Source organism: Zosterops lateralis (genome assembly GCF_965231275.1).
Source record: "Zosterops lateralis genome assembly, chromosome: 2".
NCBI lineage: Eukaryota > Metazoa > Chordata > Aves > Passeriformes > Zosteropidae > Zosterops > Zosterops lateralis.
The window spans coordinates 18,054,960-18,199,138 of NC_139763.1; the positions used below are offsets into that span (position 1 = coordinate 18,054,960).

At 40.9% G+C, this 144,179-nt stretch overlaps 4 protein-coding genes across 7 annotated transcripts; all 4 read left to right on the plus strand.

The window, feature by feature from the left end:
• The first annotated feature begins 2,593 nt into the window (after positions 1 to 2,593).
• Positions 2,594 to 33,643, plus strand: VEGFD (vascular endothelial growth factor D). The gene is made up of 7 exons (XM_083855781.1): positions 2,594 to 3,656; positions 20,718 to 20,928; positions 24,920 to 25,110; positions 27,485 to 27,633; positions 28,909 to 29,006; positions 31,380 to 31,575; positions 32,984 to 33,643. Exons 1-7 carry the CDS (start codon positions 3,567 to 3,569, stop codon positions 33,108 to 33,110), a joined length of 1,062 nt encoding a protein of 353 aa, XP_083711907.1. The 5' UTR covers positions 2,594 to 3,566; the 3' UTR covers positions 33,111 to 33,643.
• Positions 33,644 to 45,346: 11,703 nt separating this feature from the next.
• Positions 45,347 to 53,161, plus strand: PIGA (phosphatidylinositol glycan anchor biosynthesis class A; the record flags this gene model as incomplete). Its single annotated transcript, XM_083854432.1, is given in 6 exon segments — positions 45,347 to 45,361; positions 45,363 to 46,035; positions 46,589 to 46,721; positions 47,788 to 47,920; positions 49,107 to 49,313; positions 50,922 to 53,161. Coding segments are annotated over 6 exon segments (1,425 nt in total). The 3' UTR covers positions 51,186 to 53,161.
• A 4,718-nt stretch (positions 53,162 to 57,879) lies between these two features.
• ASB11 (ankyrin repeat and SOCS box containing 11) lies at positions 57,880 to 75,716 on the plus strand. Of its 4 annotated transcripts, none has more exons than XM_083883705.1 (7): positions 57,880 to 58,061; positions 61,046 to 61,125; positions 64,030 to 64,137; positions 65,651 to 65,801; positions 66,009 to 66,143; positions 67,073 to 67,264; positions 70,832 to 75,716. In XM_083883705.1, exons 1-7 carry the CDS (start codon positions 57,884 to 57,886, stop codon positions 70,954 to 70,956), a joined length of 969 nt encoding a protein of 322 aa, XP_083739831.1. In that variant the 5' UTR covers positions 57,880 to 57,883; the 3' UTR covers positions 70,957 to 75,716. The 4 variants fall into 4 exon arrangements, with proteins under 4 accessions (XP_083739831.1, XP_083739834.1, XP_083739832.1 ...); XM_083883706.1 differs by lacking the exon at positions 57,880 to 58,061 and adding an exon at positions 59,290 to 59,413 and having other exon boundaries at positions 65,588 to 65,801; XM_083883707.1 differs by lacking the exon at positions 57,880 to 58,061 and adding an exon at positions 59,290 to 59,413.
• A 9,825-nt stretch (positions 75,717 to 85,541) lies between these two features.
• On the plus strand, positions 85,542 to 101,756 carry ASB9 (ankyrin repeat and SOCS box containing 9). The gene is made up of 8 exons (XM_083854668.1): positions 85,542 to 85,895; positions 90,473 to 90,552; positions 91,707 to 91,814; positions 92,738 to 92,888; positions 93,468 to 93,602; positions 94,982 to 95,173; positions 98,296 to 98,462; positions 99,648 to 101,756. The coding sequence occupies exons 1-7, from the start codon at positions 85,802 to 85,804 to the stop codon at positions 98,418 to 98,420; spliced, it is 885 nt and encodes a 294-aa protein (XP_083710794.1). The 5' UTR covers positions 85,542 to 85,801; the 3' UTR covers positions 98,421 to 98,462; positions 99,648 to 101,756.
• The last annotated feature ends 42,423 nt before the right edge of the window (positions 101,757 to 144,179 follow it).

Sequence of the window (144,179 nt, forward strand, 5' to 3'; positions counted from 1 at the left end):
TAAACTGTACTTGGTCTGCATATTCTATCATAAAAGTATCAAGAAATTATGATTAATCCATTCATTTATCAAGTTCCGGGTCATTTATATGTTCTATTCCATCACAAAAACAGAGAATAGGAATCAGTGATTCAGGGTTTCTGTGCAATGTATGTGAGACTATTACTTTGGAAGAAAGACTCATAGTTCAAATATTATTGAAAAAATCATACATAATGCTTGTAGATAAATAGATTTAATCTGTATTGTTCATCCATTTCAGACATCAGTGTTGATCAATATTAGGAACAGATTTAACTAAACAGAATTTTAAGGTCTTCTTGCAAATAGCTGACTCGTTACCACAATATTAATATATTAGCTGCTTACCCAAAAGTGGCATATGTTTCAAATTTCAGTTCATTATGCAGTATTTAGCATTGCTCATGTCTGTGGAGCTGATTATTCAGTCACAAAAGTAATTTAAATAGTCAAATAAATTTTATTTAAGCTCCTTTTTAGACAGTGTTAAATTTTAAAAGAAGGACAAACAGCAAACCTTGCACAGAACTGAGCAGGTGGTTCTACAACGGCTAACTGGGATAAAAGAAGAAACTAGTGTGTGTGTTTTTGTTAACTTATGCTCATAAATTAAATGAAAACAGAGGTGTCTGGCCAGACAGCAACTCTGTTCACTGCTGTTGCAGGCAGTCTGCAATATAATCTCACCATACTTCTGAGATTTGAGCTCCAACACAAAAGTATTTAAATTGTTCTCAAACACCAGGCAGGAAAAATCCTAAGAAAGTTGTGTAAGGAGCACAGCTGAGGTGGTGCTGAAGGAAGAACTGATTCTTATCTGGAACTGAGGAGAGAGACAAGAACTATAGGGAATGGGATGAGCACAGTGATACAGATGGTGAAAAAGGTTTCCCAGAAATTCATTATCTGAGTTGTTATGTTGTCCTATCAGCTAGTTTCTCTTGTTTTGTCTTTGCTTTCACTAACAGCTTTGAACCAGCTTTAGAGTCCTCTGCAGTTAACAAGAGGGTTTTTTTCTTTATTTGCTAGTCTTTGTGTCTGAGTTCTAAGGGGGAGACTACCTTCTTTTTTGTGTTCTGTCTGCAGCATATAACTTGCTTTTGTATAAACGAGCTTGATTCAGTGCCTGAGGGTCACTGCAGCCTTCCTGCCAAAAAGCCCCCTGAAGCCAGAGGTGGGTGACCTTTTCTGATGAATGGTTTGCTTTGAGAAGGACACAGGCCTGATCTTTCCAAATGTATTTGTAATTCAGAGCTGAATTTGGTAAGTAACAGCTCTGAACTACAACATAGAGAAAATACTACTGAGGTGTTTCCCTCTAACATTTCCAAACCAAACAGCCTTAATTTTCTAATGCTACACTGCTTAGAGTCCCTTAAGGGCAGTTTGTGGGCATTTGGCACCAGCCCTACCAGGAACAGAGCAGCTCATCCCTGAACTGTGCTGGAGACAGGCTGTGCAAGAATCCCTCTCACCAGGCTTTAAGGCATGAGGGCAAATATTGCTTCTTGATTCTCCTGTGGTTCTGCATCTGTGCTCCAAATGATCCCATAAATGAGAGGTGAGTATGGCCAGACAGTCCCTCCAGTTAACTACAGGTCGATGGAAAGTTATTTTCATGTAGTCCTGAGCCTACAGAGGTTATTTTTGGTTTGATCCCTTGCTCGGAAGCTGCGCATCCGAGGCTGAGGCATATCCATTTCTTTTAGCAGGCTTTCAGCTCCTGCAAGGAGATGGATATTAGTATCAGAAGCAAAATAGAGACATTAAATGAGGTCAAGGTGACCGTACATAGGCATTAGATAACACAGTAATTTAAAATGAAGAATGAAATAGTTTAAAGAATTTGAATTATAACCTACAGTACAGACACAGGATGACCCTTGTAAGATGGGGTGTGCAAAATTGTGTTAACATCTCTGGCAGCTGTGTGCAGGGGAGGTATGAGGGGGAGCAGCAGGTACACTGGCAAAGTAGCTTTTCACTATCATTTCTAAGAGGTGAAATTCCTGCTGTCCTTGTACTAACCAGTGTGGGGTGGGTGGGGGAGGAAGCAAAAAAAGAGAAATAAATTGCTTTCAAAAAACAAGTGGGAAAAAACAAAGCTAAAAAACAATAGAGTTATATATATTTTTAAAAATCTAATGACAGTTAACAGACAACAGCTGGAAAGACTAGATTAAAATAATTTTCTTCCTATGGTCAACTTGTGGTCAATACTGAAGAAGAAATTATTCAACCTAAGGTTAGGTAGAGAAGTGTAACTTGTATTTAAGACAGCACTTGTTTGGACATCAAAGATAGGAAACCAGGACTCTGGAGTACTATCTACTTGACTATTTAATGTTAGCAACTGTGGAGTCTGATTCTGCAAACACTAAAACATGTGAGAGTGCAACTGTTCTCCTGAACACAATATATATGAGTGCAGCAATATAGATTTAACATGTGTAATTATCAGAGTCTTTGTCCCTGCTATAATTTTAAATGATAGATCTCTAGTTTTAAATCCATGTTTGAAACTGCAGAAATATACAGAGAAAATACATACTTGGAGCAGAAATGCTGGTTTTATTTTGTTGCAATAAAAAGAGATTTTGTCCTTTTATATCTGTAGCTTCATGAGCTTTCTTTTAAAAAATCAAAATCTTGCCTGTTGTCAAAGACAGTTCTTAACTTTGCTTTTTAAAATTTAGTCAGAAATCCTTATGACACATAAGATAGAGCACATGAAAGAAAGTTAGTCTTTCTCTTTTCTTTTCCCTCCCTCTTTTTTTTTTTTTTTTTTTTTTTTTTTTTTTTTTTTTTTTTTCCAGAGAAGTAACATAAAATATGTGTGTGGTGTAAGAGCGTGTGCTGAAGTTTCATGTTTCAGGTAATCTTCTTTAAAATAATGGGAGTCTAGATTGCATCAGTTAGTTTAAAAACTGCTATGCTATTGGTAGGAAGAAAATGGGATTTGAGCCAAAATTTGCCTGTGTTACTGCCAAAGTCTGTATCAGATTTAAGACACATGCTTCTGCAAGCTTCCATGAAGGTTGTGAAAAAAGTTTTCATACAGAGTTGGATTACAGCTCTCGGCTCAAAACACTGGCCATTACACTCACATCTTAAAAGCCTGCTGTAACACAGAGCACAGAATCCAGCAGGTTTCTTACATTTTCTGGACCACAGATGGATTTTGTATTTCTCTTTGTGTCTTGATGGAAGATATATTAACTTCATTAACTGGAATCCATACCTGATCACTTGTGAGTGTGTATGTGTATACATACAGATATATATCTACTTAAAACCTTATCATGATTTTATTTCAAGTGTATCTAAGATCTACTCTAAGAAATTGCATTCACTAGAGGAACTTACAATTGTTTTGAGCAGCAAAGAGACAGATATTTACTCTCAGATGTTGGAATCCTTTGTGAGTTTATGAGAGAAATTCTGGAAGCTTTTCTGTGTTGGTGGTAGAGAAATGCCTTTTGCAACAGACACTTCCAGCTGTACAACAACGACTGCGTAGTAACCTGTGGATTTTAAACATCAGAATGTACAAACCGTGGGCAACTGTGAATATTTTCATAGTTTCTTTTCTACATCTGCTGCAAGGATCTGACTATGAGAATGCATCTGTGAAGGTAAGTGAACTTTATTTACTGTGATTCTTAACAATTCAAATTTCTACAGTGCAAGGTAGTGGGTTTCTTGCTGTTTCAGTAATGGATTATTGTTTTTTTTTCTTTGGTGATGGTTTAGTTGCAGAAATGTTTAGCAGCCATAGAGGAAAATGAATCTACAAGGAATTTAAATCCATATTCTCTGCTTAATATGTTATTACTTTTTTTACTAGTTATTAAGTACTTGTTCTATACTTTGTTCTTGAGTTAAAATTTTAGTTTCAGTCATGCAAAGTAATAGAAAAATCTGAAAAAGAAGCACGAGTCAGAGTATTTAGAATATTTGGTAAATAAACATTTTTATTCAGGTATTTATGACTGCAGGAATTAGTATGCTGGCGTTGAAATTTTCCCTGTAAGAACACGTGTTCATCAGTTGTTCACTTGTTTGCCAGATATCAAAGAAACAGTTTTCTCTTCCTTCATTAGAAAAAAATTATATAGGATTTTAAAATAAACAGCAACTAGTAATAGTAGAGAACATTGCCTGGAAATTAACTTTTCTTCTTAATATAGTATATGAAATTTACTATATTCAAAATTTAAGCTGAAGCCTCGCCATAAGAGCAGGATTTTTCAGATCTGACTTTGAGACAATGTGAGAACATCCAGGACAATCATTTAGAAAAATCAGAACAAAAAACTGGAACAAGTTTCTACATGTGCAGTCTGTCCAAAAATGATTAATTCAGTGTGTGGTCCAGAACAAATTATTTGTTTTTCACTAGCAGAGCAAAACAAGCTAATATTTTGTTTTCACTACAGAAAACCTGCTTGCAAGCAATGACCACACACTAGTCTGTGAGCCTGCTGCATGCTGATCTGTGCTTTAGAAAAGAAATGCTAAGTTGTGTGCCTAATTGCAGACTGTTGTTGCCAGCCCAATAAGTCAGCCGTGGTGAGCAATGTGTGCCTCAGGATGACTGACGCCTGCTGACTGTTCACAGCCTTTTAATTTACAACCTCAGCAATCAATACTTTGAAGGCATTAGGACCAGAGTAATAAGCCTTGTTTAATACATTAACTTTGTGCACTGTATGACAAATCACCGGTTTTGTACTTGTAGGAATCACTGTTTAAATCAGAACGTGCTTTCTAATACAAAATAGTAACAGAATTTTATAATTGGCAGGGGTGAAAATTCTAGCCACATGTGGGACATAAGTTTATGCAGCACAATCATAAAACTACTAGACAGCCCTTTAATTATAAACTTTGAATCCATATCCACTTTGCCTAGAGTAAGTACAATAGCTCTTCTTGCTAGCTTATTCTGGCTTACAGTTCATTCACTGTGATAGGATTGTCCATCCAACATAGGTACAGTTGTGATTATTTTCACTGAAATTTGGTTACCACTGTCAAGCAGCCAGCTTAGCCACAGGCTGCTGTTCTTGAAACAACTCACTGAGAATTTCCAAGACTATCCTAAAGGAATCTTATAGGTCACACTCAAAAAGGTGTCACACTCAAATGCATTGGCTGCTGATTGCCAAAAGGAAAAGACTGGCTTTCTGCTTATTCTGGCTCTTTTGGTACAGACAGGGGTTTTTGGCTAAATTGTTCATTTATCTTTTAACATTTTACATACAGTGTTAGCTTTCTGCGTTGTTTTCTCCTGTATGACCCGTGGGCTTCTGTGTGTATACATATGTGGAAATACACCACAAAATGTCCTTCATCTTATAGTGTTGGATGGCACACAAAGTTATGACTATATTTTACCATTTGCACCTCAAATTGAATTTGCAGTACACTGAAATGATGTGTTGCATTCACCTACCCTACCTTATTTTTTTAAAAATGTTTTAAGCTCAACAGCAGCATTACCTGGATAAAACCCACAAGGTCAGAATGCAGGTAATATATGCAGCTAATGAGACCTAGGAAGGGTTAAGCACCAGCAACCTGCTCTGCCCCCTGTTATATGAATCCAAGTTAGGTGAGCTCTGCCTGGGACACCTGAAATTTTAAAACTGTTTATGCTTTAAACCATCAGGTGGCATCAGTGTGGTATCATGCAATAGAGTTTCTTGGGGGCTAAGGGTTTAAATACTCTCTTTTTCCCCTTGAAATATCCTGATTAAAGTATGAATGTTAAAAAGCTTATGTACAAACTGCCGTGATCCAGCATCTCCGTGGCAGTTGGCTTTTTCCTAACCCTTCAAGAACTCCATCCTTTTCTGAGCACATGAATCCCTTTTCCCCACCATGTAAACGTATTCCTTACCTGTCTTCCTTCCTCTCTCCATTCCCAACCTGTTCTACTCCCAGCACTTGCCCTGTGTTCCCTTGCCTCCAGGACTCATGGACTAAGTTTTCCAATTGGTCTCTTGTTTGTGCTATCCAAGTACTACTCTCCTTCCCACTTGCTTCCTCCTGGATGGGGACATCCTTCTTCTCTTACAGACCCCCAGAAGTTTTGTCCAAGTTCCTCAGAGACAGCCCTAATGGACACTTTTGTTTTCCAGTCATATCTGACCATGGTTCCTCCATTCCCTTTTTTCATCCATAGCTTCTTTCTTTGTTCCTGTGGTTTTAACCACCCCAACTTTCCTTTTCCTGACCCATTTCCTGTTCTGATCTCCAAAGATGATCTCAGCCTCCTTGGCTAGGTCTTGCCCTCCTCCACGAGTATTCATCTCCTGCCCCTCCCAGAGGCAAATCCAGCAGCTTCCTGTCCCTGGATGCCAGACCCCTGTGGCCTGAGGGGGAAGAAGGGCAAGTCCTGTGCTCTCAGCCCCATAGGCTGGACCTGCACCCATGGGTGGCCTGCACCCATGTCCTGCTCTGCTCCTGAATGGACTGCAACCAGCACAGGACCTGACTGCTGCAAAGCCCTGGGAGGGCTATGCTGCTGTTCTACTCTTTCACATCTGGGTGGATTTTTTTAAAGATAGCAGTAGACACATCTGAGGTAAAAAAAAAAAAAAAAAAAAAAAAAAAAAAAAGGGGATTCCTCATGTGTCAAAAATTCTCATCTGTGATTCACGGTAGGGAAACAGAAAAAAATTTTTGCATGGATAAAGGAGGAGCTTCATCCTCCACTGTGGTGCAACCACAGAGAGAGCAAAAAAATATTAAAATAATTTTGAGGCAGACATCTGGTATGGAAAGTTTCAGCCTGAACATTGAATATCTGGCAGTCAGAAAACCACCTGGAGCACAGGCTCATAGTGGGAAGCAGCGAGCAGCCTGAGACAGGGGCAGCACAGCCACACAGGTATCCAACAGGGCTTGGCTCCAGAGCTGAACTGATGTCAAGTTTGGCCCTTGCCCTCCAGTGGCTTGGTTCAGGTTGCCAACCTAACATATGAAGTCCTCATGGAAGAATTAGATTTCCATGTGGGTTTTCTGAAGATTGAGAATTATTTTTTTAAGGTTTTATTCATCAGGAAATGCTTTAAAAATTCCTTATTGAAGTTCTTGTCCCAACAGTCTCTTACGTTTTGGAACTCCTCAGCTAGAGAACCGCAAATTTTACTGTCTCTCTTTTTGTCTCTCCCCATCAAATTTTTCCTCTCCTAGAGCAGCAACAGACATAAACTACTTTTTCCAGAATTTTAAAATTAGATGTGAAGAGCTATGTCCTATATTCACCAGAGCTGAGGTAAATTTTTTTGCCAAGAAAAGCCAACAATCCATCAGAGCTGCTTCTGCCTTCCAACACTAAAACTGCATCTCTAATGAGGCTGCAAGTTTTGATCTTGGAGAATGAAAATCTCATTGTTTTCCTCCTCAATTCTGCTGCTTCACATTATAAATAAAGTGTTGGGGGAAAGGCAAGAGAAAGGAACAAGTGGTTACTTCCAAGTTAAATAGACTCAGAGCCTTTTCCTTCTGCAGAGGTGTTCTTCCCATGTTGAACCCTCCTTTGGTTTTGTTAGAAAGAAACAGTGGATAGGCCTGAGGAGTGTCTCTGAACTATAAAGCTGCTTTCTGATCAAAAGACCAAGGGGTTAGGTGGGCTTAGCTGGGGGGTAAACATGGCTACTCTCTGTTACATGCACTCCTTTTCCACAGCTAAATCTTTTTTACTTCTGCACTAAATATTGTTAAAGCCTTGTGTGGTGATTCTTGCTCAAACAGATCTTCTTAATCTCCTCCTGTCACTGTGAACTGCACAGAGTGGGAAGCCACTTTCCAAATACAGCTGGTACAGTCCTTGTCCACTGGTGAGAGGGAAGCAGCACTTCCCCATTCTCCTGAGGCCCTGGACCACCTAATTGGAGAATGCTTTGCCCTTGGGAAGACAAAGAAATACTGAAGAGCCATCACACCATGGGCGGAAGAAATCTCTTTACATCTCCTTTCCGAGAGCCAGCTGCAGTCTGTCTGTCTGTACAACTGAAACAGAGCTCTGTGAGGAAACCTGAGCAGCAGAGCTGGCTCTAAGATTTTGTCTCTGTAATTATAAGTGACACTATTTTCAGATAGATCTACACAGCTTTCTAAAATCTGCTTGCAAATGTGGTTTGGTTTCTAGAAAAGTTAGATTCTAACAAATCTTCCATGTCATGGGATCTCTTCCTCAAAGGCAACTCCTGAAATTACAGCAGACTGCCCAACTGCTAGAAAAAGCAACTTGAAGTGTCACTGGGAACAATTCCTCTGTTTAAACTAGGCTTTTCATCCTCAAATCCAGCTTCCTTTCAAAGTTAGGAAACACTTCTAAACAAATATTATGAGATTGTGGTTTTCAGAAGCATTTGATTCTCCCAGTTTTGTCTGCTGCTTTTGATTCTCTGTGATTACCATCTCTGATAGGCACGATGAGCCAAAAATGTGTGAAAATATACTCACAGCATTCCTGCAGAAATGATTGCGTTTTTCCTTCAGAAGTGAGAAGCTGTCAGAGAAGTTGCAAGGAAAGACAATTTGTTCTGACTTATCTGCTACTGTCTTGACAAGGTGCACTGGAAGCAAACAGAACAATCCTGTATTGTTATCATGCCACACAGCATCTGTCCTTGGCTCTTATCAGTTTGGAAAGGCAACTACTAACACGCTGCTACTTTATCGAGAACAGTTCTGGCTCATGAGAAATAGCAAAAAAATCCCTCCCAGCTGCTGATCCATTCCAGTTCATCTCAGCTAGGATTTTAATGTCTGAGGATAGAGCAGAGCTTGGAAAAGTACACCAGGCTGTGTAGGTTAATCGCTTGCAGCTTTAGAGAAATCCAGTTATCAGCTGTTTGAAATTAAGCACTAATTAAACTTTGCCATCAGTTGTAGCTCCCATCTAAAAGTCTGTGAAACCAAAGAGAGGCAAGAAGGCAGGTTCAGAGGGCAGAGAGCCATCCTTTTGGTAATCAGTGGTCTGTAAGCAACCAAAACAAGCCATCAAGCTCAGGCTCAGCAAGTGCTTCTTGTTTCTGTTTTCTGCAGCTTGTGAAACAGCCTGTGGTGCTTTCTCCCCACAGGCATTTGGGTTGTTTACAACCAATGGTGTGGTGATATCAATATAGGCCCCCACAGGAGGCAAGCAGAGAAAAGATCTGCCTGAAAACAGGAAAAATGGTGCAAATTCTGGCTTGTGAGACCTCTGCCATGGTGTCTGCAGTTTTTGTTTTGATCAACACTGCTGCTATTCCAGACAAAGTGTACTTGTGTTTTATCTCCTGTGGACACTATACTGGCATTTGGGAAAAATAAATAAGGTACAGTTGTTGTAGGTGGTAACTCATTTATTCTTATTCCTACAAAAGTAAAACTTGTATAATACTTCTCGTAGTTATCACACAGTGGGATTCTTTTAAGCCTTTCTCTCAGGGCAAGTAAGTCCAGTTACAAAACTGGTCTGTGCCCTTTCTTGGACTTGGCTTTGAGACCATATTGCTGAGGGGGAAAAATGACCTGAGCTATACTGCTGCAGAGAAGTAAATCTGATATGGTAACTTTCCTACAGAAACACTTATCCCTGAGAATTTTCTTATTCCTCTCACTATGTGCCGTTCCCTTATCTACTTCTCCACCTGCTTCCTACCTCCCCAGCATGCTTTGCAAATCATGGTACATCTTGCTGGGATTTGAGGAATGGAAACAAAATGCTGAGTGCCCCCAATACAGCTGCACAGACCCCTTTTCCCATGGGAAAAACAAGCAATTTTTTTTTTTTTTTTTTTTTTTTAGCATCTTGGCAAAAGAGTGAAAAATGGGCTTCTGTACCAATGAATAGAAGAAAGAATGCACAGGCTATTTTAGTTTTCTTGCATTAAGAAAAATTCAGCTTCCTTCCTTTGTGAAGGATGTATTTTTTTATATATTTTTTGCCCAAATGTGATTTAACCACTCAGCTGGTGGTAGGACGCCATCTAGGGTCCTTCTATTTCTACAAAGTCATACTGAGCACAAACAACGTGGAGTTGGACTCCCGGGATTTGGCAATCCCACGTAGGCACCACAGGAATGGGTTTAGAAAGGGGTGACCGAACTTTCGTGATGTGAGGATGGGTTTTCCTGAGCCACGCTTTCATGGGAAGCAGCCTGTGTTGGGCTTGACAGTTCACAGTCACCAACTGCAGTGTGGTCACTGTGTGAGTGCAGCTGGGGAGAGAATTCTATTTGAGTCACGGTGAATTGCAAAAAAAGTTGCATCATGTTACTATATCATATGTCACTTTGCACACAGAGAATGTGTCACAAAGACAGGCAAAACTTTTCACTTTAATTAGCAGTGTGACTCAGAAACCATGTTAGGATACTTTTCTGAATTGCTAGGGAAATATTACTCAAGAAAAACTACAATTCCAGGAAAATGTGTGCATGTGATTGGGGTAACATAAGTTCATTCAGTGTTGGCAATGACTTTGCTTTGTGAGTGACATTTTGAAACCCAGCTGTCCAATTGGCTAGTCATACTTCCAAAACATTTATTAAAGTGTCTTGGGGAAAACCCAAAACCCAATGAAGGCACAAACTCAGGACCCTTCATCACATTAAAAAATACTTTCAAATATTAAAAGAATACATAGTCATCTGGTTTCATGCAGGTCTTTCTTACTGAGCCATTCCAAACTCACTCTCCAAACCCCAGTGACTTCCAAAGAATGGACAAATATCAAGAGACAATGACTACAGCCTGGACATGCTCTTTGTAAACATATTTAAATGCTATTTTTGATGTGTTCACCCTGTCATAGTGTTGGGCCAGCACCTAACCTGGTGTACAGGGAAGTGATAATGTTCTAGCTGAGCTCTGTATTGAGCAGCACTTCTGCCTCAACACATTGCAGCAATGCAAGAACATATGAAGAAGTATATAAGCAGAAGCTCAGAAAATGTACTGAAAGACTCCCAAAGTTGTCAGTAGAATTTAGGATATATCAGTGAGTAACCACACTGGACATTTACGACAAATCACCTGTGTTTTTTCACTTACCAAATGAATGTACTTTGCATGATCGCTGTAGGAGGGACCTAAATGTAAACTCTCAATGTAATTGACTAGGCTTGAACAGGAAGAAAGTCCATACCTTAGCAGGCCAACACTTTTCTTTCATCTACCACTCCAGCTTTTCCATCATTGCTGCAAACTGATGCCTAGTGGATGTTGTTTCCTTCAAAATCACAATTGGAGGATGTTTCCCATGAGAGCCAAAAGACCTGGCTGTGGGAAGGAGCATGCATTCAATGAGAGTTGTAGCTGATACACAAAATGTTTGCTGGCTGAAAAAAGGTGCCTCATTTTGTTATAAAGACCTAACTGGCTAAAAGTATATAGTTCCCAGAGGTATTTTGATAAAATATTATCAGTCTCTGCCTTGGACGTGAAAAATTATATGAAATATTTTGACATTCATGCTTCCACAAAACCATGTCCAATTCTGATGTTTTCAGTTATTTGCTTTCACTATTTTGGCTTATTCAAGAGAGAATACAGCAACCAAAATGTCTCCTCTCCAAGGATTTTTATAATGTAAGCATGCTACTAAAGTGCAAGAAGTCTGATTTGTTTGCTGTAGCACCACAAAAGATCTATTCTAGTTCAAAAGGCCATTCAAAATATAAAACATCTGTTCTCTTGAAGTCACAGAGAAGTTAATATGATTTACTTGTGAAAACATATCATCTTCAGCTAAAGTAAAAGCTGTTTTATCACCACCTTGACCACCAAGTTTAGAAAATGGGTAATTTGGTCTCCTTTTTTAGTGGAAGTTAAACTTGAGACCAATAAGACAGACTCTAAAGCAGGAATGTCTGGAGGAAGCTTTTTAGCACACTGAACATGAGGTGGAGCAGTCCAGAGCTTCCTTCTCCTCTGGTTTTGTGTCTCAATCAATGTACTGACAAGGTTTAGTGAAAGAGGCCCCAAACATCACACACGTATCAGTGAGAAATGTGACAGTCTGAGGTCAGTGTCTCCCTGTCAGCACTCTGCCACCTCATACAACACCTGGCCAGACTATTCGTTTGACCATTTTCTGTTCCTTCTTTCTGTGCTCTGGCAGCTCTACACTGCTCTTCTTACAGGCCAGGGCTCTGCAGTTTCTCTTCCAGCAGCCATGGCACACAGGACTTCAGGAGGGAGTGCTGTGATTACACAGTCACCCTTTCTTGACAGGATGCACAGCCAAGGCCAAAACTTTCTAACTCTCAAGGCAGACTGCAGAGAGGTTTTGCACAAACTGTGGGCAAGGGAAGCAAAATTTTCCTGTGCCTGTTCTCCAGTCCTTGAGCTTTTTCAGGGGGAAAAAAAAAATCTGTACCTTTGCACGTTTTTTGCAATATACTTGGACAATATAGCTGTATGCTTTCAATACAGCTCTTATTTGGGAAAACACCCTTTTAAAAAATGACAGCTGGAAATTTGTCTACTTGTCCCCACTATAAACAGAATGCCCCTTCAGGTTATTAATGCTGTACCTGTGATAATCAAATGAATTTTCAGTCTGGACAAGGCGTTCACTGAGAGAGATGAAACATTTTTAGAAGAGATTTGAGTATTTGTTTACAACATTTTGAAGGTGAAGTACTGCACTGTCCTGAAATTTCATCTGTGCTTCTGACAAAGACTGTGATAGCCACTTAAAGATCCCATGACAAGCCCATCATGTTTCAGAGAACAATTTTAGTAGGAAGTCAAAATATCTAATTGTTTTGTCTCTCTGTGATCATGTTCACTATAATAAAAAATAGCTTATTTGTGCTCTAATAATGTACAATGATGCTTCCAGAGGGAATACAGTCAGGGATGCAACTTCATATATCAGAAGTTCATAGCTGACAGAGAATCAAAAATATGATTTTACTGGAGCTGTTGAAAAGTAAATGCTTTTTCTCTCCTCAGAAATGAAATACAGTGTGATGATAAAATTACTGCATGCTAATATGTGTCAGACATGTGGCAGGGTTAGATGCCTCATGATAGATATTTATGGGGTGATGCAGTTGCTTGTTGATAGGGCAGTAAGTCACTCTTCCAAGCCTCATGTTTTCAAGCTGCAGAAGATTCTCTCACTGTTTTATTACCTGTTATGCAACACCCCAAGGATACAAGATGCTGCATTATAGACAATATTTGTTATGACAAAATTTGGCAATGCTTGAGCCCCTGCTACCTAAAAATCATGGCCTGTCACTCTGAGAAATATCTTCTGTTTCCTTGGTACTCCCTTTGGATGAATGCCTTCCTCTCTTTTCTCGTATCTTTTGCTTTGGCTGTAGGCACCAAGTTAGGTATCATCTCTTAATTTCATGTTTTTACCTGACTCCAAACTGACAGGAGATACAATCATGCTAAAAATACTACTAATAATGATGAAAACCCTCAAAAGAATTCTTACTGCAAAAACTCCACACAAGCTTGTTATTCTTACCAGGAAAACGTAGTTCTCTGTGTTGGAGTCATAATGGCAGGAGCTGCTTCATTTCCCTGCCAAGAGAGAACCAAACTTTTCCATGGGAACTCCCTTGCAGTTCCTTGGCCACATCGGCTCACAGTCTGTGTGCTGTGAGCCAGAGCTGGCTGGGCCACTGCACCGTGGCTTTGAGGCAGGGGATGGAGTGCTTTCTTCTGCCAGTGCTGGCCTTCAGCCAGTCCCAGCTCCTTCTGACCCTGGTGCAGTTACACTTCCTGGGTGGTTATATTTGTGTACCTCATAAATTGCTTGTTCTTTAAATTAGGAGAGGTTATTTAATCTCATTTGACTACTCTCAGTTGAGAGGGATTCAGGTGCCCTCACTACAGCTAAGCTATGATCTACCAATTCATCCTTCAGAATCAGTGGAGAGGAAGAGGCATTTTGGAGGCACAGTTAATTCAACAGGCTTTAGAATGGGATGAATGTTCACCTAGTGGCCCTATTTTTCTCCATTGTCCATGAGAGGCATCTCAGATAAATAGTTCTTATTCATTCAGGTGAATAGAATCATAGAATCTGATTATTTTTTATTTTTGATAATTGTGGGGTTGCAGGGAGCTGTAGGCACTCTATCTCCACAAGATGAGCCTGCAACTATAATCAGTTTATACACTGTGGTAAAATCACCTTGTGGAACCCATCGTGGAAGAGAAAATGAGTTGTTTTCAGGTGTAGCACACACAGAAGCAAAATTCCTTGGTACTTTCTTGTGGTGATGAATCATCTGCCTAGTATTTAAACTGGTTTGAATCTAGTTCTGAGATTAGCCTTCAGGCAGCACTGGAACAGGGGGAATTCACCTTCTGGTTGCATCAGGTCCTTGCCTTCTACATAACTTTCCTTGAACTGAATGCAGTTTCTGCAGCTGCTTAAAGCACACAAGGCTGACATAAAGGTACAAAATGCCCTCACGTGCTGCCAGTACTCTTTGTGTTCAGGAGCCCTCATTTTGAGACAAAACTTCCACCCCACAGATTGGTTAATTATGAAAGCTTTAGTCTGACCTTATCTTAAGCCTGTTTGGCCAAGTTTGTGATAGAATGGCATTAAGAGAATCATCACTGTGCTATGCAGCTACAATCTGCTTTTGCTGGCAAGATAAATCTGTTACCCTCTTTCTACTGCTTAGCTGTTGAGAGAACGGATCATAAAACAGTGCAAGGTTATCAAGAGGTTCCTTAATCATTTGTTCTGGCCTCAGACACAATAGTAATGTTGAAAATTTCCATTGGTATTTATGCAGAACTTGCCATGATAGTGTCTGTGGCCCTAACTCAGAAAAACATTCCTTATCAGAAGAATTCTTACTCTTGTTTAGCTTTAAGCAGAGGTTTATGTCCTACTGTAGAGAAAGACTGCGAGGCTGGGGCTTAAGGAAAGTAATCATATATATAAAGCTTTCAGGACGTATTTCCTGGGTCTGTGAGTGTGCTTGAGTACAGAATGAAATGCAGACAGGTTGAGTAAAATATATTTAAATCAGTTTTGATTTTTGCCTTCTCATGCTCAAAAAATATTACTCATCTGCATCACATATTTTTATGCTATAGTCCTCAAGTAAATGTAGGACCTTGGCAGGCCTTTTTTTTTAAGCTGTTGTTCAAAATACCTCCAGGAGATCTCAAAACACAGCATCAATGCTGCTGAAAATACCAAGAAAAGAAAGAGTTATGCAAAGGAGGGTTCTGCTGGCTTTCTTAGACATAATTCTGATTTATTTTTCCTAAGCAGGAAATCTAGGAGCTTGTCAAGGATGGAGGAAAGGTGCAAAGTTGCAGAGCTGCAGTCCCTGATAGGGTATGGCCAATACTAATAGTCAAGAAAGAGCCCAGTGCAGACTGTCTGTGGGATTGTGCCTCTGTGTGACATGATGGATAAAGCTAAACATTGGACTAGCATAAATCAGTGGGGAAATGAACTGTCCCTGATTTTAGTCAGTGTCCAAGGCAGGAAAGGCCACTAGATGTATCACTGCTTTTTCTCTTGTTACTTTCCAATGCTGACTACTTTTAGGGTTTTTCTGGCATCTAAAATCACTAGGAAAAAGACAGATAGCCCATTATGGTTTCTTTTGGAAGGACAAAAGCTGTAATTATCCAAAAATCACAATTCTAACTCGCGTTATCATTTCCTGATGATTGTTCATAGCCAAAATAGAGGAAAACAGATATTCCTCTTTCAATTGAAGAATAATTTTGGAACATATGAGAGGTCACTGTTTTGAAAAACATGCAACTTCAGTTAATTATGAATCTGGTTTTTATCTTGGGGTATGGGATCCATTTTTAGATAAGGTACTTAGAAAAATGACATTAAGAGCAGCAGCAAGCTGAGGAGATAAGAATGAACTACTTAAACCTGCTACATTGATATTTGTTATGCATAAATCCTACTCAAACACTTCTCACAGGGAATAACAACTCTTTAGTGGACTATGGGGTGTACATTGATAGTACTGAAAGTTTAGGACATTTGGAGGTTTCCAGTGGTATGTCTACACCAGTAATTTTTTTCATTTTGGGAGCATGGAAATGACATTGCCATGGTCCTTTCCCAATGACTCCTTGTCTGATTTGTTTTTCTCTCAAGTCTTAATGAATATTTTAAGTTTTCTGCAGCCAGAGTTGATGATTTTGCTCCCTATGTGTGCCATGCTAAGTGCAGTGAAGTTTTGCTCCTTGTCTTGGTTGCAACCATTACAACCAACAACTTCCACAATGGTGACAGCTCACCTCAACTGACTACTAAAATCTGTGTCAATGCAAAGGAAAGTTGGATGGGGGCATGAAAGGGAAAAAAATAAATGTTCCTCTGGACCAGGAGGCTGAGCAGCTCAGCCTGAGATAGGTTTCACTAGACTCCCACCTAGCAGTATATGGGGAAAGAAGGGTAGATAAATAACATAAAAGCACAGTGGGACCCAAACAGTTCAAGATGTTGAGAGCAGAGTGGAGAATGGGAAGGGAACCTGGAAGGAAGGAACATGAGAATCAGAGAAAGACTGAAAAGGGGAAGTAGGGATATCTGAAAAGTGGGAAACAGCATGTGCAGATAGCTACAGTCAGGGGAAGGAGACAGTCAATGGTTCTGTTCCTCTTTTGCTTTATGGATCTCTCAGAAATGTCAGTGAAATGTCAGTCTGACATCTATGTATCTTTGGTCTGTGGCTGAGTGAAGAGCTCCCCTCCTGTTCAAATGCTAGTTTTGACTGCTTTCCACTTGCTATCAAGGTGAGAAGACATAAAGGCCAAAATCATATGGCAGATAAGTTTGGGACTCTGTTGAATCTAACACCCTCCTCCAGCTTCACATTTTGAAAGATTTATTCACATTTCTGTCCAAAGCTGCACTCTTCTAAGTAGGTCTTTTCAGTCAGCCAGAGTATGTCTATATCTAAACAGAGCTTGAATTTAAACAGCAGTATATGAAAGAAGTCTCTGGACCTGTATGGTTCCCTGTGGCACTTCGTCCATTATAGTCTGAGACCATAAGAGGTTCTGTGTTTTTATTTGGTGCTGTCCTTTTCAAACTAGTATGACCAGAAGTGAATGCCTTGGAAAGATTTCACGACAGTGCTCTATTTGGTGCAGTTGTACAGTAGGGAGGGGGTTGCCAGCAGAAGCAGTTCAGGCTGTAGGGCTTTGTCCTGCTGATGGAGCTGATGCACCTTGTACACTTCTTTTTTAAAGCTTTTACTTTAGAACAGTTTTTTGTTGTGGGCATCCATCTCTATGGTCAAAGTGTATTACGATGAGGATGTCCTTCTGGTTGCTTAACTGTCTGCTGTGTGCTCTAGCAAGCATTTAGAACAATGTTTTAGATAAGAGCATTGTAGTAGTCTGAAACAAATCAAAATAAACACATAAGGAGCTTTTCACTGTTCCTGTTTTGACACTTTGCCAGATTTAAACAAAATTCAGTGCTTCTCTTCTGATGTCTTATACCTCAGATAGCTGTGTTATGTTTGACCAAAAATCTACCATACAGGTATCTCTTGTGATCTGGTGAGCCTGGCCTTGCTGGTCACCCAGCAAAAAGACTTTCAGTGTGATTTCAAATTAATCATGCTCTAACAGTGTCTATATTTCTCTGTCTTTGCTACAGAAGGAGCTCAGGGCAACCAGCTCACAAACAAAATAGATGTCCCCACTGTAAATTCCTCTAACTATTTGAGATGCAGACCCGCGTTAAACACCAGCAGTGCCTGCAGCTCACCATCTGGCCTAGTGTCAGCAATGCTCAGAGGCAAAGACTATACTTTATCTCAGTGCTGTTGTTACAGGAAAGGACACTGGAAAATCCTGTACTGGATAGGGAATCCTGTGAAGAAGTAAGAAGTTAAAAAGTCAGCTGTGAAATCTGTTCCCTCTAGGAAGAAGTCAAATATAAGAAGCAGTACAATTATTCTTGTGTTATTGTGGTAGGCAACAGGTAATCCCACCAAGCTGCAGAGCTCAGATGGGTGTCAGGAAACATGGTGAGAGAAGGGGCAGATTCCCTTCAGGGTTGAGTAGCTTAGGCAATGTTGAGCAGAGTTGGATCCAACACAGCAGTGCTAACTCTGTGTGAGTTTTGGATGATCATGGTTAGGCTAATTAGGATACATTTCTGATAACAATTCTACAATGAGCACCGCTCCTTCCATTTCCTTTGACCATACTCTCCAATTTCCAAAGTATGAAAAGCAGTAAGAGAAGGAACAACCTGAGTACATAAGCAGGTTTTTTAGTACCACTATTATGCATCAATATCAGAGGTGTTTTTTTAATTGTCAGAATTGAAATCCTATTGAAGATACATTTTTGGTATAGAAATGACCTCAACTAATGACCCTTCTACACAATAGTACTTGTGATGGCACAAAGTTTCATTTCAGTGTATTGTGTCCACAGTAAGGAATTTGTATATCTTTAAAAATTCCTTAAAACAGTAAAAATTCTTGCTTTAGATAAAATCAGTGATCTTTGCTTACTGTGAGGAGGCATTGCTACTTTTTCTGTATTCTTTCATTTAAGGTTTAAAGCTTATTTTGCTCATATAATAATCAGGGCTTGGTTAAGTGATGAACACAGTGGTGGCGTTGGGTTGATGGTTGGACTTGATCTTAGAGGTCTATTCCAACAGTAACAATTCTATGATTCTATGGCTAATAAGACCTTTTGATACAGGAATAAGAGAAACTGAGAAGCTAGTCCTCCCAAACTGCTGACTGTTACAAGAAGTGCAGGGATATATCTTCTAAGTTCCAGAAAGCTATCATCTCATTTTACAGGTTCTCTGTAAATTCAGTCTCATTTAGAAGTCTTGGATGCTGATTCAGCTAGAACATATTTTGTACCGCAAAGAGAGAGAGGAAAAAAGTTAATGCTTAGCAGAGTTCAGTTTTGATATCTTTGGTCCCATTACCATGCCAGTGCTAGTCCTACACTCACATGTTTTGCAAGGCCAAGGAGACAGTTTGTGAATGGGAGTGAACATACGCTGTGGTTCTTAGAACAAATAAGTCTTGACGCATTGACCTCAGGCTGAATTTCAGCTTTCCTGGATCAGCAAAATTCTGGGTATCTTGTTTGTAAAACTGTCTAGAAATTCAGTTATTGGTGCTAAGTATTCACATTCCTTCTGAGCTATTTGTTCATAAGTGTTGAGATGGGGTTTCCAGTTTTTACCACATATGAAATGCATGAGAAATCATTCACCTATGAAGAAGCCATCTCTATAATGAAATATGGCAGCTTGCTAGAGCACAATATAATGTTCTGTACCAGCATAAAAGGAGAGCAGACAACTTTTTCTGAGTTAACTACTTAAGGAATTTTAGGCCAGTGGAAGGTAATTACCCAAAAATTAACTTGGCCCATGTGTACAGGCTAACATCTGTATTGTTGCAAAATAAATGCCACAGATGTCTTTATAACACGTAACAGATGCACTCAGTGCTTGGATTTCAGATCTCATCTAAAAATCTTCCTGTTCTAGGTGGCCTTTTCCCTCACCCCTTCCCCAGCCCTCTACAGAGCACTGACTTGCTACTGGTTGCCTGCTGTCTGCTACACACCTCAGCACAGCCTCTTGTACTACAGCTTTGCTTTAAAGATCTGGAATTTTATTTATGACAGCTGGCACTGCAGCCCTTTGTTTCCAAGTAAAAAAATACAGTTCACTGTATGACCAGGGAGTACAGCTGAAAGAGCACCAGCCCAGTGTGACACAGACATTTACAAAGATAACCTCTTACTTGTGCTGGAGACAATGTTTTCAGCAGATCTAGTGAGTCAGTGGAAATAAATACTCAGTGCCTTGATAAAGGCACAAACACAGATGTCAGAAAGCAGCAGCCAAAGAAAGCAGTATTGTTACAGGATACTGTGCAATATTAAGTGTTAAACAGCTATTTTTAAAGTGAACATTAACTTCAAACTGATGGTAGAGGTCCTTTGTAGGGAGTTTTCTTCAGTGGAAGCAGAGTGGTCATGAACATCACACAGGTAGAAAATGCAGTGACTGTGCTAATGCTGCTGCACAGCCACAGCTCTGAGTCTGGACATGGGCAGGACCCAAGTGTAGTCACAATGGGAGATGCCAGATGTATCCTGCACTTTGCAGCATGTTGAATGATGTGCTTGCCTGCCATATGGATGTGTCCTCATGCTTAGTGCAGCTTCCAGCTTTATCAGCTGATCCTGCAGTGATGTCTCTTGGCTGGAACCAGAGTTTTGGTACCCAAGGAGGCTTGTTGCAGAGGCACATGGGCTGGGCTCACCAGCTGAACTGATTCAGGTTACCTATAGGATTATCTGGGATCCACTCTGGCACCACTGGCCAGCTCAGGCACAGCAGTGATGTGATCAGTATCTACCAGGTTCCCTGGAGACCAGGGACACAATCAAGTCTGCATTTGTCAAATAATTCTGAAGGCTGTGATGAAGAAGGTGAAGAAGTGGTATCTCCCCTTCCCAGTCTATGTAGGCACAAATCCTGCAGGTAAGTCTGGTGCTGGGGACTCTCAAAGCCTGGGATATCTCTGTGTGCTGCTGTTGTCCCAGATACTCTCAGATGTCCTCAGTAATGTGCTGCCTTTTGGTACAAGTGCTCCATGTGCTGCACTGGGGACAGGCTGTAAAGTACTGGCTCTCTGACATCCCCCTTTCCTTCCAGAGGACATCTCTGTCAGCATTGGAGAGGTCAGAACAGCAAATTAGGAGAGCATCCAGCCTGGAAGAGCTGCTTCACATCACTCACTCTGAGGACTGGAAGCTGTGGAAATGCAGGCTAAAGCTCAAGAGCCTGGCCAACTTAGACTCCCGCTCTGCGTCACATCGCTCCACCAGATTTGCTGCTGCTTTCTATGATATTGACACACTCAAAGGTAGGTGCAGGTTTGTGGCCAAGTCTAATCTCAGCTTCAAGACCCCTCCCTGATTCTTGTGCAGTAAACTGTGAAGTAAGTAAGGGGTTTCCAAGAATATACCCATACTAGAAACAACAGGGCATTACTGAAAAATGACTTTGTATGAGAAAGTGTCAGACAACAGCCTGAGTACACCTCCCTGTTTTGTGGCCAAATCAGGTTTATTTTCTCTGCATACTCTCTAAAGGGAAGGTGTACTGTTCAGGAATTTGTCAGTGTACAAAAGAAAGAGAAGTCAGTGTACAAAAACCAGGCCAGAATGACTGGCTGAGGGGCTGGACAGCAACATTTAGCTACATCTCAGAACGTGCTTGCAGGCAGGAATGAATAGACTTTACTGCAGGCATAGAAATTCCATTTTTATTAGGTGTGCTCTGATACAAGACACTGCACCAGCAGCAGTATCTGTGTGGGAATCAAGAGAAAGAAGGTGTTGTCCTAACCTTGATCTGTTTGAGGAAGTTTCTCCAGAGAAAAGTAGACCTTGAGGCAACCAACCAGCAACTAAAAGTGGAGGATCACAACCTACCCCCTCCATCTGGTGCAAGTATGAATATTGTTTCTTGTAGCTGGGATGTTCAAGAGGCATTACATATTCATGGATGTAAAACAAAGGATCAGTTACTATATTTTGGTCCAGCAAATGGACATCCTGCAGCAAAGCTAAACTGTAGTCTAATGAAGGACAGGCTGAGATAATCTCATTGTTGTCTTTATCCTGATGTGATATTATCGTATCACTTTCCTTTTGGGAAATCAGATATTGCTGATCCTGTTCCAATACCACTTTTACAACAACCCTAGCCACATTCGCACACCATTGCTCAGCTAAATTATCTCTGAGCAAAGGCCTTAAATTGCTTCTCTGAGCCAGAATACAGAGATGTGTATACAAGTGCCTGTCTGAAGAGGGCTTTCATATCACAAGCATGGCTTTACGTTTTTCACAGAAATTTTGTACAGAAAAAAAGTTAAAACAAATACACACATGAAGAACAATTAAGACAGCTTTTAATAGTGATAAACATTTTGCTTACATACCCTTATAATTCTACATAAGAATCACCAGAAACATCCATAGCGTAATTAGGAGTACCCAGAGCTGTAATCATTTTCTCACTGCTGCTCATTTAGTGAACACCAACATTTCTGCAAAACTAAAACATCCCTTTTGTCAAAACAGTATGACAACAGGGGATGTTATTAAATGTTACTGAGGCAGGGAACTTTAAAATGGGCATTTTTCAGTGGCAGGATAATGTAACTCAATATTTATAATGTAAATAATGTTCACATAATAAGGTCACTGCGCCATTTAGTGTGCTGTGACTACTTTGAGATGGTCCCAGGGCTGGAGCACCTCTCCTATGAAGTCAGGCTAAAAGAGTTGGGGCAGTTCTGCCTGGAGAAGAGAAGGCTCCATGGAGATCTAATTGCAGCCTCCCAGTACCTAAGAGGGAGCTGCAAGAGAGCTGGAGAGGGACTTTTCTCAAGGACATGTAGTGAATGTAAAAGAGGGTAAGTTTCGATTAGATATTAGGAAGACACTGGAACAGGTTGCCCAGAGATGCTGGGGATGACCCATCCCTGGAAATGTTCGAGGCCAGGCTGGATTGAATACTAAGCATCCTGGTCTAAAGGAAGGTGTTCCTGCCCACAGCAGTGGGGTTGGAATTAGATGATCTTTAAAGTCCCTTCCAAAAAAAACTGTTTTCTGTTTCTATTTTACTGTGGTCATATAGATGCAGTTGTCTGCTGGGAACGGCTATTAGGTTGCTTCCTATTTTCCCTTTGAAAGTCTAACTTTAGATGCAGAGATGTCAGCTTTCTCATTAAAAGTCAAGTTGCTGAAATTCAAGTTGGAAAAAAGTCCGTTAGGCTATCTTCTCCATTCTTCCATTCAAAGTGGAATTATCCCAAGACAGAAAGTACTTTTGTTCTAATATATTAATATGTTCAAGGTACTAAAGCTCCTTTAAAAAAAACCACAAGTCCATAAACATGCATTTCTTTCCCACACCCTTTCCAATCATTAAACAGTGACCTTTCTGCCAAGGGCATCTCTTTTGTTTTAATAAAATGTTTTGATGAGAAGGCTGGGTCAAGATTTATCATTGTTTCACTAGAGTATCTTCCACAGCACTCCAAACTCCTTCAGGGAAAATTCAGGACTTTGTTCCTCCTTTCTAAAGCTTTGACAGTGAATTCACTGGATGTGACACTGGATGTGTCACTTCATCTAACCACAGTCTCCCCTGAGCTGCTCAGTCACTCAGGACTTTCAAGCTGGAGACTGTATCACAGACAAACTTCTCAGAAACTGCTCGGTACTTGGTCACAGAAATGACCAGGGTGACCATAGGGCTTCTGGACAAGATGTGACACCCACTTGCTTGGCAGCCAGTTCCTTTAACAGCCCTTTTCCTAAAGAAGTGGTTAATAAAGTGAGGATGTGTGTAGATGGAAAGGTCATCGCTGCTTATGCTTATTGAAGTGACATCTGAAGGGATTACATGCACATACTTTAATTGGCAAAGAGTTTGGCAAACACTTTATTTTCTATTTTAATGTTAGGATTAGATTGCTGTTTTGATAGAACTAACGTTACTCTAGAAAATTCTCTTAATTTTAATGATTATTCTTCTCTTAATTTATGCCTTTTTTTCACAATTCAGACATCAAACTCTTATTTCCTGTACTCTGTGCATGACTGAAAAATGGGGCAAATCAACCCTGTTGAAGGACTTTGCACGAATAAACAAAATATACAACATCAGTTGAAGAAAAAGTTAAAAATAACAAAAGGAAAGCCAGGAATGAGAAAAATAGAATTTCATCTGAAGGCGAGGTATAGCATGTAGGTTAAAAGTATCCAGAATTTCTTCTTTCTCAGAACTTCACTGTAAATATAGGCACTGCTTTTACAATATTTGGGAGGTGGACTGCACTGGAAGAGAGAGCGTTTTTTTTAAATAGTATAAAAGTTGCTTTTCATCTTTCATATGCCTGATATAGGGGGTAAAGAGAAAAAATGTTTTTCATGATTTTAAAAAGAACTTAAAGCATAAGCACTAATGACTCATGAACAATTCCATAACTTGAATCAAGTAAGCAAAAGGCAAAAAACGGAGAGCCACCTCTTGACAAAACTCAGGACTGTATTATGTATATTATGCAAATGTCACTGTTTTCTCTGGTTCAGACAGTTAATTCGTTATTCCTTCTCACAGTCAGAATTTGACAAATCAGCCAAGCCTAGTCTACTGGCCTACTGCTCTACAGCAGTTCAGAATTTGAAAGATGCCACGGTGTTTTGAGTAGATGACTCACACTTGAATTCATATTCCTGTTATTCAGCATTGAACCCCCTGATGGTACTGAGGTGTGAGACTGTTTGTCTTGGATTCCTCTGGGCATTTTGGAAACGTGCTCTCTGGCTGACATCCACCAGGAGCACTCATACCCTCTGACCAGAATCTGGTAATCATTAATGTGCTTTTGCACTAAGGCCTGGGCTCTGCTGAGTCCATGGTGGGGTACGCTAACAGAGGATAAAATGAGAAATAAGGAAGGCTACCCTGGAGCAAAGGGGAACAGGGCATGGGGCAGCTTTGTCAGACACTGTGGAGCTGGGGACTCTCAGCTAAGGGAAATCAGTGCAGCTCTACCTGACCTGCTGGAATTAACAGAGATTTTGGTCATTTGCATTGAAAGCTAAAGGCAGATAAATGCAAAAACCTCTCTGACAGTGCAGCTGGTGTAAGTTACTGGGATAATTTTGCACTCAGGCTCCCTCTGGTCCTTAGATTGATCCAAATAAGTGCAAATTGATCCAAGTAAGTGCAAATGGCCTGCCAGCACTTCATTTTTATTTATATAATACTTCTGCTTTGCTAATCAAGAGGCTTAACTTTGCCATGATTGTTCATAAAAATGGTGTTTTCTCCAGTCATAGATGAAGAATGGCAAAAGACTCAGTGTGTGCCAAGAGAAACCTGTGTGGAAGTTGCCAAAGAGCTGGGTACAACAACCAACAAATTTTTCAAGCCTCCTTGTGTGAACGTGTTCAGATGTGGAGGCTGCTGCAATGAGGAGAGTCTCAGCTGCATGAATACAAGTACAACTTACGTGTCGAAAACGGTAAATGAGGCTGTTCATCTGTTTTCTTTTTACCCTGGCTCACCAAAAAGGGAGGGGAAGGAGGATGTTTGGTTTCTGAGATCCTGTTATGAAAGATCTGTCTGCACTATCATAACAAACAGAAGAATGAATTTTTTATCCCTGTGGAGTGAATGCAGGAGTGTGCAATAGCATTTTACATTCGTGTTGCATTATTAAAAATTGTTTATATAAGTGTAGAGATGGAAAATCAGTCCCTGAGAAAGTGTCTGCAATCTCATGATGACCAGAACTTTGAGCCTTCTTTAATACATTGTTTCTTGGACAAGGGACCCCTTGAGACCATTGTCTCCTAGGAATCCTCTGTATCCAAGGTTTAATCCTGGGAAATTTTGGTATATTGGGCCACTGCATTTCAACATTATCATCCACGCCAAGAAGGCTGGTTAATAATTTTAGATGTGCAATTTTGCAAGCCAAAAAAGGAGACGTATTCATCAGGAGAGACCAGATGCTCTTAATTAGCATGCCTCAGGTTCTGAATGTCCCAAATTACACACCTCTTGGGGAAGGTATAAACCAGTAGGCTTCAATTACTAAATAGGCACAACAGGCAATACCCAAATTTTAATGACCAGTCACAAAAACTGAGCACAGAGTAGCCAGACAGCTTCTTTCTCTAGACTCCCACTATAGGGTATGTACAGAGATATCTTGCTCCAGTGGGTGACTGAGCAGAGCTCCAAGTTTAGCTCTTTCAATCCCCTCTGTGGATGAAACCATCCATTGTTCATTAGCAATCTGGTCTAGTGGGTGTCACCCCTGTCCATGGGAGGGGGTAAGGGGTTGGAACTGATCTTTAAGGTCCCTTCCAACCAAGCCTTTCTATGATTCTATGATTCATATCCACAGATGAAGCACAGGAGACTGGTCCTCTTTGATGAAACTTCACCTTGTGCATTCCTATTTCACTTGGCGTAATAAATGAAATTCTACTTATGAAAAAGACTTTTCTTTGAATCATAATAAAGATCAAGGGCAGTTGTTTCAAAAAGAAAATTGAAGCCCTTATGGGGAACAGGTCCAATTCACTTCTGTATTTATTTTGTGTTTGTTGGAATGCAATTCCACTGTGTCTGGTTGTACTGGAATATAGCTGGAGTAAAATAAATCAGGGCTTGTCCTTCTTGCGTCAATGCTCATTAATTGCTTTCATTCCACACCAGAAGGAGAAAGCTGTTATGAGCTGTTGACCACACACAAGAGACATCTGATCAGCTCAGGGAGCTAGGTTAGGCTAAGAAGTATTTATTTATTTATGTGTTTTTTGTGCAGCAGTTCATAAGTTTGTTGAAAAACTGCAGTTTTGCGGAGTGTAACATTCCTTTATCATCCTTCAAAATAAGCACTCCCTCAAAAGTTCCCAGCTAAGTTCCATTTCTGGATGCGCCACCATCAGTCCAGATTTATTCATCTGATGGAATTGTTCTCATATTAGTGAGAGGATTTTTTTTCCCTTGGTATAATATATCAACTGGAGGATACTGATGCCACCTAAAGTCTGCTTAGGAATACTCAGTCCCAGTGGGTGCAGCTTTAAGCCAAGACATGCTGGCACACCAAGACGTGCCCAATGCTTTGGTTTCCATGGGAAGGAAGCTGGTTTGAGGGAAAGAAGGAGTGTGGATCACTACAACAGCTCCTACATATAGCTGCCCAAGGAACCAGAGCCTCCACAGGCCTACTCAAAGATCACTCTTGATAATTTGGATGCATGGAAAGCAGGCTGCTTTGTTTCTTAAGCTCCTGCTATAGTCAATGGAGAAATATTTCCAGGATGATTCCCTGCAGAAACCCAGCTGAATGAACTTTCCTCTTTTTAGTCCTGCTTCTTCTCTCTCTGAGGAGGCTGTGGGGGCTAAGTTAGGTCCCTAAAGATGTGATCCCTTTGATTATACCCAATCACTGTGATTATTCCCATGGTCAGTGGAGTTGCTGTCCCTGTCAGTGGTAGAGACTCAAATGATGGTACAACCAAGAATAAAGTTCTCAACACCTACCTCTTTCCCATTTGAACCTAGCATCCAAAGGAGGTTTTTGTGTTTGCTTGCAAATAATTTTAAGTAGGCTTGGGTGTTTAATAGCTGTAATATAGCACTAGGATGCTCTTTTTGGCAAGTTCCTGCCTTGGTGGGCATTGCTTACTCTTCAAAACCCTCATTGCCTTTTTACTTATTTATATTTATGGTAACTATCTCTAGATAAGAGCAAGTGTGGGAAAAAATGTGGAAAAGAATATGAGATTTTAATTTAAAATAGTAATTATTATTATTTAATTACTCACTATTAATAGTTAATTATTAACTGTAAAATAAATGTAACTTGTCCCATCTAGCTCTTTGAGATCTCAGTTCCCTTGACAAGTGTTCCTGAGCCTGTGCCCATCAAAATTGCCAATCACACGGCCTGTAAGTGCACATCAAATACCCAGCGCCCCCAGTACACCATCATACGAAGGTCTGTCCAGTACCCAGAAGAAGATGGGTAAGTTTCCTCATTTACAAACATCTACATGATGAAACAATTTTGTCCTGATTTGCACGTTACAATTCTCCTTCTTTTATCCCAACCATTTTTCCGAATAACTTGGGTATCACTTAGGCTTAGAAAGTTCCCCCAAAGCATGTGAACTTTAAATGAATGGTCATCAGAATCCAATGAACTGTAGTCCAGTTTAGCAGCATCTGGAGTCACTAAGATATTTAGGTTCTTCACTCAAAGTGCTCATATTGGCACTATGCTCCACTGGAGCTATTTGAGAACGTGTGCATAGATGCTTTCAGCCTGACACAGCAACTCTGCTCGTGCATTATTTAGCCAGGGCACAGTGAATTCTGTGCTCAAGCTAAAGCCCTCTGTCATACTTTATGGCATGTTGGGTCAGAATTGATGTGAATCTTGGCTTTTCGCTTTTTGATCCAGTCTTTGTTTGCATCTGTCAGGCTCATGGATGGGAGAAAAGTGACCTTACATTTCACTCCAAAATAGGACATAAAATACTAGTACTTCTGGTGAGAAAAGGCTACATAAATTAAACAAAGACTCTAGAAACTCAAATAGCTTGAGTGACTCACTGGAAGTCAGCTCAAAAGTCTCTGTCAAGCTCTGCATTTGGCTTGTCCCCATCACTGCCCTTCAGCTGGACATGAGGTGGGGAGAGGTGTCACTTCAGCAAAGCCATTCCAGCCCTCCCTCAGCCTGCTGGCCACTCCGAATCCTCTTTCTTGACAAACACAGAAGAACCTCAGTCTTTCTTCAGTTTGTGAGCTCCTCTCCCAGAGCAAAGGGCCTGAAAGTCAATCTGTCCCTCTGACAGTGAAATAGTGCATCCATAAGCATCCATGAGCATCCATCCCTGTGCATCCATGAGCATGGGCAAATTAAACTGGAACTAAACCTTCTGGCAGCAAGGCAAAATTGAGTAAAGTTACACAACATGAATACTGAAGGACAAAGACCACCCTGTCTGGGATAAAGCTGTCTTATACAAAAGTGGAGCTGCAAAACTGTAGTTTTTCCTAAGACTGTAATCTGAAATAACTGCTGAAGCTGCTTCCTGTGTTGCTGGGAGCCAGAGCTCAGCCCTGTCACCCAGACCCCATTCTTTCTGTTTGCAGCAGTAATGCACACGGGTGCCAAGCCATCACCATGGTACAGGTGGCAGACCCAGCACACCAGCAGCTCATTTTGTCAAATTACAACTCTGATGGCCCTAATTATTTTTTTTTTAATTCCTATCTCAATTTCCTTTTCTTCTAGATGCCCATTTACCAACAAATTTTGCCATAATGGATGGATCTGGGATAGTGACAAATGTGAATGTGTTATAGACACACAGCACTCCAACAGACGAGAAGGTAAAGATGGAATGACGAAGAGACACTTTTGCATACTATCTCCAAGCTCTTTGTCTGTCATTCTGGTCTTCTCACTTTTTTTTCTTCACTGAGAGAGTTAATATTTTTATTCCACATCCCTAGATAGACTTGGATTATGGTGTGGAAACTTAACTGAAAATAAACACACATGTGAGCTTCCCAATCTCATGGTTTTTTTTCTTGGATTTCTCTCTATATTAGCAACCTGAGTAGGACATAGGAAAGCATTTATAAGATTTCGTGAAGTAGGGACACTGTACAAATTTTTATTTCACATGAACCTTAAATTGTATGATGGGCATTAGGGAAGCTTCTTAAATGTAGAAAAACATGCCCTAGAATACATTGCAGGTATATGGGGCAGGTAATAACTTTTTTTAAAATTTGATTTTTAGTTATTGAGAAAAGAATAAGGAATAAGATAGACAAAACCAGTCCTGGATATTAGCTGTAGTCCGTGGAAAAAATATATAATCTTTCAAAATATTTGAGTACTTCTAATGATAATTTTAAGGAATATTTATGTATACTTCTTCAGATCTGTGAAAGCAAATGGAAGAGGATAAAATTTGTAGAAGAATAGTAACTGCCTTTCTTCCTCTGCTTCTCCTGTAAAGTTTTAATTTGTCAAAGAAAATTGCAGGAAATATTCTGGGTGGTAACTGTGTAAGTCTAAACATACTTACTAGCAATAAATATTAAGAGAAATTAAATTTTCTCCAAGTCCTGTGTAAGGCTTTTAAAAATTGTCTTTCTCAGGAAATTGTATTGGTCAAAATAACACCATCATAGCACTAGAGGAAACAGACAGAGAAGGAAACCTTGCCTTTGTGCTTTAAGCTACATTCAGAAAGAGAAAGAATAAACCATTCAAGACAACAATAAATCAATCTGGCAAGCAATTCCTAGACGAGCAAACCAAACTAAAGCTAAATAACCTCATAAACTGGTCTATTGATTACAGTCTCCTAATGTTAATAAGCAAGAAATAATTTTGCATAGTGGTTTCTGTTGGATCTTTTCTCACTCTGGATAAGATCTTCTGACCACCAGGTTAGGCAGTCAAATACAAGTTAGACTTTTCAGTCCAGAAAGGATTAGTACTCTGTATTTCAGACTGAGTCCTAAGGACTGAGAATAGCCAGAGCTCTATTAACTCAGAGTCTTTTGTAAAGTCAGCTTGGAGCATTAAAATCTATGGCTTGTTGAATTATGGCCTTTGTTGACATAGACTCAATACTTCCTCAGAAAAAATATCATTCTCTGAAGTACATTGTGTTTGGCAACTGGCTGGGACAAAATAACTTAAAATCTGTCTTTGAGGTTGAAACAAAGTGAGATGGAAACACTCTACACCCCTTCACACATGCCAAGCTTTATCACCCCAAGGAAAAGGTTTGTCTTCCAAGAATTTTGGGCAAACTCCCTCCTCCCTTTCAATAGAACTTAGGTTTTATTCTGTCAAAATACTGGTTTTTCAGCATTGAGTAAATAATAATGAAAATTTCTTTCAAGTAATGTGCAAGCCTTTTCTGGCCACTGAGATCAGGGATCAGATGGCAGGTGGTGCAGAGGTGCAGGTTACATTTCACATTCCATAGGTTATATCAGAGAGCTAATTGTAAAGCTACAGGAAATTACCTTCCCAATGACACCTTATATGCCATGACCTTTAACCAGGGATGTGCTGCTTGCATTTTAATAAAGTTTTCACAGAATGTGTTCCCTTTTTGCCAGGATTAGCTTCATATTGTACTCCAGATGTTCATTTTCAGGGAAGACATTAGACAGCAAGTTCCCTTGGCTGTTTTGGCTTTTTTTCTGAAACAAAATATTTTCTTTCATCTTTGACAAGTATGAATGTGCTCCTTGTTGAAGTGCTAGGCCAGCTTGCCCCCTAGTAGACATAGCATTACTCCTTATAAATTTCTGCAGTGACTGTGTAGTGAAGTACATGTACACATGTGCTGGATGTGGTAGTTTGCATGAATGTGCCTTTCTGTCACAGGTATAGACTAAATCCTTTTTCAGATTATCTTTTTAAAACTTACTGTCCAGTAAATATTTGTGCATTCTAAAACACAGCGCTAGGCTCTTGCAGTATATATCCCCCAAATTTTTTTATGCTAAGTTCAACCCACAAGAAATAGCAGTATTAGAATAAAGTGAAATAATCAGCTCCATCCTCTCGAGTCCTTTTCTGCACAGGAAGTTGCAACAGAAATTGTGAAGTCTAGAATCTATAAGAAAGTATATGTGTGAGTCCTAATGAATAGAGAACATAAAGAGTCTCTCCAAAAGCAGGATTTAGTCATGTAAGCTTGCTGCTAAAATATGTATATGCTATTGCAGGACTCCCTTCTCTTGCTGAGCTGGCTATGTGTGGACAACATATGGATTTTGATGAAGAAAATTGTGAATGCATCTGTAGACATAAGTGTCCCACAGATTTCTTTCAAAGTAAAGAGAACTGCAGCTGCTATTTGTGTAGGGAGAACCAGGAGAGCTGTGCTCTAAAACACAAGATATTTCATGCTGAAACCTGCAGGTAAGTGATCCCTGCTATTCAGTGTCTACACTGCAAGAGCTAAATTAGAGGTGCAAGTGCTTAATTGGCTGGGAGGTCCACTTGGTATTAATATTATTATTATTAATTATTAATAATAATAATTATGGAGAGTATATTTACAATACTTACTGTATAAAAGGAATCTATGGTTTATTTATATTTTAAGAGATCTGAACAACGCTACTATTCAACTGTCAATACTAACTACTCTTTTTTTTTTTTCTAATCTTTAGGGAATGATGATTAAAACTGTACTACAACTGATAATAGTTTTTGCAATGAGATACTGAGTCATGTAGATAGGCAGAAACCACAGCTGTTCTCTGCACCAGCTGAAGGCAATCTCATGGATGGTTAGGGCAAGGGCTCCCTAAATTTGCACACAGAGCACACAGCACATTCCTTATCCAGTTTGTCCTCAGAGCAAGTAATTTTCTAAACTTAATGCAATTTTGTACACATATAAATCTACTCAACCAGCTCTGACTCCACTGAAAAGCAGGAAAATTGTTCTGGGGCTACTATACTCCAAGAATTTCCCTAATCTGTTTGTATTATTAGTTTTGAGGTTTCTGTGTCAAATCAGATAGAAAATGCCCTCTTAAAACACCTGTTTTAATGGATTAGTTAATTTTTTTAAATTTTTAGAAAGCTTTAGTCTCATGTAGAAACCCAGGAACATGCAGTAGCTTAGTCTTATAGAAGGATAGCCAACATCCAGTTTTACTTTGGCAAAGCTGTAGCTCATTGAGTGGTCACCCACAGGGTCCACTCTCAGTGGCTTCCTAGGTTCATTTGCAGGGAAGATGCTGTGGAATAATTAATATTTGATTCTTCAGATTTAGCTTTGAAAACAAGGACAAACACAAAATAGTTGGCAAGTATAAAAATAGTATAAAACAATCAGCAGAGCCAAAAATGAGCATGAAAAATTGGTTATTTATATGTTTCAGACAGGTAGGAGAGGAGCAATGTAATCATTTGTTTGGCTTCTAGAAATTCCTATAATCTGGACACAGGACCTTAATGCCAGACCTGCATGTGCAGTATTTCTGGAGGAGCAAAGCTGAATTATGAAGTGACATTAAGCTACTTTGCAGGGTCCAAGGGCAGCACTATGCAGTGCTGAGCCTCAGGACTTCACTGGTCTCAAGAAAGGAAAACACCACTTAAATTGTGTATCTGGACAAATGGATCACTGCAAGACTTGTTGCTGCAGACAAAAATTGTGAGGCAGCAAATTCTCATTTCCCTGTGTTGTAGGATGTCAACACTTACCCAAAGAGTGTGTAGGGAGCAATGATGAAAAACTTGAGGAATATGACAGTGAAGAATTTTCATATTAAAATGCTTTTCTCTTTTGTGTTCTTTCTCCTTTATCAAATAGTTGTGAAGACAGATGTCCATCCCAACCCAGAACATGCCCAACTGCCAAACCAGTGTGTTCCAGGCATTGTCGTTGTCCAAAGGAGAAGAGAGGTTCTCATGGGTCCCAAAGCAGAGAAACTCCTTGACTGAGCTTTCCCTATTCTTCGAAAATCCACTGCTTCGCAAAGTAGCTGTCACTGACTTTCAAACAATAGCAAACGTGAACATCTTCCACATTAGTAGCAGAAGAATTAATCCAGTCTGCATTTATTTATTAGAGTAATTACTAATTGCAAGTGAATCCTCTGGGACATTGGTAATTGTTCTCTAAGAGGTAACAACAGCTGATGAATTTCTGGCTGCATGGAAGAAAGACTGGAAAGTATCAGTTCAATGTTACGTGATGGAAGATGAAACTGTGTATTGGAAATAGAGTCACAGTCTCCAGCCAGTCGTTCAGAAATTGAGACTTGATAATCTTAGCCTCTGAATCCTTAGCTAATGCAGCTCCTGGGTAAAACTTTCTTCAGAAATTCAGTGTACAGAATAGGTTCTAATAGGTTCAGCACTGAGTTATTTGATCTACTGTCCAGCTTTGATTATCATTTTGTGTTTATTGTTCAACTACTGTCAGATGTGCCATATTTAAGTGTATATAAGAAAATAAATACATCAGTTATTCGAGTGGATTTGATTTTTCTCTGTTATTTTAAAATTCTGCCCAACAAAAAGAAAAGAAGAAAAACCCCAAAGCCATTTTCAAGTACAGTTTTCTTACATTTGTTCCACAGGCACTGGCTTCTGCCCAAACCCAGGTCGAAACAAGGTCACTTGACCCAACAGTTTCAGTAAAAAAGAAGCATTTTTCCCATGTCTGCCTGACAGCATGTGTGATTTATTTGTTCCTGGTGTAGTGTGTTAATCTTCCTAAGGCGATAACAGCACACTCATACTAAAACTCTTCAGTGTTTTTTTGGAAAAGCACCGTTCACTAGAAGATGGTTTTCCTTTTAGCCTACCATGCAATGAAAATATCTCCTTTGCACTCAAATTCCTCTCCCCAGTGTGAGGCCTGAGTAACAGTGCTTTAACCAGATCAGGTAAAAGGGCAGTATTTTTTTCTAAGCCACTGAAGTCTGGTGTGAACTAGTCCAGAGAAAATATTATGAGCAATAATCCTGAACTGGAAGTGATATTCTTGAATATGTATGATTTTTTTTCCCAGTTGCTGAATTTTCCAATTCTACATTGCACTGTGCACAGAGGGAATAGAGTATATGAAACAAATGCTACAGAGACGGAACGTTTGACACAACATAGGGAACAGGAAATGGATTTCTGATGTGCAACTAAGATTTTTTTTATAATTCATATAAGATAAATAGATTGCTTTAAAACTGGAGCTGAATCCTGTAAGACTGGTTGAATGGCTGGACAAAGCACCAAACAATTTCCTTTAAGTCTCAGAAAGGCATTTAGGATTTGATCCTGAGTGCTGTGTTTCCTAAGCCAGCTGGGACCTAGGTCTGTGCAAAAATACCTGCAAGATGTTTGTGCTACCAGTTCTGTGAGCTGGCCTGGGATCCTCTGACCTGTGAGCACCCTGGGTGGAGCCCCTGCAGCAGGGTTTCCTCCTGGGCTGCATTGGGCTCCTGCTTGTGGGTGGTCCTCAAGAGGGAAGGACCTGCCACCACCATGAACTCTGCTTGGACAAAAAGGGGGAAGGCGATCCAAGTGCAACACCCAGTGAAGCAGCCTGGCAGCATAAGCATACTCTTACATCTCTCCTGCTCCTCCAAGAGGCTTTAAATTCAAACACCTGTGTGGTGGTGAGGTCCCTGAGCTGCACAGGGGGTCCATAAAAGGAGTGAGCTTCCCCATCACTTCTCCTCTATCTCATCTGGGTGGACCCTGACTAAATGGCTGTGTTGCTGATAAGCTACACCTGTGGCACACTCCTCAGAAAGCCCGGGAGCTGCAGAGGTAAACCTGACACTTAACAGAGATATATGGAGTAAAAATACACCTTTATGCAAAACTACACAAAAGTATTCATAAAGCTAAATTCTATGGAAAGAAATCAAGCTTTTACATTTCCTAGCTTATCATGGAGTTTAGCAACTGGAATGCTGTGGTAATTACATCTGTGTCTTGTCAGTGTTGGTCTGTAGAGGCTTCCTTGAATTTCTGTCCTGACCAGTGAATATATTTACTTAATTTTTCAAAACTGAACGCTCTTGCCAGAGAGACAAGTAAGTCTGCTTCAACCCCAGAAGGCTCTTAGATAAAGCAGACACTGAGGGGCTGAAAACCATGTTCCCAAGCTTTTCTCACAGAGATAGAGAGGGATTTGAACAGGAACCACCTAACCTCCAGGAGATTACAGTGGCCATTAGAATACCTAAGCTGGAAAGGTACCATCACTGACCACCACTGTGAACCCTGCTCTGAGCTTTTCACATTTTCCAATTCCACTGAAAAAGAGATTTGTGTCTGGATGCCCAATGCAGGACTAAAGATCCCAGTGGAATGGAGTGAGATGGGATCTTCCTATATCCATAGGCTTCTTTCAGTCTGAGCATCTAGGTGAATTTAACCTTTAACCTCAAAATTTTGCTCTTAAATCCTGTGGATCACTTTGTTAAACACTTAGGCAAATATTTTTGATAGTGTTGTGGTTTAACCCCAGCTGGTAACTAAGTATCCCAAAACTCACTTGCCCTCTGACCACCCTAGTGGGGAGATTTGGAATGAAAAAGTAAACCTCACGGGCTGAGGTAAGAAGAATTTGCTAACTGAAAATTAAATATAACAGCTACAACAACAATAATAATAATAATACTACAACTAGTAGTAGTTGTAATGGAAAGGAGAGAGAGGAATAAAACCCAAGAAACACAAATGATGTACAACATAATTGCTCACCATCCACTGACCAATGCCCAGTGGTGATGGGACTGCCCTTCCCTAACTCCCCCAGTTTATATACTGGGCATGATGTTCTATGGGATGGGATACGACTTTGGCCCACTGAGGTCAGTCATCCTGGCTATGCTTCCTCACAGCTTCTCATGCATCTGCTCTGTGTCAGAGCATGGGAAATTGAGAAGCCCTTGATTTAGAGTAAGCCCTAAGCAATAGCCAAAACATCAGTGGGTTATCAGTATTATTCTCGTACTTAAACAAAACACATCACTGTACCAGCTACTCAGAAGAAATTTAACTCTATCCCAGCTCAAACCAGGGCAGATAGAAAAATACTCAAGCAACAGAGAATGTGTGATCATCAAAAACACACCTGGAGGTCAATGTAAAATTCAGTGTTATTTTTACTGAATTTGACCTTCTACAAGTTCTTCTACCTGTGAGTGATTTGTGTTTTGCAGGAGCAATGTGCCTGAATGCTTCTGAATTAAGAATGGTTCTTAGGCTGTGAAGATGGAAAAGGAAACTGCTTGTGATGGCATTGGCTAGCCATGACCTAAGCAGCCAACACACAGGTTTTTATCTAGTTTATCACTTTGATTCTCCTCAGAGGTTCTCAGCCCTGGTTTCCAGAAGCCTTACAAATGTATTTCTGCATGCTTCAAAAAGGATTGTCAGCTCTAATGCAACCTACAGGCATCTTACAGAGTATGTCTTTTACAATAAATTCCTACCCCAGTGGATCATCTGCTCCTAAGGCCCTGTGCCAGTCTCTATTGTAGGGTGCAGCTCTTTGCTACCCTACTCTTCTAATCATTAGAAAATTACCAAAGTTAGGGCGTGTAGTGTATATCTGTAACATTCACTGAAACACTGTGTGGAAAAGCTCAAGAATTTAAGCACAGTGCTGTGAATGACAGTGCTGTGTGATGGGTTTTATTGCCACAGAGCCAAGGATATCTGGATGTCACTAATTTTGTGGCATAGCCGTAAATCCTCCATGTGAAGGACCAGGACTAAAGGAAGGTTCTGGGTGAAGATGCAAACACATGCAGATAATTAGATTTTGATGAGAATCTATAAAAGTTCAATGCTATTTTGTTGGTGAGATTCTGGATTTTTTCATTTTAAAATATTCAACAAACTTTAAAATAGAAATTCTTTTTGTTACCTTTCATATCAATACATCAGATGGACTTTTAATTAGGACATTTCATATAAAAATTTAAAAGAGTCAAATGAGGTACGTAAAATTCATAGCAGATCTGTTTTTTGACTGATATCATTAACTCTTAACCTATGACTAAGTGACCCTCAGAGAGGGAAGGTTATTGAGAAGGGAAGGTTAATGGAATGTTCTCTTTGAAGTTTGAAATGCCTTTTATTACTGTGTTCAGCATGACTTGCTTTTTAGGCATATGGACATGATTTACAGATTTCATAGGCAGAATAATAGTGCTAAAATTTCCTGTTGTGGTGTGTCTTAATTCTTATCTAGTGAGGGATGTCTTTAATGTGATATTTGTATTATGTATGTCATAGGAATGACAGTGCTTAAACAATTATTGTTAATTCAAAATAAACACACATGAAGTTTCTTAAGCCACCAGTTTTTATGAGTAGCTAAAACTGATGGTGAGCCACTATGAGTAGTTTTTATGAGTTCCACTTACATACGCCTTCTTGCAGGAAGGGGACAAGGAAGAATATGAATCAGAATAATAGCTAAATATGCACACTGGATTGAAAGAGTCAGGGAATATTTATCTACTTGCAAAAACTGTACTTGACGTCCAGAAGGACAGAGGTATGTGTGATCTTACCAAATGTTGATGACATGGAAGAAATTCAAGCATGTCTTGAAAGAACTGCTCTCATTTACTTCAAAAGCTATCACGGGTCATATGCTGTGACATTGCTTGTAGCAAGAATTATTCATGGAAGGGTTGACAGAGCACATATAAATCCTGTCATACTCATATACACTGCAAACACATAAATCTGTATGTATCCTTTGGGTATCGAACTCCAGCTGACTCATAAGGTCTCTTCCTGTATTCCAGAGAAAAAAAAATGTGAATCTGCTTAGGTTTATTTTTTATTTTCTTGTACCATTGCAAGTCAGGATTTATGTGATTAAAGTTACTTTGCTTTACAGTAGTGTAAAAAAAGGAAGGAAAAATCTTGAGAACCCAAAACTGAATCTGAAGAAGCTTCTTCAGCTGCCTGTTTCCTTTGTATTTTCTAAATAATTGGTAATTTTATTTCAACTTTAAAATATCAAAGTTATCAAATATTCAAAATATCATCTAATTCTGGACTTGTGGAGTGGATTGTTCTTTCTGGAACTACAAGGTGGATACCAGGCCAAGTAAATCTATGTTCTCATTTATTAAAGTCTATATTAAAAAAAAAAAAAAAAAAAAAAAAAAAAAAAAAAAAAAAAAAAAAAAAAAGCAAGGGTTACAACTGATGTACTGCCATTCATTTTATTTATTAAACTCCCACATCAGCATTTACTTAAAATCTTCACTAAAAACTTTTAACTCAGGGGTAAAAAAATCTGTTTTAAATTAAAATAAAAGGAAAGTACTCCTTTGGCCAATAAACAAAATGAGCACACAAAATGATGTGTCAGGGTTTGGTCTGCATTTTGGCTTCAATGCCATTAACAGTTTTCATTGTTTCCACTTTTATCATACTTTACAATACTACTCAATGTGAAATGTCATTCCAGGCTGACAGCAGTGGGGGATCCATAATTTAATGTGAACTCTTTCCTTTCTTAAACATTTAAAGGTACCTTTAAAATATGTATGGTAGAATAATCAATGATTTAATTCCAGTCTACATTGGTATATCCTATATATTTAAAAACACAACAGTAGTTATACAAAAAAATATCTAGTTATGGAGTGTGATTAAAAATTAAGTGCCAAAAAAATGAAGTAACCAAGTGGGAAGCATTTCACTTAGCCTTTCGCCCCACTTTCTATTGCTAAGTGGTATTTTTAATTGGTGAAGACTATCTCTGATGTGTGGCTAAGGATCACAGGTCCAGCTGAAAAGGGAATGCTAGACACCCAGACTAACCCATCAGTTTCTGTTAGGTGACTCATTGGCAAGACATTTATCCAAAACCTTCCCTTGACCCCAGATCCCAATATCTATGCACACTCATGTACCTCCTTTGATCTTTTTTGGGAGGGAAAGTGCATTTTGATTCCTATTAATGGACTAACTTTTCAGAATTGTGTTCAAACATTCCAATACAGTTGCACAGTGGTTATTTTGATTCAGTCCTCAGAATAAAATCACCAATACAAGTGATGAAACACAAGGGAGAGCTTAACACATCCACAAGAACTATGCAATGCTTCTTATCAATATTGTCTTTGCAATAAACATCAATATTTTCCTGTAGCAGAGTTATGAAGGCATATCATGAAAATCCCTTGAAAGTCATCTGGTTTCTCTGTTCCTCCATTTCCCTGTGCATCCCATTTTAAATCTACCCACAGCTCACTCCTGAAAGTTTTCAGAGCTAAGAATGCCTACACTTCTCCACCTGTCCCCTGGAGTACAGTCATCTTTCACCTTGCCCTGCTCCACATCAATTAAATTAATCTCAGAGCAGCACTTTCCAGCCTGCACAAAGCTTGAAATCTGTGGCTTCCATTTCACACCTCGAGAATGGTTTGCATGTCTCTCTGAGTCTTCTCAATTCTAAAAATCAAATAAAAATTACTTATCCCTCCACAGACCTTACCTTGTTTTCATCTCTAGTTATTCAAGGCTACACTAAGAGTATCAATTTAAAGAAAGCCTTGTCTCATTTAATGGATTATAAAGTATAATTAAAATTAATTATTCTTTCTTTACAGTTTAAATCTGGGTTCAAACTATCAATATATAGGTAATTATAGTATCAAAATATAGAACTATAGATAGTCATACTTGGTTTTTTATAAGAAAATCAGTTTTTTTTTCAATTCAAACTGTAGAATGCAAGCAGGTACTACTCCATTTGGTATAATGACTACAGAGAACAGTGCTAAAAATATTCTGGAGCATTTGTGTGGTAGCAGCATTAGTAGTAGGAAATAAAATATACCAGGTAAAGATTCTTCAGCTTTGCACAGAGATATTTTGCAGCATCACAAGGACGAGCACATTTTAAGTTTCCAATAGCTCCATCTACTGTTTTCACTGTACCTATTTTTCTTCTCCACCAATAAGTCCTCACATATACTCAACTTTCAGTTAAACCCTTTTTATTAGCATTTTAAAGGTGAAATCCACCCAACAGTTCTGCCACTCCAGTTTGTGGCAACTTATAGAATCATACAAAGTAGAACTCTATGACATAAATTGCCAGGAGTTTTGAAGAGTTTGTAAAGTACAATTTTAAAGATACAAACACAAGCCTTCTAGGACAGGCCTTCTCTTCTAGCACAGCTGATACATCAGTATGAAAGTACTCTGATGTTGCCTCAAGGCTGCAAAAGCAGAACCAGATCTGTAACTAAATAGACAGTAAAATCTAGTAAAGTTGACAAAAAAAAAAAAAAAAAAAAAAAAAAAAAAAAAAAGGAAAAAGAAAAAGTCTCATGTGGTCAACATGCTGTGGCTTCATAACTGACACTAGAGCTGTGTGTTACTGTAAATCATTTGATCCAAATCAGACATAGGCAGAACTGTATTTCTGTCAAATTAGTCAGATGGCTTGTTAGAGAATTGATAGTAGTGGTATGCTGCCTGCAGGATAGATCTCCCCTGGGTCTGCCAGTACAAAAGCAACCAGTACATCTGACAGGCTCAGAATGTCAGGATAAGCACAGACACTGCTTTTCATTGCATGCTCAGGAATCTTTTTCTGCCCTATTTGATGAGTACTTAAGCTGGATCACTGCCTTGGCTGGGAAGGTAGAAGAGAGGCACCATCCAGGCTTTGTTTGGCATGGCTGCTCCTGCTAGGGACCAGTAAGGATCAGAGAGCAAGTGTTCAGGTACTGGAATGGATCCTGCATGGCAGTGGTGAATGACTCACTCACAGGGGGTGTAAAAGAGGATTCTTCTCAGAAACAGCCAATGCAGATGTACTGTGTCCTGCTAAGAGATGTAAGCTGTTTGTAAGCCCAGAGGACTGGCAGCTACTCCTGGTTTATATCCTTTGACTGCTCCCAAGCCCTCATGCTCTTCTTCACCCTCACTCACCTGATTTGACAGGGAAGGGAGTGTTCTGGGCTCTGGGAGTGGAAGAGCATTAAGTAGTATGCAGAGGATGACCAAATGATTGAGACCTCGGGGCGTGCATGAGAGGCACAGATTACACACATGTGAGAGCTAGCTCACACAGGCTTCAGCCTTGCCAATCAACTTCTCCCTTCTGTTAGCAAATTCACATCCAACAGATGAATTCCAAACTGCTTGGAAGGGATAAGTGTCTGTAAAATGGAAAACCAACTTATTTTCTGGCATCTAAGATAGAAATTTGGCTTCAAGAAAAGAAGCCCTTTTTCCAGTTTGCATTTAATGGTAATTTCCTTCATAGACAGCACTGTGGTTTGTTAAGCCTTCAACTTGAGACCTGTATATTGAAAGTACATTATTATGTAATTTCAGCCAGCTTCTGTGAGATTCCATGAATAGGAAAACCCAAGTGCTTCAATGAGAAAATCATGATTTTTCCTGGCTGCTTTATGGGAGGTATTCCAGGCAGATAATGAGATTGGCTGTATGCAATAGAAACCAGGCAGATTCAACCTTTCTAAGGTATTATCGAAATCTGTTGGAGTCTGTTGCTATTTCCTAGGAGCAAAAAGAATTGCTGAGATAGACTCTTGGACACTCACTCCCTCTATGCAGGAATCTTAGAAGTGACAGGCTCTTCAGCCTTACCTTGTAAAAGTAAACTAAATGGAAGGACAAATAGTCCTCTTTCTTCAGAGGAACAATTACAAATACTGATTTCCTCTTTGTTTTGGAGCCTATTTAATTCCAGCAGGATCAAAAACTGCAAACACTGTAATTTTCCAAACAAAGCTTTGGGCTGTCTCTGGCTGTCCTGCTTGGTTTCACTAATCAGTCTCAGTTTATGATACACCTATAGGCCACAATTCTCTGTTCAGCAGTACTTTTTCACTGATGTACTTCATTTGTGGCTTCCAACAGTTTCTGCTTTCCTGAATCATGAAAAGAAAATGTCCTTCACTTCAAGCCAGTTGTGCAGTCTCACACCACTATTCCACATCATGAGATTTCTTTTCCAGGAACATTATGGCTCCCTTGTCATGGCATCAGGCTCTAGAGCAGCACTGCTTCTCAGTTCTTTTGTGAAGTGCTCTGTGGATAACTGATAGCTTGTTTTTGTCAATTACTATTGTTTTTGCTACTAAATGTGCATGCTTTGGGCTTAGTGAGTGTAAATAAACACATCAATTTAATACACCAGCTTATAACACACAGCAAAGCCACTTCACCAAATAGTGATAGTCTTTGCTCCATACAGACATGGAATAAGAGCAATGTCATCCAACAGACTGGGAGGTAGAGTGGCAAAATCAGCCTGAGAGGAGGCTGAGTGGGAGCTGAAAGCGCAGAGTCCTTGGCAGAAAGTTTTCCTATATTTTTGTGAACACTGAAGAGGTCTCCTTGAGGCACGATGGCATCTGTTACCTGAACAGACACAGGAGTCTCTTTGAGTGTCCTCCATCTTCTCTCTCCATTAATTCAATTTATGAGATGTTTTAGAGAGCTTTCAAGGACCAGGCTTGGAAGTGGCAATTACTCTGCTGTCACAGGTTTTACATCTTTACTCTCTACTCTATTTATCCTACAGTCTCACTTTGACCTTGTATGTGCTCTAAGTGAGGGAGTGAATATACTGAGTGCAGGATTTAGAAAGTAAGAAAATTTGATTCTTTCTTCAGCTGTTGGTCCCTTCAATATCACCTTCACCTCAGATCAGGGCAGGATAGACTCTGGATATGACCAGGATCTGGGACAATTTTATGAATATACAACACCACAGCCAGTGAAAGGTGAATGTTATCCCATCCTTGTGAACCAGCTGCAGAGACAAAATTTAGCAGCACTTTTTTCAACTTGGCAGTGGCAAAGATTCCTGTTCTTTCCATTAAGGTTTTTCCCAGGCTCCTTGGTAGACAAATGTTTCAAGTAGCCTTGAACATGACAACAGGAGGCTGCTGATACAGGGGGATTTACTGGACCACTGACAGGAATGACATTGAGCTCAACTAGACACATTTAATGAAGAACACAGATATCAGACCACCAAAGCAAACATGCCAGGCCAAAGGCGTGGAGGTTGGCCACCATCCCTGATCTCCTTCAGAAAGAAAACATCCAAACCCCATGACCAACTGCCAGGAAAGTAAAGAAAGGGGCTGCTATGTCATATACCAGTTATGATTTCTCTTCAGATTTTTTAAGTTTGCATACCAAGAATTACAGTTTCTCTAGAGATCACACACGAAGAACTCATCTAAAACAAAAATATTACAAATAGTTAAAACCATAACATTGTTTTCCTGACAGCTAAAATTGGAGTGACTTGACAGCTTGATCCTTCAGGGCAGTGTGACAGCAATTTGGTAAACCGATCTGGTAAACCAGCATTTACCAGAGCTCACATGGGGGGTGCTGCATTGGAGAACCCCCAAGTGCATTCCTTCTTCTCCTGGCACTATTTGGTGGCTTTTTCCTAGACGCACCTAAAGGCCACAGCTTTGCACTCAGGCTACAGTTTCTTCTTGAGAACTAGGATCCTACAAACTCCTGCTTCTCAAACTCTTCTTTTCACATCCTGCTGTTGCTGATGAGAAGTTTCCCCTCTTCTGGCTGCACACTCAGCTTCTTATCCTGAAATTCAGGTTCCTGACATGCCAGAGAAGCACCTGATGATGAAATCAGATTTCCCAGTGCTGGTCCCACCTTCCTGAACACAAGAGAAAAATCCAATCAACGAGCAATGCTTTTCTTACTCAACACAGCAGAGTTTTTCACATCTTTTAGTCCCCAGAATGAAGATTTCCTCCTTAATCTTTCCTGGGATCAGCACTTCCAAACCACGTCTGTCCAAGCTTCAGTCTAACAGGAATCCAGCCAGCACTCCAGCCTAGGTCAGCTTGTACTGTCACTCATAACAAGCACATTTGCATAGGAGTCATGACAGACTCAAATCTAACAAAATTTATATCAGAAATCTTGGCAAGAAGAAGGAGCTGCCAAACATAATTTTGGGAACATACAGGAAAGGCATGAACACTGTTCTACACAGCCAGCAGCAGCTGCAAAAAAGGCTGGTGGTAAGGCTCCTTGAGAGACCAGGAATACACAGCCAAGTGATGCCAATCCAGCTCCTTTCCCAGGGTAAAATCTCCTGGACCGTCTATAAAAACCATGTTTATAAAATTTGTTTTCATTTAGAGACAGCAAACTTTCAGCACTTGTGGCACAGGAGTCTAGAACATTTCGAGAGCTCCAGCTGTAACTGAGCCAAACACACCAGGGGAGCTTCTTCACTGGGGCAGAGCAAAGCAGCCCCCCCGAAAAAAAAAAAAAAAAAAAAAAAAAGGGATTTTGAGGCAATCCCATCCCTAGCATTTAGGCATTTAGGTCATAACTAACTCCGTACTGCAGTTCTTTGACAAGTGTAAATCCGTACTATATTTTTTTGACAACAACCGTCCGGGACGAGCTTCCCACTACGGCACGGACATCGCTGCTACATCAGCGCGGTGCCCTCGGTGCCTCGTGCCGAGAGCGGGCAGGATACCGGGATGCGGGGGCCGGGAGCAGGCTCGGGACCCCGGGACGGAGACCTGGGGCGGGGCCGGGAGCGGGGCGGGGCAGGATACTGGGATGGAGAGCTGGGGCGGGATCCCGGGCTGGGGAGGCGGGAGCGGGGCGGGATCCCGGGCTGGGGAGGCGGGAGCGGGGCGGGATCCCGGGATGGGAGGCGGGAGCGGGGCGGGATCCCGGGATGGGGAGGCGGGAGCGGGGCGGGATCCCGGGATGGGAAGCCGGGTTGGGGCCGGGAACGGGGTGGGGCCGGGGCGGGGCAGGGGCGGTGCCGCGGCCAATCACCGTCCGGCGCAGCGATTGGCGCTTGTTTTCCCACGTGACGCAGCTCCGGGCGGTGATTGGCCGCGGTGCCGCCCCGCGCGGGCGTGGCCGCGGCGGTGACCGGGAAATGGGGCGATGGCGCCGGGCAGCGCGCAGGGAGCGCCGGCCGCCGGCAGGTACGTGCTCGGTTCCCCCCGCCCTCACCGGCCCCCGGCTCCCCGGGGCGGCCGCCGCGGTGACCGGACTCTTCAAGGGGCCGCGGCGCCGCCCCTCCCCGCGTGCGGCCTGCGCGGGACGCACGGTGGGCCCGGCGGCGCCGCCGACACTGAGCGGGCCGGGGGTCGTCGCGGGCGGCCGCCGGCGAGTGATGGCGCCTTGTGGTTCCTTCCCCCGGCAGGAGCGGGCCCGGCATGGAGGGAGGAGGCCCCGCGGCCCACAGCGTGTGCATGGTGTCGGACTTCTTCTACCCCAACATGGGCGGCGTGGAGAGCCACGTGTACCAGCTGTCACAGTGCCTCATCGAGCGCGGCCACAAGGTCCTGGTGGTCACCCACGCCTACGGCCACCGCAAGGGCGTCCGCTACCTCACCAGCGGGCTGAAAGTCTACTACCTGCCCCTGAAGGTGATGTACAACCAGTCCACGGCCACGACGCTCTTCCACAGCCTGCCCTTGCTCAGGTACATCTTCGTGCGGGAGCGGGTGACCATCGTGCACGCCCACAGCTCCTTCTCCGCCATGGCGCACGACGCCCTGTTCCACGCCAAGAGCATGGGGCTGCGCACCGTGTTCACCGACCACTCCCTCTTCGGGTTCGCCGATGTCAGCTCCGTGCTCACCAACAAGCTGCTGACCGTGTCCCTGTGTGACACCAACCACATCATCTGCGTCTCCTACACGAGTAAGGAGAACACGGTGCTGCGAGCAGCCCTGGACCCGCGGATAGTCTCTGTCATCCCCAACGCCGTCGATCCCACCGACTTCACTCCTGACCCCTCCAGGAGGGATGACAGTACGATAACAATTGTCGTTGTCAGCAGACTTGTTTACAGAAAAGGTAATGGGGGATCAAATGTAAGCCTGTTTTGGTTGTTTTCTTTCTTTGGAAAGGTCTTGGTCAGGTATCACTTAGGCCATATCTGTGCTATGGATGGAATTTTCACTGGGAGTGGCGAGGCGGCTGGTCCAAGCTTTTGTGTTTGTGAGTTCAAGAGTGGTAAATTGTACATTTCTTTTTGTACATGTTGGGTTCAGAGGTGTGTTTCCATTGTAACAGTGAAGAAAACTGCAGTTTGTAAAATGGAAGGTTTGGCTTGTATTGGACATAAGATTTAAGGCCTAATCTATATATATTTTGTTAGAAATGTTCTAATTGTTTTTTATTTAATCAACTTAAGCAGCAACTCAAGTGATTTTCTTTTCCATTTTTGTTCCATAAGTGGTCACAAGTTGTGTTCTTTTTCATATTTTTGTATATACCAGTTTCATTGTCTTTAGGAGACTTTTTTTTCACTTTTCTTCTCTTGAATATAGTTGTAAATGTGGGCTACACCGTGAGAAGTTCTGAAATCAAATACAGTAATGGTTTGCCCTAAACTTTCTACTCTTAGGTATTGATTTGCTTAGTGGTATAATTCCTGAGCTCTGTCAGAAATATCCGGAGTTACATTTCTTAGTGGGAGGAGAAGGACCAAAACGAATCGTACTGGAAGAGGTCCGGGAAAGATACCAGCTACATGACAGGTTTGTTCTGTGCATGCCTATGACCCTGCAAGGTACTTCAGGGGTGGGGACCTGCCTGCCTGCCTCCCTCCCCCAGATAAATCCCAACACTTGAGGCTGGAAGCCTAAAGGCAAGGCAGATAAACCAGACACTGAAGACTTTGAGAGCTGTACTATGATCCAGCCAGTTAATTCATATTCCTGTGAATAGGCCCTGAATGAGCTTCACTCAAGTCATAGAAAGCTGACTTAGATATAAATTTATCATACCCTCTCTGCAACCACGATGCTTGGATCTCATATGGCATCAGGTGTTAACAGCTCATCTATCCCATTGTATGGGATAATGACTGCTAGTAATTTACTGTTTCAGTATGAAACTCTTAAATATGAGTGCTTGTCTCATATGTGTTCTTGTGGTGCTACAAACATGTTCCCTGGTGCTGCCATGTTACCAGAATGTTGCCATGATACATATGCAGTTCTGTATTTCTCTGGGGTTTTCTTGATCAAGAACAATTTCATGTTCTCAATTGTTAATTTTCTTTTCTAGGCTTTTTTGTTGCCTGCTTTGTACTTTAGTCAGTGATTCTCCCAATCAAAATTGTCAGTATCATTCTCATTTTACCCTTTATTGTTTTCCAGTATCCCTTCAAGATAATAGGTCCTGATCACTGTATCGTAAAAACTTTTTCCCTTGTCAGACTCAGATTGGTCAGACCTCACACTGAAAATTTGACATATAATGCATTTGACAAATCTTAATTATTAACTGAATGAAGCCATTTTTTCTTGCAGAACTAGAAGACTCAGTAGCAATGTTCTGGAGGCAAATGTCATTAAACAGGAACTTCTCCCATCAGCTTTATTTTCAGAAATTCCTTTAGTGTGACAATAAAAAAGCAGAATCTTCGGTTTCTCCATTGCTGGAAAAATTTAAAGAAAGCTAAACTGAGGTGCCCATCTTTGTTCTCTCACTATGTAGGTGTGACCCATTGGTACCTTTTTTAGAATATATGTAACACTATACAGCATTATTGTGGTCCAAATCTAGTGTCTATCTTTGGTTTTTTCCTCTTGTCTGCAGGGTGCGTCTTCTAGGAGGCTTGGAACACCAGGATGTTAGAAATGTCCTGGTCCAGGGGCACATTTTTCTCAACACTTCCCTCACTGAGGCCTTTTGTATGGCTATTGTGGAGGCAGCAAGCTGTGGTTTACAGGTAAGAAAACCTCTCAGTATCTAGAAAGCATGTATCCATTTTATATAAATTTCACAATGAAATAATATGTGCTTATAACATTTGATTTCATCTGAGGCTCTATCTTGACAGAGGTAAGCAAATATTATCCTCATTTGCAGATCACTTGGAAGCTGATACAGAAAGGTTAACTGAAACTGCTTAAGCGCCAAGAATAATTTTGTACAGAATTGGGATGTAGATCTGCTCTCAGTTCTCTGGACTAGTCAGACTGCCTTTCCAAAATACTATTTTGTATGTACTCCTTTACAGAGTTTATGAGTAGTTGATGTTCACAAAGGTTTACTTTGACAGTACTTTGAAAGGAGAAAAATTGCATTACTATATAGGGATTCAAGACAAGTTGGAGAGAGAGGAAACAGTAAAAGCCCTTTCTAACTAAATTACAACTCAGATTCACAACTCAAAAAGGAGTTGCATCAGTAGCCGTAAAGAATTAGAGTTTCACATTAAAATAGAAAGAAATCTTATTTAAAAGATTGGCTTATAAGAGTGACTAATTTACAGTAATTATGCGAATGACTTCAATTTTTTTTCTTTATTTCAGTATCCTTTACAGCAGTTACTATCTAGTTGTAGTTACTCTCTTGCCATCTCTTTTGTTCTCTAGACGTGAGGAAGTTTTGCAGTTTCTTATTGCTCAATGTTTAGGGATGATTGCACAATGTGAGTGTTAGTAACTTCTGATTTCCCTTTAAAAATAATAATTCAGATAATTATAAATAAAGTTTTGCAAGTGTTCAGTAACCTAGGAAACTAAAATTTTCAGTGTGTGGTAAAATTATCCTCTGCAAATAGAGGTAACAGTTTTTTTGAGATACTATGGAGGAAATGTCCAAAATCTGGTTACTCAGGTTTAGTTGAGTACTGTGGCAAACTCCTTCAGGAAAGGTGTCTCGTAACCACTCATTAGACCAAGTCTTCTGTTTTATCATGGCACCAAAGGATCATTCTGGACAATGTTGAAGGTCATGTGCTATGCTCTGTCTTCTGGGGTTTACACCTTTAGTTCACATACAGGTCAAGTCCCCAAACTATGTTTTCCTATCCTGTTAATAGCTGCATCTAAACAATGTAAGGGCATTGTCATCACACAATTTCATTTTTTTATGTTGCATATGTGCTGTTTCTTTTGTTTGTTTCAAAGGTGGTGAGTACAAGAGTTGGTGGGATTCCAGAAGTACTTCCAGAAAATCTCATCATTTTGTGTGAGCCCTCTGTGAAATCTTTGTGTGATGGACTGGAAAAAGCGATTGCTCAGCTCAGATCAGGAACTCTGCCATCTCCAGAAACTGTTCATAATGAAGTGAAGACATTTTATACGTGGAGGAATGTAGCAGAGAGAACTGAGAAAGTATGTATAATCACTTCATTTAGAATCTCTGGAAGTACATTTCTGAAACAATTCTTGTTTTGAAATATTACTAGGCACATTTACTGTGTAATATTCCAGTGTGATTTTTCAGCATGTTTCCTGTCAAACATACATGGTTTTAAAAGGTTCAGAAAATGTTTTTTTCCCCCTGAATGTATTCCTGGATAGGTGGGTTTTTTCTATTTGTATTTTCTATCATGCCATAATTGCTGGTAAATATTGTGAAGAAAAGCCTAGATCTTTATTTAGATTTCTACTCATTTATTTATTCAAGTCTTCACATGAAGTATATATATTTTCTACCATAACTGGAAAATGTGCTGCATAAGGTGTATGACAAGGTAAGGGCAGTTCATGACAAAGCTTTGCCATATGGTAACATGTAGTTTAAAATTATGAGAGGTAGTTCAATACAGGAACAGCTGAGTTTACATAAGCTGTAGTTGTAATGAAAATTCATTTTTCATAGTTTTGGACTCATATTTCAGAACTAGAACTGCACTTCTGTATAAAAATTCTGCTGTTAGTGAAGAATGTTGGCTGCAGTGACGTTACAAACACTTGTGGAGATGTGTCATTTCTGACTTCACCTCCTGTGTTTTAGGAAGGAGAAAATAGCTGAACCTCTTAGACTGTAGTGCACTCAACTATGTATCTCTCACAGGCCTCCTCGAAGTGCCACATACAACCAGTTTATTATTTTCAAGTGCCATCAGTATCATTCATTTTATGATTTTGTAACTGAAAGCAGCGTTTGAATTGCAAAATTTTTACAGTCGTTAGCCTAGATCTGAGATTGCTTTATATAGCCTGTTCTTAAAAACACCCACCAGTACTTCATGAAGGAAAATGGTCATGGAATTGGTTGAAGTATGCATAGATCTTAAACTGTACAGAAGACAGTTGTTTGTTAGCAAATTGTTAAGTTACCTGTAGAATGGAGTCTGTAACATTCTTAAGGAAAAAAAACCTGTGCCCTTCAAGCCTTTTTGGGGTGGTTTATAGTGGGTTTGTAGTTGGCTATGGTTGACATGTGTAATGAGTCACCAGTACCATGTATTTGCTTTGTGCAGTAATTGAGCTAGTGTTTGTTTAAACAAAAATCAGGAGCCTATTATGATTTGCTTCATTGTTCAAATACAGAGATTTGGAACAGTGCCAATTTCACCTATGAGTTCATCCATCTTTGTGTTTAAAATCTAGTAATTGCATGTTCAAGTTCTTCCTAGGACTGATGTGAATATGAGATTAGAACCCATTCAATTAATTAAAACCCCCAACCCTTTCTGTATAATATTACATGAGAGACAAATTATGCAGCCTTCCTAGTTAATGAAATACTTTTGAAGTGTATAAAAGAAGAGAATGTTCCATATTTCTCCTTAAATAAATGAATGAAATATCTAGAACCAGACTCATAAATCACAACTTAGGATCTACAAAGCTTTTTGGAAGGTAATATTTTGTCCCATCTGGTAGCTAAGAATAGATCGTTTATTTTAGGCAGTGACAGCAAAGTGCTGCCTGATTTTTGAGGTAAAAGCAACGTGTTTTTAAGGTGTTACTTTCTGTCTCCTCTCTGTTTAGGTGTATGACAGAGTTGCAGATGAAGTGGTTTTACCAATGAAGGAGCGACTTGACAGACTAATGACTCACTGTGGCCCAGTGACTGGGTGTATTTTTGCTTTTTTTGCTGTTCTGAACTTCCTTCTCTTGACGTTTCTGAGGTGGATGACTCCAGATTCCATTATTGATGTTGCAATAGATGCTACAGGACCTAAGGGTGCATGGACTAAACAGTATTTTTTTGGGAAAAATAGAAGAGTTAAAGAAGAACTTCCACACTCCTAAATTGCTCAAGTGGAGAGGGAGGAAGGTGTCAGTCTATAAAGGTTTTAATACTTGCTGACAGAGACATTACTCTTAAAACTCTTAAGTTTCTTTCTGAAGTTCTTGGAAAGAAACTTTAGTTCAATTTGCTACCTCAATTTAGAATGATGTTCTCAGTTCAGTTTTGGATTCATGAAAATTTATAGGCATCTCTTTTGCACTGAAAGTTGGGAGGAGAACATGGGGTTTTATATATATCAGAAGCCCTGGAAACAAAAATATAAGATTTTTCTTGATAACTTGAACATTTCAGAAAGGGACTTAAAGTGTTTGGGAAAGCAAAACACAAAAAATATTACCTTACTGTAGTTCCTGCTAATCTGTGATATTTACTGTGATTTTTATTTTAAGACCTCTTCCAAAATAATTAAATACTCAACAAAGATACCTTTTTTTCCTAAGATGAAAATGGCACTTAAAATTAGTCATAAAGTGCATTACCATGTAAATTTCAGAGACTTAGTTCTAGCAGTTGTGTTCCAGTGACAGTGTTTTGCCTGTGTAGCATTATTATTTTGAAGTTCTTTCCTAGTCAGAGTTGCTCATCCTGTCGCTAAATCAAAATTCCATATGATTTTCTGATATTTTCAGAGGTGCTAAATTTGTCCTGTTCTCTTACATGTATGAAAGTGATGTAAAGCTTATAGTGGTTTGTTTTTGTTTTTCGGTACATAGACAAAGAAGTAATATTATTTAGAGATAATACAGCCTTCAGAAACATCTCAGGCCTGAAAACTTCCAGCAGACTGTGCCAAAGTGTGAACACTTTGTGAGAGAGCAAAAACTGTGAAGGGCTTAACAAGCACACTCATGCTTACTTGCTCTCTCCCACTTCCCACCCACCCATCCCTTTTTCCCTTTTCCCCTCCAGTTCTCCTTCTCCTTCCCCTTACTTACGACCAAAGTGGCATTTCAGTCCATCTGGGGAGGGACAGCATTCAGGGTGAATGATTTCACCTCATCCACATCAGAGACACTGGCTGGCAGGTTCTGCATGTGAAATCTTGGGAAGTTGTATCCCTTCAGTGGGAATAACCAATGGCTGTGATTTTCATAGACAGACAGACAGAGAGAAGGAGCATCTCTGGGGGGTCCTGAGTGATGTGTGTGTGGGGCAAGAGGCAGCACAGCATTGTGCCAGTGTGCGTGAGAAGAGATTTATTTCACTTGTGTCAACCACCTATAAAATTGCCCCTTGTCTGATGCACTGGGTTAATTTCTTTTTCAAGCATCACTAATGATGGTAATGATGGTAAGCTTGTTGTTTTATGACTCTGGAGTATTGTGTGCTGTTCGACACTGTATTGATACTAAAACTGTGCAATATGAAAATACTGTTTCCAAACCCTTGAAGAGTAGTATTTAACACACTGCTTCTGCCAAATTCATGTTGTTTGGGTAGAGGTGTAATTACACAAGCATTTTATAATTCCATTGAGCATATTTTCATGAAACACAAAGATAATGTAAATAATTGCCATATATAAAGTCTATTTTCTTTTACTAGAGTTTTTAGCCTTTGATATGTAACATACAGTGTGTAATATTACAATTCGAGTTTTTCAAACCCTGCATTAAAAGTGGAAGTAATCTAAAATGGTGCCACAAGGTTTAAGGATAAATGGGTAGAATTAAGCTAATATTTTACTTTTCTAAGTTATTCTTTTTTTTACATTATTCAAGCATTCAGATTTCTAACAACCTTTTGAAAATACTGATTGTCACTCCAGGGAAATGTTATATATGTGTGTGTGTATTTTTAGTAATATTTTGTTTGTTCTCTTTTATTTCTATTTGATTTCCTGCAATGTCTACAAACACAAATCAAAAAGATTGTGTGTATCTATTCAAAATATTTTTTCTTTTGTGGGGCATTGTGTACTTATGAATAACATAATAAAACCTTGTTATAGTCTTGTTTACAAGACCAATGTAAAGTTTATCTAGAGGTTTATTTACCTTTCCATAAAGAATGGATACATTTCATTAATATGTGGGAACATATAATTAGAAAATACAGAACTACAAAGCATAATGCTGCTTTTGGCCACTGATTGTTGGAGTTCTTATGAGAGTGTTTTTTAATAATCATCTTTTTGTACAAGCTGCCATACAAACTTAACCCATAGCTGGTTTCTCAAATAACAGCACTTGTATGATGCAGAACTCTGTGGGGATGATTTGCTCACTGGCCTTGTGCAGTGGAGTAAAGGGTGATGCCACAGAAACATTTATAGTTTTACAAAACATCAGTGGGTAACATGGAAAAGGTTAAATAAAATAAGCAAAATACTAAAAAAAAAAAATTACTGACATAATGAGTGTGGTTAGAAAATAATAAAATGTTAAAAGAATTAAAATGTTTCAGTTGTGCTTGTAGGTAACATTTGATTGCTGATGTTAGCAAAGAGAGAGTGACACTAGTTAAGCAATGTCTTGCACAGAGCAGAGCCTCTGGTGTGTAGGAGGAGCAGGACGACCTGTATAGAAGGTCCCCCCCAAACTGCAATGAAATTCCATCCCCAGGCACAAGGAGAAATGGTGTTTCCAATACATTATGTGCAGACACTGTGAATTAAGGTGTTGATAATTGAAAATTGAGGGTTAAAACGTGCAATACACCGTACAAGCATGAAGTAAAGTATGGATATAATATTAGTCTTTCAGACTGTGTTTTGGTGGGTGTGGATAGATCTGTGAGGAGGTAAATACTGGAATTTACTTTTTTTGTGGTCGAGTTTTTTCTGCATCTGTTTATATTTTTCCCTTTTGGATCCTTATTTCTGTTCAGTATAGTCCCTTTTTTTTTCATGTGGGCTTAGGCTTTTAAAAATTAATTGTAAAAGTCTTTCCAGTGCTTTCTGCTTCAGTAAAATACAGACTTTATGTAAACAGATAAAAGAATAATCAATCTCAAAATAGTTTAATTTTTTAAATAAAAATATTTCAATATTTTTAATGTTTAACTGCTATCATTAAACTACTCTTATGATATTTGCTGTGCATCATGACACTTGGTAGTATGTTGACTTGCACAGTTTTCCCTAATGACTTGAACATTGACATTAGATTAAATGTGGATATTTTTTAAGGAAACAAAACTAAAGGCAGGATGTGGTTGTGCATCTAAAGTAATTATTTTAACAAAATTATACATTTTTCTTGTAAACCTATCAGGTAGATTGGGTTGCTTTCAGATCCTGACATGCTTCAATACTGTCATAACTCTAGAGATGCTACTTGTGCAGGATCCATTGAACTTTAACTAACAGTGCATGGCTGGTTGTCTTGTACACACTGGTTCTTCAAGCTGCTTGTTAAAGCCGGAGGGACTGGTGCATTCCCTGGGAACACAGGCACTGGCTGCTGCTGGAATTTGCTGTCTTCCTGCCCAGGCAGCAGCAGGAGTTTCAATAACCAGACCCAACCCAGTGTGATGGGTGGCAGATAGGTGAGTTGAATCCCACAGTGGCTTGAGAGCAACCAGTGAGTCACTCTCCACATCTCTTTTTAAAAGCAGGAGTGTTGTAAGCGTGCTGACCTAAAGATGCAAATAACGCAAGGCTTGTATGGGAAGTAGTGTCATTTATTAGATCAAACTGATAGAAAAGAAGTAGCCAGGCTCTATATGGACGTCTTTGTTCCCATATCTTCTGTTTGAGTGTTTCTGACTCTTTTTTTACCCAGTTGCCTTACTTTGATTGAATACATTTGATATTCTAATCCCAGCTACATGCATTAGAAATACACTGCTGTAATTCAAAGTGTGTGTGTAACATAAGAATAGACAAATACCTCTTTAAAGTTCTATGAAATGAGGATCCCTCAAATTTTATTTCTTTGCCAAAATCTTCAGGTCACATCTGATATTTCTCCCTAAGAGTTGGATAAAGTTAAGGTGAACCTTACTGAAAATGAGTTGTTTTCTAAGCTGGATTGCCTGGGTTTTTTTTGCTTATTCCTTGCATGTTTGTAAACTATGCATATATAAACGTTACCTTTCCAGTTTTTTGGAGGATCTAGCTAAACTACTTCAATTTATCATCTCATGACAATTTTTTAAGGATTAATATAATTTTTGGATATTTTGATTTAACAATTTAGTAATTATCCTAGAGTTAAGGAAGAGTGGTTCCTGGAGTTGCAGAAGTTCTCAGCGAGGTGTGTTTTTTCTACAAGAGGCTGACTTGTTCACTCAAGTCTATCAATGGAGTTGCATAATCCCCCTCATTCAGCCCACAGCAATGATGCTCAAAAGAGCAAGGGAGAAACGATGACAGTCCTGTGTCTGCACTGTCACTGCTCTTGTGTTCTGCCTGTTCTCACGCCTACACTGTGTTGCTCATCTCTCTAGTTTCAAAAATACCAGAGATTTCCAAGTGATCACACCCAATCTTGCTGTGGGTTTGCCTGACTACCACCTTCAGCAGTATTCATACTTTCCACCATGCTGTTCAGCTATCTTCCCAGCAATGATTTTCTCTTACATCCACTGCAGTAATTTTCCTAGTGCTCTCGTACACTAAGAGCAGATTAAAAGATTACACAAGTTTTTCTCAAGTGACTCACTGAATAATTTAACTGAAAATCTTTATTTGTCTTGTTCTGAAGCCAGGAGGGTGATTTTCCTGCTACACAAATAGAGTTAGTCCTTCTGGGAGAGTCATGTTCCAGTGACTGCTTCAAAGCAGTCAAACCTTCTCATGGTTTTCTAGAGCACTTGAAGAGGTCTTTGATATTATTCCATTAGGGATAAAAGAATTTCAGTGAAAATCATCTGATTTTCAGTTTCTTGTATTTTTCTGAGTTTTATGGACATATACAATTCTACATACCATCTAATAGGCTGATTGTGAAAGAAATCAGTGAACCTCCTTTGCAACAAAAAGCCAGATTTCTGATTTTTCTCTTAAAAGGTGCTCTTCCTTCTTGTTTGTCTCCTGTTAAAAAGCCAGTTTTGTAAATCCTACACGAGAAAGATTTCTCTGTCATTTAGGCCGACATTACTTTGTAATGATCTTAATATTTTTTATGTGTTCTTTTTCTCTGCATCCTACATTCTGTTCTTTACAGCTTTTATTATTCTTCTGGCTTCAGGAGGAATGTTTTCATTATCTCATATTTTTCGGAGCTGACCGTTCAGTTTTTTGGTCCACCTTTGTTTGCTAATTTCTCCTTTGTATCTCAGCTGAGCAGAATTAACTGCCAATAAACCAATATGTTTTTCTGTGATTCCTTAACTGAACTTCTCTTGTCTTGTAATCTGTATCTTCAGCTTTGTTGTTCTGTGGCAAACTATTAAAATGATTAAAAAGAAGCAATTTTCCTCTTTTGAATTCATAAGTATTATAGTTTCTACAGGTATATAATAATACTGTGTAAGGAAAGGTAGATGTAATATTTTTTGTAAGGAGTTATATAAGAATGTAATAAAAATAGATTTATTCAGAATTTTAGAAAAATTGGTTCAGTTGAGAAAATTGCTTGGGGTGTTTTATCTCTGCGCATATTTTATACAGCATTTTAGTGCACCTGGGAGGGCTGAGCACTGAAGACAACAAGGTAATAACCCACCTGTATTGCTATAAGCCAAAAGAAATTGCATCTAAAATGCCCAGAGAAATAATTTGCCGTATAATTTCCATGTGCATATCCACCATCTCTTTGGGATCTCTAAGAGAGGAATTATCCTGCTCTTTTCCTTGACAGGTATTGGAATTCAAGGCTTAAGAGAACCTGGGCAAAGAGGGGAATCAAGTAAGAAATAAATCCGCCTCCTGTGGTACATGTAGGAAAATATGAATAAATAAAAGTTTAAAATAAAAAGAGATGGGGTGTTCTACATAGATTCAAATAAATGTATGCAGAAAAAAATCTTTGGTTCTCTATGGAAGTCATGTTCCTTCAGAAAGTAAAAAGGGCAGAAAGGGTGCATCTTGTTCAATTTCAAGTATTAGACCTTTGAATCAATGGAGGATAATGTAAAAATATTTCCAAAACAGAGAATGCTGTTTGCAAGAGATATCAACGGACACCATTCTTTATCCCTGAGTAATGGAAAAAAACTGACATGTAATCATGTGTTTCTTTTTGTTCAACTTCAGTGTAATTTTCTCCTCCTAGAATAACTTCGACTTCTTAGCCCTGGCTTTGGCCATGTGGGTTTATTTTTAATTCTTTCATGATAATGCTTTTCTTTGGCATGTTTGCCTTTGTTCTGTATCTGAGTACCAGCAAGGCCTGTTCTCAAGATGGAAAAGACAGAAAAGTATTTTGTTTTGCAACACTTCTGAACAATTTCTGCAACTTTATCTATGAAGTCTTTATAGATGGAACTGGTACCTTGAAGACTAAATCTAATGTGGATGTATAGGCTTTCAAGTGGTATGGAGAGCATCTTTCTGAAAATTTATTCTCATTTATATGGGTTTAGAAAGGATTTTTTTCATTCGTTTCCTGTATGCAGAGATGTTCAAAATATCTTATCCTTGATATTGTTATTTAGTATCAAATACCTACTACCAAATAAAACCAGGATGTATTTTTGGTAACTGAGGAACAGCAGGTCCTGAAGAGTTTAAAATAGATGACATATGATACCAAGAATAGCCCAGTGCCACTTAGCTAACCTGAGAAAACTATTCAAAGAGCAAACCAAAATGGAGGGCAGTTCTATACTCCATTCTTTCACTAACATTTATTTTGCCATTTTTGCTTTGTTTTGCTTCAAGCTTTTAATTAAGATTTCCTTGGCTTTGCTGACCCATTTCTATATTGTTAAAGGCAACAGAAAAGAAGCTGCCAGGATAGCAGAAGAGATCTATGGAATAGTCCCAGGTAAAGTAAAAATATGGACTCTAACATTTAAATATTTATTTGCCACATTTTTTAACTTGAGGATTTAAATCAGCGAGTTGCCATGAAATGAGGAATTTTTTCCTAAATGCGTGGGTAAATGTTTTAACCTGAAGTGCCTCCCATTTCTGGGGTCTTTGCAGTGTCAATATATGTTGGCATGATTTAGGTGTGCAAAATATGAGACTCCAACAATTACCCAGCTAGAATAAGGACAACATTTGCTCAAGGCACTATGGTAAATAAAAATATTGTTCTCAGATGCAAGGTGCTCTTTATCAGTGATTACAGATGGTTTTACTAAACATGCAGTTTTACTGCAGAGAATATTTAGGGAAAAGTTTTAGCACACTGATTTTCTGAAAGGAAAACTAGGAGGATATAACAAATGACTTTATGAATCCAAGCCAGAAACCTTGTTTTGTTAAATCAGATGATAAAAATGAATGCAGCTAAAATAGTTCTGAAAAATACACAACACAAGAATATATTGTATTTCACAGATTACTTTGTAGGTCATGGTTTGGGTTTTTTTTCAAGTGATTTTAGTCCTTCACATCACTGCCATGATAATGAATAGGCATGTGTTTGCATTCCTGTTAATTCCACTAACTAAAATGACACAGTATTTTCAATTTACTGCTAACGAGGGCTTGTTTTCCTAGCTGAAGATTCTTATCAGCCTTGTGACATCACACATTTCTATGTGACTCAGTTGTTTGGCACTTGCTCTGTGATTGTGCCATCATGAACAGGCACAGGAACAGCAGCAGAACACAGGTGGTGTGGGATGGCCACCCAAAGCAGGGAGATTACAATCTGGCCAAGAGAAATACTGCAGCCAAGCATTTTTGACAAAACATTTATGAAGCCTGTATATATACAGGCATGTGTTGGTTATTAATTTTTTTTTTATTCTCTAGAATATAATTCAAATCATTTATTGCTATAATTTTTTTCTTTAAGCACCTTTATGCAATCATAGTCTGACACGTGGTGACCAGCAGTTTTTCCTTCAAGCAGGTTCTTATTGAGGTGCCTTGAAATTCATCAGGCCGTAACATATCTTTATCTGCAGGTTGCCATTTGCAGAAAGCTGTTAAGGATAATCTTACAAAATGCAAGATCATGTGATGTTGTTGCTGGGTCACTATATCATGTTACAGTCAGAGCTCCACAACCGTTTCTCTTTGCAGTGAGGTGGCACAGCAGCAGCAGGGCTGCATAATTAATCTGTAGGCATTTGAAAAGAGCACTTTCAGTCATGTCGCTCCCAGCTGAGAAGGGGAGATGTGCCCCGTATGGGAACTATATTTGCCACACCTTTCAGGGAGGTAGGTTGTGGTGGCTGGCGTGGAAGTGAGCAGCAGTGTGTGTTGTCCTGAGGCTGTGTGTGCATCCACATGCATTGGAAATGCCCTGGAAATGCATGTGAGAACACGCACTCGCATGTGTTTGACTCTGCGTAAAAGGTTAAATAAGGCCCTGTGGCTCTGTTGTCTGAGTAACTCCTGAATCCTCCTGCTGTAAAAGGGTTCTGGGCTTTGTCACTTGCAATGTCTTCTGACTTTCTGAACTGGGCTTGCCTATTTCAGTCACCAGCATGAAGAGAGAGAGGTGTGGTGTATTTGGGATGTTTTCAGCAAGATGTTTCTTGGTCCCTACTTAGTTCCTATTTCCATCATTTTGATTCGTGTCATTCAGAGCCTTGCCATGTATTGTGCCAGCTGGTCTTTCCATGCCAGTTTCCTGCCTTAGGAGCCCAGGAAGTGCTCCATAAATAAATGGAAACAAAATAGTAACTATAGGTAAACTGTAACTCCAGTACCTGAGAGTTACCTGGGTAAGGAGATTCCTTTGGCCTAGGGTAAAACTTCTGCTGTGTCCTTGGCCTCAAGTCCCCATGGATGTGTCTGTGCCTCTCATTGATTTCTCCCTGCCTTGGGTAGCATTTGAAATGGAGATAAATCACCCTTTCCATTCTCTCTGGTGTGTGGCATAGCTGAAAAATATTAAAGAGGACAAGGGTTTCAAATACAGTGCCCATGGGCTTGCTGTACAGCAGAGCATGAATGCAAACATTGGTATTGCTTCTGTCCTGTGGCACTGGAAATGCAGCTGGCCTTTGGAGAAATACTTACGACACACCATGTCACAGTATGGTTATAAATTTTAATATAGGACAAGTAAATTTGCTCTCTACTTGAGTGGCAGGGATTTAACCTGAGCTGAATGTCTATGCCTGTAGGTAGTAGCCAGGCTTAAGAATTATTTTTCTTGGCACATAAATAGATCAAGATGAGAAAAAGTCAAGCAAGCTGGCGTGAAGCAGTCTAAACAGTTCAGCATCTCAAAATTATTAAAGAAGAAAAGTAAAGCCTTCAGGCAGAATTTGTTTTTCCATGTATTTTCTAAAATATTTCAGTGACGAGGATGATTAAACCTGTTACATGGTAGTGTGAGAGGGAGGATGTTATTTATGAAATTGTCAGTTCAGGAAATAAAACTGCCAAGGACATGCCAGACTTCATTTGATGGACAAGTCAACCCTGCTATGAGGCTCTTAACAAAATGTCAGAGAAGCTGGGATGCAATTTGTGACAAGAGCTCCCGAGGAAAGGTGGAGGCTGATACAGTTTTGAGTAGGAGAATTGCAGGGTTCTGAAGTCTCTATGTGAGACTCAGCAGCACCAAACTCATGATCTTTGCTGAAACATGTTTTAGCTGTTCTTTTAAAAGTTCTGCCAAGAAGCTTCTGTTTAGGTCCCTTAGTGAGCAGCCAGCTTTCTCAAGATTGCTGGCCCCTCAGCTGCTCTGCTGAAATCAATTCATCTAACAGTTTCACTGCTAAGTTCACATTGATTTCAGTCCTGATCTGCATTTACATTGGCTGTGCTTCCCCTGTCCTCCCAAGACCTGCTTTTGCTGCATACCTGAATTTAGCTTCCATGGATTTGCTGTTTCAGGCAGCTGGGCAGACCGATCCCCTCTTCATGATGCTGCCTTCCAGGGACGCCTTCTCTCTCTGAAAACCTTGATTGCACAGGTAAAAGCCCACAGGTAAAGGAAAAGCTGGGAAGCAGGGTGGTTTTACATGAATTGCATTTATGGGCTGGTGAGCTGGTAATAGACTGCAACAGGGCATAAGAAATATGGAATAATATATCAGCACAAGCACCCCTGGGCATGTATTAGTTTTCTTGGTTAAGAAGCTGGAGACAAGCCTGGGACAAAGACTATCACAACTTGCAGCTTGCTATATAATATACAGTGGTCCTTGTGCTCTTTCTCAATGATGAACCGTGCAACTAGGCTTGAGAATAGGGACAATATATATATATATATGTAGGTTATTAAGAAAAAACCCAAAACCAGTAAAAAGCTGTAAAAGTGCATCTTGCCTCTAAAGTCAACCTGAAACTCTCTGCTCCAAAAGGAACTGAGAGTTCAGGCAAAAGGAAGAGGGGAGGAGAGAATACATGAGAAGGAAAAGAAACTGGATATGAAAAGAGATAGGTTATGGCTCTTTGTGCTCTGTCAATCATCTTCCTTACCACCTTTGTTAAACTCAGTGTCCTCATGTAGCATGAATAGTTAACTCTCTCCCTCTTCTTCTTGCCTCTAAAGCAACTGCAGGGAAATTAATTCCCTGAGTGTAAAGATTTTGACTTGGCCATCAGACTTTTTATAGTCAAGGTAATATTTACCAGAGGCCACAGCTCTATTGGACAACATCATCAAGGAGCGGAGCTGCCAGTGTGAAAGCCACCTCTCCAGACATCTCTTGAGAAATAGCTGCAGCTAAAAAAAAGATGCTGTTTACAGACACTATTCGCCCTCCCATTTTCTGATCCCACTTTCCTTCACCTGCTGACATAAGGCGGTTTTTATGGAAAAGGAAGTGATGGAGGTTTGAGATAAAAAGAAAGAGGTTTTATTCATTCAGGGATTTGATGGTTTTCTGACCCCTCTATCTCCATTTATGCTGACCTTACACCACTTGCTTTGTGGAGCACCCGTTGTGGTTATAACATTTAGTTAATCCACCCTTTCTCCTTTTCCTGAAGACATTTAATTTTGGGAGTAAAAGATGAAGGTCTTTGCTGATGAAAAGAGATCAAGGCAGCAATATCTGTAGAGCCTGAACTGGAGCTGAGTCACCACAGATTGATAAATGTAGGGATGAAGTTGTGCATGGAGGAGCATAATCATTGCTCGTTGCTTCAATATAGTTACACCACTAGCCTGAAATGAAGTATGAGACTGTAATTGAGTATCTGTGGGGCACTCAGAAGTCTCTACTGCAGCACTTTCTTTTTTTTTCAAGAAAGCCACTGAGGCTCTGGGTGCACAGGGAATGCCTGGACACAGGGAAGTGATGTAGTGCTGGAGATTTTAAATGGCTCAAAAACTCACCAACATCTGTTTCAATGCCCGAAAAAAGAGTTTGATTTTTCATGTGCATTGAAAACAAGGTTTATCATTAGTGATGTTTGGCAAACAGCCATTGTAAGATCTACAACTTATTCTCCATTTTGTAATGGAAGGAATTGCTGTTTTTCTCAAGATATCAGTGCTTATTCTTTCACTTGATATGACTGAGTTTTATTTGTAATATATATATATATATCCATGTATATATGAACAATGATTGAGAATAGGTCTCCTTATTAGGAGTCTCTAGAAGAAATTAATCTTGAAGGAATATGCTGATCACAAAGTATGAAACAACCATACAATTAGAAAATGGAATAATCAATTTTTTCAAGGTTTTATCTATTCCCCTAGCACCACTGTAATGCATGAGAAATTTTACCAACAACTTTTACATTAATAATATTTTAACATGGCTGAAAAAGATTGGTTTTCTATCATATAATGCTTAGCCTGAAGTGTTTACAAGTGCTTTTAATACTCACAGCGTCAGGATTACTGACTTTTTTGCTGTATGAGGTTGCTCCCAGGTACTCCTTTCTGCCTATTGCACTGGATACTGTGTACCAAAAAGTGCATTGCTGCCATCTCGTGAGCTTCCCTGTCTATAGCACGTCAGGCAGACACCAACTGTGCTTAAAAATATGACATCAGGTGGAAAAGGGAGCCACTTCCAGGCCTCTTCTCACATATGGTTGTAAAATTCTAATAACCAGGAGATTTAATTACATTCAGAGGAAAACACATATGACAACTGCTTTCCCCTTTGTGAATATGTCTGGTTTGTCTTTGTGCAGGAATAGATATGGCAACTGCCAATTAGGGAAAAACCTGAAATAAAGCATTTGTAAATCACTGTTCTTTCTTCCAGTGTAAAACATTACCTGGATGGTCAGAGAAGTGGAACTGATTTGTGGGGGGGGGTTGACTGATCTCTCTTATAAGTTTACCAGGTGCTTATTACCTCAGAGTGAAACACATTTGGGTACCCATGTAGTGAATGAAAGAACTTTTAGGATACAATTTGTCTGCCCTACTGGAAACAGCTGCTTTAGAACGGGATGAATCATATCCTGGGGAATCCTGTTTCTCCCCACTAAACGAGCTGCCAGCTCCAGCTGAGCTGCAAATACCTGTGCCAGAAGCATCCTCATTCAGGGAGGTGAATCCCTCCAGCTGTAGCTTCTGGTGCAGGACTTAATAGGCAACGGAATGTCACCCTTATGGCATTCCTTAACCTATAATTAACTTAGAAGTTAAAGAAATATGATGTCTTTTCCTGCAATTGACAGTGTATTGTAAAGAGCTAGAAATAGAAGGCATAGCTTATACTTGCTCCCTCTTTAACCCCATCACCAGCTGTGGTTTGTGGGGACAAGAATTGGATCACTGCACAGCATCACCCCGAGCTGAGCCCTTTCCCTGGACACACACCACAGACATGACTCTCACCAGCCCCGCAGGAGCTGTGGTTCAGGCAGGACTTTTCCCTCACCCCCCTGGCCCTGCCTTGCAGGGTTTCAACGTGAACCTGGTGACCACAGACCGTGTGTCTGCTCTCCACGAGGCCTGCCTGGGTGGCCACGTTGCCTGTGCCAAGGTGCTGCTGGAGAACGGTGCCCAGGTGAGTCCTGGGGGTGCCACTGGGGACATGGCACCCGGGAATGGATGCTCCCTGCATCCATGGGGATGTTGGACATGCTGGCCACGTGGCAGGGCCAAGATGCAGGTGGTCATCTCAGACAGAAATGTGGAAAAGCATAACAGTGTTCTGTTTCCCTGGGTGATAGATTTGAATCCCCCTTGTATCATCCCATTATTCTCTTTTGTTTTCCCTTTTTGTGTGTGTGTAACATAGTCACGATTGATGGAAAGCGAATGAAAGATGCTAAGTGAAATAACCTTGAAGAAAGTAACTCACACCTTTACCCTCCCCCTCCCCCCTCAGAAATGATCCCTGGAATTACATCTGATTTTCTATGGGAAGGTTTGGGAGTCTCATGTAAGTAAAAACGGGTGTGCTTGAAGCAATGGAACATTTTATCTGCTAATAAAATAACAATTCCCACAGCTGGAGCTAAGGCAGAGTACATGTTCACAATAGAGACTAAGGAATGGATGAAATATATAAGAATATTTTTATGTCAGCTGGGTTCTCAAGTAAAATTTATATGGCAAGAAACCAGGCAGCACCAAAACAGTCAAGAAACTTCCAGTGCTGCCAGCAGCTCCAGCCACACCTGCCTGATGACTCTAGGAGGAGGTGAGGGCAGTGGAAATTTTACAAATTGGCATGTGTTTGCATAATCCATTGCTCTTCCACAGCGTGACACGGATTTAAAGACACTTAGATTTGTTTAATAAATTTGCCCTGAGGGCTTGCTATGTAGTTAAACATAGCATAAACAGGGATATGGTGTGATTCTTGGGGTGTCCTGTGCAAAGTCAGGAGTTGGGACTCCATGATCCCAATGGGTCCCTTCCAACTCAGCATATTGTGTGATTCTGTGATCTACAGCTCTGCTGTCCCAATGGAGAATGGCAATAGTGGTTCTTGCCAGGTCTCTACATCAGAACGTGAGGAAGAAATTTTGTGTCTTGCATAGCCACACATGCATATAAACTCCATCCAGCTCCTTTTCTGTTTGGGATTACATTTTTATGAAAAGTTTTTTTGCTGGAAAAATGTTTTCAGGTGAAAGTATTAAACAGAAAGTAAATGTTTTCATTTAAAAAGCAAAGTGATTTTCATTTGAGGGTGTTCCACCTTGAGGCTGGTGCAAACTAAACAATCTTGAAGATACTCAGCTTCTTCCCATTAAAAAAAGGAATAAAAAATTGCATTTTTTTAGTGGCTCCAGCAGGAGCATCCATAGCAGGCAAGGTTTCTGCCTTATGGCACCATCTGGGAAAGAGGGCAGATATCAAAGGAGAATGTTATATATATTATGTCAGAACATATAACTCATAAATAAATACTAAAAATAATAAATAAAAATAAATATGTAAAGTAAATAATTCCTAAAATTACACACAGCAAGGGTCTCACTCTGGTGCACTTCTGGTATGCACAGGAGGTATGTTGCAAGGGCGTTCCTCTTAAACCAGATCACCCCGAGTGTGTCCTGCCCCTGCAGGTCAATGCAGTTACCATTGATGGCATCACTCCTCTGTTCAACGCCTGCTGCAGTGGCAGTGCAGCCTGTGTCAACATGCTGCTGGAATTTGGAGCCAAGGCACAGCTGGGGAACCACCTGCCTTCGCCCATCCACGAGGCAGTCAAGAGAGGTAATGTTCTGGGTGTGAGGGGTGTGAGCAAAGCCAAAAATAACTGCGTGAGAAATGTGTCTTTTGTTGGTGACAAAGCTCTTAAAAAAAAAAATCCATATCAGTACAGACAAACAGGCTTGGCTTTTTCACAGCTCTTGTGCCTCACGGTTGTATCTGGGTGTGTTCTGCTCTGCAACAATTCAGTGACAGCTCTTCCCTCCACAGGTCACAGGGAGTGCATGGAGACACTTCTGGCCCATGAGGTGGACATTGACCAAGAGGACCCACAGCATGGGACCCCTCTCTACATGGCCTGCACGTACCAGAGAACAGAGTGTGTCAAGAAGCTTTTGGAGCTAGGTACACCTGGAAAAGGGGCCAGGGAGAGCTATGGTGGTGTAAGCCAACACTGCTGGTCTCTCTGAGCTGCTTCTCTACTTAAAACATCATTGGTTATTTCCACAGGAGTTGATTGGGAGCCTGACTCTATCAGGCTCATTTGAGGACATTAAAAATTTCCCCTGTGTTGACAAAGAAATTATGATTTCCTAAGTGAAAAGCCTTCTTAATTACAGACACCTCCCTGAGGCTATCTGAATGTGAAAACAGAATTATTTTAGTATTCCAGCATGATAACAGGAAGCACAGAAAATGCTGGCTAATATTACTGACCAAAATCAACTCTTGCTTAACAGAGCAGTTTATCAGAACCATTAACTTCACCTCCTCCTCACTGGATGATGAGGGCAGCAGTAAAGCTGCTTGGAAGAATAATCACTGCAGGTCCAGGCATAGGCTATGAACTAGTATAAATTTTTGCTGTCAGTGTGCATTAGCTGACTTACACCTGCTCAAAGTGTGGCCCTGCTGTGCCCAGCCAGCCTGGGCCAAGCATTTTGCTTGCTGTGCTTACAGAGTTATTACAATGAGATATCTAAAAGTTTCAGGTTTTTTTCCCCCTGGCAATTAAATTACTATAATCCATGTTAGATTTCATGCCATTAGCAACTTTAAAGAGCAAATAATAGGCTTTGAACATGAATGGGGGAAGGTCAAACTGCTCAATTCTGAGCATCTCAGACAGGGTTTGGTGGCCCAGAGCACTCTTACAGAGCAGGTGTTTGACCTGATGAGCTTTGCAGAGCTGCTGTTGAGAGATGGGGGCAGTCCTGTGTGCCATCCATCCCCTTCATTTACTGAGGCTACTGGTGGAAACCAGCCGGTGTGATGCAGGTTCAGAGAGTGCCTGCTGCCTACCAGATCTAACCAGGAGCTCTTGTTCACCCAAGGAGCCAATGTGAACGTGGGGAAGCGATCAGACACCCCTCTCCATGCAGCAGCGAGGAAATCCAGTGTGGAGATTGTTGTCTTGCTGACAGACTACGGTGCTAACCCAAAATGCAGAAACGCTGACCTCAAATGTGCCCTGGATCTTGCTACGCCCCACAGCAAAGTGGAGCAGGCGCTTCTGCTTCGAGAAGGTAATTGTTTCCTTTCTTCTTCTTTTTTAAGTAAAGCAGTATTTATATCCTTTACCTAAGTAGATTTTCTTAACTGCTTTTATACATAAAGCTCTATATAAATTCTCTTACTTTCTCTGCTGCCTTCAAACCTCCAACACATGAAACAGAAATCTGTTTTGTTGCTAGATCTGTCACCTGGTGCTATGGTTTTAGCAAGTAAATCAGTCAGTTATTCTGTGTTTTGTTTTCCTGTCTACTGAAGGAAAATCATGCATATTTACCTAGTGGGGCTCCTAGGGTTAAAAACTACCATGAACGTTTATTGATAGATAATATTTCAGTACCACCATCCAGTGTTCAGCCTTGCACCTTGGCTTAATGAGTGAGTGTGTCCTCGGTTGCCAGGAGAATGCAGAACTCTTTGCCAGGTGACTCTTCAGCTTCACAGTCTTTCATGTGGTTTATGGGGCTGCAATCCCAGCACAGACTGGCACTTTGCTGTTTACCTCCAGGCTTCCTGCAATTAATTATCTTTCCAGTTTACTGGAAGAAACCACTGAGCAGAAATTAATCAGGATCCTCTTGGGCCATTTTCACCTGCACAGTATTTGGTCAGAACTTGATGCATCCAAGAGCAATATCCCTGTGCTATCTATGGGCTTGCTGAATTAGTTCCCCCCTCCTCTAATCTCCGTTTTTCCCAGCTCACTGGTACCCTGTTTGTCTGTGTCTCCCTGAGGCTCTTCTGACTCAGAGGGTGAATGGTTCTCTGCCTGTGCAAGGCGGCCTTCCCACCTTCCTGAACCTGCTCACAACCCACCAAGGGCCAAAGCATATGTGCACAAAAAGCCCCCTTCCAAACACCTCCTTCATGGTAAATTAATAAATGACAGTGTTGCACAAAGGCTTTGTGCCAACCCTCTAAACACAGGTGGGCTTTATGGAGGAAATAAAACATTGGCTTAATATCCTTTTTCCTGTTCCCTTTCTCTATGACTTTTCATGCAGAGCATTAATTTTTCATGTCTAAAACCTTCTGAGAGGAATTTTGTTTGAGTGCTTCTCACCTTGTGTGACTTCTGTCCCCATACCTGAGTTGCCAAGGGCTCAATGGCAGACTGTGGAAGCAAAGGCAGTGCTGCCAAGCACCCTGTGTGAATCAGAGTTCGTGTAGATAAAGAAATATCCTAATATCAATAATTTTGTCTTCCTGAGCTTTCCTTTTCACTCTCAGCATGTCACCCTCTTTTCCCTTGCAGTTAGAAAGGCTTTAAAGGCATTTCAATTCCTGCTGACTCTTTGTTTTTCAAGCATGAAGGTTCCTCACCTTTGGTCCCACTTTCAGATAGTTTGCTATGCTTACATGCAACTACTGTTTTCCCCTACTTCTGTGTTTGCAGAGGTCCTTTTGTTTGAAATAAGTACCCCAGGCTAGAGTTTCTGTACCCCTAACTTCTCCACTGAGGTTACTTAGATGGGTCCCTTTAATTGCTCCTTTTGTTAGCTATTAAGTGATGTGAAATATAAAATGTGTCTGTTTTCCTAAGTGCTTTAGGAGATGGTACTTTCTTTCTTCACTTCCAGTGATGGTAATACAAATGGGTTTTTTTAAATATCCCATATTTTTCTATTAAATTCTTCTCAGAGTGAATATTATCAGCCTGTTTAAGCTCCTAAATTTTCCTGTAGTAAAAGCACAGATTATGAAGCTTACCTGTAAGATATAAGGAGAGGCCTTTAAGCCCCCATCTACCTATTACTTGTCAAACTCTACTGTAATTGCTACTGTGACAGCAACTGGAGTGGAAGGGGAAGAGTGGGTTCAAAAACTGTGCCCCTCTGGGCAGGTGTAAAGGCTGCACCTGGAGGAGCTGTGGCAAGAGGAAAGTGGAGGGGAGGCAGGGACACATTCATTAGCAGGGTGCATTTGCATGTGCAAACTTGTAGTTGCAGAAACAACGGAGCCTCATGTCCACTGGGTTTGTGCCTGGCATGCCTCTCCCCTGGTCCATGGTGGGGTGTAGTGGAGACAGCTCCTGTTCACCCTACAGGGAAAACACTGGGGCAGCACCACTGTGCTCAGCACTGTGCCAGCCACTGCCCAGGATGAGTCCTCTGACAGCTTTCCAACCACTGGACCCTCTGATGTTTTAACAAGAGTTCTCTCATGCAGTAAGGGAAGGGCAAAAATTCTTCTCATATTCTCCTTTTGGTTTTTCGTTGTTGCTTCTTTTTTTTTCTTTCTTTTTTTTTTTTTTTTCCATCCTTAATGCCATTTTGAAAAATAAAAATGAAGATTTTCTATCTCTGAGACCTTTCTTCAAAAGTTTTCCCTTCAGTCAGATTTAGCTAAAATTAGATGACACATTAAGAAATGTTTTGAGGGGCACTGGCAGATTGACTGACAAACATAAATATTCTGAGACTGTGGTCATGTAAAAAGGCTAAATTGCAGTTACTACTTGTGCAGGTACCTGCTGAGACACCAGTAGTTGGAAAAAGCATGTTGTGTATATATGAACAAGTAACTGTACTTATCCTTTATCCTCACAAAACTGCTGGGGGTTGTCTTATATCTGGAGCAAGGGCTATGCATTCCAGTGCTCTCTCCAGCACAGACAGTTTATGGCATTTTAGGTGTTTGCTCAAGAAAAGATGCCAAACAGCCTAGTTGTGCACAGAAAAAGGTGCTTAGTGCTCAGATTTCAAATTGCTGAATCAACTCTGATAACACCACTTAAATATGAACAATGATGTATCTAACTCTTCCTACTTCATTATGAGATAACACAACCAGAAAGAGAGCTGGAGAAACCCAAGAACTGGAAACAGTAATTTTATATGCTCGTAAAACATATGTATTGTATTTAAATATTTGCATAAATGTTAATCCTAAGAAGATTGTGTATATATGTTTATTTAAATGTGCTTTTATAATTAAAAGAAAAGGGGGAACTGTAGGAGAAGGAAATACAGGTGACCTTGTCCCTGATAAGTAACAGCTGTGTTAATTACCCAATTCAGCCTCGCCCCTGATGAGTCACAGCTATATCCATGAAAGATAAGTGTGATAAAAGGCAGTAGGTTAGGTGGTCGAGGGGTCACGATGGAGGATCATGAACATCATGAAGAAGAAGGATCCTGAGGGGACAGAATCACTGCTGTGAAGTCAGTCTGGGTCTGCAGTCAGAGCCTGTTATTGGAACCTGCAGTCACAGTCCAGCCAGGTAAAAGCCTGCAGTCAGAGTCTGCAAACTAATACCAGCAGTCATAGTTTACCAGGAAATAACCAGCAGTCAGGGGCTGCAAGGGAAACCTACAGTAGGAGCTTGCTGCAGCCAGAGTCAGTGAATGGTTGGAGTCAGGATGGCCAAGCTGTAAAGAGGAGTAAACCAGGACCCTTTTTATGCTGTGATAAATAAGAAGTCTGTGTCTTGGCTCATTTCTACCCTCTAACAAGAGGGCTGCTGCAACAATTACATAGTGCTTGGTCTGAGTTGCAAATCTTGCTGGTGTTTGTTGCTTTGACTCAAACCAGTGGTGTTCAAGGGAGCTTATTCTTGTCTTTTATCTCTCCCCCTCCAGGTCCCGCCAGCCTGGCCCAGCTGTGCCGGTTGTGTATCAGAAGGCACCTGGGCCGGTCCTGCCTACACACAGCCCACAGGCTGCACCTGCCCGAGCCACTGGAGAACTTCCTCCTCTATAGATAAGTCTGTGACTGCCTTTAGACTGGGAAAGAAAGAGGAGCAAATGGTTGTTTACTCCGAGATTATTATATCAAAGAGAAAAAATCAATGGCATCATTTACTGTCTTCTGTGGCTACCAAACATTAGCTGCTATATGACAGTGAAAATTGAAAACATCTTTTCACAGGCAGTGAATGATATTATGGATACAGTTCCCTCACAATCTATTGCCACGTTGACTTACACCAGCCTGAGAAGTTCTAGTATGTAAACAGCTCACTTCACACGTGTTTGTAGATGCATATGCACATGTACACAGAGATTTCCCCTGCATTTAGGGATATATTTATTTGTATTTATTCTTCCCTTAGCCTATCCAATACCAATGTCAAAAGCAAGGCAGTGGATGTTTTTCTTCCAACAGGATGTGAAAAACAAAGCTTTCAGTGATGAACATCAGACGTATACAATATACTGCACATCTTCTATCACCTTTGATTTTGCATACTTTCATCTCCTTCCTATTGTCTACTGGAGCCCTATCAATTTCCAGCAGTCTCTGGCTGTCCAGCCCTGGGCACAGCTGACCCCAGTGCTACCACATCTTGTCCTTAGAGGTACAAACAATGTTATGAAAACAAGTGCGGGGTTTTGAGTAAACCAACAAAAATGTGTGGAAGTCTTAAAAAACCCATCCATCTCTTCTAGAAAAAAATCCCTCTAAAGTTATATCACCCAAGATCTGGCTGTATTTATTACATGAGTAGTTTCTCATGCCTTAATTCCATGACAGAACTGCAAATGTTTTTACAGGCATAGTAGGTAATATTTCAATGTCCATCCTTTGCAAAGTTTAAAGAAAATCGAAGGAGTTCTCCTGTTTTTTGCTTTGCCTGCTTGACATTTCTCAAGGTAAGTCCTTGGACTCTGGAGCTGGAGAAAAGGAGGGCAACTAAAGATAAATGTGCATCATGCAAATGTTGTCCCTTTGGGATTGGATTGTTAATGGGTAAACGTTGCATTTTCCTCACCAAGGGTGGTTTGCAGGTATGTCTGTTCCCTCACTCCCTATTCTAGAGGCTTTAATTACCTCCCTAGAAGAAAGGATCTTCAGAATGTTATAATTGTCCATTGTGGTATTAGTTTAAAAAATGTGAGGATTAGTAGCTTGGAAACAGCAGGGCTGAAAGCATGCACCTCTTGGAGTTGGGAAATGTGGTATACAGTGACCCTTGCAGTGCCTGTTTGACTTTGTAAAAGTTTGTTCATTTTTCCTGGGGAGGTTCTTCTAGGGGATGAAGCATTTCTTCAGAGCTAAGTTTTGATAAACTTCTGCTATGAGACAGGCAATGATGTTTCACTAATTGTAGTAAAATGAGAAGCAGAATTAACTCCTTCACTCCTCTGTCTCCATTTTGCTCAACTTCACAAGTCCAAGAGGCTGCTGACACATTTTCAGGCTGTGAAATGTATTGGTTTCTTTATGAGTTAGGAATACTGGTACCAATTTTCACTGCCCATACATCTTAAGTCAGAGGGAATTGGCCTCCTGGAGCCTGGATATGGGACTGGCTTTCAACAGCATTCAAGATTCTATCCCTGCTCCAGCAGCAGCAATCTCTGGTTCAATGCTAATTCCTTAATGTCACCATGACAGTTTCTCTGAGACAAAGGTCTAATGTTTGCCATACTTTTTTATGATTAATTCAGCTCAAGTAAGATAAATTGAGCTCTCATCAGCTCATGAGACTGGACCTTCAACATTACAGCAAAAAATGGATGCAGTTTTCAGCCTGTGTTTGCACGTACTGAATGTTATCTGATGGCAAGAGCTATTGCCCATAAAGTTGTCAGTGACATCAATGACCTTGTATGGTATAATACATCATGAATCTCAGAGATTTGAACAATAAATTCTCAAGAGCCTTTGAAAATCAAATACTATCAAGAGAGAAATGTCTATATTAATCTGATGTCAGCAGATCTCTCTCAGTTCTATCTTCACTGCAAACTCACCTGCTCTGCTAATAAGGTGGCTGTAAAAATACCATCTGCTCTCTAAATAGAGAGACAGAGCCTCAGCTGTGTGAGTTGTCAGATTTGCACTACAATCAAGGGACTAAGGCAGTTCATGGGATTTATTTCAGAATCTGTAATGCTGAATTGATTTCCTGCTGTGATCATCAATGAAAGAAGTATTTCACTTGCATAGGATTTTAAATCGAAAAAATGTATCTCTATTAAGAAAATGCAAAGTCTATTCAGCCTCTCAGAAAGTTTTATCTCAAGAAGCAGGAGAAGGTGCCCTATATTTATTCCTGATATTGGCTTTCCATCAATAAATCACCTTACCTTTCCTTCTTCTTGCAGACACTATTCTCTCTGAAATTCTGTATGCCAGGGAGTCTGACAGCCTTAATAAATCAGAAGAGAAGTTCAGAAGTCTTGAGATTAAGAAATTTCATTAGAAACTTTACCTAGACTTTCTTGCTCTTACCTCAAACTATGAAGTTGCCCATTTAATTCTTATTGACTGTGCTTTGTGTCATAACAATGCATGGAAATACTGAGGAAATAGGTGGAGGGCGTATTTAATTTTTTTTATTTCAAAAATGCCATCTCATGTGAGGATATGGAAAGACTGTGACAATTTTATATGAGGCTATTGAGTCTTGATGATCTTTCAAAATAAGTTTGGAAAACATCTGTCAGCTGCTTTTCTGAAGATAGGAAAAAGGAAACTAATTTTACAAGGTCTCTTTTCTTTAAAACAAGTGGTGTCTTCTCTGTCATTCTATGATCATTGACTGAAATCAATTATTTGGGTAAGGTATGGTTTTCCTGGGGATACAGACATTTTTTATGTTCTGCAGTTCCACTGCTATAAAGTGCTCTCTCAAAACCTGGCTCCACAGGTTTCCCTGCAGCTTGAGATTAACTTTTCTCAGAGTTTTCTCTGCAAACATTCTGGCCAGTGGGCCACGTCCTCTGGGACATACAACAGTGAGTGTAAATAGGCCAACGCATTTGGGAGGGCTTAATAAACAATGTTTCTTAAGGTAGCCCGGAAAAGGCTCCAAAAAGATCTGTTTTGATCTTTTGACCAGCCTGTTGAGTTCAAGACGAACTCTGTTCCTACAATAACTCTGCTATTGGCATTTAACCATCCTCTATCCTCTCTAGGACTCAACTTTTTTGCCAGTCCCTGAATTTCTGTCTGTCCAGTTGAATTTGTCATTCAGAGAGTGAAAATAAAAAGTATGGGGAAATGCTAAACTGTTGAAACTTGTTATACTGTAGGAGCTGAAATTCCCCTCATCTGCCTTGAGGTGCCAACACTCCACCTTCCCAGGCAGATGCAGGCTGTGAGGGAGGCTGTCTGTCTGTCCACCAGTGTCTCCTTTTGTGATGGGACTTGCCTGTGCCACTTTGGAGGGTCATCTTCTTTTGACTCTTCCCCCAAGGAACTTCAGCCTGGCCAACATCCTTCTTTAGGCATTTAGATTTCTTCTCTCCACACATGCCAGAAATAAATGTTGTGTTTGTGCAAACCCCTGCAAACGGGGTCAGTGTCCCCTCAGTGTCACTCCCTGCCCTCCACTTGCTGCCTACTCTGCAGGACAGGAGGCACAGGGGCTGCCCAGCACCTTTCTATTCGAAGCCTGACCTTCTCCTGAAGCACAACTCTGCTGTTGGCATTTAACACCCCTCCAGTCTTTACGGGATTGAAAATACTGGTGGTGTGTCCCAGCATGGCATTAGGGCAAGTCTGATAAGAATAAAAATGAAATACATTCACTGACTCTTAGCTGAAAAATCTGTCTGACCTGTATCCTGGAGTGATGGTTCCTGATGCCTTTCCGTAATTTTTCTTTTTCAGAAATTAGCATTTCCCACATGCCAATTGCTCCTCACTATGTTGTTTTGGTTTTTTTTTTTTTTTTTTTTTTTTTTTTTTTTTTTTTTTTTTAATGTTCAGCATGAGATGTATAATATATTATTGTCAAATACAGATTGTTCCACACAGAACTTCTACCTAATTTGATTTTTATTTCTTGAGAATTCCTTTATTCTTATATTTTATACTATTTGTAGAAACTTGCACATCACAAGCAAATGAAAAACTATGTCAGGTTTAAAATTGAAAAATCCTCAATAAAGGGTATAAGGAGTTGCAGAATAAAGCATAATCTACACATTCAGTTGAGAACAACATCTGGAAGAGGGGAGACAGATCAATCAGTAGAGCATGTCATACCTGCAGGGCTATGATCTCATTGTCATCATGGAGATGTGGTGGGATAGTTCCTGTGACTGGAATGTTAGAATGGAAGGATACAGGATCTTTGGGAAGAGCAGGCAGAGGAGACAGGGAGGAGTCAATGACCAGCTGGAATTCATGGATCTCTGCTTGGGTATGGATGAGGAACTGACAGATCTTTGGGGTTAGGATTAAAGGGAAGGTAGGGACATTACAGTGGGGTCTGCTACAGGCCACCAGGCCAGGAAGACTGAATGGAGGAGGCCCTTTCAGACAGCCTCACATTCACAAGCCCTGGTCCTCATGGGCAATTTCTACTACCCCAGTATTTGTCAGATGGACAAGACAGTGGGGCATAGGCAAACCAGGAAGTTCCTGGAATGCACCCATAATAACTTCCTTCTCCAAGTGATAGAGGGGCCAATGAGGAGAGGGGCTGTGCTGAACTTTGTCCTCCCCAACAAGCAGATGCTGGTGGGGAATGTGAAGCTCAAGGGAAGCCTTGGCTGCAGTGACCATGGAGTGGTGGAGTTCCTTAGGGCACCTGGAAATGCTGAAGGGCAGACTGGCTGGAGCTTTGAGCAACCTGGTCTAATGGAAGATGTCCCTGCCTATGGCAGGAAGTTTGGAACCAGATAATTTTTAAAGTCTCTTGCAACCCAAACAATTCTGTGAATTTTGCAGCATCCTGCCATATTTTTAGCTGTTTGTTACCGGGACTTGCTAGCAGTATACTTTTGTGGTGAATGGTTCATTTTTTGCCCGGTCTACCTGCTGGCTATAGAGGTTAACATGCCCTAACAGAGTAGAAATTAGGCAGAATGGGAAGGGAAGGAGATTTAGAGATTTCCAGAGAAAACTTGTTCTAACTTTTTTGTCCTAGGAATGTAAGTGAAACGTGGGAGTTTTTGTCTTAGGGAGAGAAGAATTTAAGACTCCACAGACTTACTCATTTTATGTTGCCCATATAATTCTCCAGCAGCTTCACAAATATGACTCTGAAATTATTATTATTTTTTTTTTGGGGGGGGGGGGGAGGAGGGGTGGGGGAGGGAAGGGGTATTATTCTCTGCACCTTTTTTCTTGCACTAGATGCTGACTAAATACCTATTTTACTCTAGTCACAATGAACAAATTGTTATGGGCAGTGGCAGTAGCCCTGAATTTCTTTGAAGGTTGGTTTACCAATCCCCATGAGGGTGATAAGGTTTACTAAGAGTCAAAACAAGGCATTTTTTTTCCCCGTTTTCTTCCTTAAAAAAAAAGAAAAAGAAAAAAGTGCACTCTTCAAACTGTGTATAAACTAGTGTTCCCTTTTCATTCTGTTTCTATCACACTGTAAATAAACTGAAATATTTCTAAGGACATTGGCCCAGAAGGTCATCCTTTACATATTACTTGTATCTCATTATCCTACAGGGAGATGTTTCCTCTTAACAGTTTCAGAGGGTGAGTTCCTGTTGCCTGGAGCTTGACATGTATAAAAACACCTTGACTTTGTCCCAGCAGCTTTGTGCCTTTCATTACCGAGTACTTGCTGAAGATCACTTATCCTCAAATATCCCAGAATAGTTACTGATTAATGAATGTGGTAATTTTTCTTTGCTACTTGCAATTTCAGGGTCACTACAGATTTACAGTGAGACATATATATTAAACATGGCATCCTACATAATTACAGTAACTGAGGAACATATTTTTTGGGTTGGGAATTTCCAAGACTTCAATGAAAACTTTCCTCTAAATCAATGCCAACAACCAAAAGTAATTCCACCTTGTTTCCATAAACAGGTTCCCACAGGCTGCTGGTGTAGAGAGGGCAAGACATTGCCCCTGAGCTGACACTGCTTTTTTTCCTCAAAGTGCTTTCCAGTTTTACCCCCAAAATGCTCCCCTCCCACTCACTGTGGGCAGCCACTGTTGCAGGGCAGCACTCCTGCTCTGCTGGGTGTCTGGCAGGATGGCATCTCATTTGATATTTATGGAAGTCTTTGAGCTGAAATGATTTACTGTGCATAAAATGTCCCTGTCTGCTCTTTATCCATCGTAAATGGCTGAGAAATATCTGGGGTTTTCATGCTTGCAGCAGCTTGGGAAAAAATACAGTTTTGCTACTGACCATTAAATTACTCATTAGGATGGGTTTTTTTGTTTGTGTGGGGATTTTTTTCTGGTTTTGTGGTTTGGGTTTTTTTAATGTCTCAAGCATGTGACTAAAAAGGCTCATCCCTGGTACATTTTAACAGATAATTCTCTTTGCTGGTACAAATGTCTAGCAAACTTTGTCATCGGAAAAAAAAAGGTAAGTTGAGTGTGGGGCTTGTTCCAGATCTTTGGATGCCTGCCCCAATGCTGTCACAAGAACAGGTGATGAGAAAATAATAACCACCTTTTCAAGCTGAAGAATAAATTAGAGAGCTCTTGTTTTGTGGTCTGCATGTGCAGACAGCTCCCTCTGAAGAGGGCAGGTGTGTGGAGAACTGGCCCCTCCAAGCAGTCTGAGGGGATGTGTGGGCTCTGAGGGTGCAGCAGTACATGGGTCTGGCCCTCTCTGCCTCTCTGCAGCCCGGCCAGGGCAAGAGCTGGCTGCAGACCTTCCCCTGCCCACTGATGCTTTCTATGGGAGGCCAGAATGTTGTGAGCCCCTGTAGGTGCATCACCTCCTGAGGGATGCCTGCAGCCTCACAAAATGACTTATAAAAATACTGAGGGGGCATGATTGGAGGCACTTGAAAAGCAAAAGGTTCTAATAAAGATAAAAATAACAAACTCTACAAAACAAAAGTGAAATAAACTTCGCAAGGATCCTTACCTCTGCTAACATACCCTGAAAATGCCCTGGGAGTCTCTGTGCTCTCCTTTAGGTTTGTAATGATCTAGGAGGGGTTTTTGGCATGCTGCCCAACAGAAATAGCTACAGGTCTTGAGGTACAGCTTAAGGATCCAACAGGTGCCTTTGTCCTGGCACAAGGCCAATTATGCTGAGAAAAGCATAGAAGTTTCTGGTTCTTTGCTTTGTAAGTGAGACAAAGAATGAAACCCAAATCTTTTCCTAATATGGGAACACCTGCTAAGGTGAGGATGCATTGCTACAGCCCACCACCCACCAAAGTGCTGTTGGGGTTCTACGGAGGCTCTGTCACTCCTGGTGTGGGACATGGAGGATGACTCGGAGCTGATGTGGAGTGGCCCACAGCAGGTGAGGTTCAGGTTTTGGGGAGGTTATCTGCAGCCTGCTGTGTACCAAGGATGTCCCACAGCTCAAGGAAGGGGAGGGTCAGGCAGCCCTGCACATATTACCATCTTTATGCCTCAGGTAAGCCCTGCACTCTGTACATCAGTTTCCAGAGGAGGTTTTCCTCCAGCAGCAACGTCAGATATTTAGATGAGTGGCCAAGCTGGATACAGCACTAAGACAAAACTCGTACACTTGTCATTGTGCTCAGCTCATAATACTCTAGGAAGGTAAAATCTTATTTTTACAACATCAACATTGTGAATCAGTATCCGTTGGCTGTTTCAGAGGATTTCCAGCCTCCTGCAAAACAAAAGCCAAGCTGTGCTCAGGGACAGCAAAGGAAACCTCTACCAAGGCACACTACTGCTGTAGCTGACTGCTTACTGCAGTCCCAACTTTGCATTTTCAACACAGAAAATGTGGATAGCTCTTTGTCCAAGCAGCTAATCTGTCTCGTGAGTGGACTTCTTAGAACTGAAAATAATGTTTGGAACAGTTCAGATCCTATGGGATTGACTATTCTACGGACCCTCTTCCCCACTGCACCAAATGCCATCTTCCAGGAGCAGGACAGGGACACAAGTATGTTGTTCAGGGGAGCTGAGTAACTTCCCCCACCTTAGTAATATGCTAACAATCCTTACCAAAAGAACATGGGAGCACCTGCTGTGCCTGGGAGGCTGGAGGGAACAGACCCAGGTGCAGGGTGTGGGGACATTTTCCCTGGTTGCCATTATTGCTCAAGCAGTTGAGCTGGTAGTGTTGCTTTCTGAAGTCCATTTTTAGAAGCCAACAGAAGTTCCAGTTCTGGACAAGGGCTTAGGAGACCATGGGGTAACTTTTTATGTAAGTCCACAAATTGCATTTTGTATAAGTGATTAGGTGTTGACAGCTTTCCCCAAGGGGAGCTCCTGGGAGGTCATGTTGTGGGATGTGGGTTTAACTCCACACTCCTGAGGGCCAGCCTGGCAGAGATGTGGCTGTAATAATGAGCCAGACTACTCTTCGAGGATGTTTTGTAAATCAAAAGGTTTAATAAGGAAAAAAAAATAACAAAGTAACAAAACATTGCAGAAAACAAATAATAAGCCGAGCACAAGCACCTGAGAAACCTCGGACACCTTGCTAAGACATCTCGAAAAGCCAAAAGCGTGGAGTTTCTTTGTTCTCTCTCTTTAGTACATAATAGCCTAGGTGGGCTTTTTGGCCCTTGGCCCAGTGAGAAAAACAACAGTCTTTGAGTAACATTTCCAGGGTCCAATATACACTTCTGGGCTGGCTCTGAGCCAATTGCAAAGAGAAATCCACAGAACTTTCCAGCTAACTTCTTAACATACCAAAAGGTAAAGTGAGACCCCTTCCCTGTCTGGAAGCACCTGCTAGAGGTGTAGGGGTTGCATTACTACAGTGGAACAGCTGGAATGTGCTGGCTGTTCCCATCACATGCACAAGTGTGAAAAGATGTGGCACATGAGGGAAATTTCTAAAGGTGAGCTCCAAGGTCTGGAAAGCAGCCTGTGAGTGTGTATGGAAGAGCTTACTGAAATGTAATGTGCCCGATAAGCAGTGAACCTCTAACCCAGTGAAACTGGGGAAGAGAAGCACCAGGACAGAAGGAGACTCTTCATTAGACACCTCCAGCCCATGACCCTTTTTTCACCATTCCACCTCCCTTTCCAATACTCCTTAGCTGTTACTGCTGTTGCCTCCTGGTACTGATAAGCAGTGGGAAGAGACAGAAACCAGGGAAAGGCACGGAAAGCTGCTTTGTCTGGGAAGACCCACCATGCAGGGAACATGCTCTGTGTGGGATCTGCCGTGTGAGTGCTGCTTAGCAGGGCCAACCCAGCTGGCCTCTGTGGCTCTGAGCTTTTTTGTGCTACATTTGGGTTTTCTCCACACTGGTCTAACCACTGGGATTAGTGAAAAACCCTAACTAGGTGTTTTTTGGTGGTGTTTTTTTTTTTTGTTTTTGTTTTGTTGTTTTTTTTTTTTTTTTTTTTTTTAATGGGAAGTTTCTGACAAAATTAATATCTTTGAGGAAGTAATTTTGCTTTCTTCAGAAATGGCTATTTTACACTGGAAAGTTTGGGAATTAAAAGGATTTGCCAGAAAACCAAAAAAAATTCCCACTGTTTTTCAAAAGTAATAATGAACAGCTAAAAAAGAGGAAGAAAGAAATTGAAATGTGCTCTGTGCCTGGATTTGGGTTTCACTTAAAAGTTGGTATTGGATAAAACTACCTTACAGTTTGCCAGATGCTGGCAGACTGCTGGAAAACCACCACAGCTTTCAAGGACTGGGTTGATACCTTTGCTGTTGTTACATCTACTGTCTGCTTGCTGGTGGGAACTTGTCACATGAGATGTTTCACCACACTATTCACCTGGCAGTGTGGGAAAATCATGATTGGAGCCCATGAAAGAGGACAAAAACATCCCAGGAATGATAGCCTATGATTTGGGAAAAAAAACCCAACAAAAAAAGTCCCAAAACCCAAACCAAATTTAAACCCACCAATTGTCAGGGTTTGGATTCTTTTTGCCTGAGCAGGAGTACATACATATGTTTTAAATCCAGTTCAGAAAGCAATGTCAAAATATATTTTGTAACATATGAAGATGCTTACACAGATGTTCACTGAGAGACAACTGGCACCAGGTGGTGAAAAATGGATTGTTGCTTTTCTCTCTGTGGGGAGAATGTCCCTAATCCCCTTCTTGCTACAATGAAAATACAATAACCTTGTTTTAAAGCTGTCATGCAAAGTTTGCTCCTTGGGAAATCTTGGTTCTTCTGCACATCTGCAATGAATTAAAGCACAGATCCAGGTGCTACTGATGTATCCAAGATGCAACTAAGATATGTTTGATGCTTTCCTCATTTTTTTTTTTAATCTGTTTCGATTTAGAGTGTCTCTTGCTAAGTAAATTGGCCATCCTGCAGAAGGGAACAGTTACTTGCAGAAGTCTGTTTGGTCCCCAGCCAGGCTAATGAGATGTTTTCAAAGGGAATTTTCTATGAGGGTGAGAGGAAGGAAAATGACAACATTTCATGTCAGAAAAACTGTTAAAGAGGGAAAGCCTCTGGAGGAGAGACTTGGTTTGAGGAAAGGAAATTAGAGATACAAGAACTGGACAGTATTATTAATTTCTCCAAGGGAGAACTTCTCCACTTTGAGTCAGTTCAAGGATTTCACAGCAGCTTTCCAAGAAAACCCAGGTAACTCTGGAAATGACACCAGTACTTTAGTACTCCTGCAGGCAAACTCTGGCAGATTTAACTGCTGTGATTTAAAATGTGGCTGTCCCAAATGTTTGCCTTGCTTGCTGACTGGAAATTGCTGCCTTAGAGGAGTCTGTGGCATGTGCTAGGCATGTCTCAGGGCTCGAGTTCACAGGGTGGAGAAGAAAACTGCTTTTACAGGTTTTTGAGCTGACACCATGGACCCTGTACTGAGACAGCTGTGGCATCAGTTTGTGGCCAGTGCTGCTGTCCCTTGTATTGGGCAATCTCTGCTGAGAGTCAGGAGCCAGGCAGGGAGCAACAGCTTGGATCAATGCACATAAACCTGTCTGAGCTGTCTGTCAAAACCCTGCACTCTGAGATACAGACCCTCCAAAGGTGAGGCTGTGGTTCAGGCAGTGGGTACTGCTGGCCTTTGTCTGGACTGAAGCTGCCCAGAGGCTGTGCTGGACAAGGCACATGACAGCACTCAGGGGTACCAGAGCTGGGACTCCTGGCTGTCAGTTCAGACATATTTCAAAGTGAGTTTCAGCTGTTTACACATACACACCTATTTGTCTGCTCATGATTTAGGGATCCCTTTTGCAGTCAGTGAAGACTGACTCTAAAATCCCACTATGTGTTCCTCCAGAGCAGACATCTAAAGTAGGTGAGACAAATCATGGTTTGAAAATGCCTATATTTCTTCATTTGTGCTAAGGAAAAGTTAGGATTTCTCACCCTGATTCTGAAATTAAATTGAACAAATCTTATGTTTTGTGTCCAATTGTCCAAACATTTTCTCTAATTCTGTGGTTGGCATCCTCAAAAACCAATGCTGAACTGTCATGCCAAGACAGATTTACCAGCAGTGCATTTTCCCATTTGTAGCAATTTAGATTTTTGAAGGAGGAAAAGAAAATATTCCTTTTATAAGACATGCTGTAAACAGAAAAAAAAGTAATATTAAGCATTATAGATTCCCCTTTACTGTGCACTTCTATCCACCAAGGATGGCTGCACTTGAATAAGGATGAAGTAATTTCTGTAGCTAGGCCTGTTCATGTAGAACTTCAGGGTGCATTTGCTAATTAAATGGAAAATAGTATTGTAATGCTTTAAAGCTCTGATGTTGTGTAAGCTGTTTCTAATCTGTATTTGAAGTTCTGTGCTGTGTATCTTGAGATCCAGGTTGATGTTAAAACATGTTCTCTTTTAACTGGAGAATTTTCTGCTTGCTTCCAAAAAAGATCATCAACAAAGGAGATTAGATGAATCAAAGCCTTCTTGCATATTCCAGCTCTCAGCAAGGCTGAGAACAGCCTGTAGGAATCCCCTGGTTTTGGGATGTGTTATTTGGGGAGTTTAATTTAGCTCGATGATGCCATTCACATCAAAATGATGCTTAAGAAGTAAGTGGCTCTAGATGGCAAAAAAATATTATGGTGAACACCAAGCCAAAGCCTCACACTGCCTCTGCAGGTATGTCTGAATTGCTAGCTGAAGCAGGAGCTCAGGAGATAATTTATGTCCATCAAACTCAGGATCTGTGTGTTTTCTAGCTACTCTCTGCTGTAATCTGGCCACATATCAGCATAAGGGCATCTTAAATGTAACTCAGAGGAACACACTTGTCATGACAGACTGAATTGTATTGGAAGGGACCTTAAAGTTCATCTAGTCCCAAGCCCTGCCATGGGCAGGGATGCCGCTCTCTAGATCGGGTTGTTCAGAATAATCTAATCTGGCCTTGAACACTTTCAGGGATGAGACATCCACAGCCTCCCAGGGCAACATTGCCAGTGCCTCACCAGTCTCTAAGTAAAGAATTTCTTCCTAACATCTAATCTAAACCTTCCCTCTTTCAATTTAAAATCACTGCTCATTGTCCTGTCACTATCTGCCCATATAAAAAGTTCCTCTCCCTCTTTTTTATAAGCACCTTAAGGCACTGGAAGGCCACAGTAAGGCCTCCCCAGAGCCCCCACCAGGGTGACCAACTCCAGCTCTCTCAGCCTGTCTTCATGGGAGAGGTGCTTCAGCTCTCTGACCATCTTTGTGGCCCTCCTTAGGACCTGCTCTAACAAGTCCATGTTCTTCTGGTGCTGAGGACCCCAGAGCTGGATGCAGCACTCCTGGTGGGGTCTCATGAGGGTAGAGTGAGAGAATCCTCTCCCTTGACCTGCTGGCTATGCTGCTTTTGATGCAGCCCATGGGCTTTCTGGGCTGCAAGTGCACACTGCTGGCTCATGTCCAGCTTTTCATCCACAGGAACCCCCAAGCCCTTCTCTGCAGGGCTGCTCCCAGTGACTTCTCCCAGTCTGTGCTTATGACTGGGACTGCCCTGACTCTGGTGCAGCACCTTGAACTTGGACTTGTTGGACCTCATGAGGTTCCTGCAAGCCCACTCCTCAAGCTTGTCCAGGTCCCCAGCGATGACATCCTGTCCTGAAGGAATGTCAATTGCACCATTCAAATTCATGCCACCTGCAAACTTCCTGAGGCACTCGATCTCGCTGGTCATTACTGCATTTATCTTCTTGGTCATCAAGAGAATATTATGACACAGCTCTGAGCTTCCACGTTTGGATGCATATGCTGATTCCTTTTGGTGGTGGAATTGTTGACATGGTTGTTAATACCAGATCTGCTAGAGATATGATCATACACAAGATGTGGCAACCTAACCTCTAAACTCAAGCAATGCTAAGGGAGAAAAATTGTTTTTCCGTTCCTTTTACACGTCAATCCTTAAAACCAATACCTACTCCACTTTCTCTGTATACACATTTTTCCCACAACAGTTTTAGTGTGGAAATGGCTAAGACACAAATGTAATTTCCAAGCTGATCAAAGTGTCAACTTGCGTCCAGCATGGGAGGCCATGCTGCATTCAGCAGGGAGAGCATGGAAAGGGCTGGCCCTGTCCTCACCTGTGCCCAGGTTGCTGTCACAGATTCCCTGCTGTGAAGGTTTGTGGATAATGTTCAGCTGCTGTTTGCATCTTTTAATGTAAATCATTATTTTTAAAGATATAGGCAAAGAAACCCTAAATATGATTCCATACGTCTTGCATACATTACAGAGAGAAAATTAAAATCAAGTTTCTTAGGCTCAGCTGAATTAGGATCAGAATTAGATTAGTATTAACAACTTTGAATCCCCAAAAACACAAACTTTGCACTAATAGCCACATAGGGAAAAAAAAAAAAAAAGAAAAAAAGAAAAAAACAACACAAAAAACCCCATGGCTTAGAATTTACACGGAAATTCTGCCTACTCACACTTTTATACAAATGGGCAAATATTCAGCGACAGAAGAAGGATTTTGTACTTGTAAATTACGCTAAATTGGAGAGGAAAACAGTGCAAATAGAGAACAGAACTTTTGCGAAACAGGCCCAGAGAAATGAGGCAGAGGTCCTCCTGAAACAATAATGAACAATAATAATATATATATATATATATATATATATATATATATATATATTTTTTTTTTTTTTTTTTTTTTTTTTTTTTTTTTAATGCTGTTTGGTTTGTGATGGTTTGTTTGGGCTGAGAAATTGCTTACAAATAAAAGGACGCTGTTTCGGTACCAAACTCCTGGTGGCTCAGTGAACTCAGCCGAGCGAGGTGAAGGGACAGGATGCCCGGGGCAGTGTCCTCTCCACGCTGGGCAGGGATGGAGCGGGGCTGCCTGCCCGCCGCTCTGCCGGCTCTCCCTGCGCTCCCCCTGCACCCACAGCCCGCTCAACTAGTTGAACCGGATTTTTTTTTTTTTTTTTTTTTTTTTTTTTTTTTTTTTGGCAAACTAAGAATTTCCTTCCTGATAAAAAAATGAGCGGCGGGCGCCCCGATTGGGCGTCGCGTTGCGGAGGATGTGACATCAGGCACATCTCTCGCTCGGCTGGGTCGCTGGCTGCCGAGCGGGGCAGCCCCGGGGCTGTTCTGTTAAATCCCAGCCCGGGTGCCGGGGTTTGTGCCCGGAGAGCTGCGGCAGCACGGCCCGGCCCCGCTCGGCTCGGGCGGGCAGAGCCTGGTCCAGGGAGCGCCCCGCCCGCTGGGGCTCGCCGGGACCATGGAGTGTGAACTCTGCAAACCGACCGCAAAGTGAGCAAACAGCGGGCGGGCGGGCAGGGTTGAGATGGATGATGAGAGAACTAATCAAAATGCCAGCAAATTGCAGGGAGCTGGAGGCCAGGCGTCTGCAGCGTCCCCACGGAGCCCGCTGATGAGGGGTAAGTGACACTGCTGCCTGGCACAGCCCGGGGACAGCGGGGGCACGGCCGGGCTGCGGTGCCCGCTCTCCTGTGTCCTCCTTCAGGACAGCTCCTCAGTCCGTCCCGCAAAACACCCCCGTGCCTTTGCCCTTCTCAGGGGATTTTAAAGAGCTAGTTCTGTTTGATACTGAAATTTTGGTTGGTTTTCGTTTGTATCGTAGAAAAGAGTGGTTGAGTTTGTACTGCACTTCGTGCTGGCAGAAGCAAATGCAGCACTTGGACCGTAGCACACTGAAAAGTTGAAATGTGGCATGTTCGACTTAAATTAGTGCCAGCAAGAAGCTCGGCACTGGCTCAATTCCTCTTTTTCTTTTTCTTTTTCTTTTTCTTTTTCCTTTCTTTTTCCTTTCTTTTTTTCCTTCTTCTTCTTCTCCTTTTTCTTCTTCTTCTTCTCCTTTTTCTTTCTTTTCATTTCTTTCCCCCTTACTTTCCTTCTTCCTTGTCTCCTTTCTTTTGATTATTTTAATATTTGCTTTTCATTTTTTTCCTCTCTTCCTTTTTTTCCTTTATCTTTTATCCTTTTCCCTTGTTTTTAAGATGAACAGATCTAAGTGTTGTTTGGGCTGAGCCTACTGGGTTCTTTTGCAATGGCGTTGTGACCATGGCTTCTTCTGCAATGGCTCTTGTGGACACATAAAAGTGAGCAGTAACTCACAAAGTGGCCTCACTCTGATCGTTGCTCTGTGTCTGGCCCAGAGCCATTGAAAATATGACATAGTAAAAAAAAGACAAGCATAGCCTTAGCTGGATGTGTTCCATGTAGCTCTGTTTCTGTGAAAGTACTCCTTCATCTGATGGTGAGGGAATGAGGCAAATTCAGAAAATGTGACTTTATACTGTCCTTGCTCCTTCCCTGGGCTGCTCAGGAAATACCATTAATACCAAATTGAAAATTAAGACCATAAAACCAAAATGCAAGGCTGACCAGTCTGTCTGCAGTGTAGCCTGCCTGTTCTCATGTGTGTCATGTATGTACAGCCTGAGGCTGGGGCGAGAGGGAAGGCACAGCAGTATTATTGACAGTGTGAATAAACCAGTCCACACTGGAGATAAGCTCCAGCAAAATGGAGGGTAGAAGGAGGGAATTCCACATGGCACAGTGCTGAACACAGATAATTTGGTCCTTTGAAAATCAAAGTTTAGTCCATTCCCTTTGTGTTTTCCTATTCCTTGGCAGAGCCAATAAGCTCTGCTGGCAGTTTCCAGTGGGAATGTATCTGGCTCTGGCTATGTAGATCACGAGCTTTAAGAGGCAGCCTTTGAGTATGAAAAAAACATTTGTAATACTGTTCTATATAATGCCTTAGGATTTGTATCTGCAAACATGAATGCAAGAACAGACCTTTACTGGAAGGACTTCAGAGCCCCTTTCAAGCTGCAATGTCCGTGAGAGGCATGGAAGGAAACCAGCCTGGGGACAGGCACGGAGGGTGCATTGCCCTCACAGGGTCAGAGGCTGGAAAAAGTTGCTTCAGCCATCACCACAAAACCCAGTGCTCTAGAAAGGTCCTGTGACAGCTCTGTTCTGCACAGGGAGCAATCAGAATTTGCATGTGTGCATGGTTACTGCTATAAGGTTCCCTCTGTATACACCACCCTGCCAGTGGCACATGCCTGAGTGATGGAAATGCAAATATGACCAGAGGTTTAATGTAACCTCTGGGCTGGCTGGAGTTTTCTGCAGTGGAAGGGGAACTAGGTGACCCAAAGCCACTGAAAGCCAGTGAGATTTGGATGTCTAGATGCTGAACTTCTGGGGTCTGATTCAGTCTCTCTGTGGACTAAGATGTGGGTAAATTTCAAATTTGGACAGATTATCTTGTTTCTTTGTGAAAGAGCAGTTGTACTTAATTTTGACAGTCAGGAATCCTTGTTGCAGTGGTGGTAAATACAGTAAACAGAGCTGTATCCCCCAATGTACATTGGCCTTGCTACTTTATGTGCAGCTCTGGTGTGTTTTCAGCACATTCATGGAAGTCACTAGTTCAGGGTTTTGAAAGCCCTTGGTGACCTGGAAGTGACATTTTAAGGCTTAGGCCTTAATCAAATACAATACAGATCTTTTATATTCTGACAGTGTGCCTCCTGCAAAGTGTAAAAGAGGGCAGTGAGACATGGAAATCCACTGCAACCTTTCTCCTCTTCCAGGCAAGAAACACGAGTTCCAGCCTGGAGCAGGCAGAAAATAGAAATATTATTATTTGCCAGAAGGTGATGCCCTGGGTCAAGAAACTTGAATTTGCCATCCCTTCCAGGGGGGTTGCCTCCCTGGCATTGCTTCAGGTTAGAGGTGTTTGCTGCAGATGGAGATAGGGCAGGAGAGACATCAGCCTGGGGTTGTGCAGTTCATGGCAGCAGATCTGGAATTATGCCATTGCAATTAGTCATCAGTCAAGAATTCAATATTGCTCTTCCCAAGGTATTCAGGGGTGGTGTGATGGGCTTACAGGACTCAATAGAACTCTGTAGGACTCCACTTCCACCTAGGATAAAACTCTCAGTTTCTCTCAGTTACAGAACTCACAGATAGATTACATGTTAGCACATATCTCTTTCGTTTTTCACTGACATTTATTTTGATGCTTATGTGGTCAATCTTTTAAATTCATTGTTAAGATTTGGCAAATTGCAAGCTAATGGCCTGTCCACAGACGGCTGGTCTGGCTCTTTTTAGAGTTTCAGTGGAAACCTGTCTTTTCTCAAGCAAGGACTGAATGGATAAAATCTGCACATGGATGTGTCCCTCCTAGTAACCAGAATTCTGACATGATGATATAACAAGCTGGTACAATGCACAGGTTGGTACAGGCAGGTGGCCCAAGAAAGTTCAAGTTGCAGCTCAAGAAACTTGTATTTCAGTCTAGATTTTTAGAGTTTCTATAAACATACTTCCTTTACAACTCATGCAATTTAGGCAATGGCATTGGTTTCTAAATGGGGAAAAGCTTTTTACGTACCCTGGAAACACAACTGACTGTAACACAGGCAGGATCAGCAGGAACAACAGCCCAGTCAGATAAGCATCAATTTGACACACATCACTTAGAGCAAAGCTGTTTTAGTCAGTTAATAGTTCTTTAATAATTCATGCTTTAATAATTGTGGCCTGGTTTTGGTATCCTTATGAACCAGAACCATAGCTTCCAGAATTGGCTGTCCATTTGCTAAAGGTGGAGGATATTTGGGAGCCTAATGAAACTGTGTGACTGTTGTGGGATGCAGCACATGGAACATAGAAGGAATCAGGCAGAACTAAATAATGCTAATAACAAAGAATACAATTTTTTTTAAAAGCTAATGCATAGACTCATAGCCTGGTTTAGATTGGAAGGGACCTTTAAAGGTTCTCTCATCCAACACCCCTGCAATGAGCAGGAACACCTTCCACTAGGACCAGGTTGCTTGAAGCTCCGTCCAATCTGATGTTGAATCTTTCCAGGATTGGGACATCTACCACCTCTCTAGGCAACCTATTCCATTATTTCACTACCTCATTTTTATGTCTGGTCTAAATATACCTTCTTTTTCACTTAAAACCTTTATGATCACCACCTTATGTGTACACATTATTTTAAAGAATTATAGTGGCTTATTAGTGTTTTTTGCTGAAGGCAGACTTTCTGCCATTAAGGATTCCATTCCATGTATGTGCTCTATTATAGTTCCTGTGAACCTCAGCAACTCAGCCAGCAACTTGGTCACTGGAGATTTCTCTGTAGTTAGTGGAAGGAAAGTGGGATGTATCCAGAGAGCAGCAAAATGTCTTTTTCCACAGGAAGTTGTGTGAAGTGCCCTCTGTAGAGGCTTCCCTTCCTTCCCAGGGGAAACCTGGGACATTGACATAGAGCAGACACTGGGTTTTGAATGTTGGGACATAAATATCTCCTAGAGGGATTACTGCTGTCAGTTGGCTCTGAGCCATAAAATCTGTAGCACTGAAGATCTCCCTCTGTTAATATTTGCACAGTATATACATCCCGTACCTCATTCTGTGGCTTCAACAATGCAGAGAACACAGCTATTACTTAAAATGCACCACTTACACCAAACACTGAAAGCTGAAACACAGAATCAACAGGTAGCACAATTTATGTCCTTGTACTTTGGTCTCTTTTGCCAAGTGTTGTTGACTCCAGTCCAGCTCTGAGCAGGGGTAAATGACTGATTAGCCAAACCCTCTTCAAAACATATTCCTTTTGAGTTAATTGGTAAAATGTAGTAAGTTTTTGGGGAAAAAAAAAAAAAAAAGGCCCTGGAAATAATTCAGAGAGAGGGACAAGCTCAGCCAGAGCCGGGTAATGTTCTGCAAATCCCTCTCCTGTCTTCTGAAGGGGAATGCAACTGTGCAGTGCAAACATGGTGTGAGTGAAAAATGCACCCGGAGAGAAACTGTCTTCTTGTCTGTCTCCCTCACAGCATCTGCTCCAAAGAAATCTTGGCAGCTCAAATAAAGTAGAAGGGAGGTCACAAAGTTGAAGTAAAGTATGCTAGCAAAATAGAATTTTAGCCTTTTTCCTGTCTTTATTTTTATACAGACTTTGTTTCCGACTGGTCTCCTTTACACGAGGCCTCTATCCATGGGCGTCTGCTTTCTCTGAAGAAGCTCATTGAACAGGTACCTCTCTGCTGGGTTCTTGTGGTCTCTGCAGGGTTTGTTCAGTGGATGAATGCAGTCTGTGCTTTACTGTGAAACTTCCATGGTGAGAAAATCGTGTTAACCAGGCCATAGTGAAATCTGCATTAGGCTTTTTTTCCTACAATCAGTTCCTTGCCCATCATAAGCTTTGTGTACTAGTTTGATGATGTACTGAACTATCCTGGGTGATGCCTTACCTTTGGCAGAGATAATGGGACCCTGATCACTGGGATCTCTGGATGGCCAAGGGCTGCTCCTCTGCAACTCCTATGAACAGTTTTTGGTGCCCCAGCTGAAGGCCAGCTCTGGACCCAGTCATGGGTCTGGTTGAGGCTTCAATTCAGTCTCCCAGATATTTGTGTCTGGAATGCCTGAAAGTATCCCAGGGCACTGGTCCCACTCCAGAAGGTCAGGGATAGGTAGAAGTGATTTCTGAACCTCACTGCTCCGTTTCTTCAAAATCCACGGGTTTAACTTGTGAAGGAGTTGATGGAAAGGGAAGGGGCATGGGAGACCCTTCCAGCTTAATCTTTTGGAGCACCAAGATTGTTAAAAACAAAAGATGTTGTAGAATCCAACCAATGTTTCTAATGCATTTCTTTCCTTCAGTGGTTGCCTCGAGGCAAAGAGCAGAAAAAACATCAAGAGCATTTCAGGGTTCAACCTAGTCAAACAACCACAGACTCAGTGGGTAGAAGGTCAGAAGGCTTGAGCAGTGATGGAAAAAGGCAGCAGTCGTGACCCTGCCAAGAACTCTAGTAGCAATTTTTCATAATTTTCTTTTATTTCAGATTTTGCTATCCACAGTGTAGTAGAAACCAAATCACGCCGAGTTCCTAACAGGATGTATTGTCCCACTGTACAGTCCACTGAGCTTTCTGTGCTGGTTTTCAGTGTGTACAAGGCATGACCTCGAGTATGCTGTGCCAGTATCCACTCCAGCCAAAACATCACAGCCTCTTCATCCCCTTCATCTGCTTACTTTTTGAGATGAATAGCTCCAGGCAGTTGAGGAAGGTCTAGTTAAAGCTTTTAATGAAGGGGGTTTTTTTGGTGTTGTCTTGTTTTATTGTTGATTTTTGTATGGGGGTTTTAGTAGCTGGTTGTAATGATATTTTCCATTGTCTTATCAGGGGAATGATGTCAATCTTGTTACAACAGACCAGGTGTCTCCTCTCCATGAAGCCTGCCTAGGGGGTCATGCTGCCTGTGCCAGTGTCCTGTTAAAACATGGTGCTCAGGTGAGTACATGATGGACAGACCACTGTCTCTCTCTAGTGTTAGTACATTGTATTACTTCACTTTAATCCTACATGATCTCATGGCAGAGTATCCCTGTGATTTACACTCTGTACTTAGCTCCACTTAAGGTACTTATGAAATGCACTTCCTAACAGAGCAATCCGAAAAGCACAGATATAAGCAGCAGTTATTATTGTTCTTTAGATGAGGATGAAATGTTCTCATCTTTCACAAGGACAAGGGGAAGTTCATCTTGAAAAGTGTTTATAATCCTGCAGCAGTTAAGGGTGTGTTTTATTTCATGCACACATTAATCTTGTTGGTATCAATATGCAGAGTCTTAAGTAGAGGCATAGGAATGTTAGGATCAACTGACAATAAAATGGGAAGAACATGGGAACAAGATGCAAGTAAAATGGTGAAATGGTGTCTAATGGCCCCTACTTTTCAGGCTAATGTCAAAACTATAATGAATAAGAAAATTAACTCATACATACATTACCTAACCAGATGTTACTTTTCAGTTTAAAATTAAGAAAAAACAATTAAAAAATAAGGAAGGGCTGCATGCTTTCAGCCAAAAATGGACTGTTTCAGGAGAGGGTAGGTATGTTTCAGCTAAGATAACTGAGAGATGGTCATACGTTTAGCTTGGTAACTCCTGAGAGACCCTGGAGTTGCCCTGATGATTTTTTTTTTTTTTCATTAGGAGAGACTTGGGGGCAATTTAAAAAAATACTTTTTAAAGTATCAATTTAATGAAAAGATGTAGTCTTCAGAAGCACTGGGGAGTTTTGGCATGGAATTAAATTAAAAAAAAAATCAAACCCCCTATTTTCTGCTGAGAAACTGGTTAGTTATCATCAATTCTGAAATACCGAGAGGACAGGAAAACTTGCCAAATTGTGGTATTTTCCCCCAGGTGAATGGAGTGACTGTTGACTGGCACACACCACTGTTCAACTCTTGTGTCAGTGGCAGTGTGGCTTGCTTGAATTTACTGCTGGAGCATGGAGCCAGCCTACAACCACCCTGTGACCTGGCATCCCCCATCCACGAAGCTGCTAAGAGAGGTAACCCACAGGCATCAGCTCTCCTTTCTGTGTTGCTAGCAGCAAGTGGAAGTGGAGGAGAGAGATAAGATAATTTTCTTGGTTTGGGGTCATGTAAAATGCCTTGCTAATTGGTCTCATCTTGAGGGGTGCAGTTCTTCCCACCGCCATTGCTCATCAAGGGCAGGTCAGTTCAGCTGTCAGATCCCCTGAGTTCACATCGTGACACCTGGAAGGGAATGCATTGTTTAAGTCAGCTGCCTACGATGTGGATGTTTGAGGGAGATGCCTGGCTATCTTCAAAAGGAGTGGAGAGAAACATGGAGTAATTAATCTCATTGTCAGTAGACATTTGAAATGAGTCAGATGAAATGTGAGGGCTTTATCCTGTGAGGCTTTAGCCTGTTTTGCTGAACGTGGCTTTTCAGCTTCCATTTTGCTGGCTGGATCCATTGCAGTGGATGAAAGTATTACACTACCACCTCTTGACAAAACATTGAATCATGGCCAAACTACACTGCTGCAACAGAGAATTTGCTGGGAAAAAAAAAAAAAAAAGCCTGATCTCCGTGAGTTGACTCTTCTTTTATCCCTTTTAAGGTCATGTGCAATGTGTCGAACTCCTTGCATCCCATGGGATAAATATAGATCACAACATCGAGCACCTGGGTACTCCACTTTATGTGGCATGTGAGAACCAGCAACTGAACTGTGCCAAGAAGCTGCTTGAGTCAGGTAAAAGCAAAAATAAAGAATGGTGTACTTTTGTTTCCTGCAACATCTATCTTTGGATTATCTTTGTGTCAAAGATACAGAGGAGCTCCTGCTTTGGGACCAGGAGATGTTTTTCACTCCTAATAGCAGCCCTGGTTTAATGTGATAGCAGAGTGATCAGGGTCTTCTTGTCCCAGGAATTCAGCCTGATAGCTCCCAAAAAATGATGGATGATCCTGGATTTCATATGGCTGATTGTGCCTGGAACAAGCTATCCTTTCCAGTGTCTATGCATGTGATGCTGCAGTTACTTAAAGTAGACAGGAAGAAATTTCATTTTTAATTTTTTTTTAATCTCCTCTTTACCCAAAACAATTGACTCAGCCAAGTTTACATAGTATTTTATACAGTATTTTTCTGCAAACATGTTTTAATTTCCAATGAGGTCATAAAAAGTTTGAGACCTTTCCAACACAGAAGAAGGTTCAGCACTACATCCTTTGCATCACACAAATCTAGCTGTAAGTCTAAACACTTGGATAATTACACAAAATCATTTCTTGTTATCTACAGTAGTGCAGCTCTTCTAGTTAAAGGGGCCATATAACCAAAAGTAGCCACATAGCTGGACCAACCAAGCTACTGTAGAAAAAACAAGCAAAAATCATATATATCATCTTTACGGTCAGTCATTGTTCAGTACAATGAACTTTTTTGGGAAGAAGTCAAATACAAATTAATCTAAATATTAAATGTTTGGCAACTTTTTTGTTTTTTCTGCTAATTTTTTTCTGCTGCCTCCTGGATATGGTAATGTGTACTATAAAAACATAATAGTTTTGAATTAGTTCTGTAGCTCACCTTTCTTAGGATGTTTTAGGAGCCTTTAATGCAGGGTAGTGAATGGGAGAACTCTTATTAGGGGTTCTTATGCCCTTGTCTACCAAAGACCTCTAGAACTTTTCCATCCTTGCATTTTTTCCCTAACAGATACTTTGACATTTGGAAATCTCAGCAGCTTAAGTCTCCAGTACAGAGCATGTTGAAATCCTGCATTTATTTTAAGGGATGGGAAGCAGAGGTGGGCCATAGATGGAATTGTGCCTTTGTCTTGCTTCAAGATATCCGTGGGCTGAACTGTGGGTGAAGGACTTCCTCATGCACCATTCCTCCAGGATCATTTTCTTAGTCACAGCCCCACTCCTCAGCCAGAGAGAGTTGTGCTTGTGCAAACTGTAGTATCAAGTCCCGGCGTGAAGGAGTCCAGCTCTACAGCATTTGTGTGCAGGTTACAGCATTTGTGTGTTATTCAGAGAAGTAGCAGCTAGTGCAGTGAATGAAGATAGTTTAGTTGAGTTATTGTTTGTTGTCATTATTCTTTGCCCTCTCTTCTTGTTCAGGAGCAAATGTGAACAGTGGCAAGGGCCTGGATTCCCCTCTGCACACGGCTGCCAGGAATTGCAGTGTGGAGCTGGTGAAGCTGTTGATGGACTTCGGAGCAGATGTTTGGGTGAAGAATGCTGAAAACAAGAGGCCAGTGGAGCTGGTCCCACCTGGCTGCCCTGTGGGCCAACTGTTCCTGCAGAGAGAAGGTGCCCCTTAGAACTTGTTTTAGGGAAAACCCACACAGAGACTATTGCACAAGGCTATGCTATTCCAGGCTGCTAGCACTAGGAAACTGGGAATAACTGAGTTTGCCTCCATTTGCTGACATAGGAATATTGTTCAAGTGCCAGAATATAGTGGTGCACTAACAGAGATCATAGTAAGAAAAATAACCTTTCCTGAACTCCAGATTTTCAGTCTACTGCATCAGGAAGCAATCATATGGAGCTTGCCATACTACAAAATGGAGTTTAGGGTGAATAAACCTAAGCTAATAAGAAAAAGACTCCCTAGAAATTAATGGTATCTTTTTTCATTACCTAAAACTATGAATTTATTGAGAATCTCTCAGTTCTCTTGTGTCAGACAGCAATATACCCGGGAGTGTTCTAGAAAGTGCTGCCAAATGCAGACAGCAAATCGCCTCTGATGGGAACTGAGGCTGTATATGAGGATGAGATTTGGGTACTCTGGTTGTACAGTAGATGATCAGGTTTATGCATCTCAGCACAAATGCACAAATGGAGATTTGCAACCCCAAAAATTTTAATGCACGTAATACTAAAAGAAAGTATATTGAAGAACTTGTTTTCTAATTTTTTGCCCTCTACTTTTATTCTTGGTCCAAGCTTTACACAGATGCAGAAGTATCTTTAAAATGAATGAATATGTGATTTTTTTTATTTTGGACATTAGGGAAAATTGCACAGGAATGATATATGGAATTATATATTTATATTCATTTACACACTAGACTTTCTATAAAGACCAACTTTATGTGCTGAATAATAACAGCAGTATCAAACTATAAGCTTTAATTTTAGGAAGAGTCCATTTTGTACTTGTAAATTGAATAGTTCCAGGTACATTTATTTTATTTTATTCATTATGAAATCTTTAATGAAGTACAGAGAGAAATATTACTTTTTATTGTGGGAAATTAGAATAAGATCTTTAGTGCCTATTCATTTTTGTACTTGTCTTCTTTCCTTAGATTTGTTCATTCAGTCAGCAAGCTATAAACATTACTAAATAATCTGGATTTTCATTGTTTTAAACAAATTGGTGATGGTGGAGTCCATACCAGTTACTTGTTGATGGGATTGTTGCCATAGAAATATTTACACTCAGGTAAAATTGGAATGACAAAATGATGAATCAGACCCTGCTTAAAATAATAGCATGAAAGTAACATGGAAACACCTGTGCTGTGCATGCTATGCATGAGCAACAGATACTTAGTTTCCCAGCCTAATCTATGGCACACAGAGCAGTGATCTCTTTGAGTTCAGCCCCTGCTGCATTTGATTCCTGACTCCCGTGGCACTGCATGTGTCCTGTTTATTTGAGATAGAAAAACATTTCAGGCACACCCTGTCGAGCTGGCCTGGAAACATTGCTCAGGCTGAGTTGACAGCATGGGCAGTGAGGAACTTTTCTTAGTGAAATTCAGCAATCAAAATCAGAAACAATAAATGCCTGAAGGGAATTTTCTGTGGAATAGTGTTTTTTCTGATGTTCTCCAACGTGCCCTTCTCTCATGCCTGTGGAAAGGTGATGTCTGGCTTCTTTGGCTGGCTGAACAATTGCAGTCTAGGAGAGTGGTGCGAAAGCTGCTCTCCTGCCCTGCTCCCATGCAAGGCTCCTGTTCCCCCAGACCCCAGCAGCTGGAGCCTGCAGCCCATGGCCAGGCAGGCTGCAGGGAGTGTGTTTGGCCACCAGAGATGAGCTGGTGGGCGTGATGACCCAGTCGCCCTCCTAGGACTAGCCCAGAGCAGGTGTAGCACATGTAGTACATGTGGTGGTTCCCTTCCTAGCAGTTCACCATGCTGCTGGACCATCCCATACCCTGCTTACATCTCAGGGACAGTCCTGTGTGTGGGTGGGAGAATTAGTGAATGCTCCAAAAATGTACTGTGTTTTTGAAGAGTGTGCTTTTGCTTGCAAAATATTTTCCAGTGTAGTGTCACTGCTTGTGTTTTGGTAAGTCTCCATGTTTTGGGTTTGGTTGTTTTTTCTTTTAATGGGAGCTGTTGTTTTTTTAGTGAGATGTTTGCAGGCAGAGCATTTATCTGTGGGATCAGACAAGCACAAGTGCAGTGTGATACTGCAATAGTTTAACCAGCTTGCCTTGTTTTGTACCCAACAGGGTAACCACTCATATGCTGGCTCCTAGCTGAAGGGCACAGCCCTTTGCACGGCCATTGTGATAGCACAGCAACTTTCAGCCTGGCAGAGCTGCTGGAAATGTGATGTCCTGCATGAGGGAAGTCTCAAAAGCTGATCAAAGCTGCCACCTCACTGCATTTTTGTTGCCTCCCTTCCTTCCCTCTGCTCTACAGGAGGGAGGGCACCTAAACAATCCCTTCCCAGCTCACTCACTTTCCTCTTGCTTTCTGCAGTGTCCCTTCTCATGTCCTCCTCACTCTCTGCATCCAACCCCCTCATTGGTGCCCATCTTACCTGCCCTCCCACAGGCCCTGCCACCCTACACACTCATCACCCCTGTGCAGATGATGCTCTGGAGGGTTGAACACTGACAGGTGCCACAAGTGAAAATTCATATAGGATCTTCCTCTTCCTGGAAAGGATAAGTGACTCAAACAAGAGTATAATGCTATTATACTTAGATTTTTTATAAAGTGACAAATATTCTTCAACAGGGCTCCTATCTATCAATATGGGAGCAGTTAACCTGGAAGGTTTAAATAAAGGACTATGTAGTGTTTCTTTTGCTTTGTGTTCATCACTGTTATGAAATATGCCTTAAGAAAGCAGTGGACTGAAAACTTTGATCTCACTGGGGGAGTGAGAGGAGGGAAGGACTTTTAAAGTAGCATCTATCATCTATTCTCAGACATTACAAACATTTGTACAGCTTAAAAGGGAAAGGCTGATGCTGCTGATGCCAGTAGAGTGACTAGGCAGGAACTGGATTGCAGGTGGGCAGGTGTCCTGTGGGGGATGCAGGTTTGAGTTTTCACTGCTGAGTGTGGAAACCTGGTGAGAAGTGGGTTGCAAGAGGTGGGTTGCGCAGCTGCTGTTTCAGGTTTATAGCCTTGGCATTATAAAGCCATGTGTGTATCCTCTTTCTTGGATCTTTCTTCAGGGCCACTGTCCTTGATGGAGCTGTGCCGCCTGTGCATCAGGAGGTGCTTTGGATACAAGCAGCATCAAAAAATAACTGGACTTCTCCTCCCAGATGAGCTGAAACATTTTCTTCTCCACATTTGAGCCTTTTCATGTTCAGAACGGTGCCTTTAATAACACAGCAAGGTTTGTTGACTTTTTTTTATCACTAGTGTTGTCAGTGTTTGCAATGATAATTTATGGCAATTTTTGGTGTCCAGTAAAGCCCAGGTCTAAGAAGCACAGGACTGACCAACTCACTCAGTCCTCACTGCCATCACCCCCACCAAATTGATTTGGAAAGAACAATCCTGCATAGTTTCATGGTGAAGCTTGGAAATATGATGTGAGAACCCCCTTGAAAGCACAGAAAATTAGCATAACATTTTTTAAATATATCACTTGATTCTCTGGCACAGTTTCAGAGGCCTTGTGGTTGACAACCCCTTACAAAGAAAACACATATCCCAGCCCAGCAGTAACAGCATTTCATGTAAACATTAGGCACACCAGGAGAGCTACAGAGAGCTTTCTGTGTAAGCAGTGCTCACATGCCTGTCACTTGTGAGGGCTATGCCCACACCACCACGAGTAAGGGGAGGGGACCCAACTGAATCCACTTGCAAGCAAGGAAGACCCTCTGGCAGAAGTTACTTATTTTCTAAGGGTAGCACACTGCAGACAGATAAGCACCAACCAACAATCATCTGCATTTAGGCCAGCATCTGAAACAAGCATTTCTGCCATGACAGCAAATAGGTCTGTGCTGATGGCAGCTCCCTACAGTTCAATAATCGTGGGACAAAAGTTTTAATCATCCGTTAAAGGCAATTACTCCTGATACTTTGAGACATAGAAGAGCTACACTTCAGAACTACCGGTTTTATCTTTGTAGCATGTTATTTTTCAAGGACACAGGCTAACAGGCTATCAGTAGCAGGCAATGAGTGCTCCCCCTTTCTGCCCTGGAGATTAGGTGATAGTTCCTCAGCATTTTTCAGCATGCATTGGAAAAACAACAGCTTCTACACCCATTTTCCACCCAAGAAAATATTAAGAGAGATAGTATTTTTTTCTGGGAGAGTTGCTACCTCATTTATAGCATTTTCCATGGGAGTTGTAATCGTAATGCCTCTAATGTGTTGTCATAAAACAAACAATGAAATCAAAGTCCATTACCAATTTAAAAAACAGTGGACAGTCACTGCCCCCTGCTCCGTTGCTGAGCAGTTGACTCAGTGTATGACCTATGTAGTTCTTATTCCACTGAGGTCATGAGAACAAATATTTCCATCTAAACAGTAACACTGGGCATTTTTCTTTCCTTTTCAGAAATGGGTCCTGCTGCCACAAACCAAAGTGCAGTTGTGACCACTCTCTGCTCGCTTTGGTGCTCCCCTGAGGATATCAGCTGCCTGGTACATGTGGGAGCAAGGATGCTGAGACTCCAGCTCTTCTTCCTGTTGCACCTTTCCTTTTGAGTTCTAAACCAAAGTGCATCTGCATCACCTGAGAGCAGCAGCATGCCCAGATCCCTGAGGGGCTGCCATGTCACCCCTGAGCTGAAGAGGCAGCCATACACTTCAGTGCTTCTGGAGATCCTTTTTCACTTTGCTCTGGAGACTCTGTATGAGTGGGCTGGCAGTGCAAAAACATTACCAACACCAGCTATGAGAGATACAGAGTCCTCATCTCAGAAGTGGAGAGACTGGCAGCCTTCAAATATATGAAAGCTGATTTTGGTGTTCACCAGTGTGCCAGTGTGCCAGCCTGCCTTGTGCAAGTGGAAGGTTAGAGAGGAGAGATCAAATGGTATTTGATGTCAGTCACATACATGGATGCTGGTATTTGATGTAAATCACAATTCAAATCCTTGTCTTTACAACATGACTGCTGGCTATAGGTATCCAGTGTGACGGTTTGATTCTTTTATGCTGACCAAACACAGCACAGTTCTTTTGGGTTTGTGGAACACTAAGTTGTACTCTAATGGGACAAGTTAGAGACAGTTAGGTCTCTAACTCCTCTAGTGATAGAGACCATTGGGAATGTGTCACTTACCTGACCCAATTAATCACACATACTTGAGCTCTGTAAAAATTAAGTGGCTGATTTAAGATGGCCTTCTATGTGGTTTTCCTCATGCCCAGGAAAAAAAGTAGACGTCTGTCTTCACAGAAGTATAATAAAAGCAGGTAATCAGGGATGGGAAAAATATATTTTTGTAAAATCAGTGTCTTGGTTAAGCTGAATCTACATTGAACAGGCAAGAAATGGACAATGAACCTCGTGCTTAACTTTTGGATATTAAAGTGGGAAGAATCCTTGCTTTGGTGACACAATGGAAAGCTGGAGATCCATCTCATTATATGCCAGATGACGAAGAAACATTTTTGTATGTACTAACTTTACTTTTGCCTTTAGGCATCTTATTTTGTGGCTTCAGCCAATGGGTTTATAGGAGTAATGATAATACCAGGAGGAAATTGCTCTGAGAACCAGGTGAGGGTATTGCTTTTGGTTTGCTTTTCTTATGAAAATTTCATGGTATGGCTCTTTTTACTTGAATTTCTCTGCCCAAGTGTAATTAGGATGAATTCTTTATGCTCAGCTTGTATCATCTCCATGTGTTTACTTATTTATTTTCATAAAAATTGTGGTCAACACTGGTGAATTACAGCTTTATGCATCAACACTTATCCAGTTATAAACTGTAAAAGTACAAGATGCAAACTGAATAAGCTCATTATAGGTGAGGTTTTTGAAAAAAACCTATATTTGAAACCATTCAAAATGTAATGCAGGACTTAAATGATTGTCAGGAATATATTTTATCAGATTCTTTACTATTTTTATGTTAACAGTTCAATGGTAGTTAAGCAAAAATTTTGTAGGATATTTTCTCAGAAATAAATAGTTCATAGTCTTTTGCTTGTTAGTTTGTTTTCATTCAATTTTTAAATTATAGCCCTAATTTTGTGGATTGACTGATACTATGGAGTTTTGAATTCTAATTTTGTGCAATCCTATCTGCAGGCAGGTAGTGAACAGAATATTTCCTTCAAATAAAACTATAGTGAAGATGAGACTAAAATGCAAATACTGTACAAATCTTGCCTTTTGTTGATGTTTCAATGTAGAGCTAGACTCCTGAAATTCCTTCTTTGCTTACTTGATGGTTAATGAAAAGGAGACAGAGATTCCACAAAGCAGGAAAAGATGGAAATTTAGATGGTCTCTGTCTTCAGCTTGGTTTGTTGCTGTGGGTTGTTTTTTTTTAAACTGATTTGCGTAGATTTATTTCTTCTGCCAGCTAAGCAAAAGGCACATACAGTGTTCTGGTGCTGTTGTCTGTTTGTACACAGCAGGAACCCTTTACTGGAAGTGAGAGTGAGGAGGTCCCTGTGTGGTCACAAGTCCAGCAAGTCAGTGCCCTTGGTGTGCTGTTGGGCTGGGGAGGTGTGGAAGGACAGTCATTCCCTCTCCATTAGATGCATCTCTGGGGGTCCTTCCCCACGAAGATCAGCTCAAAGAGCGAGGGCAGTGCCAGCAAATTGCTTTGCAAGATGTTTTTTCTGATGGATAGAGAGCTGCTTATGGAAACTGGAATTAAAAACACCTCAACAAAAGAAAACAATGGATTTAAGCATGACAACTACCTTTTTTTCTATTGAAATATGTCTGATGCAATAAATCCTTGCAGTTGCTAGGTGGGGTCAGTCACATCTCAGGACACAGCTCTTCTTTCTGCAGTTGTGTGCAAAGGCCCACAACTGTCCTGTCCATTTCTTGTTGTTTTATATTTTCTCTTAACTGGAAACCACAGACATGCAAATCTAGTAAATGTAACATACAGCTTTGGAGCATATTCAGAGAATGTCCTCTTGCCTGTCCACTGACATGAATTCTTTTTAAGATGACTAAGAAGGAAATAAATTTTACTTTACTAGCTTAACAAAATGGGACAGACTGGCTGAAAAATAGTAAGTTAGTGGTGAAAAAGAGAGTACTTTTATGCCTAATATGGGATATGCTCAATTCCCATCAGACTCATGTTCTTGAGAATCATGGGTCTGAGACTTGATGCTCCTGAATCCACTTTTTCTTGCTTAACACATGCACTATATTTATCAAAATGGAGGCTGCCTTATTGTGCAGTTCCAGCCTGAATCCTGCTGGCTTTGGATAAAAATTCTCAGGAGTTATTTCTATGCATATTGAGCAATTATTTGTCATTCCTTGACACATTGCCCAGCTCACTGCTCCAAGGGATACTCACTTTCATGCACCAGGCAACACTTGATGCAAAACTGCTCTCTAGGTTACCTAGGGGAGTCCACTTTTCTTTAAAATGACAGCAGTGAACTATTGCTGGGAAGAGAAATGTTTCAAATTCTTGTATCATTCAACACAGCAACCCTTACTCCATCCCAGCCTCAGTGCTAGAGAATACCTGGCTCATGTCACCCTGCAACAAGGTCTTGTCTCTTCTGTGCCAGGTGAAACCTTTCCTTTCTGAACTACTTCCCTTTGCACTTTTAAAGGTCTTGAAACTCATTAATCAGCACTGATTCAAGTGACACAGCACTAGATTCATGGCTTTAGTGACTCTGAAGTAAAATTGAGTTTGTAATCTGTCAGCTGTCTCACTTCACAAATTAAACTGTGGAGCCTCTGCCGAGTCTGTGGCTTTTGAAATCCCTGGAGATTTTCTTTCTATGGTTTGTAAAATGCAGCAGTAGCAGCTCTTTGTCTCATGAAAGCACTGACTCTGAATCACACAGGTTCATGCAGACCTTGGAAAGTTGTTATGAATAGGACAAGTATAGAGTTGTCTCACTGTCATTGAGACTGCACTTTTTATTACCTTATTTTGAGGAGAGGGAGTTGCATTTTTTTCTTCTCTGATGAAATAATTGTACCAGAACAGGAAGAGTTGGTATTGGGAATTTCTGCATGGGGCAAAGCTCCCAGCAGCTGTTTTGCTCTCCCCAGGCCTCTCTGAAGGAGCATCACTCCTGTGCTTGACTCAGCTTTTTCACCCTCTGTCAGAGCATGGGGGCTGAGACTGACAAACCCTTTTTTCCTTCCAACCTTTATATATAATCTTTCCTACAAGTTGGTAGGCAGAACCTCTGCCTTTCCAAGTCTCTTCAATGAGGGCTATGGACATCCCTTTCTGAAATAACTCCATTGGTATCCATCAGTTCAGAATAGGTGACCAGTGCATTTCTGCTCCTCAGATAATCATAATGGTGAGCACAAGGTGTGAACTCATCCTGATTTCAGTGGGATTATTTCTATTCACTTATCCCATAGAAAAGGTGGAGCACTGCTCTGGTTATGGAAGTACGAGCTCAGTCTCTTTGTTCACTGACCACTAGAAGGGGGAGGTTTTGTCTGCAGATCCCAGTATTTTTTCAGTCAGCCAAACAACCCTAACAAAACCTTTCCCTCACAGAGAAAAAGTTAAGTAGTAGCTTTTTCTCTTTTTCAAGATATAATTACTTTTATTATTTCCCAGACTAGAAAACAAATAAACACAACCCCAAACAGTTTAATCCAAGTCAAGGAAATTGCTCATTTTTCTTGCAGGAACAGAAGAAAACAAAAAAATATTATCTACCAGTTGGGCTATTGGGACATATTTGTTAGAGGTGATGGGAGCAAGTTTCATTCCCTCCTAGAATGAAATAAATTCTTTCCCTGTATTTACTATCCCTGGTGCTTTGGAGCTATATCCTGCTCAGTTTTGGTGAATCAAAGCTTTCTTCTCACCCAATTTACCCAGCAAGACTGTGTGACTTCAGTTCACTAATGTTTTCTCACTGATTGTGCCTCAGTACATGAGAAGATAAGAGCAGATGTTTGGGTTAGGGCATCCCTGGGCAGGGACTGGAGCTGTGGGTGGCTGAAATGGGGTGGTGGGACTGGGGCAGGGGGAGTCCCAGGGGACTCCCATGAGGTGAGTGCTGGTGGTGCCCTTCAGGGCCTGGACCTCTGGGTAGCCATACAAATTCTCTGCATCCACAACATCCATGAGCATGGGAAGAAAACTATTAATCCACCACATATCTTTTGTATGCCTAATCCCCTCCCTCTTTGTTCTACAAGTTTCCAGTTAATTTTATGAGGAAGTGTTTCTTAATCTCTCCTCATTACTCCCTCAATAGTCCTCTCTTGTCCCTCCCTCTTAGCTTCTCTTTCTCCCAGACCAGACTCCCGGCCTCTTTAGCCACTCCATGGACAGAGACCTGAGTGACCAAAATACCATGATTCTGTCTGTGAAACACACATCCTCCCAAAAAAAAAAAAAAAAAGAGAGAAGCCAGAGCCCAGGGCTACCTAATACTTCTGGCTTCTTTCCCTGAATGTCTTTTAATGTTTTTGAGATACTTGTCTGTTCTTGGCTCATGTAGTCAGACATCTTAGTCCAAAAGAAATACCTAATGAAAACACCCTGAGCTCAGTTCCTGAAGGCATTTTGCATATGCTCTCTACTTTTAGTTACCTAATTTCATAAAAACAATTGTAGTTGTTTTAAATGCCTATCCTGTATTAAGGGACGACTGCTACATGCAAAGCTCCAACAAAGGATGTAGCACAGAGAGCTCTTTTATTCCTGAGATTAAAAAAGGGCTGTTCCTGGTTGTGCACAGTCTGGACTTTTTGTCAGTTATTCTGTGTGCCTGGAACAGGCAAGGCATTTCTTTTAAGCATGACAAAGAAAAATCCCCAAACTCCTACAAACCAGGACTGAAAGAACATTGAGAGACATTTGGGATAGGAGTAACTGGACACATTTCTGGCTTGGAAGACTGAGATGGGGATTTGCTGTGTGGTCCCTGCCACAGCAGCTCCTTCCCCAGCGCTGGCTGCTGCTGCCCCAGGCGCAGTGAGTCCTCCTGGGGGAGGAAGGCAAGGGGCAGAAAAGTGTCTGCCTTGGGGGCTGCCAGCCCCTGCCTTTGATCACTCCTCAGGACAGTGCCAGGTTTAGCCAGCAGATGGTATCGCTTGCACACATCTCGGCAGAAAAGTTTTGCTAGAGGAATAAATCGGCGAAAAAAATCGAGCTAGAAAAGATGTGGTGCTGGGAGTGAATGCAACCTCAGGCTCACACGGACCAGGGAATCTCCCATCATTGCCATATTGCCATTTCCATTTGCAAGTGGTGCAACTTTTCTTTTTTACTGTCCTACTTACTACCCAGCCTTTCTACATCGATTGTCTGAAAGTGGCAGGATACATACAATGCTCAGAGTTTGTCTTAATTGTCTTAACACATAGGTTAATCGTACTTAAGGCTTGTCTTTTTTTTTTTTTTTTTTTTTTTTTTGTGAAATGTAATGTTTTTACCATTTATATGTCCAGTAAAGAAAGCACTGGAAAAGTCTGAAAAACATGAATGTAAGTGCTCTCAGTCACTGGCTGTCAGTGACCTGTAATTAGAGGTACCCTGCAACACTCCCAGTCTTTGAGGGGTCTGCTTAGTTTTTTACATAGCATCTTGCTTAATATATTTTTCTTCTAACCTCCATTAGCAATTGACAGAAAAAAGATCAGTTCCAGAAAATAGAACATCCGTACCTACTGAAATTACATATAATTAACCAATTAGAAACAGAAATCTGTCTTGTTTTCCAGAATGAGTGCTTACTGGTGTATAATGCCTGTCAAAACCCCTTCTCTCTTCTAGGGAAATAATTACTGTTGCTGGCTTCCTAATTTCACAGGCTGGCTGTTATCACTTTCTAGACAGCAGCTCTAAGCAAGAGTACCTCCCATAATTTATTTTGGGTGAGAGTGATCCTTCTCCTAAAAATCACGTAGCACAGAACTTTACAAAGCCATTTGGTGTCACAGCCAGGACTTGCCACACTTGTGCCTCCTCATGCTGTGCAGTGACTCTGATTTCAGGGAAATGTCCTCTCTAAAATATTTTGTTTATCCCGCTTCCCACAGTCTACAGCCCAGGAGAGGTATGCATTGCATATGACAACCTAATTCAGCTCCATGTCATAGAAATAAATGCCTTCACATCCTGCCTGCACACTCTTTAAGTGTAATACATGCTGTGAGTTATCATGGCAGATTTTCATACATCTCTGCAGATCAAGTAATTTGGTAAGACATCCAAGTGACTTCCCAGACATATGAGTTTGCCTTTGCACAAATGGAGGCAGCTACTTTGACAGTGCTCCCATTTCTTTGAATCTTCTACAGGAGCTGCCTAGAAAATTGCAACTCTCAGTGACTAAAACATTAGGGGGCAGGAATGGCATCACAAACATGATGCGTTTGTGCTACTTCTGTTCAGCAAATTGCAGCTAGGGGTTGTAAATATATAGGGTGCACAACTCCTCCACCTGTCTCTTCAGGCTCCAAAGAGAGCCATGAAGCCATGAAGAAAGGAGACCTGTGCTCTGCTTTGCTCTCCACCACCTGTGTGCCTCTGGAATGCCTCTGTCAGAGGGGAATGATACAAGCACTGGTTCATTTAATATGGGCCCCATCTCAAATTGATGCATATTTTGATGCAAAACTCCAGCTATGATCAAACTGAGACTGCTGTTTTTTCAGCAGAGTTGTATTTTGTGTGCTGGTTGGTAAAACAGTGTGTGAGGTGTGGAAACCTCGCTTCATATCACACATTAGACTTTGAAGATATCTTGGCTGACAGTAAAAACATAGTGGCTTAACTACCATTTTGGCCTTTCCAGACTTCTGTTGAAGTGCAGCTATTCAAATATAACCAGAGGGAAAATAGAAGATTTCTTGGTCGTGTTTTGTAAAAATTGCTACTCTTCTCATTTCTGATAATTTTAAGCAATTGTCTCTCCAAGATTCCATTGTTCCTTTCACTAACACACTTATGGGCTCATATCTATGGAAGCACCTTGCCTCCTGGCTTCTTTTGCTGGCTCATTACTTGTATTTATTGCTGCATTTCTCTGAAGCAATTTAATTAAATTCTGCTTTATGGCTATCACAGAAATCTGCTGTTAGGATACAGTGCCCTTTCATGTTCATAGGAAGTGCAAGTTCATTCTGTCCCCTGAATTTTATTAATATCTTTCAATCATTTTAAAATGGAAAAAAACCCCAAAACAGCTAAGTTACTGAAGGATTTTGCCTCTTTCCATTACCAGCAAAATAAAGCTAATTTCCTGCAGCTTTCTGCTTTGAGGTATAAAGCTTTGGTGTGGATTACTTTTTTTGAGAGCTATTATGATTGTCCACAGGCAGAACAAGTTCAGTAAAATATCAGCTTCTGAATCTCCAAAGAAATATTCATTAGGGAAAAACTTGGAGCTCTTTGTTTGCAGCATTTTGTAGTTACTTAAGAGGCATTTATGTAACCTTCATCTCATGAAGGGTGACTGCTAGCATTAGTATTTTTAAAACACCACACAATTATGAGGCATGAATGGGAACATTGTTGAGGGAATTCGAAAACACTTTTGAAAGCAAAAGGCAGATTAGAAAAAAAAAAAAAAAAAAAAAAAAAAAAGGAAAAAAACCTTTACAAAGCTGAGATTTATACATCAGCTCAAAGGTACTTTTACATCTATATCCAGGACAAAAAAAGCCCCAAAATAGAGACCTGTAATTTTTGATAGCTCTTCTTGATGTTCCAAATGACACTGTCACAAAAATTCCCTTGACAAACAGGTTCTCAAAGCTATTCAGATGCCATAGTTCAAAAGTTTTATTTGGGACAGTGTGAGGGAGTAGCTCTATAGTTTCATGGGTAGCCATCCCTTAGTGTAGGGGTATGTACACTACCTTATGAAATCCTGCTGCATTTTCAAACACATCTCTTTAATTAGTTTCAAAGAAATCCCCACTTTCCTCTTACTTCACAGTGTAAGGTGTAAAAGTGTTCCCTCCATGTCCCTGATTCCACAGCCAGCTTCCATGGCTACAGGGGACCTCTTTCCTCCAATGTGTGGGTGACCTGAGGGTTTGGAGTCACACACCTGCACTTGCATGGCAACATCTTCCATATGCAAAGGCAGTGCACAATGAAACTGGAAATAAGGATTCCCTCCAGGGAATCCTTAATTGCTAAAAAGAAGCCCATGGTTGATTTGGCATCACTAAGGCTGAACAACATCTGGATGCCACAGCCCAACCGGGTTTCTGCTCCACACGTTGCCAACATCAGGCACCTGACTAGAAAATACTTTTTCTTCCTTCAGACCACTGTGACTGGATGTCTTTTTCATAAGGAGGAAGGCGCTTACAAAGTGGACGTAGTATTTACCTGAATCTCACCCGCCAAAGAGGTAGAATGATGATTTGTATACACTTGGAACAGCAGGATGGTCAGATGGCCAAACTGTGGATACTATTTCAGCAACACTGAGAATCATAGGATATTGTTCACAGCCCTTACCTATCTAAAGAGTTCAACGTTTTTTTAAGCTTATATATCCAATAGGTGGGTAAGCAAGAAAAGGGTGTCAGAGTGCTGCTAAAGGAATCAGAACAATCTGGCAGTTTTGTTTCATAAATTATTGGATACCAGGCTTCTCCCAGAGAAAAGAGGTGAAAATATGAAGGCTGTCCTGAAGAAGGGTGTCCTGCATTGCCTTTACCAACTGCTCCGTGCACTCTGCCAGGCAAGATACATAAATGTGTCATTTAAAAAGAAGCAGCCATACCGGATGTATTTTCTCTACATCCACTTTGATTATCAATAACTTCCTCACAGTTATGACTGAAATGAAAACCAGCTGCATATTAAGTATCTATAGTGTTATGTAACTTCAAACAGTTACGGAAGAAAATTATACCATAAACCTCAAATGGGCATCCAAAATTAGGAATCTTGCTGTGACTCTGCTCCTTGATTGTACAGCAGAGACTCCTTGCTGAGGAGCTGCAACAAAGCATTGACTAATGTTTTTGTTACAGCAGTGATCAGCCCTAAAGAAAAGTGCTGGATGAAATGAATAACCTTTCCACCAGGGCATGGCTTGAATAGCCCACAATGAATGAGGCAGAGTGACAACACCTGAGCAATGAGAGAGAACCACATTGCTCCACACATGTCTGCAGTGACAATGCAGGATCTAGAGGAAAAAAGCTATCCTGGTTAAAGACCACAGCTGGATCCATAGGTCTAAGGAGACTGAACCAGAGCTTAAGGAACAGCATTATTCCTAGCACAATTATTCCCAGATTTATAGGGATACATCATGAAGCTTCAGTTTTTGTGATTGTAATTAGTTGGGTTAGTACAAAATGCACTAAAAAGGAGAAAAAAAAGAAGAAATTATTTCAAATTATTTGTCTTACCTCATGTGTGTTTGTTGTGGGTTGAGAGCAAAATGAATGAGAGGCTCCAAGTCAGAGATATAATTTAATAAGAAGAAAGGTAAAAAGGTAAAAGTAAAATAAAATAAATACAATAACACAAAGGATCACTGACAGAGTCAGAATGCAACCTGAGCAGGATGGTGGAAGCAGTCCAGGTGAGGTGCTCTTCCTGAAGCAGTGATCCTGTAGAAAGGTCTGGGAGCTCTGCTCCTCTGGGAATCCAGTGGATAAATGCCCACTGCACTGTCCCACATACCAGCTTATATCCAGGTGAGAATGCTTGGCTTCTCCCCCTGGGCAGAGCATCTCACAATAGCATGAGAAGTGTGAAATGGGTCCTTGATGGCCCATTAACAGAGATAACCCCTGGAGGGAGTTACCTGTGACTCATGGGCCATTAGCAGGAGACACCCCAAAAGTCATTAGCAGAAGACACCCAAAGGCGTTAATGGGCCATTAGCAGAAGACACCCCAAAGGCCATTAGCAGAAGAGGCAGGGGGCTTGGGAAAACACTAGCCCACCTGGTTTCAACAGTTCATGAAGATGGTGATAGAATAAATACTTTGTGTACATCCTACACTGCAACCCAGGACAGTGTTTTTAAAAAATAGACTTAAAAGAAAGAATAGGGGTCATGATATATTGGTGCTGGTTTTCACAGTAGTATTCAGGCGAAGTCCAGTAAACTTCCCACCATTAACATCCAAAGTTCTCATCATAGTTATGTCTCCTAGAACTTGGTCATTTCCTAAGGGAGACCAGCCCTGAGAGTGACTGGGTTCCAGTGCCTGCCTGGCTGTGTGGGTTGGTTGAGTGCTTGCCACAGCTTCTCACAGAGAAGGGCAGGAAAATCTCAACACATCTGTTTAATGGCCCACAGTCCCTCCCTTTCTTTATTCTTGGCTCATCTCTCATCTTCTTTGTTGTTTTGGCACCTGAGATATCTCAAGGATGTGCAAACTCAATGCAGTCCATGACTTCTGAAATAGATGAAAATATATGGCATTTTTCAGATGCCATTTAATTTAACAGTTAACAATTAAGTAACTTGCAATAATGTTGCGATGCAAAGACTAACTTGTTTTCTAAATCTTTAGAAGTATTACTTGGGGTTTTGCATTCTGTCACTTTGCTGAGCTGTCAGGAAGGAGTGACAGATGATCTGTAAACCCAGCAAGTCTGTTGTACATTACAATTTCCCATGCAGGTAGGCTTTGAAAAAGTTTAGTGCAAAAGCCTTCAAAGTTTTTCATAGCTTTCCTTTTACTGTTTTTGAATGACATGAAAAAGAAATTTGGGCTAAGGTGATTTGAATACTCAGAGACATTAATGTCCTCATGTCAGGGGGACGGATCACCTCTACCTTAATAGACTGGAATACTCACCATCAAAATTTCTAAGATTTCTATCAAAGATAGATAGAAGTCATTCAACTGGAGAATTGCTGACACTGCACCTATCTTCAAAAAACAAGAAAAGTGCAATCTGGGAAACAAAAGAATCGACATCTCCTCCTTCCAAATGACTGTCCTTGATATTACCTGAAATTGCACAGGAAGATGCTTTAGTGGTTGAGGAGGTAGAACTTAAAAACATATTGATTGTCTCAGTAGCACTGTGTCCATGTTTTTCTTCTACCATTGTTTCTTGTCCCTGGCAGCAAGGTGACATCATTACTGTTGGAAAGTTTGGGCTCTCTAAGCAGTTTGAGATCTGAGTCATCCTGTGGGATGAAGAGCTTGCTGAGTAACAACTTATCTGAAGGGCATTCTTTGTAAGAAAAGGACTGTGATTGTGTAAGATGTCCAGTCATGAAAGAGACTCTTGAAGACAGCATCCCCAAAGGCAAATTGTGAGTCACTCTGGTTCCTCTGCTGATACCAGTATCATAACCATATCACTTTGGAATTGATCTCTTGTTTAGGTAAGTGTGATGCATGGGGTTGTTCAAAAAGGTGGAATGACTTTTTTCTTTCTCTTCCTGTGAGACATACATTAGATAATGCCAACTAAGGCAAAGGCAGAAGGGAATTTCCAAAATTTGCACTTGTTAATAGCAGTCCTCAAAGGTTTCCTTTGCAGTTTATCAGGAAACATGAAATACCTGTAGAACACCTTGCAGTGCTTGCACCCACTACTTTTGTTGAATTCTCTGCTTTTGGGAAAATAGACAATTATGTACTGGTCCATCACTGCAACAACAACAATAAGGAAGTGTAATACTAAAGAAGCCCAAGAACTGTACATTGAGATTTCAAGGTCAAGTTTCTCATTGCAAACTAGGGAAAGAAAAAAAAAAAAAAAAAAAAGGTTTTATGTTGTGATATGCATTTTGGGTTTCCAAAGTTCTGTATGTTTTATTATTGGTTTTATAATGGTTCATCCCTACACCCCCCATCCCCAAATCCCCTGTGGTCTTTCCCTGGTGATAGATCTTGTCAATCACTGCCACCACACCCTAAGCCTGAAAAGTTCTAATAAGGCTTCAGGGGGATTCAGCAAGGTATCAAGTTCCCCACTCCCCTTTCTGTTCATAGGTGTCCCTGCCAATTGTCCCCTGTTCTTGGTCACTCCTCCCTTCCCTGGGACTGGTTCTGGGTATCTCCTTGCCCAGGAGACGCCTCTGATACTTAATGGGCAACCTGAGCCCCTGAGCTCACTCTTCATGTGAGTTTCAGGGTTGAATAAACCTATCTGCTTCCCACGTGAGAGTCCTCTGTTTTCCATGCTGTTTACCACACTTCGGTCTGAGGTTCAGACCCACCAAATATCAAAGGTATAAGGCTGTACTCTTCATATTCTGACCCGTGAGAGAGCTAGCTGGTAAAGCTGCACCAGACACCAGCATAGTTTAGGTTAAACCAATACCTACCATCAGAATTGTTTCTTCACAGTGTATTTGTCTTGGTGTTCATTTTCTCTTCTACTCTCAATATGCTCCCTGGCCAGAAGAAGTTTGATGCCAATAGCAAGAGCTTCTCTTCTCAATAATGGCCTCAGTTCTTATTATAGAGTTTCCTTCAGGAGAGCCACCCCAGCATTTTCTCTTTATTTTATTATTCAGATTTGGAATATAAATGCAAATGTATTTGGTGGCTCTGCTGGGAGGCTTGGATTTTGGGTTCTTCATTCAAAGATTTTTAGGTTCATCCCCAAAACAGCACTGTTTATATGGACTGTGAAAATATTGTGAAGTGGGATGTGATGCTGATGAACTCACACCAAATTTTGTACAGGCTGCTGGTTATAAATGACTTCAAGTAATCTTCTAGTTTCTGTTATTAGGTTTTTACACAGAATGCAACCAGGCATTAATGACAGATTTTTGGTTACTCTGACTGAGCCCCACTATAGGTTAAGCACCCTCTGCTTTTGACAGCTATTTCATGGGATCCTATGTCTTGCCAACATATTTGCTTTAATATTGAGCCTCTACAATCCAGTTTCTCATCTGAGAATAAAATAAAGGGCCCAAAATCCAGAGTATCTGAGGCTAACGAATTATGGGAAAACAGGGTTATCCTGGAATATGTTGCAGAGGTGCCTGTTCAAGCAATGTTTGCTCTTTTTGATCCCTTGGTCTGTCTTTTCAATCCCATGGTCTTCACATGCATGGACAGGCTGATCTTCTTGAAAGAAGCATCTGTATCCCACTGCTGTGGAGATAATTGTCCTTGAAATTCTGAAAACAAGGAGGACTAATTTACTTTTACTTTACCTTCCACTCACTTTTGTAAGGAATCCTGCCTTCATAAGGCTCACATTTTGCCTTTCATAAGAACAATTCTCAGTAAACTGTACTCCTAAATAGTTCAAAGGTGTCATTTATCATGGCTTTTATCCTTATTTTTGAAGAATATTCTGTGAGTCAATAGACCTCAGTATTCAGAAAACTTCCTTGTATCAGGCCTGTTTCCTTTTACTGCATTTCACCTCATTAGCCCAGGATCTATTTTTCTGCCTTCTCACCCTGCCCATGAGTAGTCACCTATGAAAGTAGGGGAAAATATAACCTATATCAAAGGGGATTCCAACAAAGCTCTGAGACCACGTCCATTCTCAAAAAGAAAAGAGGGAAAAAGAAAAAGGGGTTTACTATGTGGCAAAACCAACCTCTAGAAAACAAAAAATGGGTGAAGCATGCCAATGTTTTGAACGGGAAGTCTAATAATCACTTCAGCTGTTGGATGACAAATAAAACACTATTTGTCTGGAAGGGAAAACTCTGAGAGGCTAAAAGAGTCAAAAATCAACACTGAATATTGATGGTGCAGAAGGCTGTAATTCTTATAAACAACTGTACACCCAAGAATTGAGTGTCTCACAGGCAATAAAGCTGGCAAGGTAGGATGAATTTTACAAGGAAAAACAGAGCTATATAATCATGATTTATTAACCAATATCTTAATAAGAGATTGGAACAACCACAAAAAGAATTTTCAAGTCTCCACAAAGGCTTGGGTTTTTTTTCCAGTATAAACAGAAGAAGCTACACTGCTGAGCTGTACATCAGTGGTTATGGACTGATAAAACACTAAAGCATTTTTATGGCAAATATGTTGGCAAATGTGATATCAGGCAACTATGCAAGAACTATCAACATGGCTTCTTTTCTGTCTCATCAAAGCTAGCCTTTAGGATGGGTTTTAAGCTATATTGAAGAGAAACATGAATGATAAGGGATAGTTAACAAGCCATTAAGAAACAGTGTTAGAATCAGCTTCACCTGTCTATTACAGCAAGTGACATGTGGTGTGAGAGTAGGTGGTGTTAGGCAGCCACATTTTTTTAGGAATGTACACAGTTGTTCCTACCTTGAAATACAAGTAATTGGCAAGGATGAGTGGTCTTCACTGCTGAATAGGTAGCAGTCTGTATCTGCTGAGGTTCTGATTTTTTTATATCTCTAAATTACATATGAAAAATTCAAAGAGAAGTGCCCACTAAGAGAGAGCATAAAAGTTATTGCTCTGCAGGGGTCACCTACTGGGCATACTCTCCTCTAAATGATCCTTTTGCTATGAGGAAGGTTTTTACATAGAGGATATGGCAAAGCAGGGGTAAAGGATCTTTACGTCTCAAAATATCATCCAAGTGTTGTCATTCAGCTCTATCTGGACAGGACAGCAACACACATTTGAAGAAAACACAGGATCCCAGAGACTCCAGCTAGGTTTTGAAGATGGTCAGCATTATTTTGGTCACTTTTTGGAAGGGAGAATATGAATTGTGGCAGGCAAATACAAGGGATCTCGTTTTGTAAGGTACACATTAATATTTTGAATTATGGAGCATATGCAATATCCTCCTAAGCATTTTCATGAAAGGACAATAAATTTCTACTTAGAGACATGCACCAATACAGTTGTCAAGGGAAAGAACGATTAAGGGAGAAACTAAAGAGCTGGCCTCCCTGCCACACCAAAGAGGTCAATGTCTTCTGAAGTGGCAGCAAAATACTGCATTCACAGGCAGTTCCACTGTGTTGAAAGGTTTTATTCAAAAAGCTGCAAGTTAATTAGAGGAAAGTTGAAGGGCTGTCAGATAATGCTAAGCTTCATTAAATATTGGCTTCCTGGCAAAAAACCCCCCTAAGCTAGAGACAGGATACATTTGTTTTAATTGCTTTATGCTTTTACCACATCTTGGCCACCTTAAATACCAACTTCCTCCACAGATGTAACTGATCAGGCAAAAGGGAGAGGACAACAAGGGTGCATCAGGCTCTTGGCAGGCATTACACTAGGCCAAAAAAAGAAGTAATTAGTGAATGTATCTTTGTTTATGTCAGTCTGGCAGACAATGTAACATCAAAGTACCTTTGGTACACACTGAAGCTTTTATAGAGTTAGGAAATGAGATATATGAAAGTGACAAGCAGAGTTAAACAGAATGAATTTTCCTCCAATTTGAATAAAATTACCTAATTTTGCTTTCTGTAGGCTTGTTGGGATATTTGTGCTCTCTTTACAAGATGTTCTTTGTTATATGAATAAAACTTTAGGAACTTCAGAAAATCCAACAGGATTTGGATTAAATTTGTTGTATGTGGGCAAATATAGATGCCTGCTGAAGACTAAAGAGAGCTGCAGAACAGAAACAGGACATGAGCAGTTATGGGATCAGAAAAAAGTCATTCAGTACAGTGGTTCTGCGAACACTCAGATCCATAAATCCATTCTCATGGCTATTTCTACAGCATAGAGATATGGTAATTGGAAGAGCAAACCATTCCTGAGCAAGCTGCAGTACACTGCAGGGGGACTTACAGGAAAGCATGTAAGGGTCTGCAGGTGAAAAAGGGCTACAAGCCACATGTTTAGTCCAGGCTAACAAGCAAAGCAAGAGTTCATGGGTGTCTGGGGTCTTTTACACATTCGTGGCTGTAATTCTAAACTCTCTGACCATGCATCGTTCTCAACCCTGACGCTCCTGTGATTTGCAGAGTAAATCTTTGTGGGATTTCATGCATTGCTTTTAGAAAAATAATAATTTCTAAATCTTCAAAATCTATGATCATTTAAGAGGACAAACCATATAGAGTGTTTACTCAACAACCTCTGCATGAAAAATCTTGACTGAAATTCACTAAGTTGTCTCTTCCAGAGAGATTTGAAACACAGAGAGAAAAATTTCAAATTACAGACATCTCAGTCTGAGTTGTTGCAATGCCTCACTGATGATTAATTACACTTCAATTTCAAGTTGAATTTGCCTAGCTTCTGCTTTCAGAAGAATGTGTTTTTCCAAGGCCTTTTTCTCCTATACTTTCCAGACACCATCTATCACTTATTTTAGGAAACAATGTAAAAGACTTCTTGAAAATGATGGGATTTGGTGGGGATGAGAAACAATCAATACTGTATGCTTTGGGAGGAAAATAATCTCAAGGAATGGTGCAGTAAATTGCAGCCTCAAGTATGAAACTTTCCCAGGAAAACTATAAAAGAGCAAAGTTACAAATTACAGCTTTGACTTCCTTTTCCTGTTTACAGCTCTGCACAGCCTTGCCCTTATCAATGATCATTAAGGACTGTTCAAATCCTGCAATTCAGTCAGATTGAGAGAAACTTTTTTGAGAGATATTTAGATACAAGAGAACAAGGAAAACACCTCCTCCCTCCCCCTTCTGATGTTTTCTGTGGAGTTTGTCTAAAGCGTATAATATTTGCTAACAAGTCTCTGGTCATTGCCATTGGATTTTCCTGCCAGGTTACTCTTTCCTGCTCTGTTAGTCTTTCTGGTGCTACATGCAGAAAACAAAGCCTAATGTATTGAGTCAGGTGTCTCAGAGGGACTTCATCCCTGACAAGCAGCACCTGAAGCAGCTCCCTTCATCCCTGTCCCTGTAGGGACATGGATAGGGACTGCACAGCCCAGAGTACCCTAAGGGGGCTTGCTCTGCTCACCAGTGTGACCCAGCACTGCAGGGCCAGCCTGAGGCACTTCTGATCTCCCCAGGTGTGGGAGTCCTGCAGCTGGGTCCCCTCTGGAGCAGTGTTAAAAATGCAGATAAAGCCCCTGAGTTTTATATATAAAACAGTCTCTTCTGGCCAAACCCACTGCCTGCATGACCTTAGGGTTCAGGGATTCTCACACCTCTCCCCCACTCCCAGGGAAAGAGCAAGAGAAAAGGGAGGACACAGTCCAAAAGGACATCTGGCTCATTTCTCCTTCAGGCTGAACAGCAGGAAAGTTGGGAAGCTTCCAGGAAGAGATTATCCCAAGGAAGATGGAATCATATTGCATATTTATCATGTGAGATTGACAAAATGACACCAGTGCTTTTTATCTGAAAGATACATTTTTTAATTCAATGGTTGGTGTCCATTCATAGGAGTGTTTTATCAGGATTATATTACCCTGTTGAACTAGCAGTCAGGTAAAAATGAGAATTTGTTTTCTGAGGAAAACCAGAGATGTCTTCCTATCCCCAGTCAAAGCATGAAAGGGTCCTTGCATGCAGAGTTGCAGGGCTATGGCAGCATACACATTTCCATGGATGCAGGGACATGCCCTCTTGCCTCTTGCTGTTTGTGGAGTAACTGGGGAGGCTCTGCTCATGGGCATCTTCCCCACTGCTCATGGGAGGGATGCTCAGTCTGATAGTGGTGTGGAAACCTTGTGTACAGGGAAAGCTTGAGACTGGTCTCACAGCTGAAAGCTTTTCATGCCAGCATTAAAACACAGAAATGTGTTCTGGAGGACAAGTGTATGCTTTGCCATGCAGCTCCCAGTGGGGAGCTCTGTCTTTTGAGTTACACCAAGGGCTGACCTGCAGTCCAACTAGAAAAGCTACCCCTACACAGAGATCTGGGCATTCTTCACTCTGACTCACTGAGCATCTCACTTGCCTTGCTACATGGGTGTCATTATCAACGACAACCTGACTTGCTATAATCCCCAGTGAAAGTGCACTTTTCCATTATCTGCTTTTCTTATTAAGAGGATGAATATATGAGTGAATTAATCCAGCTGCATATTTCTTTGGGGGTTTTTGACCTGTTTTGTGATGTTTTTCTATTCCCTTCTTCTGTCTGTAATCGTTTTTTTTTCTGGGTGTTTTGTTATTTATTCAGTCTATGGTTTTTCCCCAGGCTTATTATCTGATGAAAATCTTGAAGATAATTTTCTTGTAGACCTCTGTGAATGCACAGGGAAGAGATTTGTTTAAGGGTATTATATTGCAAAAAAGGGCAGTGTAGATTATTTGTTATCGTGATGAGTCTAACAAGCCAAGGATATTCTAGTTTTATAGTGAAAAACAGGGAAAATGGACAATATCTTGTAAAAGACCTTGTAACCCTCTCTTGCCTGTCCCTTTGCTTGTTTAACCTGAGTTGTCTGCTTTTTGCCAGGTAGAGGATAGCCACGGAAATCACCACTGAGGGTTGCTCTGCAGGCACATACACATCCTTTTTTTTTTTTTTTTTGTTGATGTCCTGTTTCAGCACGTTCTGGTATCCAGCTTAGATGGAAATAAATTTCAAAAGGTGTTGCTGGGGGTTTTCTCCAGGATAAGAGCTGCCTTGTGGTGAATATGGGAAACTACTTGTGGTATTTTTTGTTTAAAAGGATAACTTTGTTTCAGGAAATTCCTTTTCTGTCTTTTCCTCACCTATTTAAACAATCATATCAGACTAATGCTTTATGAGCCTGTGTTCATCAGAGATGAGGTTTTATTAGATAACCTTCAATCAAGTTGCATCCAAGGTCGTGGGTAAATGCAGCTCATCTCTACCCCTCAATTTCCATATCATGCACACACCAGCTGTGAAACAAAGAGTGAATGTCTCAGGGCTGTGTGCTCTTCTACCTGATTTTTGCATGCCTGACCACCAGAATGGGTTGTACTATTCCATAAAGCAGAAGAGAGAAAAAAATGAGAGGTCTCAGAGTCAGGTAATCAGGAATTAGTATGTTGAACAATGAGACATTTAATAACCTACCGTGGGATATGGGTACCTACCTCTTGGCCACAAGTCCCCACCTGGCAGTTCTGCACTAAACCCACCCCTCCACACTTCCCTTTTCCCCAAGTAAATGCTTAGCCAAGATTTGCCATAAGGACTCAGCTGAATCATCAAGGTTTAATCTTTTTCTCCAAGGCAATAAAACTAAGGCTATTCAGGTTGTTAGTTAAAGGGTATTCAAAGTTATTTAGGGTATTGAGCTTGTTTAGTTTTTTGGGGGTTTTTTGCCTATTGGACCCTCCAACCAGAGTGTCCGAATCATAAAGCCAAAGCTAAATGCAATCTGAAAAATGCTGTGGACATTAGCATATGTGGGATCAAGTAGCTGGACAGCTGGTATTGGAGAGGAAGGCTGCAGGATGACTCAAGAGAACACAGCTTGACTGTCACTGAGCTGGGACAATCTCGGGCTGATGTGGTGTAAAGACACCTGACAGATCAGGCTCCACCACCAACACAGAGGGAGGCATCTAACTTGTGGGTGCCAGGAGGATGCAGGGCCAAAAGGGGGGCACAACAGATTTCAAGGCTTGAAAACATAATTTCTGCTTGGAATATTTAAATCTAGCCAGAGTTCATATGAATGCTGCACTAGATATCCATATGCACTTCCAGGCTTCCAGCACCGGATGAGACAGGTTTTAAAAGATCACAACTTCAGATTTAGGCAAGATTTGAGTACTAAAAGCCTTTTGTGACTCCAAGTCATTTGGAGTAATCAGTTGCCTATTTTCCAGGGAAAGAAGAGCATAAGACGATGAGTGTAAAAGGTCAGCAGTTTCACTTTAATAATTCTCAGTAAGCATTGTAAATGTAAGAAAAGATAAGCATGATCCTGTCTTCATTTCTCTGAATGCTAATTTCACCTGCAGACTGACTTAGTCTCTACTGCACTTCCTAGGTTTTGCTGGGAACACATCCCAGAGGAAGTCTTCTGCATTAAGTATAGATCCTCTTTTTGCCATGTGCTTCCAGCACACTGATTGTGCACAAGAGGCATTTGGGACATCATCTAACATAGTCCTGTGGAGCCTCATACCACCTGGAGAAGAACATCAGTACTAGAAAAAAAACCACTGCTTGCAGCCACAGGAGAAGTTTGGTTCCCTCTAAAAGGGCCTGTACGCAGAACAGAATGTCTTTGCTGCAGCCGAATTGGCTTCAGCTGTGTTGCTCTATTCATACTTATGCAAAAGGAAAACAAGAAGAGGTGAAGCCAAACATTTATTCAAATTAATCTGTTGCACTTTTCTATTGGAAATAAACATTTAGTCTGAAACAAACAAACAAACAAAAAAGCTCAGAATCCTTATGAGAATTTTTAATTGTTTGTTTCTAATGCTTCTATCTCTTGGCCTTTCTCAGCCAGCATATCCTGAGGCCTTGAATTTAATCTGAAGATGGTGTAATGTTGCAGAAGTGAATCAAACAAGGTACTTCCAGGTTTAGTTTTAACCAGTGGATAAGCCAAATTGTCCTTTCATAGTTATTTTCATTAAGGTACTCTGGACTGAACATTAATATAAATAGTCTTGTACAAGTATGACCATTATTTCAGAAGAGTGACAAGTAAATCTAATGAAATGTCTTTTCAAATCACTTGGGTTTTAAGTGAGGAAACTCTTCTACATTAGAAATTTTTGTGAGTGAGGAATGGGGAGGGCAAAAAATAGAAATAAATTTCCTAAATAAAACATAAGTAGGAAGTATGCAATATTTCAGGTTATTTTAGAGGACTGCTCTGTATTAAAGCACTGAAAAGCATAAAAAGCAGATAAATATCCAGCCTGAGTTGATTAGAAAGTGTTTTGATGCAGTAAAAATTCATTACATACTAAAGAACATACAGTTTTTATAGGCTTCTAGATTAAGATGGAAGAAAGTGCCAGTTATTGAACTTGTTATTTAAATGATTTTAATATAATACTAGTAACATCCTAATTTGTAGTGTGATATTCATTCAGATCTGATAATAACTTGCAGATGTTTTAACACCATAAGTTTTAGATGACTGCATCAAACTGCCATTACTTACAAGATGCTACTTTTGTTACAAGGACTGTTTAGAAAGTCTTGATAAAGCTAAAACATGTCAAGAATTACTAAGAGCTCTCTTGGCAGCAGCTGAATTCACAGCTGGAAGAAAGGCTTTAAATGAGTCTATTTTTACCTCTCTGACAACATCAGTGCTGGAGTGGAGCACATTTGCTTTGTCTGTCACTGCTGATGTCCGCAGCACTGATGAGTGCCATGGAATGGCAACTGAAGTTGTTCTTCATGGGAGATTACAGGATCTACCTGTGAGATCCACTGAAGCCTTGAATTCAGTTCTCACTCAAATGAACCAAACTGTCTGCCATTCTCCCTCTGGAAAATTGAATGTGGCAGAACTCTGCTGCTGTCATTCCTTCATAGTGCCAGAGAAGGCCCTGTTCAAACCAAAACTGGAATAATAACTTTAAAAAAAAAGGTTAGTCCAATCAGCAAAATTGTATTTCCATTAGATAAACAAATACTTAATGGTAGTGTCAAATTAGTTTAAGTTTAAAATTAGAATATTTTGCTATAATCTATCTGTAGCAACTTTGAAAAGAAAAAAAATGTTTAAAACCATTTAAGATGCTTATTTTAAAACCATTTAAGACGCTTGTTTTGGTAGCTTCAATTCTCCTTTTCATTGTTTTGCTATGAAACTAAACTTTGGCAGAAAGTGATACTTTCCTAAGAAACTTTAGTTTCCAAAATTCGCAGTGGAAAATTCAAACAAGTTTTTTTTTGAGTCCTTAGCCTTGCTCATAGATTGTATTTCAATGCATGCATCAGTACAGACGTGCAACCAGGATTATAAACTGTCTCTTCAAAATTCACTTCCAGTGAAGAGTGGAGGGAAATTTGTCTCCCCTGATCTGACACCTGATGTCCTTTGTACTTGAACTGATCACTGCAATTTGATGTGGGAAAGGACAAAAGGAAAACTCCCTCTAAATAATTTTAAACTCTACTATTTAGCTCAATAAAACTTTTATTACTAAGCCTACTTACTCCAGCAAAGTAAATAGGTAAGCACTCGTTTATGATCACATGCTGATTGCTCCATTACAGTTGTGAAATAAAACTGAAGGATTTATGCAACTTTGCTTTTCCTTTTACTTGAGATTCTCTCATTTATCACATTCAGTGGTCTAGAGGAAGGTACATGCCCTTGCTGAAAATCAGTTTCATCAGGTCCCTTTGACTTTTATGCTTTTTGAAGAATGAATGTGTTAAGACAATGATACTACCAGGGTTTGCAGTCCATCCTGTGCTGATAATTTTCAAAGGTCACTGAGTCAATGGTGGCTCTTTGTGACTGCACAGGATTAGCATGACATGGATTTGGTAGCAGGGGGGCTACAGAAGTGTCTCTGTATGAAGCCGCCAGGAGCTTCCCCCATTTCTGATGGAGCCAATGCCAGCAGGCTCCAAGATGGACCCACCCCTGGCCACAGCTGAGCTCAGCAGCAAAGGTGGTAGCTCCTCTGGGCTAATGTATTTACGAAGGGGAAAAGAGTTGCAGAAATAACAATATGTGATAGAAATAAACCTGTGCAGACCCCAAAGCCAGTGAAAAAGGAGGGGTAGAAGGTGCTCCATGTGCTGGAGCAGATTCCCCTGCAGCCTGTGGTGCAGACCATGGTGAGGCAGCTGTGCTCCTCAGTCCACGGAGGACCATGGGGAAACATAGATCCACCTGCAGCCCACGGAGGACCATGGGGGAACAGAGATCCACCTGCAGCCCACGGAGGACCCCAAGCCAGAGCAGGTGGATGCCCAAAGAAGGCTGTGAACCCACAGGGAGCCCACACCAGGGCAGGCTCCTGGCAGGATCTCTGGACCTGTGAAGAAAGGAGCTGACACTAGAGCAGGTTTGCAGACAGCCCTGTGGCCATGTGAGGGCCTGCTGCTGGAGCAGGCTGTGCCTGGAGGAACAGCACCCTGTGCGAGGAGCCCAGGCTGGAACAATTTGTGAAGTGCATCCTGTGGGAAGGAGACATGCTGAGGAAGTTCATGGAGGACTGTTTCCTGTGAGAGGAACCCCATGGTGGAACAGGGAAGAGCATGAGGAGTCCTCTCCATGAAGAAGCAGCAATAGCAGGGACAACACGTGTTGAACTGACCACAGCCCCCATCCCTGTCCCTCTGCACTGCTGCAGGGAAGGAAGGAGGGAACTTGGGAGTGAGGTTGAGCCTGGGGTGAAGGGAGGGGTGGGCGGAAAGTTTTTAAAGATTTGGGTTAATTTCTTGTTACCCTGCTCTGATTGGATTAGTAATACATACAATTAATATCCCTAAGTCAGACCTGTTTTGCCCATGACAAAGTGGTGAGTGATCTCTCCCTGTTCTTCTCTCCAGCCATGAAACTTTCACTGTGTTTTCTCTCCCCTATCCTGCCCAGGAGGGGAGTGACAAGAGTGGCTTTTGTGGGCACCTGTCATCCAGCCAGGGGCAAACCACTACAGTGACCCAGGTCTTGATGGATTTTCTGTCATGTAATTTCACTCTTTGGGCAGATGAAAATGATTCTTATATTGTGGTTATATTGTATCCCATCAACAATTCAGTACAGACAACAGGAGGAATCAAGTTCTGCCTTCTTGGTATTTATGTCCAGTATATGGTGTGCTGAAATTTAGGCCACTGAATTGATGTGATGAGCAGAGAAGACGGTCAGAACAGGACCTACTGTCTCCAGAGTTCTTCACTCGTAATTAAAAGCCATGGCTGCTATTAAGACCTGCGAAAGTGGTTAGTGTGTACCTGTATGCATAAGTACCTGTGCATGTGTGCATTAGTCATATTTGCTTCTCATCTTACCTAAAGCTTGTTTTTATCTCTGTCATGGATGTTGATTTAAAACCACATTAGAAGAAAATGAGAAAGATTAGAGCTATTTTCCAGTGAAGGAGTGCAATCATTTATTGGTCTGGTATTCATGCGACACATTATATTCTTAATAAGAAAACTTACTGAAAAAACAAACATGTTTGTATTTTATAATTGCTGCACACTCTTATTGGAGAATAAATTAGTTTCCTACCCCTTAAGCTGCCTCTCTAACTTCTACTGTATAATGTCTTGCTCTCAACATACTCAATTTCTCTTATCACTGTCAACTAACATGAGGCCCCTCTGGCTTTTCCTGGTCTGTTTTCTTAATGGAGTTTTAAAAATTAGTTTATAGGTTACTGTTCTAATTTTCCTTCACTTCTCTGGTTGCACTTGTTTTATACCAGCTCTGAACATTTTTAGAACTTATGTGTTAAAATAGAAAGCATAACCTTAGATAAGAATTTTTAAAACTTCTTGGTTGTATTCCCATGTAAGAGATAAAATGAAATAAAAATTAAAGTAATAACACAAAGTAATTGTTCCAAACAGAGGTTAGGGATGATTGGAAGATATAAAAAGAGGTCAATAAATATATTCAATACCAGATATACTCTGTCAGCCCCACTTGAAGAATGCATATCGCAGAACTACCAATTTGTTTTTCTGATAAATGGTGCCTTTCTTGGGCTTCAAAGACTTTTATGTGGAGGAAAAAAATTGAATATAAATGATAATTGCTATAATGGAAATTATTTTGTCAGCCAATACACTTCAAGGCTTTTTGAGCATGTTTGTTCAGTGCTGACTCACAAATACCAGTGAGGAATAGGTTCATCCCACAGAGGTTTCTTCATCCTGCAAGGATTTTCTATCCAGAGAAAAAAATAATTTTGCATGTATGATTTGACAAATTCTGGTTCAGCAACAACATGTGGAAAATGTTAAAAAAGAGTGATGTGCATAATGAATGAAAATGAAAACAATCCTAAAAGGAGAAAAGTAGATATATAAATCACAGATACCTGATTAAGAAATTAAAAAGAAGAAAAAATACATGTAGGCAGAAATCTTATGCCTCTTCTATAAATTCAGCAATTAGTATGGGTGATGGTATCTGCAGATTAAAACCTCTGAATGAAAACAGGTTCAAGGACAGAGGAATGAAAATGGGTTCTGGTCCTCTCTTTCATTATCTCAATCAGCATTTTCATAAGGTAATTGGATGTGATCAAGCAATCTTAGTCTAAAAAGGTAAAATATTGACTACTTGGTATTCAGGACATTTCTTTTAATCTATTGCCCATAAACAACCATGGCTCATCATTTTCTCACTCCTCTATAATATATTCATCCTGTAATCACCACTTAATGTAAGTATAGATAGGTTGATGGATGCTTTCTCTAGAAGGTAAAGAAAAACTTTTAAACCACTCATGCTCTTATTTATTGACTAATGGTTCTCATAGCAATTTCCTGCATTATCTCATGTTAAATATTACCTCTTGTTTGACTGAAGGAGAAAGGCTACTTTTGTTTTCACTGAGCAGCAGGAGAATGAATCAAGAGATGGAAATTAGGGGATTCACGATGAAGACTTCAGTCTAAGTCCCTGCATCTCAGACATACATCCTTCAGGGGGCTGTAGGTTCTGGCCAAGGGAGCAGTGAAACTTATCTACAGGTGTAGATGAAACCCATGGAGAGACATCTCTTTTATATATCTATATCTATATCATCTATATCTATATCTATATCTTTGTATATATATGTGTGTGTGTGTATGAATGTATTTGAGATTGTTTATAAGGGGAGAGAGAGTCTGGTAAGGCAGTAAGAGGGAAGGGAAGGGAATAATCATTGTTAGTCTCTTGGTGTCCCCATGATGCTCCCATCACTGAAGGGTTTTTTTTGTAGGGTGCACTGTTTTGGCAAGCAGAAGCTGGCAAATAGAAACTTTGTCTGTACCTGAGGATTCAGCGATTTTTCTAGAGCCAGATTCAGAAATCAGCAACAAATTCGTACACTTGGACAGGAGAGACTTGTATGCCAAAGGACACATTCATTACCCAATGAACCTTCCAGCTTCCACGTCTGTGCTGCATCACTAAGAGTGTCTCCTCTGGTGTAGGAAGCATGAGGAGGATCCTGATCTAATACTTGGTTTGTCCAGTCAGTGGTAATGCCAAGGCTGGCAGCATGTTGTTATGGCCAGAGCACACTGTGATAGCAAACCAAACATGCTTTTATTGGGTTGTGAAAATGTTGGTTGACAGTGGGAGAGAGGATTATGGAGTGCCGCACAACACAATACACACAGGCAGAGTTTTCATGACTGAAGGAGCTCATTTATGTTGTGACCCTTGGCTGAATGATTCAGAAGATGGAATGCAATGATGAGTGAATCAGACATATTTATACAGGAAGGGATTGCCATGCCCTGAAAATAACTCTTGATAATGCTATTTAATGCAGTTATAGATGGTGGTGATGTTTTAGAAGGAAAAAGGGAAGGAATTGGTGATAGCCTGGAACTAGCCAAGGGCTATCTTTAATGCAGTAAAAAGAGAGGAGAAAATCCTGAGTGAAGATTTGAGAGAAGGGATAAAACCCTCAAATCTACATGCAATAGGTGTCTGCTTCTTCAATTAATACGATCCAAGATAGAGGCAAGAGTTTTAATAATCTTGTAACCTTTGTTAAGGAACTGAAGATAAAATATTTTTGCATGTGATTCAAACAGGTGTGTGGACTTCTGTACATTTCAAGAAGTGTTCAAAAGTTCAGATCAGACAAAAGAAACAGATGGTTTCTCCACCAGAAAGAAATAGAGAGAGGTAAAGGTGTCTTGAACACGATTTCCATATATCAGCAGGTAAGTCTTCTCTCTGATCATGAAACTACTGAGTGGGACTCTCCCTTGCTCCTGTAAACTTGATATAAATGAGTTTGCCAACGAAAAGTTACTTTCATTTCCTAGTTTTTTTCTTTTTACAAAAAGGTTAACTTATTTGTCAAACCAAAATATTTTCTGATAAGAAACCATTCCAGAAAAATGCTTCACCAAGTTTGCATACCACACATTTCTAGTTTTAAACATAACCTTTTCTGGAGGCACACACTTTAACAAAAGCAATCCAGCTTATTTCTGTTAGCCTATATCAAACACCTGACTGGAAAAGACTGGGCCACGCATATTTCCATCTCCTAACTTCATCTTTCAGTGTATTAAGCTTTTAATCCCCCTCTTTCATTCAATGTTCAAACCAGTTATGTCACCTGGCTCTGCATTTAATGCATTTATTGCATTTTACATAATCCATCCACAGTTCATTGGTTTTTGTTACATTTTTTTGGATTTCTGTCAGGTTCTTCTCAGACCATGGGCACAGTTCAGGCCGAAGATACACATTCACTTAGACAAATTCTCTCTAGACACCCACCAGTGCATCCTAAAGACAGGCTGTGGGAAAAGGAGGAAGATGTGATGTGAAAGGAAAGAGCCTCTTGGCAGCAAATTTGCAAATCACATTAAAAACATTCATGAAGAACTCAATCTAGTCTAAAGGGTTTTATGATCACAATTCTAAACTATTTGTCACACTGAGTACATTAAAAGAGTAAAAAGGATTATAACTGGCTGCAGTTCAGGGGAAAACACACATTTCTGTTATGTGCTCCTTCCAGGATAAGTGCTAGTTTGTGGTGGCTGGAGGGATAATTTTCTTCCCATGGGTCAGTACTCAGCAGCACCAGCCCTCCACCCCCATTTGTAGATGGGCACCAAATGGCCTCCAGCTCCTTCCAGGAGAACACCTTTGTTTTATTCTCTGCCCACTGAGACAATGCATTCACCTTCTTTAGTTCCCCTTGCGTCCTCTCTCACTCTGAACAACACAAGAATGCTTAATAGCAAAGAAAAAAATTATATTTATTTACCAGATCTGAAGGGTACTTATTTTGGGGGAAAAATTAAGACTGCATATGAAGCTGCATTTTTGCAAGCTTGAAGTTTTGCTTCCTTCACTATCTCTCACCTGTGGTTTGTTTAGTACTTGCTAAATCAAAAAAGTTGTGAGTGAGGGTTTCTAAAATACCTCTCCTCCCTTATTATTTCCATACCTCTGAGGCCTCTCCATTTGGTTTAAATCTCTGAAGTTCAGAGCTTAGGATCATTGCTAAATGGAGGAGGATTGGAAGGAACACCTCCTGCAATCTGAAGGGATCAAAAGTTTTTTTCTTGGACATGCCTATAAATCCCTGCCTTCTTCCTTCCTCACCCATCAACACTCAACAAGTCCTTTGTCTCAAAGGAAAGAAAAAGAATATCAAGGGAGTATGAGCTGAACAGCAGAAGGTATGTTTTTGTCAAAGATGTGAACTGAAATCTGAAAATCCTGAACATTTCACCCCTTCATTTCATGAGACTTTTTTTTTTCATCTTCTCTACAAGCAGTTCAGTAGAGGCAACACAATTTAAATCAATTCCAATGTATTTTCCCATCTTTTCCCTCTTCAAAGAAAAGGATAATTGGTTCTGTTTGTTGTTTTTTTGATTTTTGGGTTTTTTAATTTTGGTTGGTTGGTTGGTTTTGGTGTGGCCTTTTCATTTTATTGTTGGTTGGGGTTTTTTTGTTAAGCACAGATCGCCTAAGAAGGTTTTTCTTTCAAAAGTTCATGCAAATTTAGTTCAATTTCAGTAAATCCCTGTGCAAATATTCTTCCTTCAGGATGGAAGTCATCCCAATGGAGTTAGTTAAGTCACTTTCAAAACGTATTATACTAAGCTAAATTAATTGTACTTTAGGCTGGTATGTCAGTACCATAGGCAATACAGTGATACATTAGGGTATGCAGGCATACTTGGGTGCTGGAATATATGTAATAATATCAGTATGGAGCTCTGTCCCAGATGATTAGCTTCACTGAGAACCAGCATCCTTCAGCACCAGGGAACTGCTGCAGGAGTGCAGCAATATTGCTGCTTGTGGAACTTTGTGTGCCAACACTTTGGGCAGAGGGAGATATACCCCCTTAGTTCTAAGAAAGAGTCTCAACTGGTGTTTAATGAAGTTTTGCTCTGCAGTCCTCAAACTCTGAAGATTTGCTTCTTTGCAGTAATTGCTTCATCTCCATAGTGGGGAATGAGGGCATCACCCCAGTACGAGAATGTCTGATTACACTCAGCCAGCTTAAATTCCAATTTAATTTTACGCTCACTACTAATTTGTATCAGCTTTCCCAAGTGTTCCTCAAGTCCACTATGAAAGAAATGAGGTTTGTGTTCAAAGGGAGCAACTCTGCTTTAAACAAAGTAGCTAGTATCTCCATCATATTGATCTTCATACAGAGTGTGAATGTATCACAGGAAAGAATGAACAGAACAACTCTGTATGGACAGAGTACAAGACTGTTCTACAGTCTACCTACCTGATGAAAAGTTAATAAGGACTAACTCTGTGTTCCCCCTTTACTTGAATATGTTTGGAACATGGCAAAGCCTTTCAGTTGGGCACTGCAAGAATGTGGACATGGTTAGCCTGCCAAAGCAACTCACCTCTCTCCAGAGCTAGTTAAAAGGCAGGTTGTCCCTTTGTTCTGAACTGGAAAAAACATTAATTTATTTAAAGAAATATGTTGGAAAGACACAGAGGCTAATTCTGAGAACATGCTTTCTTTTGAAACAAACTTGATCCTTGAACAGCAAAGTCAAAACACAGAGGTGACCAGATACATGGCAAAGAACCTGGAAGGCTCATACCACTGGGGACCTCAGTGCTCTCAAACCATGTGTTGGCCCTGGGCACATCCTACTTGCTACCAGGTATTTCCTCTGGTGCCAGATTAATAGTACAGAGCCTGGCTGAGCCAGGATTAACCACACAGCAGCCCAGACACCTCAGACACCCTGCAGGGTAGCTGGCAGGAGGGCAGGACACAGCTCTCTCCCAGCATCATGGGTGTTTTCATAACTGATGTATCTTCACACTATGAACTTCTGGAAAGTCCCAGCATGACTCATCCAGAGTGGGAGGATGCTGATTCCATGGGCCATAGAGCCCCTTCTGAGCTTCCTGGGAGCACCTATGGGGGTAAAAACTGCTCTTTGATGCCTGTACTTGCTTTTCTTTCTGCCTGTCTCTGTGCAGTGAAATGAAGCAGAATGGAACTGATACTATGTTGAGAGGAAGTCTTCTTGTCAGTGCCTATTTACGTGTAGCTTGAAATTGGCTGAGTGAGGGCTGAGGGACTTCCTCTCTACCCTGGCTATTTGCCTTCTTTAGAGGGAGGATTAATCTTGCTTTGGCTCACTGCATCAACTGAGGGAAAAACATAAATTTGTAAACCTATACTCCCTTCAGATCAAGATTCTCGTCCTCCCTCACTGAATTGTCATATGACTGAGAGAATAAATCAGTCAGACTTTTTCTTTTTCTCCTACTTTTCTTCCTTCAAAAATTATCAACTCAGCCTTATAATTCAACAATAATAAATGCATAGACCCTCAAATATCCTCCAAAGAGTCTGTGACCTACAAAGGGTGAAATGTTATTTTCTATTTCCCTTTTCCTAGTCTCCTGTGAGATGCACAGATTTCATAAACAGGGCACAAACTGCACATTTTATTATTAGCTACTTAGCACATTTATTATATGCTACTTATGTTTTCACTCCTTACTCTTTCTCCTTATCAGTTGTTCTTTGTAGCCAAGATTATGCTAGGTTATTTTTTTCTTTCCTCTAATAATCTTTGTATTTGTAATCTTCTTCATGTGATATATTTGGTTGCATCCTCAGATTCCCCACCTCCTTCACTTTTCTATGCCCTTATTCTTTGTGTATTCTATCATATATGGACAATTTCCTCTCTTCCCTTTTCCTCCACATTTCTTGGTGTTCATGCTAACATCACCCCTTGAGTGGTCCTGTGATCTTTGTGGTTCTGTCACTGGATCCTCCACCTTGGCAACCCCTGGGGACAAAACACCCACTGCTCTCCCACTGTGAATTGACACCAAATGGTGCTGTGGAAGGCCCCTGTACCCATCAGAGTCCATACAGGCATTCCTTCCCAAACCATCAGCACTCAAAAAGTGAAAAAATACAGTTTGTGCAAGTGCTCTGATCAGTACCTCCAGTCAAGAATTCAATCCTCATGATGTGGTTTTTTTGGTAACCAGTAACATCAGTATGAAATAGGTAGAACTAGGGGGAAAAAACATCAGTGTGAGATGGTACAGAAGAGAAGGTGATATTTATTTACAAACTCCTTGAAATCTGGTTAACTTTATGAATCTGCAGCCCTTCACTTTCACAGTTCATTTGCTTCTGCTGCCACACCCCTGTCAAGCAAATAGCAAGGTGTGTGTGCCAGGGGCTTGCACTCAGTGGGAAGAACAGAGGCTGTCAGGTCCTCTTGGGTCTGTCTCTGGGCTTTCTTTTGCCTGGTGACAGCAAGTGACAGTCTGGACAGACCTCTTATACCCCTTCAGAACTGTGAGCTCTTATGGAGCAGTGCTTACCCCCAGGATGGTTCTGGCTATAAACCTTAGGTAGGGCTGCTGCCCACTCTCTGCTTTTCTTTGCTTGGAAAATATCTGTTTTCCTGCTAGGCTGATGGTAAAGGGCTGATGGTAAAAGGCATCTGTTGCCAAGTTGGTGTCACCCTCCTGTTGCTGAGATGCAGAGTTTGCTGGAGAGGCAGGTGGGCTGGGGTCTTCTCACAGCCCAGATTTTCTGTGCTTGGTATAACAATGTGCCCCATTTTGCTGCCGGAAACAGGGTCCTAGGCCAAGCAAAGCGCCCTTTGTTGTCATTGCAGACCTTCTCAAAAATTCTCATTCGGCTGCTTCTTTACCTCTTTACACACAAAACTTTTCACTCCTCTGCCTACACATCAATCTTAATATTTTTGTTACAAAACTCTAGAAAATCACCAATAAAACTAATTGATCAACAGAGCAATATATTCTAGAGATAAACTACAAGACAGGCGGTACTGTACAAAACACCATAGGACAAGTCTTTCTAGGTATTTACAAAACTGACTCCAATGTAATTAATTGGTATTAATTAGTGTACTTTCTGTATTATTTCACTCAGTCAAGGCACTTGTGTCATTCTCAGAAGAATAAAAATATGTAAGTACATGAGAGTAACATAGTACTGCAAGACTGGACAGAGTTTGAAAGGTCTTAGACTGAGAAGCCCAAGTAATTTTTCTAGGAACTGAACACTAACTGTAAAGCATTGGACTGAACAGTAAATGCAATTGAGTTCTCAGCATAGTTCAGGAATGAATTGAAATTTCCTCCTGTTGAAATTGAGGATCCTGCCAGCTGGTTTGACAGGAAGAGGATGTACTTCTAACTATGCAGATTTTCAGAAACTGCCTTCAATATTGAAAATGCAAAGACATTTTACATCTGTCCTGGCAAATTTCAATCAGACTGTTCTAGAAATGCATATCCAATATATACTGATGAATAGATGTATGCTTGTATTTTTATTATTAACCACTGCCATGTATCAGAAATTCAATTTAATACTGCAATTTCATACTATTTTATCTGCACTGTTTTATATCTTCTAAGAATAAAATACTCTATGATTTGTTTTAGTGGCATTTCTGGCACCTGCAGAGTAGAGAAACAGCTGTGAGAGTGCAGGATGTAAAGAATCCTTGGAAAGTTTTTCATTATGTCCTGAATGCTAAGTGCAGTGACAAACGGACTGTGATTGAATTTCTTGATGAAGAGACAGAATAATTCTAGAAAAAGAATAGTCTTCCCTGGTTGCTATCAAACTCATTGCCATGCAGGCCTGTTGGGTTTTTTCCTACTTCACACATCTTAAAAGCTTAGAAAAAATCTGACAAAAAGAAGCAAATGGAAGTAGGAAAAAAGGATCCAAAAATTAAATATCTTTCATCATTTGTAGAGGAAAAGTCTTGGAAATTCAAAAGACACAGTGAGGACAGCAAAACTGCAATTCTCATCAATACTTTCTTTGATGCAAAGCTAGATAAAAAATAGAGAGAAAGATGGCTTTAATCCAATATATTGATTTTGGCTGGGATAGAGTTAATCTTCTTAATAGTCTCTGATATGGGGTTATATTGTGGATCTGTGACCAAATTAGTGTTGATAATGCAGGGATATTTTATTTTTTGATAACCACCCTTTGCACAGAATTAAGACCTTTTCTGCTCCTCACCCCAACCCAGCAGCAAGAGATCTGGGGGGCCCCAAGGAGTTGGGAATGGACACAGCTACGACAGCTGATCCCAAATGGCCACAGGAATATCCCACACCACATGGCATCATGTTCAGCCTAGAGAGCTGGGGGAGAAGGAGGAAGGAGAGGACATTCAGAGATGCAGCATTTGTCTTCCCAAGGCACCTTACACATGATGGAGCCCAACTTTCCTGAAGGTGGCTGAACACCTGCCTGCCTGTGGGATGTGATTATTGAATTTCTTGTTCTGCTTTGCTGTGTGCAGATTTTGCTTTATGTATTAAACTGTCTATATCTCAACCCATGAGTTTTCTTAGTTTTACCCTTCTGACTTCCTTCCCCACCCCACTGGGAGGCACTGAGGGAGCAGCTGTGTGTGCTTGAGATGCCCACCAGGGTTAAGCCATGGCTTCCAAGAAAATAACTTTTACCAAACAACTGTTCAGGTAACAAATGGTTTAGATAGGATAGGAAAGGATTTTGAAGCATTAAGCATAGGTTATGGTGCTTACTGGACTCCAGGTACTTTTAATGCAGGTTATAATTTCAAATTATGACATGACTAGTTCCAGTAAAAGCAAGTCCACCATCATATGGGAGCAATGGGGACAGAAAGCTGCTTGCCCTCTCAAGCTAAAATGAGCAAACTACAGGCAGGACAAAGCGTAGCTTAAATGCCCTGGAAACTGAGATACTCCCTGACTGCAGCTGTGTCTCCTTAAATAGTATCTCCCTTTGGTTTTATTCTTTTTTTTTTCTTTTTCTAAAGACTAAGGTTAAAATATCAGCTCTTTTTGCACTAGTACAGCAGTATGAGATAGGGCACAAGGCAGAAAATCTCAGCTGTTCTTTGCAAATTACAAACCTTCAGATTTCCTCAGGACTCTTCTTTCTGGCCTGGCTCTGTCACCTGGGGAATTTTAAAAGGAGGGTAAACAGAAGTGTATGTTTTTTCACTTACTGAGAAAAGGTGAGGGAGGGGATCACCAGCTAACAGAAATGAAGAGACCAAAACATACCAAAAGCATCCAAAAAACATCCCCAAACCCAAAAGCCCCAAAGAAAGCTGCAGTGATCTGACTTCCCCACAGCTTGATTGGTATTGGTGCTGTGGGTACCTCAAAATGCTGGTGGGCTGATAGCTCTGTGAAAACTATCCCTTTACCTGCCATTCAACCCACCTCCCTAACACTGCAGCTGCATGAGCAGGATAATTGCTGCAATTCCTCAGGCTTATGCAGTATTAACACAGTGGGAGTTTTTTTTAATTTCTATTTTTTTTTCCTAAATTAGACCGTCTCAGAGCTTACCTGCCCAGTGGACACACTACTAAATGATGACAATAACAAATTGCCCTCCTTCCCCCGCTAGAATCAGCATTATCCACTAATTTCACAATAGCTTTTGCACGGCTGCCTCCGATGTGCCCATGCTGGGATGGGCAAATACAGATTTCCCAGAGCAGCCCGAGGCCCAGGAGATGGCACTGTTTCATAGCTCTTGTGCACACCTGGTCTGTGCTACAGCTGCTAATACAGCAGTTGGAGTAAATAACTTTCCTTCAGAAGTGATAATTTTCTGGTAAAATGATCAGCAAATGGAATTCTCTGAGTTCAGAAGTCTTAGTGGAAAAATACCAGATGAGTCTGAAGCTTTACCCTCTGATGCCAGCGTATAAAAACTATTCCCTGACTGACTGAATCAATTCCTTTGCTAACTAGTGGTGTAGGAATAGCTTTTTTATTTATTGGCAAATAATTCCCTCAGCTGCTAGTTTCAGTCCAATGCCCAAGGTTGGCTTGGCAAAAAAATATTCTTGCAGATAAAAGTAAAATATAGAACTTTATCAGCAACGTAAGACACACAGAGAGTGATAAACAAAAGTAAAAGTATGTTGTCTGTGTCCTATGTGCATTATTACCAGGAGTATACTGGGATTTAATCAGCCAATCCCCATGTTGGTTTTGTTGCCATGCCATTGCAGGGACAGTGTTCAGGGAAGTCTGCAAAAGCAGAAGACAAGGCAGTCTCTGAAGGTGAGGGACAGAGCACAGGAGCTGAGCTTCTGTCCATAGGTAAGGGTGGGACTGGGGACAAGTACCTCTATCTTGCTTAGGATGGCCTGGGTTCCAGGAGATGCTGGGCAGAGAATCCTGCTGTGGGCTCATGTACGGTAAGAGAAAAAGAGATTTGTTTCCTTTGTTTATTCCCCTCAGGGGTGGTGCTCAATTTGCCAGCCCAGAGCATTCCTGCCCAGCCACAGCAGCAGATTTGCCTTTGCAGGGATACAGCCTCCTATTTTGTGGCAAAGCACTGCAGATCTGTGTTGAAAATTAAGGTCTCAGCACACATGAAGCCTCTCCTGCTGGCCCAGGGCAGGCAGCGTTGCAGCTCGGGAGGGGAGGGCTGGTTACCATCACCTCACCTCCACCTCTGTGAAGTGAATAGATCCCATACACGTGCCACACGCACCAACTTTTGTGTTTTCCTAAAGCCTCTATCCACCTAAACCCATCAACATCCTTGCCAAAGCACAGAAAACTTCCAGAAGCTTGTGAGAGACCCCACAACATCATCCAGGACCTGCATCCTGCCCCTACGGCCATCCCTCAAGCTCACTCAGCTTGTCTGACAGAGCCTTCCCGTCAGACAGCTGAGAGAGGCAAACCCCGCAATGCACAGCACCACAGCAAAAGGAATAACAAACTGCCCCCTCTCCAAATGCTTGTGCCAATTTAGAAATTAACATAATTTCTCTTTTGCTAAAAGTAAATACTGGGCACAGTCTGAATGAAACCATCTGCATCCGTTACTTAATTAGACCACAGCTTTGGAATTGGGGAAAGAATTATGCACTGGGATAAAAGTCTTTCCTCTAGAGCAGTTTCCTGTGTTTCCATCTTGTATCCTGTTGAGTATTATAACAGAGCTAGTTGCCATACACTCTCTAGCCTCTGAACCAGCTAAAATCATTCATTAAAGATGAATATTAACCTTATTCTTTGCCTGACTACTCTTAACACATTCATAGGCAACTGCTTTTGCTTGTATCCTGCCTCCTGAAACAGAAGGAGCATACAGGAGAATTAAAAATGTGGGACAACCCTAACTTCAGTTGAGTAATACAAGACTAATGATTTGACTATATGGTTTTTTTTTCCTATTTTTTCCTCTTTTTTTTTTTCTTTTAATAAACCTCTGTTTTAATATGAATTTCTGAGGAAAGCTGAAAATAAGATTTTTGAGGACAGACACTGGAGTCCTGGCTTACAGGCACTGATTTTTTTTCTGATTCAGCATCAGAGGAGACATAAGCTACCAAGAATATGTTTGCAATACAATCGAATCTTATTGCTGCACATATCACATTCAATACTGCTTTACAAGAGTGCTTTTCCAGACCTTGACAACTTTTCCAAGGCCACAGGAACTGAAGCAGTGTCATTGCTCCTGAACTCATGAGGCCAGAAAATATTACTGTATTTTGCTGTTTTGTTTTGTATTTTTTTTTTCCCCAGGATATTTTAGTGAGCTGAAGTGGTTGTCAGTCCACTGCCTGGACACTTAAGAATGAGGTGTTTAAACACCAGCAGAGATGGCCAGTGACCAAAACAAGTAAGTGACCAACAACCTTTGAGTATGTGATTAGACATCGTGTAAGGTGGGATCCCCAAGAAGGCCTGTGCTAGATCTTTGTGGCAGACACCTCTCTTATTTGTAATTGAGTCTGCTCCTTGGGAAGTAAATTTAAAATCCATCTCTTTAGTTACTGTCATAGCTTGGGCATGGCATATTTTTCATAAGATAGAGCAGACCCACCCTTTTCATTTTCTCCTTCTGTGTCTCCATAAACCACACACACCTGTTATAAAATTTGCTTACCAGGACTCTGCCTCTGCACCTACTGGCTTTCTCATCTCCTTTTCTGACTCACTCTCCAGTATTTCTTACTGAGGACTGTGCCCTGCTAGTCACAGGCTGCAAAGTAAATGCACTTTAAAGAGTGGTCACTGCAATTTGGGCACAAATGAAGGCAGCCTGGGAATGGCAATAGGGTGGCAGTAGTAGTGCAGCCAGGGAATCCAAACCTATGTAGACAAACTCCTAAAAATCTAGTGGCAGTCACTGCAAGTTTTGGTGTTCTTTCTGCTGCTGAAGCTTCTAATTAAAAAACTATTAAATGTCAATCAATTAATAATTTGAGTCCCCTAGATTGTTTCTGATAAAATTAACATTTCAGTTGCATGAAGAATCATTTAATGAACCACCACTAACAAGAATATCTCTCTAATTAACTCAATGTCTTTAAAACAACAAGGCAATCTTTGGAGCAGATTGCTCTTATCCCTGCATCAATTATGCTTGAAACTGAGATTTTGTAAGATTTGTCATGTCTGTTAGAAAATAAAAAAAATTGTCAGAGATTAAAAGAAAAATTGTATTAAAGCTCACTTGTCTTTGTTGTTGAGACTGAAATAATATGCAGGGGAGCAAAAGTTTTAGATAAAAACTAAAGAATTCTAACCAAATTAGAAATGTACACTTTGGCTGAAAGATTCTTGGAGGAAGAGTTCAAGAGGCTGGAGATTGCTCAGACAAGAATCAAAGGCTTTGGTCAGAAAAAAAGGCAAGAAGTGAAAGGTGTGCCTATTTCCCTGAAGGACACCTGAGAATCTACATTTTCCTCTGCAGTCTTTCCAGGTTGAGCATCACAGCAAAGAAGTCCCAGTATCAAAGGGGTTTCTTTCAATACACAGACCTTGAGCCAGAGCAGCATCCTTATGCAAACACAGTGCTTCAACACACATTTGCTCCTTCCTGAGGCCAGCAGAATGGCTGCATTGCTCTCAGGAGGCTTTGGGAGTTTCTTCTGCTGTTCATTCTCTCCCTCCACAGTATCCACAGCAGGGGTGGACAGGCAATCTCCTCACTGGTCGTGAGTGCTTGTGGGCAGCCCATCCTCGTGTGTTTCACAGCTTCTCAGCTGACAGAATACTCATGAGTTGGAGTGCTGAGCAATCTGCAAGGCTTGGTGCAGCCCCCAGGTGCTCCACCAGTTTAGATGGAAGGGAAATACAACCATAGATTGGTCTCCACCTTGAGACCCCTCCTGGAAATCCATCAGTCTAGGACTGAGACTTCAGTTGTGATACATTCCCTTTCTGGAACAGAGCTCACACAGTTTATGTCCAGATGCCCTCTTAGACTAACACTAATCCACCAGGTTGATGACTATAAGATTTTAAACCTTAGAGGTTTTAGAGGAGTAGGCAATGTTCACACAGATGAAAAAAAGCAAGCAGGCATGGAGATTTGTTTTCCCACCACAACTTATTTTAAATTGAGGGGTAAGAAACAACAATCATCGGCCTCTTGTTCAGTTCCCCAGAAAAAAATCACCATTTTCTCCTTAACACCTTGATGCTTTGATCTTGAAATTATGTAATTTATGGGGCTTATGTCATCAAAGATGTTTAGTCATCTAAACAGAACTTTATGTAGACATTGCTGACCACTCAAGACCTAGTTTAAATGTAATTAATACTCCCTTGAAATGACATGTATTTCCTTTGATAAGCCCTCTTTAACAGACAGGGTTTAGATGATGCTGTGGCAGCCATGGGTCACTCAATTCCAAAAGCTAGAAAGTTTAACACATCCCTTCCCCACTGGCTCACACAGCTGGATCACTTCACATCAGAAAGAAGACAGAAATAAAGACAATGTAATAAAAAATCCTACTTGCACTGCTTGAATATTGCATGCATTACAGCTAGATGAAGTCTATATCCATATAAGCACCTAGTTATTTTCAAACTTCTTTTCCAAATCACTACAACCAATTCCTAAGTAATTCAAGGTCTGCCTTTACAAAGACTACCTAAAATGGTTCATCCATTATCCAAACATTTTTAGAGGCCTGCATTTGAAAAAAAACCCCAAAATTCCCAGCTTCACTTATCTCAGAATTATTATTATTGCTTGGAGAATAAGATTTTAAGGACAAGAGTTGTACATTTGAAGGCCACTTTGTGAAAGCCTATCAAATGTACAGGGAAAGGTGCCTTTTTTGTAATTTCCTTTTGCAAGCTGCAGTGGGGCTTACACATTACACATGGAATAGATCACATTTTTCACAGTTAAAATCTATTTGTAAGCAGATGCATCAAAATATTGTACCAGCTGACTTATATGTAATAGAAATAGAATAGAAATGAAATAAAAAACACCCAAGCAATATAAGGACTATGTAGGCAAGCAGAAAAAGCCAAGTTATCTATTCCCAATTCCCACATTGGGTACTCCAGCATCTCCATTCCCTACTTCATCTTTCCCACCCAGTCTGATAACTTCTGCTTTTTCACAGGAAAACAAATCAAAGCAATAATGATAAAAGTAGCATGAGGATGCAGGTAAATAAAAGAAATCCTTGAATGCTGTGGGAAATCTTCCAATTTTTGCCAGTTTGCATATAAGTATGAGCCCCCCTGATGGTTTCTTCTGCTGAGGTGCTGTGCTCAAGAAAAAATATAAGCTTAAAACCTGAGAGAGTGCCTCCAAAGCCTGGCTGCCTAGTCTTAGGTCCCTGAGAGCTGGACACCTCAAGTAGCCCCTCATGTTCCAGTTTTATGCTTTCTTAAAAAATGAACACTGAAGATTGATATGTTTTACCCATCTCACAGAGAAGTCTACAAACACACCTGATTAGATGGGCTGTCTAGACCAAAGTGTTATGATTAAGATTCAAAAGAGCTCTTGTTCATTTTTAATACAATTATTTACCTGAGGCTGTATTTAATTACCTAAGTCTTTAGCCCCTACTGCATTCAGCATTGATACTTCCCCATGATCTGTGTGTATTTCCCTTCAGCTGTTGTGACAGAGGGGTTTTTGGCATTGCCATCAGCAGTTCTCTGATTGTCATGTAAGCATCTAAATATTATTATCACGTCTTTACAAGCTTACACTGGGGCAGCAGTAGCAGGCAACAGAGGGACAAGAAGTGGTTTAGCACAGGCTGGGAGAAAGCAAAGGCAGGCAGACAGAGGCAAAGCCTTCCTTTTGCCTCAGACTGTGAGATATATAAGGAAACATCTAGATTTATATTAATTTGTGTTTTGGGTTTTTTTGCAGAATGGCTTTCTATACGAGCAATGATAATCTACATATGTTCTTTCATTTTAATTTTTGGAAAACCTGACCTTTTTCCTTAATGTAATATGTGAATAATCAGTTTTAATTTTACTTCAAACACCATATCTAAGTCAAAAGTTTCTCTGTGAACAGGGTACTGTACCTTGCAGTGAGACAGCAGAAGACAAAAGGAACTTGGTGCATGCACTAAAGAATGAATATATCAGCCGAGAGCACACGCCACTAAGGCAGACAGCAGCATCTGCTGATTAAGATGGGATGGGAACAACTCATAGTAGGCTCCTTTTCTGTCCCCTGCATACGCTTTCAGTGAAGCCTTTCACAGATCATATTATTAGTACAATATGATGGATATGCTCAGTATTCTCTCTGTCTGGGCTCTGCTGTGCTTTGCCCCTTGCTCTGACGCTGCAGGCTCCATGGGCTGCCAGAGGCAACCATGCTCCTGCATGTGGATATACACAGCCTTTAGCTGGAAGAGATCAGTTTCTTATTTTAGAATAAACAAAATCAAGGATAGGCCCTTTCAGAAAGTGCTTTATATTCTCAGTTCATGGGACTGGAAACTTGAAAATCATTTCTATATTATTTATGTGTTTCAGTTTTCTAAACACATGTCCTGCTCTACGAATAGCGTGAAATCAAAGTGAGTGCAATAAAATGCATGAAATTTCTGGTTAATATGTGAAGAACAATTGATTGAGCATTATTTAAATTTTGCACCCCCTTCAAATTTGAAAGGCTTTGCAATGTAGTATATAAATGCTGATACAAGGAAATTGACATCTTTATTTTTCTTATTTTTCCTTTTCCCCTTTTGCTGTAAATGAGATAGGACTCTATAAGTCTTAATAAAGATAGCCAGATGCAAAACTGAGAGTCAGGGGAATACTTCATTGATTTAATTGTGAAAAGGAAAAATGAAGTGAATACAAGTTCTCTTCACATGAATTTAATCTAAACAGAAACTTCAGAATTTGCTGTAAAATGTAAAATGGTCCTGGAAGACCTCCTTCAGCACCAGAAAGATGCTGCACGTGCTGATGACAGCTGCAAGGTAGGTTTGCTAAATCTATTCAGTTTGGAAGAAGTCTTTAGGAACTGCTGAAAGTCATAGTCCAACTGGCTTGCTGTGCCAGTCCTACTTCTGGGAAGAGACATAAGGATGGGAGCTTACCTCTTTGCAGCTGGGAGGAGTAGGGCATTCAGTCAGAGAGAATGATGGTCTCTGAGTGTCTGCAGCCAATTTATCAATTTGGTGTTGTTTAGGTTTGAGGCACCAGGCAGAGGGAAAGGTCTGGAAGTTCCCACCATGGCAGTGGATCCCCAGTGGTGAGAAGTGAACCGGGGAGATGGACCAGCTCAACCCAGAGCAGACTGAAGCATGGCCAGAAAGCTAGAAATGCCCACTAACACATCACAGATCACACTGTAGCTATGTCCAGGATTTCAAGCAACACTTTTTGTGACTTAAACTCTGTCTAAGTGAAGTCTGACTTTAACATTGATTTTGAATCTTAATTATGACAGGAGGGGCTGTTGTTTAAACCCATGTGTTTTTTTGTGTGTGTGTAAACTGTAATAAGTCACTTTGTTCCAACATGGCATTTCTTCTTAGGCACTCAAACAAGCATGTATTTTGTGATTGATGGAGTTGGGTGCTTACACTGCTCAATGGGAAGCTGTCTCCTTTTGCTATAACAGCCAAAGGCTGAAAAAATAGCAAGTGAACTGCATTCTTCAGACATGCAGTGCTGGCACTTTGTTCAAAAACCACAGGCTCAGCTGGGATATTTTCATGAGTTTCAGCCATGGCCTTTCTCTTGAGTACTGTTTTGAACCTTTTGCCCTGAGTCACGTGGGTGAAAATCTTACCCTTTCAAACAGAAATGCCTCATTTAAAAATTGGACTTTAAGAAACAAATCAGAAGTCATAATTTTGCAAGACTTGTGACTTTGTAGCTGGAGCTGCCACACAGCTTGTAGCAGAGAAAATTGCAGAAGCAGGCAAGTGCTGCTGGGTGCTGGTTCTTACTGCTGGGAGGGGTGAACACCTGCTAGTCTTAAAGCCCCCCACAGAAATGCCTCAACCAGCCTTGCATGGACTAGTTTGGCTACAAGGATCAGGACAGCAATGGGGCAATCACAATGTCTTTGAGGTCCAAAACCCAGGAAGTTAACCCAGGAAGAACACCACATGAGGAGATCTTCTTCCAAGATCCAGACTACTTTCAGTCTGTCTGGGTAATGGCAGGTAGCACTGCAGGGCCTTGAGCTTTCTGCTGGAGACCAGAAAACACACATTTAATGAGAGCAGCAGTGGTTCACTATCCAGCCATCTCCTTTTGTGAGAGAGGATGGAGAAAATTCTATAATGGGATACATTTTGATTCTTGATCCTGCTTCCCTGAAGGCCTGGCTATAACTCTCTGAGATGGTGACACAATAGCAGCCAATCATAGAATGGCAGAATAATTTGGATTGGAAGGGACCTTAAAACATCACCTAGTCTGATAACCCTGCAGTAAGCAGAGACATTTTCAAGTAAATCAGGTTGCTCAGAGCATCATCCAGCCTGACCTTGAAAGTTTCCAGTGATGGGGTATCCACCCCTCTGAGTAACTGTTTTGGTGTTTTATCATCCTCATTGTAAAATTTTTTTCCTCATATGTAGTGTAAATCTACTCTCTTTTATTTTTAAACCATTACCCTTCTTTCTATCACTACACTACCTGATAAAGAGTCCCTCTCCACTGTTCCTGACAACCCTCTTTAAGTACTGGAAGGTTACTGTGAGTGTCCACAAAGCCTTCTCTTCTCAGGGCTGAACAGCCCTTTGAGGTGCTTTCAAAGGCCAGCCTTTGGAACTGGCATGTGAAAACTGAGCTTACTTGCTTCCTGCCTCAGAGACAGGGATGGGGCTCAGGAGCTCTGGAAATCATTCCAGCTCCCGGCCTGGTATTGGTGGCAGCTCTAACTGCATAGCACCTAGCTAGGTGGAAAAACTGCACTGGTGAAATCCTTAAGTAATCCAAAATTAATTGTAACAAAGCCAGGTCACAGGAACAGATAAGTGTTTCAAAGATGACATAATTCTGTTAAAAGTTTTTAAAGATCTCTTTTTCAGCTTGTGGAGAATATAGCAATTAAGTTTGAAGTTGCCAAGAAAGAAGAACTTTTCAGCCATTATCATCAAGTAATTACCAAAGGCTCATTACTTACCAGAGCTGTGCTTCCTGTAAAATTTGAGCAAGCAGTGAATACTTTGAGCAGACTCTGGATGATCCTGCATTACCTGTGGCTGAGAGGAAAAGGAGGGAAGGACACAAGTTTGGGTTTCTAGCCTACTTACCTAGCTGGTAGGCATTTTCCTTATGGTGTTCAAGGATGAGGATGATGCAATTCCTTCAAAGTCCATTTAAGACATAGAAACATCTTCCAGAACTTCAGCTATAGCTTAGAAATATATTGTAATAATAGTTAAATTAAATAGTTAAATATGGTTATCAATCTGAAATTACAAATTTTTTCTTGCATATGAAAATATACAAGTCTTGTATAAGACTTGTATAATTATTTCAAAATCCTCCAAAAATACTTTCTTTTGGGAAATTCTGTCATATGTATGCTATATAAGACATAAATTACTTGGAAGCCTTCTTAGAATATAGCATAGGATTAAAGCAGTGGAAGGTCATTATATGCTTTTATTTGGGTGATCCTATAGATGTTTATTATCTTGTTTACTGATTGTATATGGTGCTTCTTCCAGGCATAAGACAATGACATGTGCTCTTCAATTTTAAAT

Coding starts and splice junctions, on each gene's coding strand:
- VEGFD (XM_083855781.1), top strand. CDS start 3,567: ATGTACAAACCGTGGGCAACTGTGAATATTTTCATAGTTTCTTTTCTA. Junction 3,657..20,717: donor ATGAGAATGCATCTGTGAAG/GTAAGTGAACTT, acceptor CTTTCCTTCCAG/AGGACATCTCTGTCAGCATT. Junction 25,111..27,484: donor CAACTTACGTGTCGAAAACG/GTAAATGAGGCT, acceptor TGTCCCATCTAG/CTCTTTGAGATCTCAGTTCC.
- ASB11 (XM_083883705.1), top strand. CDS start 57,884: ATGGAGGGCAGTTCTATACTCCATTCTTTCACTAACATTTATTTTGCC. Junction 58,062..61,045: donor GATCTATGGAATAGTCCCAG/GTAAAGTAAAAA, acceptor TTGCTGTTTCAG/GCAGCTGGGCAGACCGATCC. Junction 65,802..66,008: donor CCACGAGGCAGTCAAGAGAG/GTAATGTTCTGG, acceptor TTCCCTCCACAG/GTCACAGGGAGTGCATGGAG.
- ASB9 (XM_083854668.1), top strand. CDS start 85,802: ATGGATGATGAGAGAACTAATCAAAATGCCAGCAAATTGCAGGGAGCT. Junction 91,815..92,737: donor TGTTAAAACATGGTGCTCAG/GTGAGTACATGA, acceptor ATTTTCCCCCAG/GTGAATGGAGTGACTGTTGA. Junction 95,174..98,295: donor ACTGTTCCTGCAGAGAGAAG/GTGCCCCTTAGA, acceptor ATCTTTCTTCAG/GGCCACTGTCCTTGATGGAG.